General features: G+C 58.0%; 6 protein-coding genes across 8 annotated transcripts; 3 read left to right on the forward strand and 3 right to left on the reverse strand.

Annotated features, from left to right (window-relative positions):
* Positions 1–1,298: 1,298 nt before the first annotated feature.
* On the reverse strand, positions 1,299–23,602 carry KPNB1 (karyopherin subunit beta 1; the record flags this gene model as incomplete). 2 transcript variants are annotated; one of them, XM_084301381.1, is made up of 22 exons in its annotated part: positions 23,441–23,602; positions 23,091–23,149; positions 21,237–21,419; positions 19,418–19,618; positions 17,351–17,503; positions 16,205–16,264; positions 15,744–15,833; positions 15,430–15,540; positions 14,109–14,210; positions 12,767–12,991; positions 12,353–12,544; positions 10,992–11,122; positions 9,646–9,793; positions 9,301–9,372; positions 6,881–7,025; positions 5,719–5,801; positions 5,004–5,111; positions 4,603–4,746; positions 4,389–4,494; positions 3,936–4,050; positions 3,157–3,318; positions 1,299–2,606 (listed from the first exon to the last, which is right to left on the reverse strand). In XM_084301381.1, coding segments are annotated over exons 1-22 (2,631 nt in total). In that variant the 5' UTR covers positions 23,481–23,602. The 2 variants fall into 2 exon arrangements, with proteins under 2 accessions (XP_084157507.1, XP_084157506.1); XM_084301380.1 differs by lacking the exon at positions 1,299–2,606 and having other exon boundaries at positions 3,153–3,318.
* A 2,635-nt stretch (positions 23,603–26,237) lies between these two features.
* Positions 26,238–61,592, reverse strand: NPEPPS (aminopeptidase puromycin sensitive). Its single transcript, XM_084301267.1, has 23 exons — positions 61,340–61,592; positions 53,255–53,339; positions 46,723–46,800; positions 45,286–45,407; positions 44,264–44,371; positions 43,143–43,343; positions 42,580–42,676; positions 42,441–42,474; positions 40,897–41,011; positions 38,452–38,616; positions 37,953–38,057; positions 37,521–37,581; positions 36,612–36,721; positions 35,833–35,896; positions 35,285–35,424; positions 33,607–33,741; positions 32,004–32,223; positions 31,267–31,409; positions 30,625–30,681; positions 30,028–30,135; positions 29,599–29,754; positions 29,448–29,495; positions 26,238–27,625 (listed from the first exon to the last, which is right to left on the reverse strand). The coding sequence occupies exons 1-23, from the start codon at positions 61,460–61,462 to the stop codon at positions 27,473–27,475; spliced, it is 2,628 nt and encodes an 875-aa protein (XP_084157393.1). The 5' UTR covers positions 61,463–61,592; the 3' UTR covers positions 26,238–27,472.
* Positions 61,593–65,357: 3,765 nt separating this feature from the next.
* MRPL45 (mitochondrial ribosomal protein L45) lies at positions 65,358–69,394 on the forward strand. Its single transcript, XM_084300953.1, has 8 exons — positions 65,358–65,425; positions 65,604–65,793; positions 66,225–66,342; positions 66,719–66,817; positions 67,387–67,435; positions 67,674–67,823; positions 67,904–68,077; positions 68,962–69,394. Exons 1-8 carry the CDS (start codon positions 65,378–65,380, stop codon positions 69,052–69,054), a joined length of 921 nt encoding a protein of 306 aa, XP_084157079.1. The 5' UTR covers positions 65,358–65,377; the 3' UTR covers positions 69,055–69,394.
* A 1,916-nt stretch (positions 69,395–71,310) lies between these two features.
* On the reverse strand, positions 71,311–81,324 carry GPR179 (G protein-coupled receptor 179; the record flags this gene model as incomplete). The annotated part of the gene is made up of 12 exons (XM_084301092.1): positions 71,311–73,968; positions 74,119–75,780; positions 76,147–76,293; positions 76,415–76,520; positions 76,664–76,802; positions 77,233–77,471; positions 77,549–77,658; positions 78,173–78,241; positions 78,434–78,642; positions 78,774–78,876; positions 79,909–80,017; positions 80,528–81,324. 12 exons carry the CDS (start codon positions 81,322–81,324, stop codon positions 71,311–71,313), a joined length of 6,348 nt encoding a protein of 2,115 aa, XP_084157218.1.
* Positions 81,325–82,658: 1,334 nt separating this feature from the next.
* SOCS7 (suppressor of cytokine signaling 7) lies at positions 82,659–101,136 on the forward strand. 2 transcript variants are annotated; one of them, XM_084301025.1, is made up of 10 exons: positions 82,659–83,672; positions 87,593–87,657; positions 90,016–90,120; positions 90,842–90,943; positions 91,752–91,882; positions 92,292–92,460; positions 94,279–94,407; positions 96,864–96,999; positions 97,289–97,446; positions 97,720–101,136. In XM_084301025.1, the coding sequence occupies exons 1-9, from the start codon at positions 82,687–82,689 to the stop codon at positions 97,407–97,409; spliced, it is 1,944 nt and encodes a 647-aa protein (XP_084157151.1). In that variant the 5' UTR covers positions 82,659–82,686; the 3' UTR covers positions 97,410–97,446; positions 97,720–101,136. The 2 variants fall into 2 exon arrangements, with proteins under 2 accessions (XP_084157151.1, XP_084157152.1); XM_084301026.1 differs by lacking the exon at positions 90,842–90,943.
* A 6,846-nt stretch (positions 101,137–107,982) lies between these two features.
* On the forward strand, positions 107,983–136,375 carry ARHGAP23 (Rho GTPase activating protein 23). The gene is given in 25 exon segments (XM_084301274.1): positions 107,983–108,114; positions 121,277–121,456; positions 123,050–123,074; positions 123,964–124,056; positions 124,410–124,488; positions 124,718–124,772; positions 125,865–127,281; positions 127,569–127,724; positions 127,888–127,999; positions 128,092–128,149; positions 128,268–128,405; positions 128,489–128,788; positions 130,073–130,134; positions 130,516–130,643; positions 130,807–130,925; positions 131,016–131,171; positions 131,538–131,616; positions 131,817–131,890; positions 131,973–132,062; positions 132,168–132,293; positions 132,407–132,448; positions 132,557–132,650; positions 134,011–134,042; positions 134,167–134,999; positions 135,001–136,375. Coding segments are annotated over 25 exon segments (4,701 nt in total). The 5' UTR covers positions 107,983–108,069; the 3' UTR covers positions 135,209–136,375.
* The last annotated feature ends 24 nt before the right edge of the window (positions 136,376–136,399 follow it).

Raw genomic sequence — 136,399 nt, forward strand, 5'->3', positions numbered from 1 at the left:
TCCTTGCTGGGGGAAGCCTTCGCTCGGTGTGCCCGAGGGAACGGCAGAGCTCCGGTAACGGGAGCCCGGCTGGGCACTCCTCGAGGGCATCGTCCCCGTGCCAAGGCACCGGGGCAGGGCAGGGAGCTGGACACGGCCCCAGGCACGTCCCCACGTGGTGCTGGGGCAGCCCCTGGAGAGGAGCCACCGTGGAGGGCTCTACCTGCACGGCCGCAGCAAAAGCAGCTCTGCAGGAGCCCGAAGGAAGCCCAAGGGGTGCTCGCGCTCCCCCCAAGCCAGCAGCTGCTCCCCTGGAGTGAACAAAACCCCCAGAGCCCCAACAAAGAGGACAGACACGGGTTTGTTTCCACTACTGTCTCAGTGTACTTTATTCTCCTGCTGTCTACAGCTGAACAGCCACACAGGACAGAAACAGGTAGCACTGAGGAATGATCAGATTTCTTCCCTCCACGCCCCCTCCCCAACTTCAGGAATGGCTTTTTTTTTTTTTTTAAAAGGAAATCCCACCCCACCTCAAGAAACAAAATAAAAAGAAAAGGCATTACTCGAGACGTGGCCCAGGCCTCTCGCTACCCGTGCTCAGGAGCTGGCTGGCGCTCCCGGTCAGCGGAGCTCCTCCTCGCCTCAGCACCTGGGAGGTTTTATTATTATTTTTTTTTTTGTACACTGGTTCAAAGTCGGCACTTCGACTGCAATCTGAACCCAGCACTGAAAGGCACATATCTGATACCCTGTACAAGAGCTATTGTGGATGCTGCAGTGCAGATGGGCAACAAAAGCGGACTCCACTGCAGCGGGTCCAAGGATCAGACTGGGAAAAGGAAGTTGGGGAATAAAGCAGATTGCCACCTGCTTCCTGGAGAAAAAAAAAAAAAAAAAAAAGAAACACAAAGCAAAAGGAAACAAAATACTGGCTAAGGTTTTCTACTCTCCCTCCCACAAGCAGCTTTTAAAAATGTCCACATTAAACTGCAGGTTCCAATGCTGGTAGTATCAACAGCTGCATTAATAGAAACGAAATGAAAAATAGTCTGAAGCCCTGCACCTCCTCCGTTTTTCTTGGCTTATTGCTGACAATCTAGGATAAGCAAGGGACTATTCCTCAAAAGCAAAAGTCTCATTTAAGAAGAAACGAGATTCTGATCCTTCATGTGAAAGTAAGACATCGCATGATTAGGGAAGTAGTAAGCAGCCAATTCATTTGAGTTGCCCATCAGACTGTTACTACTCTATTAAAAAATCGCTAATGGGTTCCCCTTTTACTGGAAAGACCAAGAATACAAAAAGGAAGTTTTGGGGAATGTTTGACACCATTTTATTAATCTTCAACTGCAGTGGAAAAATATAACCTTTTACAAGTGCCGTCTTGTGTAAGCTCAAGTCAGTATATATATATTTTATATAAATTTCTTTTTTCCTTTTTTTTGTTTTTGAAGTGCAGCAAGAGACCAATACCACATTAGATTTGATCAAATAAAGAGCACAAAAGGCCAAGCAGTTTCCAAATGGCATTTTATCAGATTTTGTTTGAACATTGAATTTATCCTCATTTTGCAATCCAAAATATTACCTGAAGTTTTATTTTGTTTTTCAACTCTTTGGCACAATTTTTGTGGGTGTTCGGGCTGCTACAGTACAAGTCAGGAGAGATCTTTCCCTTTGCGTTCTCACTGCCAATTCGGAGCACTTAACGCTTATATTTTTGTTTGTGAGCCTGAAATCTTGTTTGACAATTTACTTCTATACCCTCTAACGCAAGAGTTTGCTTTTTTTTTTTTTGATTTTTTTTTCTTTTTTTCCCCCATTTCTACATTCACAGTTGAACAATATTAAGGAAGGAAAGGCGCTTTGATGAAACGAGATCATGAAAAGCGTCACTCAGAACGGGAGCTCTGAACATTCGTCAGTGTTTCCCTAAAATAAAAAGCCCTAAAGAGCGACTTTCCTTTTTTTTTTTTCCTCTTCTTTTTTTTTTTTTTTTTTTTTTTTTTTTTACATCTCTTATGCTGCATCAGTAGACTGAACTTCGGTTAGTTTATGAAATGCAACAGCTAACCCTTTTTTGGGAAAAGATAAACTGCAATGACTTGAAGTTGAGAATGTGGATACCGCCTCATTCACACACACTCACTCTTAGACTGAAAAATCCTTCACCCCTCCTTTTATCCCGTGCACCGACAGCATCGCGTGGCCAAGGTTGCCGCGGGCGGCTGGAGGCCCGGGCCCCATCTCTCCCAGCAGCCGGAGCCGACCTCGGGCAGAGCGCGCCCCGGCTGAGCCCCGCTTCCTCTCGCAGCCCGGCCGCTCCAGGGACGCCAGCCCGGGTCTGTCGAAGAGGCTGCCCCGTTCCCCAGCAGGAGCCGGTCGTCCCCTCTTCCCCAAGGTGGCCGAGGCCAGGCTTCCGACGCGAGTCAGTGCTCAGCTGGCTAAGGGCGCCGCTGCTGTTGCTGTGGCGGGATTTTCAATGTGGTGTGTTCCAAGCCTCACTCACTCATCCTCTCATTCCCAAACATTCAGCATCCGTGCACACTCCTCACTTCCGGGTTTTTTCAAAAGATTGGAGATTTCCAGTGGGGGTCTCAGGTGTCATCCCAATGGTAACAGATCTGCAAGCAGAAAGGGCTGGTCAAAAAAGCCACGCGCACAATCCCACGGCCAGGCGACACGAGACACTAGCAGCGAGCAGAAAAAGCTGACTCCACAGAAAGAAAAGAGGAATAACGGGGATATTATCAACATTCTCAGGGTGAGAAAGCTGTAAGAGGCTTATTCTCCCAAAGGCAGACACTGTCCTGCCCCTCAACAATCTGCTCCTTTCACAAGGAGCTTCAGGAGGACTGTGGAGCAAGCAGACTTCAACTCTGCTGCACTCGGAGGAGTTCAGGACTGTCCCAGCCCAGCAAGGACAGAGCATTCCCAATGCAAGAGCCCTCAAGTCTGCACCTGGTCTTGTCAAAGTCGAGCAGTTCACTCTGTTTTCCTGTTTGCATTTGTTCTGATACACAAGACCACAGATGGGGCTTGTTTACAGAACAATAAATTAAAAACAACCTTCTGTATAGAACAAGGCTTTTGTGGAGCATCTCTTTCAGCCTCAGGAGTTCAGCCAATTTCATAATTATGCAATATGAAAAAGAGGTGGGTGTAATCCCTTACCAAGCTTGATTCTTCAGTTTTCTCAGTTCTTTAGTCGCCCAGGTAGCAAGGGTTTTTGTTTTGTTCGTCTTGGATCTTCTTCCTTCAGTTAGCAGTTCATGTATCATGGGTCTAGCTTCTACTAATTTCAGTACATCTTTTCCAAACGCTGTACACAAATCCCTGCAGAAGCAAGAGAGGCTTTGAGGCTGAGTGCCACAAACAGATGTGCCAGTACCGCTCTGATCAGTTCTTGCTAGCTAAAAGGAATCTGACTCACAGCTAATGTCCTTTTTAAAATGCTGCATATGGTCACTAATTTCAGCAGTAGGAGAGCTGAACAGTCTTCTGAAATTGTGACTAACTGGAGACATTCAATCTCCTGTCCAAAGACTGATCTCCCCAGCGTTTCCAGCAGCTCTCCCCCTAAATTCCCCAGAAAAGATTAAGACTCCCTGGCCTGAGTTCTTCCATATCCAAGCAACTGAGGTGTTTTTTTTTTTTTTTTTTGCCAAGATCATCCTTGAAACATCCCAGATCTGCATGCTACAGAAACTTGAACAACTTTCTCTCATACCTACTGTTTTTCACCCTGCCAGTTAAGGACCTCACCCGTGTTACCCACTTCACAAGTTCAGCTAAATTTTTAAAGCTCAACTGAAAAAAAAAAAAATATCCCAAACTGACATCAAATGCTTCAGTCAGACAGGAAAATGCAGCTTCAAACACTACGGCTGCCGCGCAGAGACTTCTACCTAATGAGCGGGCTGTAAGTCTTCAAACGGGATCGGGATGCTCACCCTATCAGTCCAGCAGCACACGCCACTACTCCGTCTGTATGATCCTCATCTCCAGCAATATGGTCAATGTAAGACAGAATAAATTCTACTCTGGGCTGCACCAGCATCACATCCGCTGAAAGAGAACAGCTTCGTTACAGGGTGAAACACAGCTCATGTAAGAGGCAGACTGCTAAACAAGGGCTTCCAGCATATTCCCAGACAGCCAAAATCTGACCCCAGAACCACTCTGATACAAGAAAAACGCATGCCAGAGGAAGAAACCCCACAACGGAGGGCTCTAAGCCCACTCCCTGCTCGTGGCAGCGAGCATTCCCTCCCACGCAGAAGTGAATTAACAAGAATGTGCCTGTGGATGTGACAGCTACCGTGAAACAGCTTATCCAAACAGCTCCTCCTATCTCCCTCCGTCATTTCAGCCACAGAAAGACCACACCAGGACACAGTACTCACGATGCACATTTTCTTGGTCTCCTTTCAATCCTTGGATGATGCCAGTGTAAGCTTCCAGGCAGCCCTCCCGTAACTCATTCAGGTAATCCACCATATCATAGTCAGACTGAAAAGGCAACCGGAGAGCGTGTATGAGCAGCGCCCTTGATGAAGTGTGCACAGCCCTTAATTCGTTTATGATTTTAATGAACTGCAGAGCACACTGTTGGCTTACCTTATCAACCTGTGCTTGGGAAGCCTGCTGGAGGGTATTCAGTACAACGTCCAGGTACTTTTTAAATTCTCCTCCAATAGCAAGGGCAATATCACCAAACACTGAGAGAATCTGTGGCTTCACAGACCTATGAACGTTTTCATTCTGGAAAAGATTTCAGCACCATTACATTCAGCTGCACTTTTCTAAGAGGGGAGGAGCTAATAAGTTAAGCCATTTACTTGAAACGTAAATCCTTGTCCTCAATAAATTTGGATTCAATTCAAACTCTAAGAGACATAGTTGTCAAACACGGGATCTTCAGAGCATGCCTAACACTTCTGCTTCTCCCACCTCCCACTTTTCCTCTCAATGTGCAAGCCAACTGTTACTAACCAGCTAATGAGAAGGTAAACACTCACCCCCAAGTTCTCCAAGAGCAGCTGCATAACCTCGTCACAAAAAGGCAGGATGTTGGATTGCAGGGCTCTGCATAAGTCACCAACCAGGCCCACTGCAGCCAGACAAACCTGCAAATAGAACAGCGAGTCAAACACCCACCCAGTGAGTCAGTCTTCCACACTCTATCCGTACAGCTTCAACTGATTCAAGTGCTAAGTAGCAGTGAGAGTCTGCAACCACTGAAGTCACTGACAGGAACGACCCTCGCATAAAGCAGGGGCTCAGCAGCTGCTGTTACCACTTACAGAAAGCCCTGATGAAGAGCTGAGCACACAACCAACGGGAGGCAAGAGGTCCAGGTGCCAGCAAAGGGACAGGTTCTTGCTCTGAACCAACACTAGCAAATGCAAAGCCTAAATATCTGCCCCATAGCAGGAACCATGGCTTGACCTTCTAATGGGAATTCACAGCCAGTAGCAACCTCACCCTCATCGAGGCCAGCTAATATGCAGCCACTGGGAAAACCCAGGTGTAAAGCCAATTAAGGCCTTCTGCTGAATTAAGTAGAAGTTTGAGCATGCAGACAGTAATTACAGAAAAATCTGTGGGTCTCCAATTTTTGTTTCATCACCAAAAGCTGTGGTGTTTCACAGATGCACACGTGCTGAACTCAGCACCTGAGAGCAGATGAGAAATGTACAGGTTGCAAGCACAGGGCGACCTGGTTTGACCCACCTGGTACTCTGCGTAGTTCTTCAGTCCGATGCCAAGGAACGGTTTGAAAGCATCCATGTACTTCAGGAACTCTCCACCTAAGACTGTGCATGGAAAATATTCTCGTTAGAAAAAAATCTCAGCCCACTACGTATACGATAGAACTCACCAAAAACATGAACTCAGCATATTCTACCCCAAAGCAATACCTGTATTTTCCACAGAAACACAGCAAATCAATTCTCCACTAGATGTTAGACAAGAATTGAGCACTGGTGAAATACATCCGTCTGCACTGAAGTGATTCAGAGAGCCCAGCTCCTCACAGGCTTTTGAAGATAAACCACCCATCCCCAACCCTGTGCTAGGGAACGATGCCGGGCGCTCCCTGACCGAGGGGGACGCAGCAGCACCCTTCAGGCAGGGCTCTGCACGGGGGGTTCAGCACAGCAGGAGCACCACTGGCTGGAAACAGAGTCTTGTCACACCGCCTCTCTGCCACGCAGCTGGAACATTTCCCTTCGGAAACGGCTGCTCAACCTCTCCTCATGGCTGTGCAGTTCAAGCATTGCCCGGTGTGTTTGTGTTACAGCCATGGATGGGGTGTTCAGCAGCACTGCTCCTGGAGCTCCAGACACCAGCTTTGACCACAAACCACGAAGCTCCAACTGCCCAGACTGCCACAACCCCAATTTTATTTAGCTCCACAAATCCTGACCTGCTCTAACGCTGCTCTTTGCCGGTGTGATTTCTTTTAAATAAGAACAATGACTGTAAATCAGCCATTGACAAAACATCCCAAAACAGCAACGGGTCTCAGGCAGCAGGCAAGTATGAATCACTGAGATAACGTTCAGCCGGCGCTGCAGCAGCACGAAGCCAGCAGGTTCCCATTGTGCTCAGCACCGCACAGGGTAGCGCGAGCTCTTTTTCCTGGCAAAATTTGCATTGTAACTACGTTATTAACGGAAAACGAGCTATTCATTCAAGAAACACAGTCTAGCATAATCAGGCAGTCTCAGGGCTTCAGTGACAGATGTGGTGAGCTGTGTGGTCAAAACAGTACCTCAAGCAAGGCAGGAACCAATGCTGTTTTTTTTTTTGCCAGATAGTCAAAAAGAGAAGGAAGCGCACGGGCTCTGCCCAGCCCTGCTCCCCCCAGCACCCCCAGTGCAGCACCAACCTTCCACCAGGGTGCTGACTGCCATCAGGGCGTCCTCCTGCACGCCCCCCGAGCCGGCCGTGCTCTGGAACATCCTCAGCAGCGATGCCATCACCACGTCCGAGATCTGCAGCGCGTCCTGGTGCTGAACCTTCCGGAGCACGTTCTGGGCAGGAAAGGGGAGAGAGGCTGTGACTGCTTCCGCACGGGCTGGGCTGAATTATGCCCTCACATCTCCTGTGCTGCCCCTGGACACTCAGGACCACACCAGGCTGCTAAAAACAAGGCTGCTGTTTGAACTTCGCTGCTGCAAGAATATGCTTCATCAGTGTGAGCGCAGAGTCCCATTCGTTTCGGCTGCACTCCGTTTCCCAGCTACAGAACAAGCAGAATTTCCCTTTCCTGCTGCACAGGCTGTTCTCCAGGCCTTCCTTTTGTAAGCTGGCATTAAATGCGACCTGCCCAAATCTGGCCCTACAAAAAAAGCCCTTCTTCCATCGCAGCAACCTGACAGTCTCTTATTGCCAATTAGAGGCTGCACGGAAGCTTTGCTTCTGCACCAAAGAATTAAACTTCAGAGATAATGCCTGTTAAACTGAGATGTAAGCTCGACTACTGCTAACTGCAGTCAAACCTCTCCTATCTGGGATAAGCAGAGAATAAATTAACATAGGAACAATGCAAAATGCATTAGTTTACACGAAGATGTTTAGCACTGAGGCATCTGAAAAGCAAAACTGATTTCTGAAGAGAGCAGAGGCAGCCCCACAGCAGGGGAGCAGCCTGGGAGCACGGCAGCACGGCACGGCGAGCAGGGGGGCTCCCCGGGTAAATACCTGAGCTTCTCCTCTGCTCTGCTCCCCCTACACAGTCCCGATCATCCCTTTTGGTGTCAGACTACAGAGCACAATTTTGACTTGTCCTTATTTACAATAAAATTGCACTTCCTATGAAAAGATTGATCCCTTAACCTGCACAGGAGGATAATTATTTGACGCCTGATTCCTTTAAACTGAGTCACTGCAAAGAGGTTGAGTTTGTTCAAATAATAGGTCTTGATTTTCTCGTTGCTTTTAAATATTACCAAATGTTTTCCCCCTGTTGGATGTTCATAATGGTTTCTCTCTGCTGCTGCAAATACCACGTAACGAAACGGCACGTTTTACTAAGTTACACTGAAAAAATCCTCCTGCTAATTTTTCCTGAATGGAATTAAGGATCTGCTGCAGCTACTGTAAATACTTAAAGCTCAGATTTTGTGATAACGAAGAAAGCTGTGTCTGCAAATTAAAACTAGCAGCTTAATCCACGTGTGCTACCTGTACCAGCTTCCAGAAGGGAACAGTGGTGTCCCGAAAGACCTCAGTGACTGAGGTCTCCCCATTAAATCCCACCATTAGGGCAGATTGTTTCCATCTACTCTTTATTTGAAAAATTACCCTAAAAATCAGAGAGAATCAAAGCATCAGCTAATGTTACAGTCTTGAAAACAATGCCCAGGAGATTTTATAACCTCACTTAAGAGGATGGAAGCTAAAACCCGTGGCCAAGCGAGGCAGGTTTTCACCCGCAGGTGAGGAAAAGGCTCGGCCTCCTCAGCGAGCAGAAATGAAAGACAAACTCCAGAGAATGGGAAACAAAACAGAACAAAGGAATAAATCTGAGCAGAGAGAGATGCGGAACTCTGCTTTTATTTCAGATTACATGCTACTCAGCTACATCTCCAGGAGAAAATCCTTTCTTCTGTGAGCCGCGCAGAGCTGTGCTGATGCTGAATCCACGTCTATTATGCAGTTCTAAAGCAGCACCTTGTAACTTTTAATAAGCTGGGCATGACAGCACAGCACAGCTCTTCCCGCAGCGCAAACAGGACGGCTTCGATATCAAACAGCCCGTATCTCAGGTGGACGGTCTGATCAACATCCAGGGCAGTTTTAGAAAGAGGTGGCTGTTCTCAGCTGACTTGGTAAGAACAGGCAAGGAACTGAAATGTGCTACTGCTCCACGTCACGTGGGCTGTTCATTACCAGATGTTTAATTTCAAGGACACTTAGTGCATTTTAATTAGTGCCGTTTTAAATAAGAACACCAGCCACAAGAGGCAGATGAACAAATTAAAGCTGTTATGGAGATTTTTTTTCTGCCTGTGCCAACCAGAGCAGTTGTTCAGTCCATAGCTGACATAAGAGCCAATCTGAACACACATACAGCCCTTAACATGCCACATACAAGGTACTTTCTATTTAAAAAAAAAATTATTTTCAACTTTGAGTCGTACTCTGCTGCAAGGGGTGAAGCCTTCTGAACCCTGCACCACCTCCCACAGGTCTGAACTCCCCGTTCAGAGATCAACACCGCAGCTAATTCTGCATCCCTGGGGGCTCAGGGTCACCCCCGAACCACCTCTTCCCAAAACCGCAAAGCAGGAAACAGGAACTTACCTGGAGAGTAGCGCAGAGAAGAGACTGAAGATCATTGAACTGGATTCTGTCTGAAGTGCTCTGGATATGAGACTGAAAAAGAACAAACCCCGCATATAGAACGCCTTCTCCACAGGCCATGAAAATCCAGCAGATTTTGACAGCACTACGAGTTGCAGAGAATCAATTTTAAATATTTGCTTCTTCAAAATTTAAGATGAGAGGTGTGTTTGTAAGCTTAATATATCTACTATCTATAAAAACCAAGGACATGTTATACCATGATATATACAGTCAGCAACAACGCTCATTTTTCTATTCCAGACGAAGCCACACAGCAGGGCTTTAAGTATCACGTTCACCTACCTCCATCTGCAGAACTTGCTGAAGTCGTTCCATAATGACCAAAGTTGTCTTTTGGACAGCAGGGTAACAGTCCTTGGCACTATTTTTCACTATTTCCATCAGAGCTTCATATGCAGAGCTCCTCAAGTTATTCTGGTGTCCATCAGGCCTGTAACAGAAGGAATGTATTTGCAGCTCCCAGTGCTCAGGCTTGCTTAGAAACAGACTTTTTTTTAGTAAATTGGTAACAGCTAAATTTTAGTGTTGTGACAAGCTGAAGCAAATCGCATTTCTGTATTCCAAGACTTGAAAGTAAATGAAATTTCTGAAGCCATTTTCGGACCATATTTTTCATTTGCTATTAATGACTTCCAATATCTTCAGTCACAGACAGCAAGTCCAGGAGCAGAAATGCTTCAAACCCACATCTTCCAGTGTGCTGTTACCCTGCCTGGGAAGAAATGGTCTCAAGAGGTGAGAGGCATACATTGCTACCTCTCCAACATCCCTCTGAGACATCAGCGAGGGTGTTAAGCTTGAAATAAAGACAGGGAGATCTATGCTAAGACGGAATTCAAGCCTTGAGCGAGACACTACGCTTCTGGTTGGAAGAGAACGAGACAGGAAGAGAGTTTAGACTTTGAATTGTTCAGACAGGGACACCATTTAAGAAGTTATCCTGCAGCAAAAGGCTTCAACCGAGGATTGAACTGATTCAAGAATTGAACTGCAGAGCTGTTGAGATTCTTTATACAACCTTGAAGGCAGAATACGACTTCATTACCCTTATTTTTGCCTCCGCAGAACTGAGAAAATATTTTGCCTTGTCTATTTATATTTCAGCTTTGCTGGGAGAAGGACAGCACAAACCTAACTAAGCCCTCAACTCTTCTGGGAGTACCTGGTGCTAACGTAAACTGATTTAGCATGGCAGCAATAACCATGGCACAGATCAGTCATGGTAAACTAGTTACATCTTGCTGTGATCCTGATTATTCAATGGCCTTCTAGCCAACCTTTAAGAGTCTTACAAATACTGTACAAAGATCTGCACATTCTTACACTGTGGTCCAAAACTTCAAAGGAAAACATGGAAGAGGCACTCCTGGGGGAAAGCCCAGGCCTCCTAGAAGCAGGTATGGACTGAGAAATTATTCTCTATTAACAGTGTTCTTCCTCTGGAAGAGTGTTCTATATTTCACATGAAGTCAGAAAGCCCCATCTAATAAAACATCATTCAGATCTAAGCTGCAAGAGAAAGATGACCAACAGCCTAAAGTTTTGTTTTGCTTAAAAAAAAAAAAAAAAAAAAAAAAAAAAAAAAAAAAGCATCTTTGTAGAGCTTAAACCAGCTGGGTTAACGTTACCTATCTGTGGTCTCCAGAAGTTTCTGAACTATAAGCTCAAATGAAGAGGATAAGCAGTAGGTTGCTGGTTCTTCCTGATCATCAGCTACATCTGCAGCTTCATAGGCAGCTTCAGCAAGACTAGTGAAGGCCTGAAACACAGAACAACCATTTCTATTAAGTGAGTTTACTCTTACAAGTCCAGAAACACACACCCCAACAGGTCTTATGGTAACAAGACAATCAGGTGCAGGATTAACAGTTCCCTCCGTGAGCTGGTAACGATTTAGCGCTCTGAACTTTGTTGCAAGGGTGACAAAGGTTTCGAAGACTCAAACGCAAGCATCACCGTGCGAGGCAGTCACGCTGCCACAGACACCTGCAGGGTGCTGCTGGTCCCAACAACTGAAGAGGCAGACTGCCTGACCTACACAGGCTACTAACACTCTACCCACTACCTGGCATTATCATCACAAGTTAAAAATCGTGGTTTAGACAAGGCTGCAGGCTGCTCAAATTCCCAACTGCAGAACAACCGTACCAGCTCTGAGACAGGTGGATTAAAAAAGCTGAAAGCTTCCTCATTTTCACTTCAATCTAAAGACGCATACTAGTCATCATCTTCAAAAGACAAAAGCCACAGCTACATGGACTTTTGCCAGGATCAGCAGATCAGGGAGAAGCTTCCACGCTGACTAAAAGTCTTCAAGCCTCTGGAATACTGACAGAATGAATCTTGTCATTTCTAGAACTTGTTTTGACGTGCAAATACTCATCTCCAGCTCAACTCCTATTTAGCAGCTCTGTTAAAAGGCAGTAAGGGACACATCCTCTTTATAGTGAAAGATCAGATATGCTACGTGGTAGTACACATTCATTAAGCTGAAGTTAGCAAGCCAACCCGAGGGATTGCAGCTCTGTAAGGGAACAGAAAAATCATGCTCCTCGAATTAGTTTTGAAGCTGCTTCAGAAGGAGGCTCAGGTAACAGGAAACAAGGTATCTTGCGTCTCCCTCAAGATTAAGTAGGCAATCCAGCTGCCCCCAAGAAAAAAAAATCCCAGCACACCTTCTGTAAGCACCCCTCAGACCTGCTATCAAGAACAGCTTCCACAGCATTTTCAAACTTAAGGTAACTTTACACTTAGTTTTAAAGGAGAAAATTGCTAATATTAACTGTATGTCTTAAACAGACTGGAGATAACTTACAGTTAACAGCTGTGCTCGCTGGATGACCAAGTCATGAATCATCTCTGAAGCCCATTTAAGTGTGTGAGCATATCTATATATGTGTTTGTGAGCTGTGCTCCCCCCACCTTTTTTCTTTTTTTTTTTTTTTAATAGAAACTTCTCACACACCGAACAGCGAAGGGACAGCCTTACCCAACACACATTGGAGGCCACTCGGGGCTCAGCGCTCAGGCCCTCAATCAGACACTGCAGCAGTGGAGCGAGGTAAATGTCATTGATGGCAGCTTCGGGAAGCATCTCACAGATCCTGCCCACAGTCCATGCTGTTGTGTCTCGAACCACAACGCTGGGGTCCTTCATTAGTTCTATTAAAGTTGGCATTGCCTAGAACACAGATGCAGCCAGGAGAAAGGTGTGATCATATGCAATACAGGGAAATACGAACTGGCCACTGTTTCTAATTTTAATGTATTACCTATGGTAAAGATTAAAAGCAGACCTCCTGCTGCTTCTCCTCAGATTAAGAGCAACATGCAAAGCATGTGTCCTCCAAGTAAATCCAAGTTTTCTGTTCTACGAGCCTCCAAGAAACACAGATAATCTTACCTGTATAACTAGTGGTTTGAGCTGGTTAGGCTCTGGTCCTTCCAAAATACACCCAAAAGCCATCACAGCTGCATCTCTGTATCGCCAATCTGGATTTTTAATGTGTTCTTTAATAAATGGCAGCACATGAGGAACAATGTCATCTTCGCAGCAGGTCGCCAGGAGCATGAGGCAGACTCCTGCTGCTTTACAGGGGTTCCAGTCATCGTCGTCATCATTTTCATCCTAGGAGGAGAAGAGCACCCTGTCAGCCTGGGAGAACACCTCTCACCACTCCGAGGCAGTGGCACCCCGTTGGCTTTACTGCAAGTAACACTGCCCTGCGGCCAGGTGTTCATTCAGGTCTGGGAATGCTGGAGAAGCAGCCTGAGTTCCTTGGTTCCTTGCACCATTGGTGCCTTTCCATCCCAGTGTAAGACTCCCAGCTCCCTACTAACAGGCCTACAGCACCCTCACACATCTTCCAAAGTGCTTCTCTCTCCTCTAGGTGGAGATTTTGTGGTTTACATTTTTTTATTTCTTTTTTTTTAATCCATGCCATTGCCTTGCAGAGTGGCCACTGTACCTGGATACAGTCAGTTAAACAGCTTCTTCCCCCCAGCTGTTAGCTCAGCCTAGTTCCTTTGAAGCTGTGTACCTGTGACTCTATTATCTGTTTTATCTTTCCTGGTTTAACAATCACTTCAGAACCTCCTGCAATTTAACTCTCCGCACCCAAGCGGACAGCAATAGAAGAACAGGGAAACAATTCTCTGGTTTCACTAGGAGCACCAACCACTTTCCCAGTTCATCACAGTAAGTAAATGAACTCCATGCTGTATAGCTTAATTAACAGTTTTATTTTATAATTAGACCTGCTGTAGCAAGTGATTCCATTAATTTTTATTAGACTGTGCAACAGAGTCCATCCAAACAAGTCCCTGTGAAGTGCTTAATAGCTACTAAATAAACATGGACCTCACAGCTGAGAATGTAAAGCTCAGGAATTCCAGAAATTGGATCTCAAATGTTGCTCAGACTCTGTATTGGCTTTAATTTCACAAGGAATGCAGGTAACTATAAAACCTCTTCAGAAATCATAAATACAAAGGTGTCTTAACAGGATTCAGCAAAAAAGGACAGTCCCTGCAGTGTCCAAATCTCAGCCCTAAGGAACAAGGTGTCATTATATCAGACGCCTCATCACGGACCAAGGGCTGCTGCTACAGGTGCTCAGGGCAAACACACGGCTATAAACTGCCCAAGGGGACCTAAAACACCTTTTGGACCAAGCCTGTCAAGAAGCCAGTTACCCAAGTGAGTGATCACCACTTTCACATGCAGCAGGCATTGTGCAACTCACCTGTTTTGTTAATGTCTGTGTTAGAATTGGGACCAAATACTGTAATGCTCCCTTAGCGTAAAATTTGCTAGTGTGCTCCGGAGGCCTTCCTTGCTCCGCCGCCTAGAAAAAAGGTTACAGAAAGGTTCTCAGTGGCTATTTAGGCATGAAGTCTGAGTTATGAACTGCAGTAGATACAGATTCCCTTTTGCGTGCTTTTCTCTCCTTCCCAACACAAAGTTACCATAACACACAGGAACCTCAAGGACACCCTGCACCAAGCCCAGTTAAATATTCAATAAGCAAGTTCAATTTGCTGTTCCATACGTGCATTGTGCCCCTCCTCACATAGTGCAAATATAAATATTTTCGGTTTGTAGTGAGGTATAATTAACAAGTGACCCCAAGTAGGAAAAGCGAGAGGTCTTGCTGCATACAGACTACACCTACACGCTTACTTTCCTTTTATCCTTGCTATTTTAGGCAGGCAACACAAAATATATATTTAGCTACTTTTAAAGATGGATATGATTCATCTAGAGCCCTTCAAAGTTTAAGTTGTTATTGATCTGTGCAACTAATTTATGCAAACAGCATCTGCATGCAGAACAATACCCCAAATTCATCTTCAGCCCACCCATTGTAAAGGATAATGATTACTTTTATTGCATCCCATAATTTTAAACTTAACGCATGAATAATGCATCATATAGAACGTGATCAATCTTCCAGCACACCAGGATAGGACTAAGTTGTCCGTGCCTCTAACAGACCCTAGAAATCCTACACATCAGCACAGCAGCTACCAGGCCTCACACACAGCAGGTAATTCAAGAAACACTCTCCCCTCAAGATGGAACATATCTCAGCAATTCAAGATGCTAACTTCATGAGGCATCAGCTCAAAGATGCTACTAATGGTGGCCCCTGTGCAACCTCAACAACAAGCTTCACGATTACCTTGAACAGCAGAACAAAGCAGTCGTAGCTGAGCCCTGGCTAAGGCAGCTGCCAGCACCCAAGCTAGCAGCTAACAGCTAAGCTGGGTAGCACAGCACTGCTGAGGTCTGCAGCACGCCCGATACCCACAGAGCCAACAAGCCTTGTGGGCTTCGTGCAGCCCCAGGTCTCAGCTTGTCTATCAGACATGCATCACACAGCATCAGAGTGGTGCATGGTGTCTCATCATAGACCCAGAGCTGTCCCACGAGGGGCTCAGGTTGGCTCTCCTGCAGTAGCAGAAGCTTTGAAGAACAGGAGGGCTTCCCATGTGGTTTAAAAACATTCCCATACAGATGCTCACGGGCATTTGCCTCTTTTCAGTGGTCATTTCCAAGCTCACCTCTGATGCCTCTATAGCGAGGTCCATCTCCTCGTCGCAGACGTTGGACCAGAACTCTATTCCCTGCAGAGCCACCTCATCTATGTCGCTTTTCATTGCTTCGATAGTTATCTTTAGGAACACAAAAAAGAAAGGAAGAGAAAAAAATGTTTTAGAACGTTATTTCTCCTCAAATATGCACCCTGATTCTGAGCCAAGTGGTGAAAGATTCTAGATCAAATCAAGACCATAAGAAAACTTTTCCTCTCAGATTAAGAAGAAAAGGAGTACGAGCAGAGATCAGACAATGACATATAAGAAACCTGAATACTCACAGCGAAAAGAGCCGGACCCATGTATGTCTCCATATATTGATAATAAAGGGACATTATCTTCACCAAATTCTGTAAGGCAGCCACTCGTACCTGCCAGAGGACAAAACAGATCAAAGATGTGACATTTCCCTGAGTGCTCTGATCAACAAGCATAGCTGTAGCCTACCACAGGCTAACAACCCAGACCTGGTACTGATTTAGTTTACTCCATACCTAATAGAGGTCTTTCACCATAAGCAACTTAAATTCTCTTGGTGGTTTACTATTTTTAAGTATAAAAGTCACTGTGTTTGAGAATTTACATGTGCACCAGTCTTTTAATAGACTCATTTATTTTATGTAACACTTTTTAATTCTTTATTATGATGCCAGAGATTCTAGTCATCTTCCCAAGACAGGAACAGGGTCAGATCAGGGCACTTTTTGTCCACCCACCTTCGCGTTGTATCATTTTCACTCACCCTTGTGTCTGGACATTGCGTTGCTTCACAGACTACTTGCATAATAAAGTGCCTTTCAGACTGGAGAAGAAATAAAAAAAAACATTAGAACTGTATTACAAATGCACTGAAGTCATTGCAAGCCTTCCTATGGCGAGTGTATTTTGGGTCAGAGCTAGTACAAGCACTCAAAGAACACTTCTAAACATCAAGGAAAGGTGCAGGTTACTATTCACTGCAGTATTTTGATTCAGTTCTTCCTCAAAGTGGAATCCCAATCCACTTTAAAAGATGCTTAGCAGGCTGTCCAAAATAGAAAGATAAGGCAGAACTGAAGATACTACATGTTCTGAGACAGCAAAACAAAACAAAAAAAGCTTACTGTTTCATCGACTACTTCAGCAACTGCTTCAAGAAAACTCAAAACTGAGTCAGGACATACATTTCTTGGGGCAGTACCTGGATGGTTTTGCATTTTAGTATGAAGGAACAGACTTAGAGGCCCAGGCTATTTACAGCCCTGAAGCCCAACAGGAACAGTCTGCACCTGCACCTCAAATCCTGAAGGACTCCAGTTGATCCCCATCAACACCTGCTGAATAGTTGCCTATGAAAGGTTTTCACTGAAAGACCTTCTAAGCTGCAGGTTCAATATTAATTCGATCTTCCCCATACTCTCCCTGGTAGGGACCTACAGAACATACTTAATCCAAAAAAGGGAAATTAAAAAACAAACACCCAACAGCCGCCCCTCTTTTGAAGGCTCTTACAGGCCTTCCTCCCCCAGCCATTTCCAGAGGCAAAGTTGGACCTGGATTGCTGCCACACCACTTGAAAGAAAATGCTGATCCAAGCTTGGCCGCTTACAGCAGCATTACAGAGTAGAGTTTGATTTGGAAGCAGAGCATCTAATAGGCTAAACTCTAAGGTCAGTCCAAATTTATCCTAAAAAAGTCAATGATGCTTCCTTTCCATTGATGAGCCTCTCTGAAAACTCCCATGGCATTCCTGCACTACAGGAACACCCCGATTTCAGGAAACGAATCCAAGTCTCAGCTGTCGTTGAGTTATGCATCAAAACTCAGCGTGGTGCATGATTTCTCATCATAGACCGTGGATTCAGTCCTCGCATTTTAGGCCAAGAATCGCTCCTATTGTCCCCCTTACCTCTTTGTCAAAATTTGCTTTGGTGAATTCCAAAGAGTTCAGGAGTGCATTAGTAGCTGCTAGCTTCACATTGTTGCTGGGCTCTTCCTTTCTCATTCCCTGGATGATAGCTGTCAGGATCTCATTGGATTTGTCCTGAAGTTGCTCTGGGTCCTGGAAGAAGTGTTGATAGAATTACTTGCCAGCTGAACAACTTTCTCTGTATTTAAAGTATCAAAGTTGGATCCCGAATTCTACAAGCAGAAATTAAGACATTAAGGCCAGAAGTCTTTTGTTCCCTGTGACCACCAGAATTAAATACGGGAGATTCGTGCACCTGCACATCCTTACAGCTTCTGATACAGAAAAGAGAAGCCTGAACTGAGGAGGGAGATTCCAGGTATTTAAGTCATAAACTCTACTCCTGCAAATTATGGGCCAACAAGCTCCAGGCTACGTGACTCCAATCAGCAAGTTCAGGATGCTGACTTTTTACAGTCCCGTTACATCCTGGACAGAGCTCTATGGCAGCACTTGTGATCGATGCTGTTATTGGTAAAGCTGTCGGTCTTCTCTAGACATAGGATGAAGACATACAGCATGGGCCAGCAGCAAGGAGAGCTGGCTGCTCAGCATCAAGGCTTCAATATTCAAGGTGTGAACACAGACCAAAGGTGGTTTTTTCTTCAGTGTAAATTGACTACAAGATTTGTGTTGTTGCATCAGAACTTACCCAGCTGCAGATCCCCAAACTAGGGGGACACTCACAGTGTCACAACGGGACTGACGCGAACTAAGCGCAGAGATCTTGGCTACAAAACACCCAGTCAGCAAGCCGGGGTCTCCAAAAATCCTAAGGCTAACGATAGGTACCACCCAACCAACCTGCACTGAGTCCAGCAGGATCTCCTGACAGATCCCACCGGACCTGCAGCCCTCCTGTGAGCTGGCAGATTTCCTGATCTCTTTCACTCAGCCTCCAAGAAGCAACTGACCTCCACCCACCCTACTCCTGTCCCCCAGCACTTCGCTGTTTTTTCATTGTTCTGTGTCCCATCGGCCAACACAAGCTGCCTGTTCAGCACGCTGACAAGCACGCACCTTTTCGGGTGGCTTTCAAAATCCCACTCCCACTGCTCCTTCCCTATTCCTTACCCCGCCTGTTTCTGTCCCTACCTGTCAGTGGTTATCTCTTACTGCTCCTCACCTTGCCCGAGGGCGCTTCCCTCACCCCCTTTTCCCTGTCCTCCAGGAGAGGGGCACCTGCTGCAGACACCACGTGCTCCAGAGCTCCCTGCCTGCTCCCCAGGCAGCTGTGATGCCCTCGCTGTGTCCTCCTGCCCACGGGCAGCCTGCCTGGGGCAGAGGCACAGGAACGTCTGCAACTGAACCTGCTCACGAGTAAACCAGTCCCCTGCAGCCCAACACAAACACCGAACAGAAGATCTCTCGTTCTGCCTCCCCACGCTGAAGTTCACCAAGCAATGTGCTGGATCTGCATTCTCACAGGCATTCAGAGGCACCAAAGCGCAGCAGCCCGTTTTGTGTTTCAGCGGGAGCTCTGGCAGCACGCGGGGGCTTCGCACGCAGCTCAGAGCAGACACCTGATGATCTGTCGTGACACCATGAACTACGCTCATAAAACCTTGAGGCCTTTAGCAGACAGTGCCCCAGAGAGCGAGGTGTTGTTGCCTGTGCTCCTTTGTTATCAAAAAAGGAGACTCCTGGTGCGAGATGGAGCTACCACCCAAAGGAACCAGGCGCTCCCCGCTCACCTGAAGCGCTTCACCCACCCAGCCACAGGCTGAAGTGTCCTGCCAGCACCCCTCCCCACCTCCCCACCACTGCCACACAGACTCCAGCCTGCACCTTACGAAAGGTGACCTGGATTTCTGCTGGGAAAGCAGGTCAGCTCTTTCAGACACCGTTCTGCATGTTTACTGCCTGTCACCGTTCGCTGAGATCCTCGGGACACGAACAGCCGCGAGGAGGCTGAGCAGCTTACCAGGGAGAGGTGTAAGGAACAGAAACCTGGAGGAGATGAGCTGGGAGGGGTTAGGGCAGCTCGGCACACTTCGACATACTCACAATATCCTGGCAGATGTATCCGATGGCCTCCAGCGTGGACTCTTTCATGTGCTCTGTGCTGTGCTGGTTCGTTACGTTAGCCACCAACTGGGGAATGAGCTCGGGCCACTGGCTCATGGGGATCTCGGCGCAGGCGATGCCGGCCACGCACTGCGAGGCGGAGCTGGGCCGGTACGTCTCCGTGCCCAGCGTCTGCAGGACCTGCAGGAAGGCATCAGCAAAAGCACTCGGGTCAGCACCCAGGGTGATGGGCACCGCAGAATGGGCCCCTTCCTCAGAAAAGCAGCTCACTCGCCTCATTTCTCCCCCTGACCACAGCCAGACCCCGTTTGAGATGAGCTTGGCCAGGGCTGCCCCTGCAGGAAGCGTGCTGCAGCTGCGATCGCACACGCTGCCACCACATCCTCTGCTCCCCACGTGCTGCACAGTGACGTGCTGAGCGCCCCTCCCCGCCTGCACCACGGGGAGAAGTTCCCAAAGCTGAGCAAATTGGGCTTAAAAACCCTCCCGAAACACCGCTTATGCCAAGACCATCCGAACACGACTAAATAACTTTATTTCTTTTTGCTTGCAGTCAACCAGAAGAGGAACTTCCTCGTACACCTCAGGAACTGTCAGGGAAACCCAAGGAGGGAGGGGCACGGATTTGTGTCAGACTCCTGGCACAGCTCAGCCTCCCCCAAACCCGCCCAACAAACACCCCAGTCCTCACTTTTTTACTTTCTCTACGACTCCTCCCCATCCCCAACCCTGGAGCAAGGGGAAGGCTCCGGGCTGAGAGCACCGAAGACCACACAGCCTCACCACGGGACGAGGACCAGGACCTGCCAACTCCCTACCAGCTAATTAACACGCACTAATTGGTCACTCAGCTCCTCCACGCAGCGGTGGAAGTAACGGCAATCCTCACGGCTGAGGAGAGGGCCAACCGAGGGGAACTGTTAATGGGAAGCACCCAACGTGACAGCACGGTAACACAGAGGGCTCTGCGTTAGTTTGACATAAGGGCAGCAATGAAGAGGCTTTGGAAGCTTTAATATGTGGCAATACGACAGCTCCTGGCGACAGGATAAGCCACGATCCCTTCTCTAGCATCACTGCAAGTAACAGGCCACGTAATCAGTGCCCCAACCTCACTCTGCGAGAGGCAGGCTCAGAGCTGTCTGGTAAGGCAAGAGCAATGAGATCAGTGCAGAGCCCACAGAGCGCTGCGCACACCCAGGCACAACGCTGCTCCTGCAGACCTCAGCCACGTGGGCAGGGCCCGGGGTCCTCAGGCAGAGCCCCCACCTGGGCACAGGTTTAACACCACCGCTCCCCACGTGGAACCTGCCTGTTTATGGCCGCGTCCCTCTGACATGTCAAATCTGCCAGGCCCTGTGCTCGCACCCGTGGAGCGCCTCTAAGGCGTTCACGAGGGACTGGAACCCAGCTGAGGAAGCTGCTCCAGTACAGGAAAAGAAAACAAAACCAACCCAGCTGAAGCCACTGGGCGGGGAGCCGTGCCCACCAGCTCCAGCCATCACGCCCGGCTGTTCAGCCCCCCTCTGTAGAAGCATTTCCATGCCACAATCTGAAGAGCAGCAGCCCCACACCCGTTTGGTTTTCACCCTAGTGCTTCCACAGCCTACATGGGCTATAAGCAACGGAGCACCAAAGCTGAGTCAAGTTACTGGTCCTGGGAAAGGGAGCAGCCACCAAGTGGGAGACTGAGGCGGAAAGGGATGGAGGAGACACTCATCACTCCTCCCCCCCAAAGAGAAACCAACGGGCTAGAACCAGAAACCCAAACAGGAGAGCAGGGAGATGCGGGACTCACATAGTTCTTGACCTCTCTGCGGGCGTTGGCGTCGATGGCGAGCCATCGCTGCTGGTACTGGGCCTTGATGTCGGGGTCCTTGGAGGTGAGGGAGTTCTTGATCTGCAGCCCGGCCGCCACCCGCGCCACCTGGCTGTTGCCGGGGTTGGCCAGCACTCTGGACAGTTCCACCAGGAAGGTTGGCTGCAGATGAGGAGGAGGAAGAGAGGGAGGAGGAGGGCGCTGAGACCCAGCCCGAGCCCCCAGCACCCCCCCAGCCACGAGCCCCCCGCCCGGGGTTACGCGCCCAGCTGCTGAGCAGAACCGCTGGGAGGAGGCGAGGACAGGCCCCGACTTTGCTGGGTGCCATTGGCTCACCCGAGGGGCCACGGCCTCCATAAAGCATTCCTTCAATAACAACCCAGGTCTCAGGCTGAGCTGGGTGCCCCTGGGTGGGCATCAAACACGTGGCGAGGAGCCGCTCACTGCCTCGCTTCGGGGCAAGCACCCAGCCTGAAGGCTCAGCAGCAAAACCTCTGCGTCCTGCTGGCTGCACGAAGCCTTTGCTGCTAAGAAACCTCCCAGGAAAGGCTGGAGACAGCCCTGTGGTTCTCAAACCTGCTCCGTGCCAGGCAGGGACGCGGCTTTCCTGAGAGCATGGGGCAGGGAGCAGCACGCAGCCCATCGCCAGCTCTGGGTAAGGGGGTGCGGGGCACACAGGAGGGTTTCAGGACACCAAAAACGGCTCCTTTTGAAATTTAGCTTAACTTCCAGGAGTTCAACAGAAAAATAAGTTAACTCCACTATCTTGGGCTTCACGTTTTGGGTGATCAGCTGCTCCTCCTCACCCGGCTGCTGGGCTGTGCAGCGCTCCCAAGGTTTGAAATGCAGAATTTGGGAAGAGAAACACATGGGGCAGCCTCAGCCGGGGAGTGCAGGGCAGGGGAAATGCTCAGAAACGTCAGAGCTCCAGGCAGAGCCCCCCAGTGCCCCACACCACGGCACCGCCCGCCCATAAAAAATGCTCCCGTTTTGTATCAGGCTGTGGGATATTGGGTAAAATCGGGGAACTGCCCCGAGGCAGGGTGAGAGCGCTGCTGCCTTGGGGAAGGAGCCGGCCCCAAAGCCCTGGGAGCTGAAGGGCCCTCGGATTTCCCTCTCAGATCATTCTCGTGGAGCTTTGGGAACAAATCCTGCTAAAAAAGGAAATCTGACGGGCCTCAGACCCAAACCGGCCCCCACGCGGCCACAGAAACACCGGTGGGGAGCCCGGGGGGGGGATGAGGAGCCCCCCGTGGCCGGGCGGGGGCCTCACACCGGGCAGGGGCAGGGCCGGGAGGGGCGCCCGGTGCCCGCGGCCCCGGAGCATGGAGCCGGGGGCGCCCCCAGGAGGGCCGGGAGCGGGGCCCGGAGCCGGTGCTGCTCTGAGGGAGGGGGGTTGGGGGGGGTCCGTGCGGGTCCTGCCCCAGTCCCGCCGCTCCCGGTGCCCCCGGGGAACGCCCGAGGCCTGCGGGGCCCAGCCCCGGGGCCCTCCCGGTGCCGCACGTGCGGTGCCCGCTCCCCCCCCGGCCCCGTTTTCCCCCGGTTCCCCCCCCCCCTCCCCCCGTTCCGTCGCCGTTCCCCGCACATGGCCCCGGCCGCTCCCCGCCGCGGCGCCGCCATTGGCCGCGGGGGGGGGGGGAGGAGGGGGGTGGGGGGGGGGCGCCGCCATTGGCCGGGCGCGGAGCGGGAGCGGGAGGGGAGGGGGGGGGCGGAGGGGGGGGAGCGGGGCCGCGATGGCGGCAAGGCCGGGCCGGGCCGGGCCGGGCCGGGCGGGGCGGCCCCGGGGGGGTGGTGAGGGGGGGGGGGGGGGCTCGGGGGGGTCTCGGCGCTCACCAGGTTCTCGATCGCCGCCTGCTCCAGGAACTTCTGCGCCGCCTCCAGCTCCGAGCGGTCTGCGGGGAGGGGGGGTTGGGGGGGGGGGGGAAGCGGCCGTCACGCGGCGGCCGCACCGGGCCCGGCACGGCCCTGCCCGGCCCTGCCCGCGGGCCCGAGCGGCGCCCACGGCCCGGCCCGGCCCGGCCCATCCCGGCCCCACCGCGGCTCCGCTCCCGGTCCCGTTTCCCCCCCCCCCCCCCCCCCCCCTCAGGGCCTCTCCTCCGCCGCCCCCGCCCCGCCCGGCCCCGGCCCCGGCCCCGCGCCGCCACCGCGCCCCGAGGCCCCCTCGGCCGCCGCCGCCGCCCTACCCGGCGACACGGTCTTCTCCAGGATGGTGATGAGCTCCATGGCGGCGGCGTGGCGGCTCCGGCACCGGCGGGACGGGGCGGGGCGGGGCGGGGAGCGGCGGGCAGGGGGAAAGGAAGGGGAGGAGGGGAGGGGGGAAACCGGGCGGCGAGAGGGGCCCGCCCCGGGCGGCGGCCGGGGCTGGGGGAGGGGGAGGGGCCCGCGCTCGGGGCCTCGGGGGAAGGGGGGGAGGGGGCGGCGGCGGCGGCGGCTCCGGCTGCTGCGGGCGGCGGCGGCGGCGGAGGGAGACAAGGGCCGCGCGAGCGGGGCGGGCGCGCGCGCGCACACCGAGCGGGGCGGGCGGCGGAGGGATACCAGGCCGCTGCCCGCCGCCCCGCGCCGCGCCGCTGATTGGCCGGCGGCCGCCGGCGGCGCGCGCCCGGATTGGTCCGTTCGGGCCGAGGGGGCCGGGCGGCGGCGGGCGGCGGGGAGGGAAGGAAAGGAAGGGAAAGGAGGGGGCGGGGCTTCCGGCGGCGCGCGCGCGCGCTGATTGGGCGGCGCCGCATGGAGGGCGCCCCGGCGGCGGCAGCGCGGGTGGGGGGGGGAAGAGGGGGGGCGGCCACGTGGGGGCGGCGGCGCGGGAGGGGGAGGGGGAGGGGAGGGGGCAGGGACCGGGGGGGGGGGAACCGGGACCGGAGCCGGGCGGGGCCGCCCCGGGGCCGCCGCTTCCCGGCAGGGCCGGAAGTGCCGGGCCGGGCAGCGCCACGTGCGGGGGAGCCCCCCCCCCCCCCCGAGCAGTTTTTGGGCTGAAATCCGGTGAAATCGGGGCTCTGGCAGCTGCTCCCCCCGGGAGGGGCCGGGGCACAGCCCCCGCAGCCGGGGTGAGGCCCCGGGGTGACCCCGCTCCTGCCCCCATCGCCAGCAGCGGCCCCGGCCTCGGGGGGGGCTGGGGTCGGTCCCTGCCCCCCCCCCCCCCAGGGGAAGGGGCCGGAGTTGCCCCGGGGGGGGGCTGAGGTTGGGGATGGGGAAAAAAATCCTTAAAAAGGGCTGAGGGGCGCTGGGGGGGGGGCTGCGGTCCCCAGCCCTGGGGGGCTTCCAAGGACGGGGAGGGCCAGGGTCGGTGGGGGGGGGGTCAGAGGCTGGGCTGGGGGTCCTGGTGTCTTCCAGCCCAGGTGATTTGGGTACACCCCGAGCCTGGAGCCCTACAGAAACCTCCCAGCAGGTTTCTCCTGCACCCAACGTCCAACGAAGAAAAAGTCCAAAAAAAAAAGTCAGCACAAAGTCCAGCAGAGCCGAGCAGTGCCAGGCTCAGTGCAGGCCCCCAGCAGGAGGTGGCAGCGGGGGGGGGGGATGCTGCATGCAGCAGGCGCAGCCCCTCTGCAGGAGCAGCATCGAAGCATCCTCACACCTGGGATCTCCGGCACCGTGTGCTTCATGTGCTGGATGCTTGGGATGCGTGTTCCTGGCAGACGGGTGATGAAATCCAGTTTGTGCAGCCGGCAGAGAGCAGTGAGCTGCACGGGGCCGAGCAGAGGCACTCCCCTGCTTGTCCTGCCTTAGGTAGAACAATTTCCAAGTGTGCTCAGATTTGAGCGAGCCTCATTTTTCTTTCCCAGTTTGGGTCCCTGTAAAAGAAAGGTCAATGAGCCCACACCATCAGCCAGATGAGGAGGATGGCCGTGGAGCAATGAGAACGAAACGCCAGAGAGCAGCGTGGGCAGGGCCGGCGGGCAGCAACCAGGACAAAACCCAGCTCCTGGCGGGCTGCAAACATCCACGCGTGGGCAGAGCCACGGACGTGGTGTCGGGTGTTGTGACAGGACCGTGTCACGGCATCCACACGGGAATTAGTGAGAGTGTCCCAGAGCGGGGTGAGAACACGGCAATTCCTTTAAACACCTCTCCCTTCAGTAGGCAGAGCAGGGCCCTTGGTAAAGGCACTTCCATGTACGTGGGTGTCCCCACCAGGTACCGGGACGAGGGGCGATGCCCTCGTGTGTGCCCCGACTGCAGCTCGGCCACTTCCATCGCTTTCCTCATCCTCCATCCTCCTGCTATTGTGCTGATCCTGTCCCAAGGATCAGTTTTCTTCACTGGATGCAAACCTTTCCTTTTTCTCCTAAGACGTTCTTATATAATATTTCATCTAAGTGGCCCCATCCCAGATCCTTCCGTGGAAACTAAAATGACTTTCTCTGCTCACAGAGGAGACGAGGCCCAGGCAGCTGCCCGAGACCATTCAGTTTGCTCACTGACCACAAGCTCGTTATTTTTGTCACTTTCCTTCAACTGCTTGCATGTCATTTGCATTGTTTAAAGTCAAAACAAAACCACCTCAACTTGCAGGCACAGTACTTCTCCCCTCATACATCACCGGTCACGCCAGAATCCCAGCTTTGCATGTTATTTTGTCAATGTGCAGGAAGCAGAAGAGAAACCAGCTTACTCTTCTGAAATTGCATTGGCTCTGCAGTGCTGACAGCAGGAAAAACCATCAGTAAACTTAGCAGAAGTGACTCAGGACAAAAAGGATCCTGGGCTGGCTCCGTGGCCACGCTAGCCCTGGGGATCCCGGCACCGCGGTACCGCTCAGGAGCGCTGCGCCTGTCCAGGCTCCCAGCCTCTGCCCAGACCTGGCTGCGCACTCCCTCAGCTTTTCAGGCATTTAGTAGAAATTTGCTAATTTAGTTTTTCCACCTTTTACCTTCCAAATTCCGTCCCAGCTAGTTCCTGAGTGCTTAGGTACAAACCTTGGATTTAGGTCCCTGGAAAGCTGCGACGCTCCCAGGCTTCAAACAGAACACAAGGGCAGGACAGGAATTTCACATTGACATTTTTATTAACGCCAACTGTTTTAATTTTTTTTTTTTTAAACAATAGCACAAAAATGTTTCAGGGAAGCAGTCTGACAGTTAGTCTGATGACCTTCTGAAATACAGTTAAGCCACACCAAATACGAATTCCTGTTAAAGAAAAAAAAAAATGGAGCTCAACCTTTGTATTAGAGGGTGCTGTGCCTGGTTAGTAGACCACGCTGCTTTGTGAAGTAAATGATGGCACACAGCTTAGACTTCATCATCACGCCAGTCATCACTAATTTAAGGCTTCTGAATCAAATTACCATCAACATCACAGAAAGGAACGAAAAGCTAGTGTTGCTACGGCCATGAGGAGATTGAACAAGCTGGATCTTTTAGACAAGTAACGGTGTCTTGAAGAGAAGAGCCCTGCCCTAACAGCAGCCAGGAGAACCAGTCACACAGTACTTATCTCCTCATTTGCATGCATTTCGAGGGTGCAATTTAGTAAGGAAAAAAAAATATTGCATGAATCGTTCTCTTATTTAATGTGGCTATGAAAGATGTTTCCTTACAACTCCATTATCTCTAAGAAGGACATCAGCGAGTGAAACCGAGGAGAAAACCGAAGAGCGACAGAACATTTTTCTTTTTGCTGAGAGGTAACACAAAAGGGAGGGAAACCTACTCCTTGGATTGGGGGGGGACTGCGGGAACATCTCCCCAGCACCTCGCACAGGACGACGCGCAGCCCCTCCGGCACGCCAGCCACCTGCCCTACGCGGGACCTGTTCCACACAACGCCCTCAGAGGCATTGCCCCGTTGCTGCCCCAGGCTCTCCACAAAATTCCACTGACCTAGAAACCGCTGGTTTCTTCTTTTTGGGGGGGGAGGGCTGGGGGAGGGTGTAAAAAACAGAACATCTGTCAATAAGGGTGTCGGGAGGGGGAGGGCGTTAAATATTTTAACCACTGACAAGGCTTGAGGAAGTTTCACAGTTTTGTTATGCTCTATTTTATTACTATCATATTTACAGATTTCTTTTTTTCTTTTTTCTCTTTTCGTTGAATTGCTGATAATTTTAATAGAATTTAATTCTTGGAGTGTGAGCAGGAACCAGTTAACTACATTCATTGTCCAATCCCCATCCGTTTGAGAAAAAGACTCCAAATTCTTGGCATATGAATCAGCTGTTGGGTAGCTCCTCCCTCTCCCCGCGATGAGGCAGCAGGACTGCAGCAGTGGCATGCACGGATTCACACCATGGCTGGGGGGGCCTTGCGCTGCAGAAAATATTGGTGGATGTTCTCGGCGTCCCGCTTCAGCCAGGCTGCGTTCAGCAGAATATTTTCACAGCACTGCTGGACAGTGCGTTCTGCCGACGGAGCGGGGTGGCTCTCAAAGAAGGCCTGTACAAAAAGCACACAACCGTCCGTGAGGGTGGAAACAGCCAGAGACAAGGTTATATTTTTAAGTCCCCGAATTCCCTGGTTTGTACAGAAACAAACCGTGCTCCTCTGTGCTCAGATCTGCTCCCACCAACTTCATAGACTGAAAAATCTGCAGAGTGCTTGCTGAGTTTGCAAGACGGTAATCCCAGGTACAGACTGGGAGCAGCACAATGCTCCCATCTCTCTGCTAGAGGAAAGCCACGGCAGCATTTCTACAAAGCAGCCCAAACGCTGCCTCCTGCCTGTCCTGACCTCGCTGCCGGGGTCAGCGAGCGGCACTTGAGTGATGAATTCTGTCCCTCACAGGGAGGCAACAAACGAGCAGCAAACCAAGTGTGTATTTCTGGACACTTGGAAGAAGACGCTAACTGAAGCCTCGGGCCATTTTGCAAAAGCATTTGTCTAGAGATCAGATTTCTCAGGACTGTAAGGAGGCCTCTGTCCAAACTGCATTATGACCTCCAGGCACCAGCAGCTCTCAGGGTTTTGCTGGATGTTCTCAGGTTTCTTCCTCCAGAACCAACAGCATCGATCACCTGCAAATAGCTCGGGCTGCAGAAAGTCCAGAGGCTTCTGTGACTCTGCACTGTGCAACTGGTTAAAGGGTGGAACAAGCTGGCACAGCAGGGAGTCATCCTTCATCTTCAGCATACCTTCCCTGTTTCTAGCAGATCCCCTTACACTAACGTATGCCCCAGGGTGACACGGAGACTCAGGCACAGTAAGCACTGCAGCAAAAAAACTAGGTATACCACGTCTCAGGAAGTTCTTTTGGAAACTAGTAGTGATTTAGTTAGGGAAAGTTGCTCTGGTAGATGTTTTGCTAAGTGTTTTTTTAAGAAAAAAATGAATTACAGTGCAAGGTTTCTCCATAAAATCACTTGTGCTACTAAATCTTTTCTAAGGGGAGGGATCACTACATGATAAGAGACAAAGCTTCTGGCTCAGAGTGTCTTCGAAATAAGAATTCTTCCTGAATTTTCCTAATGGCAAAGTGATAATCAAGGGCCACATTTTTAAGTTTTCTCTTCCAAGGAGGAGTCCCCGTAAAACTGCAGGCAAAGAACAAATAAAACCCACACATGTCCTCAAAATGCTTCCAAGACCAGTGCCCACACTCCGATGTCTTAGGGGATGCTCGAGTCCACGAGCGACATCACATCACCTTGGGCCACCACTTTCACGACAGGCTTTCTGCAGACACGAGTCTGTCTTGTGTCAAAGCCTTGCTCTTCATACACAGCACAAATGACAACAAAACTTGGAACCACAATATGGAATTTAGCTAATTTTTAACATGTTAATTCCTTTAAGAGTTGACTGGGTGCTAGTGCAGCCAGCACAACATGTGCTGTATCAGTCTGGGGAGGAACGAAGTGGTGGTGTAAGCCTCAGCTTCCTACAGAGGCAGTAACAACTATGGAATTTACCACAGTTACCTTTAAAGGCTATCTTTCAAGGAGTCTTAGAATCCACGCCACAAACTCTGCTGCATTTTATAAAAATTTAAATCAGTAAGACTAATGAAATGTAAATCATTAAAAGCTGCATATTAGTCTGTGAAAATACTGACTTAAGACATTTCAACAGAATAACTCAAGCAAAAGGAACACGATTCAGGGACTACCCAACAGTCAGTGTCGTCAGAGGCAGAGCTTCTGTTCAGTTGAAAACCAAAAACCACACAGAACTCGTGGCTCTTCCATTAGGTGCTTACAGCCCAGAGCACGCCACGTCTGTCACAGATGAAGTTAATGATCTATTTAAATAAAATTCTTACCTTAACTTCTGCGGCCATTTTATCATTTGCAAATCCATCCACTGTTAGCTGAAGGAAAAAAAAAATAAGCAAGGGTAGGCAGTTAACATTTCAAATATACCTTAGTTTTGGTCTGCTATATGGACAGGACTTTTCTCACAACCACACGTACCTTTATTAGTCGGGATATCAAGAATCCACCTTGGTATCGATTATAAAGTTCCTCCCAGTTGTCCCTTACAAATTTCCAAGCAGCTTTTCTCCCCTGCTTGCTGCCTCCAGCTACTCCACCGATAACAGATACTGTGTCCTGGGGACGTACCTCTTCCTGAAGGGGAGAATGTGGACAAATACTCGATATTGTTCCAACAAATACAGCATGTTGGCTTTATGCATTTCTACATTGAATATCCAGGATATTGTGGTTGTTTTGGTTTTTGTTTTGTTTTTTCTCCAAAGACTTTAAGATACGAATCAGACTTAATTGCTGAAACTGTTCTTCCTTCCCTTCATTATATGAGTACAGTGCTCTGTCACCAAGTGCTCTGAATGCACATATTCTCATGACATAAGGAAACAACAGGTTTTTCCAATAACTTACTGAAAGTGCAAAGGTGAGAACTTTTTGAATCAGTTCTGGTTGGGAGATGGCTCCAAGGACTCGTTCAATGCGGTTCTTCTCCTCCTGCATGTCTGCTTGCTTGTGAAGCTTCAAAACCAGAGCGAACAATGTTAGCACATGGTATTAAAAGGCTTCCTCTCACCTAGCACTACTGAAGTTGCTGCACACACTACAGCTTCTCAATTAGTCTTCAGGCATAGTACGTGGACAAATTGAACATGTTCATGAATAATCCTGCAGCTATTCACATTACAGACCTCATTACACATCCATCAGCAGAAAGTACCAATAGTAATAAACTGATCTTCACCGCTGTTTATATAAGGTCAAGTAGAGCCGTGCCTCTGAGCAATGAAAAATAATCCTAAAATGAGATGCAACAATCCACTAGGTGGCAATTTCACGCTACACAAGGACCAAGGAAAACCACAATCAAGTCCTAGCGTTCACATCATCAGTAAAACATCCGACTGGGCCTGTCTGCAGATAAACCACGTCTTACAATGAACTTGTAGGGTAGAATTTTAGCTTTTCGTTGCATAAGCTGGCAGTGCTAACAAAAGGGTGTGCACTCACCTTTAGCATGGTATCTAAAGTAGTACTATCTCCATGCTTCAAAATCGTTACATATACCTAAGAGAGAGCACAAACAAGGAAAGTCCCTCACAAATCACTTTTAAAAATGCAAAGCAGAGCTGACAGTAGAGATGAAAGGGCTCTACAACAACAATCTGTTTCTACGTATTTAGGCTAGATTTCAGACAGGCAAACAGATCTGGAAAATACCTGCACCGACACCTTTTGTTTTAACACGGAATTTTAAAGACTCCTTGGCCTCTTCCTCAGTTTCAGCATAATTTGGGTAATTTCAACTACAGAAAAACAACAGAACAAGGAATCTTTGTACCATGCAATAGCTAGCAAGTACTTCATATATACCCAATCCATGTCCACCACAGCTGGACTTTGTGCTCTGCGAGGCCAAGATGACACCTGTAGTGCTCTTCAAGGATCCCTGCACAATTTCCCACATTGCTTTTAAGACTGGAGGATGTAAGGTGCTCATAAACAAATGAAAATGAACAGAAGTCAGCTCAGGTTCAGCACTGCACTTGAACAGTCTCCCAATCCCCAAAATCAACACCACCTAGAGGCCAGAGTTGTTCTGCATCAGTAAATGTGCGTAAAACATTGGAATCAAAATTTGTGATAACCTACAGGACTCCTCAGATCAGCTGAGAGAATTTGTTTTCCTTCCACATGGTCCTTAAATCGGCGTCTGGCTTCTTCTAATGTTGCCTTGTGCCCAGCTTTTCCTAGTTTGCCCAAGACCAGACCTCTGAGAAGGGCATCAAGATGACCTAATGAGTAGCAGGATAAAACACAATTATTTGGAGACAATTCAGCAATTAAATTAATGAATGTAATTCTTTAATTCCATGTAGACTGATCAGGGCAGAGCTGTATAATAATCCTTCCACGTGCTTGGGGATACCTAAAGAAACCAGGACTTTTCCCGCTCTCATCGGTGCCAATGGAAGAATGCATTGATGTTCCTACAGCAAGAAGGTCAGGAGAAGAAAATTCTGGAGCAAATACAACAGGTTATGCCTGTAACCTGAGCTAGGCTGGTAGCAATAACCATTTGAGTCTACAACAGGACTAACTATGACAAGTAAACATGCATGTATGTGGCTTCCCATCCCCATAGTCTAATAAGCAGAGAATTTTTACTCAATCAGCGACCAGGTAGGGAAAAGTTTCACTATTTTAGCTTGCACTTGAGAAAAGAGGATTGTTTTGGGGTTTGGCTGTTTAAGTATAAAATTACCCCCAAATGCCTACTTCAGACCTTCCCCTTCCTTCCTTCTCTGCCCTTCCCAGAGTCTCAATGGCTTAGTCACACAGAAGCATTTCAAAACCACTAATGGATTTCGCAGTGTAAGTTTTCCTACCCTCTCCAGGTTTGGGGTCCCATCCCAGTCTCTCCCCTATCGGTGAAAATACATCTTTCACGAACACCTGGATTTCCTCATAGAAGTCTGTGTGGGACAAGAGAGTTGAGAGAATCTCCAGGTTACAGCTGAGATCGCTCCACACGGTGTAATTGGGCTCATTGACAAAAGCTTCCATGACTTTTAGAACCTCTACAGTGCTAATGATTCCAGCTCGGGCCTGGGAGAGGAAAAGACACAGGTTAGTTTTACTTCCAAACAGAATTGAGATGTTTAATAGCTCATTGCCTTAACATTTTTTTTTTCTGTGTGCGCAGCCTGCACACCAACTCTCCTGTGAGGCTCTGCCAAGGTGAGCTGACACTGGTGAGAGCACCTCAGCTGTGTGCTCAGGGCACACCATGCTTCTCACACAGGTAAAAGCACTTCACAAGGGGACAGCTGTGTAATTATAAGCACATTTTGCAAACAGGAAGCAGACAGCAAGATTAAGTGACTTAACCAAACTTCAGCAATGCTGGCAAGAGATAACAAACCTACAGAGTTATTCTCAGCCAGATACTACACCCACCAAAATCTTATTTTATCTAAAAACTGTGAAGATTTAGAGGCTTCGTTTTTGTTCTTCATTAAATTGAGAGTGTAAAACTGCAGAAATCATTTTTGCTTCTTGCTACTCGTGAAACAGTACAAGTAGTACTGCCTTCCCACCTCTGCCAGCAAAATTTAATACTGCTTCAGAGCATCACGGAAACACTTCTGTGCTCAGTACAGTTGATTATACCTACAATGAGCATCTCCAAACAGATTGCTTAATCTGGAACTGGATCAGTAACTTCCAGCACAGAAAAATAGGTGAAAATCAATTTTTACTATCAAAGCTATCTTCACATGATAAAAATATAATTAAAATGGACACCAGAACAGGAGTCTAATGCAGTATTCCTGTGTTATTTACTCATTTTTCTGTCCCACTGGACTTGCAATATTTGGGAAGTGACCAAGGCTACAGTTTCAAACCCTCTAAGCCATGGTGAATGAGAAGCTTTGAAGCTAGAGAGGCAAGGTATCAAAACCACATTTTTAAAGCTTCCACATATATATATTTGCTAACAAGCAAGAATAAGAAAGTGCAATTTGAAATACATAGTACAGTAGTTAATTGTTCAGAGCTACTACCATCTGCTTTTGGGGTAATAACTTGCTTTTAAACAGTAGAAATCCCCAACAGCCACCTCCTCCAGCTTTAACAAGCCCTACTGGGTAAAACGCATGGTGCTGATAAAGCCTTGGATTAAGTCTTTGAGGGGGTAATTAAAATATCCTTATTTTTAGGAGTTAAAAGAAAGCAAGTTCTCAAAACAATTAATTTTATAAGACTATAAAATAATACATCCCTACATATAAAATGGGAGTTATAGACAGACTGCTTCCACAGGATTTAAGTCTTGTATTACAAGTTAGAACTTGTTGAGCTAATTAATAGTTAAATGTATGCGGTAATCCCAAAGGCGCTTTGCCTCCAGAAATGGAGGCTGACAAGCACTGCTTTCTGCAGCTACTATAGCCCTCATTATTAGACAGAATAGCAAAGGTTGCTTACCAGAGAGAACAGATCATTCTGCAGGCCAAGTCTGTCCACAGGGGGTAGGGAGAGGTCTTTGATCGCTGGTATTAAGTTCTCCAGCATGTCAGGGCTATACTGGGTACGGTAAAACCCTACTGTTCCAAGGTTTAACTGAAACGTACCAAAAGAGTGAAAAATTAAAAGTAAGGAACAAAAAATAATTTATTTTTGTGTGTGTGTGTGTTTTGTTTTTGGTTTTGTACTGTGAGACGTTTCTCAAAGTACTGCAGTTCAGAGAAGTCAGTCATTTAAACCAAATTTTAAAATAAAGGCTGGGGGGGAGGGAGAGGGCGCACTAAAATTTGAAATAAGGAATGCTCTCTAAGAGAGACAGAAGATGAGAGGGAGCTGGCATGAGGAAGCAGAGGCTAGGAGCAAGGAGAGAAGAGAAACTTCTATGGGTAACTCCTAACTGAAGTAAGGGTAGGGATGTACTGGGAAGATGAAATGCAGGAGACTGCTGGTGCTAGAATCTTATCTTTTGTAACCTCACTCTCAACTTGCTCAGTTCAAGAAAATGATTCTCTATCAGTAAGAAAGGAGAACAAGTACCTCTGCCCTGCATAAAAGCACGTCATGGGCAGCAAGTTTGATGGATTACATGCTACTACCTGCTGCTATTTCAGTGTAGGCAGTCAAGTACTTTGGTGGGTTGAACAGCAGTACCAGACATAAACCAGAAACATTGCTGAGCTCATCAGGAAGTCGCCCCTCTTTTTGCTGGTGCTACAATTTTGGTCAGTCCAATTGCCAGTCCTCAGGACAGTGGCACTAACTAAAAGCGTCAGGCTGACAACCCTTGCAGGCAGCAGTCCTACAAATCCACCTCGGACTGAGCCGAACCGTTGCCTTCTCAGGCAGCAGTATCAAATTTGGGTCTTGTTTGGACGGGTGGGTTTTGGGGCTGTTCATTACATGTCCCTCTGTCACCAGGGGGAAGCAGATAGATATGGTGACAGAAGGGAACACACAGGTCTGACAGCTGCAATATTCCTGTTAGTTAAACGGAAAGGTTTGATTTAGAATGAAAAAGAGACTAACCCTTACTGTTATTTCATGGAGTCACCTCTCGGAGTACAGCTCCAGCTTAGAAACAATTATTCTTCAACCTCATTAGTTCATATGGCAATAATCCCAGTCAGCTGCTGTCTTTCAGTTTTTAAATTCTGTTTCTGACTGGTGTCTGCAACAGATCTCAACAGTGAATTTTTTCACTTGCAGATTTGTACTTGCCTGGTAATAGCCCATTGAAAACCTTCACACTTAATGAAAGATAAACAGGACTATTTTTGCTCAGGACGGACTTGAACTAAACTGTGGTTGCCATAGGATACTGAAAAAGCCACCGCACTTCAAATCAAAAGTTGCCTCTACTTAATGGTGCTCTGTTTTTCTGGGCTTGCACTCCTAAAATGTTCCAGTTTACATCGTCTGGACTACTCTTGGAAGCAAAACTTCCAAGAGAGAAAGGACCACACTAAGCAAGCATTACAGAGAGCAGCCAATATCCAACAGCAACACAGAAAGGCCCCTCCACAAGAAATACAAGATTGCAAGGAAAAAAAGAGAAGAGGAAATTGAAATGCAGGGGCACATTACAGCGACAATCCAGCTTATTGCTAGGAATATGTTCTCTGCCGTTGTGACAACTCACCTTCACCCACTGGTCTGGTTTAACATCTTTCAAAACCAAGGTCAGCTCTGGTTTGTCCATCAATATTTGCATTTTGGCACAGGTGGGGTCATCACTTGTACAAATACTTATGGGGACCATCCACATCGGAAAATCCTCCCCTAGAAGAGGAAACCAAAAAAAGGAAGGCCTAAGGAAAAAGGGTATGCAAACACTGAGAAAAGCTGCCTGATGCTCAAACAAGTTTCAGCAGCAGTTTAAGCAAGTCTGCTTAAATTTAAATTAACAAAAACCTGAAGGAAAAGAGCAGTCCTAGACTCCAAAGCCAAAAATCTGAATCACCTTTGAAGCCAAACACCTTAATTTCCATAAGCAGAGGAGGTAGGCAGAATTTGTGTCTTAGAATAGAGCTGACTTCCATATGAGGCATTTTTATTTATTCACGACTATAAAACCAGCAGCTTACAGAGCTCCTGAGATAGCAGCATTGGTCTTACACTGGACATCAGTTTCAGGCATTCATCAAAAGCATCTGAACACTCTGCTCCTGCTCCTAGCACTCATCTTACCAGTATATGGTCCACTGGCACAGAATTTCTTCTGGACTAACTTCAACACTTTGTCCTCTTCTTGCTAAAAATAAAATAAAATAATAATAACAACAACAACAAATCAGATCTCAAAAGAGTTGCAGCTTATTTCAATATTCATGGAACGAAAGGAGGAAGGCATTACCAGCACATCTAATCTCAGCTTCTGTATATCACTCTTTATTTCTGTGTACTTTTAAACTTGGAGAAACTTTCATTCTCTTCCACAAATAGAAGCTAACCACAAGAATTCATTCCAGTTTATTAATCACTGTTATTGTTAAAACATACATACCCTAACCCTCAATTGATTTTTTTTGGTCAGACTTTTGTCTAACCTCAGTTTTTAGCCACTAATCCTCAGTCTGGTAGAGTAAGCATAATCAAACTGGAGCGAGAAGCAAACTGTGCTGCAAGGGGACCTAAGTCAAATATTCCCTTCCTCCCCCCTTTTCACACACAAAGAGCAAACGGGCTATGTCAGCAAACTCCCAGCACGTGATCTAGAGCGCTTGCGGATAAACTCCATTATCACTTTCCACTGGGTTCCTCCAGTGAGCCGCTCTCCCCTCCCTTCAGAATCAGCTCTGTCACTAAACAGCAATTCACTGCGATGTCTCCTGGTCCAAGATCATTATTATTATTTTTTAAGTGACTGGATACTGCCAAATTCGAACTTAAACATATCTAAACACAGACTTTGACCTGGAGTACTGAAAAAACAGAGTTATTATATGGGGAACTGCTAGACAATTTACCTGTTCAGCTTCCACATAAATGAGCGGAAATCCCATTTGTTTGGTCCATGTATTCATCACAGCAGCAATAGGTTTACCACTAGCTTTTTCCAGGCTTTCCCAGAGGTCCTCTGCAGAAGAAAAGTCTGACTGAGGTCTCCCAGAGCCTTGCCGTGTCAGACACGACTACAGACACTACACGGGCACCGGAGGGTGGCAGGCTACGTTATGACTCCAGTTTGCCCTTCGTGTTTTTGACTGCCTTTTTGTCAAATTGTAACTGATGATGGGCAAGAAAAAGGTAATAGCTTAAACCATGATGAGGAGAGGGAAGAAGAAAACGTCATTACAACTACAAAATGTCATCAATACACACTGAATATTCAAAGTGATAAACAGAAGCATCTTTTCCACAGGTTTTTCACGTACTATGCCAAAGAGCCAACTGAACAACATGGGCTGTTAAAGGCTGACAGAGCACGATGTTCCACCTCCGCATTTGTGACTGAGGCACAAAAAAGGTCTAAGTAAAGAAAGCACTGTGAGATGTTAGACCAGACTTTGAACTGCTCAATCACATACGCAATCGATACTGCAAAACAAAGCTTGCAAAAGGCTGAAGCTTACACAGCAAACCACGATACACTACTTCTAAATTAAATCTTCACTCAGATATATGCTTGGCAGTGGTAAATGCACGTCCTTCAGATTACCTCATCCACACACTCCTGAGATACAGAACCCCTACAGGATGCTGAGTTCTGGCTGTGCAGGTGACACAGTGTATAAAGCTGGAAACAAGCCAATTACTTCCTTGCATTTCAGTTATCTCAAGTTGGAAAACCAGCTTTGTAAGAATCCATCAATTTAGCAATAAAAAATTTGTCTCCAGAAATCAGTTTTCTTAAGCATGTAATAATCATCAGTTACCTGTAGCTGCATTCTTCTGCAGGAACTTTGTTAAATATAAATTCATTCCTTTCCGAAAGTCCTGGGAACACACAATTGAATAGGTAATGGCACCAGAATGTCCTCTCTACCTCCCTCCGCACTGCATTTATATTCAAGAACCAGCCAAACAACCCTAGGATCAGTGTGCACATCTAACTCCCACCTAAACTATGCTACTAGAAAGAATACCTTAAAATATTTTTATTAGCCAACTTTTAGTACTGAAATAGTGGGGAAAATACAGAAATAAAACTCTTATTTCTCCTAGCTAAATTCAAATACAGCCCAGAAACCACACTGGCGAAAATCCTTCAAAATATAAAATACATACATTTAATAGTATAATTTTATTTTTTTACTGTAAAAAGATTTGGCAAGCTACACTTAGTTTTTTGACAACAATCTTTTTACCTCATCACCAATGTAGTCATGTAGCATTCGGATTACAGACGCTCCCTTGCTGTAAGAAATAGCATCGAATATTTCATCCACTTCGGATGGATGGCCAACACTAACCTGTGGTAAACAGGATAATTAACAGTGAGAACAATTTCAATTGCCACAAGATTTTGATTTTGCTTGTTTTATTGCTTAAGGAGCTGACTTTTCTCTTTGAAGAAAGCACACGTATATCCATCCCCAATTTGTCTTAGTGGAATCTGCACCCACTTTGCCATCTCAAGTCAGTAGAGCAGGAACACTCCTGAAGAAGCCATCATCGAACCCTCAAACCTCACTTTTGAAATATTAGAAATACTAACAAAGGAAAAGCCACAAAGCGTAAATGCAACTTCAGATTTTCCTTTGCATTATGAATGACTGCACAGTTCTCTTTTCTCAATAGGAAAAAAACCTCACATCCAGCTGACAAGAAAAAAGAGAGATGACTAGAACAAAGAAAAAATCTTACTTCAATAGGATGGCTGTTGTCTAAGGCATCAAGCTCTTGAGCTCGCGTGTAATCAGCAGAAACAAATTGAGTCCAGATATCGTACTCTGGGAAGCAGTGATCTACACATAGGTACTCAATCCAGGAGGCAAATCCTTCATTCAGCCAGAGATGGGTCCACCATTCCTGGAAAGACGAGAAGGCAGAATAAAATAAAATTAACTACAGAATTCCAGAAACGTCACTTAATCAACAAGAGATTTGCAGAAAAGGTAAGCTGTTAACAGCCTAGTGTAGCATAAATCAGAAAAGGTAATACACGTAAACACAAATTCCTCCCTATAAAGAAGCCCACAGCCCAAGCATAGTGGTTAGCAGAGTCTTCCCCTGCCTGAAGTCCTAGGAATTCTGCATGGAGAGCATGGAGGTACAAGTGAAACTCCCAGACTAGACTAGAGGTCAGAGCAGAGCCACTGAGGGAGTTGTCATGAATGACTACTACGAATGTTATCTAGGTTAGGAAGCTGAGTCAGTGATATGCAAGGCCACGGTTCCACAAAGCAGCAGAACTGTGGCCAACACAAGAGCATCGTTTTCAAGCTGAATAAGATCAGCTGCAGAGAACTAATTTGTTGTTTGTTGCTAACAAACATGCTTACATACAGTAGAAAACCTGGAATCTAGAAGTGTTCCAGACTATGGAAACCTGAAATCTACTGAATAGCTAAAAGTGGTTTCACCCAGCCAAGGATGGGCTTCGTTTAAAATGTGCATGTTACATTGATGTTTATTTTTTTTCCCTTCATTTCTAATATCTAACTGAAGCAGGAGAGATAAGGAAACAAGCTACGGATAGCAAGGATGAAAACACCCTTTTCATAACCACACTTACCATCGTATAAACCTAAGTGTGGTGCTTAATTCAGAAGAGCGTGGCTGTGACGATATGGACCCTTCAGTAAATAAACCAAGCAGGACGCAGAATCAGCCCAGTAAGCTGTTCTACAGAGCACTACTGCTTCTATAATGAACGAGACATTTACCCCAGGGAGAGTGAAATTTCAATAAGGAAAGCTGTTACTGGAACTCCAGGCAGATAAGCCCAGCTTTATTTTAAGAGCGAAGACTATCTGGTTTTCTTTTACATTTCTGACTGCATCCATTTCCAGGTCAAGGTTCTAATACAAAGGTTGGTGCCAAAGGATTACTGCAACTGCAGAACAGATTCCCAAGCGATGTTTGGACATCTAAATCTTTTCGTCCCCATTTTTGTCCCTCGTCTCACATGCAACCCAAGTGCTCAAGAATCTACTTCTTCCCCTGAAAGTCTTCTGATCTCATTTATATTTGCTATAGAGGAACTGGTACATTGTGCTGCCCAGTAAGACCTGGTACTGGCAAACTAAACCAGTGACGCTGAGGCTGGTGCAAGCATCTCAGGTGATAGAGGAGAAAGGGCTGACTTTCCAGAAACTTGGAAGTAACTCTGAAATATGTTTTCACCTTTCACAGCTGCACCACAGAAGATAAATTGCTCTGCACTGCTCTCACATGGAAGCTACCTGTGCTATCACAAACAAGAACACGGCTGACTAGATTTTAAGAGGCACAGCACTGTGAAAAGGTTTGAGAACCTCTGCTGAGCGTTAATATTTATATTGGTGGTTTTCTTCCACCCACTCACACTTCATTTAAGCAGCCTGAAAGCCAGAACAGTGCAGATTCGGGGCTCCAGAGGCGATGTTCTTTTTTTGCCAAACACGCTGGTTTCTAGCAATACAAGAAGCTTCCTAACCTGTGAAATATTTGGATTCAAACATCTATTTGTGGGGTTTGGGGATAAGGAGTGTCAGATCTAATTAACAGAGTAAGCTGAAGCTTTGTTAACAGCAGAAACTCTGACAGATACAGCTTTCAGTTTTTAGCACTAAATGGAGCTTATTTACAGATTTCAGTCTTGCAGCTTCACATAATGCTTCTGTTCCCACTAAAATTACTTAAACATCAAACCATTCAGACAGCTGGCTTCCCGTATAGCTGAAATAATTCACATAAGTTACTACTGAGCACCTTCTCAGCTAGTGGACTAGAGTGATTTGTGATGCTGAGTTGGCACTGATGTGCCTTGGTATGAAAGCCTGACGAGTGAATCATGCCTACCTGAAAGGAAAACTGGATTACTGCCTCTGAGTAATCTGACTAGCCAAAATCATTTGCATGGAACACCGGCACAACTCTAACTAGAACAGTACTCAAACAACTGAACAATGTTTCACACAGAGAAAGTCTAAAAATACTTTTAAAGAACACAGTGGTGAAGAAGAGAGTGATAATAAAGCACTAGTTATAAATTAAAAAAAAATAATAACATAACATGCCCAAGATGTTATTAAGGGACACTTTAAATAGCACATGATATGAAGCACGTTTCAAAGAAAACTAGAAGAACTTGTAACTGTTAGGTACCATAGTCACAAGGTTTCCAAACCACTGATGAGCAAGTTCATGTCCTACAACCAGAGCAACCCACTGGCGAGATGAAGAACAGGAATTTTTGGGGTCAATGAGCAATGCAGTCTCCCTGTATTTAAAAGAGAGAGATAACTGAACAGAGTGGCACACGCCTAGAGAAGAAAAACACAATCACAAGTAGGTTAAATTACCTAAGCAAGCTAAAAAGTGATCAGTACAACTGGAAAAAACAAGAGCTATTTCAGTTTAGACACTTTTTTTTTTTTGTTAAATTCCACGGTTATTGGAATGCTTTGGAGCAATAGTTCCTCATGGCATGCAAGAAGACAAGTGCAAAAACCCAAGCAGGACCAAGAAAGTTTACCCTTTATTTATGCAAGAGCTCACCTACGTAATCTAGCAAGGGGGGATTTGGGGAGGAGAGGGCAAATCTCACCTTAACTGTAACTCCCTGTGCACTGCAAGCTGTACGCACAGCAAACCTCCTCTGCCTCCCCCAGCCCCAGGGGAACTCCAGCTCCTCCAAGTGCCCGGCCGGCCGTGCTACACACGTGCACGGGATTCTCCACGTGCAGCTCACACACGCACGTGCCCCTAGGTCGGGCACACGGCCTCGCACTAACACCCCCGTCGCGGTCAGGACACGGTGGGTCAGCCAGAAAAAGGATTCTGGACCGCTGAGACTCAGAGGGGAAAAACGGGCACCTCAAAACACAGGCGGTGCCTGCGGGTTATGCCGACCTTCTGTCCCCAAAGGGATAAAGCAAGCGTGCCAAGCCGAGTACAAGGGGGGGAAAAATTAACAGCAAAATTAAGAAAGGCTTCCAAAAATTCTGCTCATTCAAGACAAATATTTTTTTTTTCCCCACAGGGAGTAAAGTATCAGGTTTCATCCAAATTGCAACAAGAAGTTGATTTTAAACCGAGGTTCAAATTTCCATCACATTTTTTTTTGAGGCCAAATCAACAGTTTAGCAGAAGAAATTCAACTGATTTCAGATTTAAGTTCAAAGCTTACAAGTCCAATCTTGCACAAAATGAAGGAAATCAGTCTAGCAATGAGCACAGATAATGTAAGAGTATCGAGCAAAGGTACAAAAACTTGATCAGATGAACATAAAAAAACTGAAAAGGAAGGCAAGTTAGTATTTTTGATTTACATGGTTATAATGTGGTTGCTAAATTTACCAACTTGCCTACGACATAAAGCAAGAAACCCTTCCAGCTGTGTCAGTAAGTACATAACTTTTATGGGGAAAAAAAGCAGCCAAGGAAGTTCTCTTGTGGAACAGGCAGTGCTGCCAGACAGTTAAAAATCCTCACACCCTTGGACAGTAGTCACATAGCTCACTCTTGCCTTCCTAAGATTTGTATAATAATGCACGCTGCTGCAGAAGTCAAAATTACCCAAACTGAAGCAAGATCTGGAGGTATTTACTCAGTCTTATTTGGGATGATAGCAGCTCCCTAAAACTAATCCAGTTACTTCCAAGAATTAGTGAACAAAGAGGGGGAAAGACAGTATTTTAACAGCATACCTATAAGTAACAAGGCCCCAGTTCTCCATGGCACCTTTATAAAATAAATACAAAGGTTTATTGATATTGATACACACCTCTTCCTAAATGTTTATAATTCAAATAAAATACAGTTCATCAATAAAGTGAGTTACTTTACCAGCAGCAAAATCTGCAATAGCTATGAGATCAATTTTAGGAAGAGGGTAAGGAACATTGAAGTAGTCCTTATAAAAAGGCAGAGTTTTAGCAGCAACCTGTAAGAGATAAGAGGAGAAACTTAGTAAATATTACGTGAACTTGGAACAATTGGTGTAACTTGAAAATTTCTTTACGGCTGAAAGTAGCCTAAGAAAACAGCAGACACAAGCTTTCCTCCAGAAGCTCAATTCCCGGCTTCCAGAGCACGGTGGTTTGGAAACTCCCCTTCCCTTCTCCTCCCAGGCTGCAGCCTACCGTCAGCACTTCTCCTTGTCTGCGGATGGAAGCCTACACTATCAAATCAAAACAACTCCAGTAAAACGCATACTTTTGTCTTTAAAGACACGAGTTTGTCCACAGGTAACATTTCGTTTACCATCGGGGCCGGTCTCCTGGATCTATTGAAGCAAAAACACCCCCAGAAGCTTTGTGCACATTTACGTGGCCGAGCAGAGGACAGAGGCACGTGCAGCCTGTTGGAGGTCGCGACAGCAGTGAGGGAATCACCCGGGGCACATTTACCTCTAATGCAAACTTTCCTTGTTCTGCTTTGCCAACCGGAGTGTAAACGCGCACTAAGACGCCATCCAGGGACCTGGTCTCTACGAAGTCGTATTCGCCCACCACAAACGCCACCAGGTACGTCGACATTATAGGGGTGCGAGCAAACTTCACCTCCACCAGGTTTTCATCGTCCGGGTACGGCTTGCGGTCAATGACGTTCTGCAACAAGAGAGAATCAGGTTAGGCTCGTGGCACCGAGACTGCACCACGCAACACATCCAACTAACTATTGTGTCATTAAGAGCCACACATTTAACAGGGAAGATCTCTGATTATAAATTACAGATCATACCACAGGTCCCCGCCTAGCTATGAAAAGCCCCATCATATACGGGGGCGTGCTTTTATTATACATCCATATATATAAGCACACACATACTATATTCTATTACTGGAAAGGCAGCTGAACACGCAAGTTATCAGCTGCTGTTCTCCAAGGAGGATATTACCCAGTTCCAAATAAGGCACAAGACTTTTACTAAAATACCAAACAAACCTGTAACCACGTGGTCAGTGGGCAAAGCTAGACTTTACAGGTAACTATGAAGGTTAGTGTTACTGGAACTTAAAAATTATATATATTTAAAAATCTACTTTATAACTCATTTGCCCTTCTCCAGAAACACTTTCCAGAAATATTTGTACCATATTTAAAATAGCAGCCTGAAAATGCCCACTTGTATTTGTGACAGAAGCACTTTTACTTGCACATTTTACCCTAGTTCTGCTCAGAAATTCTCTAGGGCAGAAAACATGCTTATTTATCTCAAGTTATAGCAGCTATATAAACATGCAAAGGCTTATTTTTTTTTCCAGTCACTCTTAATCAAGCAGCACGTGGCCTGACATGCTAAGACTTTAAAAAGAAACACACCGCTGTGGTTTGCATGGTGTTTCGATTTTGTGTTAGCATCTGAAATAACAGTATCTTTTTAAGAATTATCTCAATTTAGAGCTGCTTAGTAATAGCTAGCGAGATAGACTATATTCCTAATTCCCAAAATATATTATTACCTTTCCAACAGTCAGCTGCCTTTACTATAGCTTTATTTAAAATACAGTTTGCATTAAGAACTTACCATATTTGACAAAGCTACTCTGTCTTTAGGAACCACCAATGAAATATCAAATGTTGCCTTAATAGCAGGCTCATCCCAGCAAGGGAAGGCTCTGCGAGCATCAGTAGCCTGAAGGAAACAAGAACATTAACCAAATAAATCACAAGATACTGTTGCAGTAAGAACACACAAGAATTCAGCATATTTTACAGGCAAGAAGTTGGATGCTTGATGGCTAGTCACTGGTGTAGTGTCCTCACTGCTACCCCTTGACCCCTGCATTAGAGCACTTTGTTACTACTGTGATAGCTTATTTCCTTTTTTTCTTCTTCTTCTTTTTTTTTTTTTTTTTTTAATGCTCTCTGTGCTCTGATGGAATTCTACAGTCTGAGTAAAATTTAGCAGAGTCATGACAGGAGCAAAGCTCAGTCATGTGAAAGCAGAGAGGGCACCCAGGCGTTCACAGCCAGGGCACACAAGACCACCTATTTATATTCTACCACTATACTGCACCCAAAAAATGTTCCATTGGTATTAGGTAAGTACTCTGAGTTTTTATGTAACCAGGCAGATGAAATTACAACACGGTATAAAATTCTGTCATTATGACCAGGGTTTACATAACGTTTGAGGCATTATCTGGCTCATATTTATGGATGTCACTAAGATGCTGAGATTAAATCTGAATGTTCCATTAAAAATTAATATATTTCACAAAGGCAGGTTATAGAGATGTGTTTGACCACTTCTAAATAAATAGATGCAATGTTTGAAAACATCTATTTTATATATACAATGCATCACACATCAGCGTGATCCCTGGCTGGGGAAGTTGCCAGATCCGGAGTGTACTGACCTTCAAGGCACAATGTAAAGGATACCTTTAGCTTTAACCATCCACACTCAGAGCAGGAAGCAAAAAACGATTTTTGAAGTTTGCCCAGAGGGTAGAGCTAACGCTAGGAAACGAGGCCTTTGCTGCTTTTAAGAACAAATCCTATATTAAGAATGACATTCTCTGAAAACAAAAATATAGCCCGTACCTCAAACTGAGTGACAGCAGCATAGCGTGTGTCTCCAGTAGGGGTAGTATATTTACTTCGGTAAAAACCTTTCATTTTATCATTCAGCTCCCCTACAAAGTCTATCTTTAGCGTTCCCGTCCCTGAAACAGAAACAGATGGGACATTGTTATTTGCACGTGCCAAACAGCACTTTTATTTGGTCTGGACCTGCAGGCCAGGCTGCTCAGCTGGCCCACTGCCCCTCTCAAGTAAGACATCCCTTAACTCATCTCCACCCATGACTTTTTTGCCAGCTTCCCTCAAACCTTTCACCCTCCTTACGTAAAAATAAGCTCCAGCAGAGCTAAGCATCACAAACAATGCAGGCAAAGCCAGCCCCATGGTGGTGTTTTGGCACTCGACGGGGTCAAATTCCTGTAAGGTTCCTGCAGTGCTCATTCTCATCCTCTAAATACAACACAGCAAACCAGACACCTACCTTAAGCCATTTGAAAAGTCTGATCCTGCAACTCTTACCTCTGAGTAGAGTTTGCAAAAAATATCGGATAGCTACTAAGTGGTAATAGCATCCTCTGAAATCTACTGCGGAGGCCAAAGTGGAGCACTGGCTGCCTTCAAGCTTCTAAGTCAATTAGTCTCAGGATTTATTCTGCCCTCGATGTCTCAGAGTAAAAGGGGAAACCTGATCTTGACCAGAAAGGCAGCATGCCAATATCACACAGAGTGAAACATTAACGTTTTATCACCCCGGAATCTTTACATTTGTATTTGAAAAGTTTTAAATAAAACTGCTTTATTCAAACTGAGGAGATAAGTTTCAGTCCACAAACTCTGTAGAGCAAAAACCAGTACTTTTAAAAGATTTAGTGCATTCATGCCTAGGAACGCTGTGATAATTCAGATTAGCTCTTTCTCAGTAAGAAGAGAACAGATCACCAGTAGGTGACATAAATAGCTCGTGAGCCTAGCGCCCAGGAGCCGGTAAATAGAGTCACTTCAGGTGTTAGAAGCAAGCACCACCACTAACCATTAATGATTTTAATATCCAAGGAACCTTGCAGGAAAGATTTCCTATGTCAGGAGCTAACCTGCACTGCCCATTCCGGTGCTATCCATGCACTGAGTAGTCAGCTATAAGCAAAACTTCTGTTCTAGACAGACAGAAGTACAGCAATTTTTTATGCCACTTACTTGAAATACATTATTTCTACTAGAAAAGGGAAGCCCAACTTTGAAAAACTTTCAGAACGATCTTCAATCTACTTTTACGACCGACATTTCATTTAAGAGCGCCCCTCTTTCAGCCTCCTGCTGACTTTACAGTGGGCAGAGTCCCGAGGGAGCACCGTGCTCCCAGGCAGTGACTGAAGGGAGGGCAGAGCTACGGCTCCAGCTTCTCAGGGTGCAACTCCTTAAATATGTGGTCAAAGGCCAGAGCACCTAAATACCTCTTACCTTTCTGAAGGGTACTGGGAAAGGAGAGGGTAACCTTCTCATCCTCATTTTGATAGTTGAACCCTGTGGCGTGTACCTCTGAAACAGAGAAACAGACTTGGTTTGAAATGAGACCCAGTGGTGTTTTTGTGACTCCTGAGCATTAAAACGAACCCAATCAGCTGCACCCAACAACACGCTGCAGTTAGTGGCCAAATCAATGAAGATTTTGAATAATCTAGAATGATAATTTCAAGCAGCCAAAGAAATGCCACCCAGTGCTGGAGCTGCACCTCACGTTACCTTGCTTCAGACAACTAAATTTAGCACTTTTACTTCAGAGCACAAAGCCACAGCCTCAAACCACCACCTCCGAGGCACATCCTGCCTTCCAAACACTGCCTCCTACCTGGCAGAGGGATGTCTGCTGCTGCGTGAGTGCTGAAATTTGTGCTGCCCGATTGCAGTAAGAGCAGTATCCTGCACGACACCAAGAAAGCTGAAAACAGCTACTACAGCCCTGCAGCAGGATTCTTGCTAATTATTCTGAAGAGGATGCTCCTGATTTAAGTAATTTGTGGATCTCAGTTTGAGAAGCACACCAACAGTCACAGCAAGGTGTTTTCGTTTGGTTTTAACCACTAAGAGAAACTCAGTGTTGATTCTACTTAAAAATTGTCTTCAGAACCACGGACCTACCTTGGAGTTTGTATACCATTCAGCAAGGGCATCCAAAATCAACTGAAATATTAAGCAGTATGGCATTTACACAGCATTTGGATCTATTTGTAGATGCAAACATCTGAACTATGAGGCCAAGCTGGGTAGCTGGGGGAGGGAATCATTATACGGGAATCGAACTGTCCTGCAGCGCAGAGTTAGCAGAGCCAAGAGAGAATACCTCGTGCTGCTGCCACCTTCCTAACTCACCAAGTGCCACCACTGCATCCCAAGCGATGTACAACCAGGCTCCTTCAACCAAAAACCTAAAACAGCTGCAGAGGGGCCTTGCTGTGCAAGTCCTGCTATCTTCATCACACCTGATACTTAACCACTGCCATGACTAGCTGCCTTTAAGGACACAAACCAGAATCAAAAGATTAGTAGGAAGAGCAACACTTTCTGCCACCCATCAGCATCTTGGACTAATGAGCTGGGCAATATCGGACACAGCAATGCACCTTTCTACGGTGTTTAATACAAATACTTGCAATAAAACAGCTCTGGCTCTACAAACATACAGTACAGACACAAGTTCAAGTGAAAAATATCTTTATAGGATTGAGAAGAACTCTAGACTAACAGTCTGTACTGAGAAGTTGTAAGGTTTACATCAGCTCTAAGTGGGATGGGATAGATCATTTACACTGAATACGTGCCTCGGCCATCAAAACGCCAGCAAGCCTGAGAACCTCCTGAGACAGCCCAGTGCAAGGAGGAGGAAACACTCCCCTCCAAGTACTTACAGCAACCCCAAAACGTTCCCCCCCTCATTTCATAATGCTAGATCCCAGCTGCTCGAAGGTCGAACGACGACTAAAAAAGTTACAGCTCCAACGGGCTGGAAGCAACCATTTCCTGGGAGATGCCGTGCTCTAAAACAGCAGAATATAAATGAAAGGTTCAAAGATATACCAACTATTCAGCGCTAATTTAATCCACAGCGAAAGAACCATAGAAAACCATCAGCGATACTTTCTGTAGTTGGAGAGAACTGCTTCTAACAAAGATGTAATTGCAGTAAAAGGCCGTCTGAATTCCTACCACTGGTGAATACAAAAGCTCCTGAAGAGAACAACACAATTTTGGCAGCCGGCTAACTCCGGAGAGTTTGGCACTGCAAGGTTGCAAGTTAATCACTAGCACATTAGTGCACAGTCTGGACCAAGTCGCATGAGAAAATAAAAAGCTGCTGGTGCTCGATGCTTTTGGAAAAAATGAATAAAGAGCAGACCCAGCAGCTCTCCCTAACTCAGGGCACTACGTATCAAATTTTACAACAGCATTTTAAACGAATTACAGTCCTACAAAGTACTTCCTGAAATCGCATGGTAACTAGACGGATACATCAATTAATGATCCCAATTTCTGCATTACATACCCATAAACGTGGATCCAAGCCAAAGGTTTTAACCAAAGTCAAACGTACATGTATTACAAAGCAAAGACAAAGCCGAATGGAAATGATGGAATTATAAATATCAGAAGTCCAGCTGCCTGTAAGAAATGTTGCCCTACACAGGCAGGTTTGTTGCCCCCCCGTCACTGGTAATCGAAGGCATGTTGGCTTAATGAACCTGCACTCATCAGCTGAGCTGCTGTGACTGCGCCGCGTGCTCTCTTTGCCTACTCTACCTGCAAATTAAACACTTCAGCTTAAAGCATCTGCACGCTGACACGTCATATGCCATCCTTCTGCATTAGCGCTGAGCTATGCCGATGCCGTTCCTGAGAACGCTCTCAAGTGCTGTCACATCTTTTCGCAGGTCTCAAACTAGTGGTTGTAAAATCCTTCACAGGAGCCAGCAATATTCTCACCTATCTGATATTCCCAAACTCTGCCAGCGCAGCCCAGACGTCTTTAAATAACCTACCATTAAAATTTCTGTGTCACATCAAGCTCCTCTCCAGAAGGAAGGATGAAAACAGGCTTTTCTACAGCAAAGAAAGGTGTCACAACTGGCTTCACAAACCCAGTCTGCTGCAGGCAGGGACAGCAGCCTCACAGTCCCCACCTGGCCCCAGCTGCATGCAATCACTGTGACCAGGAAGGTGATCTGTCTCCAGGCTGCCTTTTTTTCCTTTTTCCCTTCCTCCTTGTAGAGTTTTCAGGCAGAGCAGACTCCTCACCCACGTGGCTGTTCTGCAGAAGGAAGGTGAATGCCAACAGAAGGACGAGCCTCGTCGCCCCCTCCTGCAGCAGCACCGTTTTGGAGCACCTCACACTGGGGTGGGACAGCAGTGAGCCCAGGCCACGGGGATGCATTGCTTAGATACACTTGGGCCACACTGCTTAGCTCATGATAAGCACTAGTGATCTGTGGTTGTCATCTGAAAAAGTCAGGTGAGGCTCTGGTGTAAGCACACCGCTTTAAGCACTAGCATCCAGGCACGTCCCTGCAATCCTATGAAGAAAACAAAATAAAACAGGTTCTGGCCTTAAAACCTTCTAAAAGATGAAGTACAAATCGAAGTTCACACGATTATTTCTGCTAAAAAACAAGATTACAGTTGCTTGTAGTCTTCTATACAAAATTGCCAATTACTACTCCGTAAGCATCTCTGAATTTAAGGAACTGCTTCAGATCTCCCAGCATCTGAAAAATTATCCAAGCTGAGCAAAGACAACGCAATACACTGCTCACGACTCCACCACAGTTCCACAGCTCCTTGATGGAGATTCATGGGGAGCTCAAACTGCATAACGTCCAGTAGGGATGAAACTCTGTCCCTTAAAATTTAACTTTAGAAGCAGCCTGCTCGGGTGTGCCCTTTTGCTTCTTCACCCAGCGAGCAAAGTCAGCCATTTGGACTAAGGCAGGACAGCACGCCTGCACCTAGCCGCTAGGACTGCACTGTAAACATTTGCCTACAAATGCTGAAAGCTAGCTTCTTGAAAAACAAAAATAATTGCTTGTTATGACTAGCGGGAGAAGCCAAACTTAACTTCAGCAGAAGAAAACTCCATCTCCTTGAGTGGCTTTGTTCCATTACAACATAACTGGCACAAACGGCAAACGCACATCCTTCAGTGACCATCAGTGCGCTCAGTTTTGTAACAAAACAGGGAGTTTTTCCATTCCAAAGTACTGCATGATCAATCTCTTGGTTTATTCTTCACTAACATTCAACCTTGGATCACGTAGCAAAAAATTTTCACTTTGACTTTAAATCTTCAGCAATTGTTCCTCAGCTTCCTGTCAAGTTTTGGGAAATAACCTGATTTCCTGGCAAATCTACATTAAAATTCCAAAGACCAAGCTCTACCCTCTGCTGTATTCGTCTCCAGAAGAATGGCTAGGAAGAGAAGGAAAGCACGGCCCACAGCTCCAGTTAGGAGCTGCACAAACCAGTGCACTCCAAACTACCAAGAATCATTAGCAGAATAAACCATTCTGCATGAAAGTCAAGAGATCAGCTCCAGCAACGAAGGGCGGGTGTCTGGTGAACAACGTCTCCTTCACACGGCTGCTTGTCAGAACATAACCACGTTGAAAGAAGCGAGCTGACCGACTGTCTTCTCTTCCCCACTGAGGTGCAGAAGCAAACCGGGCAACAACTTCCCACCAGAGCTTTAAGGAGGAAGCCTCAGCAACATTAACTCGCTTTCAAATATTCTATACAGGCAATATGAAACAGCACCTGAGTAACCAAATCCAACTGATCTGGCTGATTTCTGCTGCCTCACTGGACTACATTTCGTATTCTGTTTTTGAGACCAGTTATAAAATTACCATCCAAAAGCTGTGCACAATAGGAGCATTAGTAAGGCTGACTCGATCTGTATCAACAGGTGCCAGCGAACAGTCTGCCAACTTCATGCAATTTTACTTCCAAAGCCATTATACTAGTTGGCAGCTTTCCAAATTGAAAGATATGTTTTAACCCCATGAAGCCAGAGTGTAATTATGGAAAACCTGCAGCACTACACCCCAACCATCGATGTTCCAGCAGGTTGAGATCTGTGCCTTTACCACTGCCAGGGTGCTGTGCTCGTATTCCTCCGTGCCCAGCGCCGTATTCAAGCCTATCTGAAAATCAGAACGAAGGAGCCGAGGCCACAGAAATTTATTTCCAGTTTACTCAGTTTAAGGGCAAAAAAAAAAAAGTCTGCCTTAAGCTCTGCTATTAATACTTCAAAGTTACAAGGAGAGCGTATCGCTGTTAAAGAACATAAAAACAGACCCTGCAGGAGAGGAAAATCAGCTCTGAAAACAGAAAGATAATAAAATAGAGAGGGTGTGTGTGTGTTAACTTCCCTTGACTCGAGCAGAAAGAGATTACTCCTAGGCACTTCTTCCCATTTATTTTCATTTTCTCGGGGATAAAATAAAAAATTAAAAGGTGATCTGGGCCTGCGGCAGAGTGGCAGCTGGACCAGACTGCAGACACGCTCAGCTGTTACCACCTCTCTCGTTATCTCCTCTTTATGCAGTGCAAGAAACAGCTCCAGGAGTGCCCACAGAGCGCTGCCAGCAGCTGGGAGCAGCAGGGGTACGGCTGGGGCACACTCGGGGCAGCCAGCACCCTGCTCCTGCGCTGCCCAAACCTCCTGGCGAGGCTCCTGCTGCCAGCTCTGCCCCCCAGCACAACGCCGCTCCCTTTGGACGGGGGTCCCCAGCTGCTGGAGCACAGCTCAGCTGCTCACAGCTCCTAGGGAGCCCCCCTGTTTCTGTGATGCTACGTTAAAAGAAAGTTGGAGTGATTTAAATGCAAAGACTCACTGCAGATGTTTTGTTTGGCAGGTAAAAACCCATCAGCCACAGGACAGTGAGCACTGCAACAAGATCCAAACGGTCCCTACCGAATGCAGAGAGCTAAGCTGCAGCTTCTCTGGGCGTTGAGAGAAGCACAGCCCCTCTCCCCAGCTCTGGAATCACCGTGCTGGAGACGTTTCACCTACCCAGAGGAACACCTTCCTCCTACCTGTCACCACGGCCATGCCTTCAGCTCACAGCCATGGTTTAACGCTGCTTCGTGACACCTGATGGAAAGGAAACTGCAGAGCCTTTTGTTGTCTGAAGAATTTAACACACGGCTGTGCCCCACGGACCACAGAGCTGCGAGGCTCGAAGCAGCGGAGGCTCCACACCACAAGACGACTCTGCACACCGCCAGCGCGTCGCTCGCTTTCGAAGAGCTGATTTTCCAGATCTTAATCTTTTCATGCTTTAATTGCTGAAACTTCTTTTGTGCCTGATAAATCTCCTCTACACGTAATTGCTGATGACATCAACTACCGAAAGTGTTACAAATAGGCGCTGCTGCTTTTGTTTTTCCAGAAACTTCCAGTCTTTCACCGAACTGTACCCAGGCAGTGTCTCCTACACACAAACACCTTTTCCATGCTGCCATATGCTAGGGAAATGCTGCTAAATGTCAATTAAGTGTTTTCTGTACTTTTTCAGACCCTCCACAATGAGTGTTTCCCACTGCAAGCCACTACTGATACATTTTTATCCAAGCCCTTGGTGCAGATTTTCTCAATGTTGCAATGTCCACAGGTACAGATCATATTTTTACACAGTATCTGCTATACAAATGAATAACATCAAAATAGTCATCCTTTTGCCTGTGAGGCACAGGCGCGAGAGCACAACAGACTCCATGGAAGCGTGGAGTAACTTCTTGAAGCATAATGCAAATGGTAGGATGAGAAAAGGTCGAAGGCTTGGCACCTCATTCTGTGCTTTAGAGGTAGGTTGGTAGTCCCAACTTTTACGTATTTCGCAGTTGAAGTTAACAACTGTTGGTAACAATGCTTCACACCAAAAATGGAACGGAACAACATGTAAAAACACCAGCAAAAAAAAAAATCAAACAACAATCCTACCTTCATCTCCCTCTGGCGCATAGGAAGCTGTAATAATGTCAATGTCAGCACAGTTCATCACAATTTGGTTGGTGGCATGCTTCACCTGTAAGAGAAATTGTATCAGCATCAGGAAGAAACGGTGCGCCCTCCACCGCTGCGCTCCCTCGGGTAGGCAGGCCCAGCCTCCGTTTAGTCTCCAACCCCTACATCGCCAAGTGTAGGAAATAAAAGGTAGGGCTTCAGACTGGCAAAAAAGAAGAGGATTTTCCACTGAGTGCTCTCATTCTTCCCGGAACATGCGCACTCGAATCGTGTTCCAGCCATCCAGACCTACTTATCAATACGGTAAATTATTTAAGGGAATGGACTGCCTGTTAAAAATTGGTATGTAAGCCTGACAATGGGGCCCTTGTACGTGCCTGGGAATCCAAGACCAACAAAAATAGATAGAGAGCTGTAGGCTGCCTTTTAGCGACGACCTTCGGGAGACCGTAGTGCAAGTGGAATGCTTTTGAACACACAGCTACATCTTCCAGAGACCAGAAGAAACAACCTACAGCACTGCGTTCCAGGCTGCTGACACTATAGGAACTTTTTAGGTTAAAAACATCTGCCAAGAAATTCGCCTTTACATTTTCCTGAAAGCCTTCCTTCTGCCAGCTCTTGGCTACACACTCTTTGCTTTATTTAACAAGTGGCCAGCTCCCAGCGTAGTAATAAACTGCCTCGGCGTGCCAGCTTTCTGTTTGGATGCGAGGGCTTGAATGCAGAGGCATTCAAATTAAAAATTAATTAATTACAAAGGGGCAAAATATTTGGGAACAAAACTAGGAATTAGTCAGAAACTTAGGGTTGAAGCCACCCGAAGCACCACGCTGGATGATGCTGGCAATCCTGCTGGGCCAGGGCACAATTACTGAACATGCCACAAAGAACCTGCTCCCTGCCCAGCTGGGTCTTTCCTTAGAGCATACAGACTCGTGTCCCTTTCTTTTTTTCGCTGTTATGACCCAAAACTGCCGCATTAACACCCGTGCTGTCACCCCGTCTGCCCATGTCCCACCGCTGAGCCCGACGGCCTGCGAGGGACACAGGCCCCGGGTGCTCCCCGTCCTGCAGGGCCAGAGGACGTCTGCTCACCCTTCCAGCACCTCGGCATCAACACATTTGTTACCAGCGAAGCCAAAATAATAACCTGCGAAGTGTCACAGCCGAAAGGAACACATCTCCCCCCGCCACAGAGGAGCCGTGTCCACGCGGGATGAGCCAGCAGAGGCGGGTACTCGGCCCCAAGCGGCTCTGCCCGGGCTCGCTGCAGGTTCCTTAGTCATTGTGTACACAAAAACAGATCCCAACCTGGCCAGCGACGAGAGGCTTAACAAACCCGATGGTGTAACCCTGCAGGAGAGCCCACATCAGAAGCACGGCCCGTCTGAACCCCAGTCTGTTCACCCACCTGCCAGCACCGGGTCCCCCATGGAAAGCTGACCCTCCTGAGGGCGGTCAGCAGGAGGGGAGGCTTCTTGGGGAGCTTCTCCATAACCTCAGTCCCCAACTCTACTTCTAAAGCAAATGTTTACGGCCCATTCCTAACGGCAGTGTCTGCACGGCACACACCAGGCACGGCACTGAGGATTTTGCTGAGCATGGGGAACCTTCCCAAGCCGCGCCGCCAGCACACAGCCCCGCTCATTTTCTCCACGTTGCCTCTTTGGGGTCATAAAACCAAAACTTTACCTAAGGACCTCGGTGTGATCCTACACCTAAGGACCTCGGTGTGATCCTACAGCAAGGGTACGACGTACCCAGCAGGCAGGAACCAGCACACTGACAGCTGAAGGGGCTGGGGCTGGACACTTCCAGCAGAGCCTCTGAGCTGTCTGCTCCGTTCGGGTGCGTGCAAGCACAGGATTGCAACACCTCCCAGACCAAAGGTCGGTGCCCGGTGGCTTTCATCACAACACGGAGGTTTGGGGGTTTTCAAGGAGGTCTTCCAAAACACAGAAAATCAGGATGAGAAAATCTTTTTTTACAAATGTACTTGTAGAGACCTTTATTCAATCTACGAATCCAAATCTCCCTGGATTAAGAATTCACGATGCATCAGTAGTCGTCCAAACTGCAGACAATACTGGATTTAACAATAGGCTTGATCTGTAACAAATGAACTCTTCTGAGGACAGAAGAATTTTCAGCATAGACTGTGCCTGCAAAATAAGAAGTTTACATTTAAGCAGAGACAAATTCAGAGGCTCCTTAGAAAGGCAATTACCTATTCTTAGACTTTCCCTACCTCCTACAAACACCGAGCCAGTTGTACAAAGGAGCACAACGTGCTAGAAAACATTTAAAGGGACTCAGTGAGTGAGTCAGTAGCTGGAAAAATGGTCACCCTCCAGCTCTGAAAGACATAGGGCAAAATTCAACAGAGATATGAACAGTGACCATGTACTGTACGGCACACTTCTGAGCCTCTCATAATTCGATTGCAGGGAAAAGAAAGTTTTCACATTGGCACACAGGCCCTAGCGTAAGAGCCTCCTCCCTCTGATCCACAAAAATGATGAAGCACAGACACACCTGTAAGAGCAAAACCAAAACAAAACCCTGAACCGCCCAGCATACCTCTCCTATGACCATTTTATCTCGTGAGAACCTGCAGTCTGGTCTTAGGCACACCGCGTGCTGCAGGAAGATGAATGAACGTGTTTTACTGCGAGTGAACCTTGCAACCACTCCTACATTTCTGGGAAAATTATTTTCTGGAAGGCAGATATTCTGTTCACGCAGCGTTTTTCATGAACGCCACCGTATTTAGGAGGCAAAGCAGCCCCTCGCTGCATGAGGTGTAAGCACCGATGAAACTGCACAGACAGGAACCATCCCCTGCTTCACCTTGCTCCGCAACGTCAGAAACCCGCTCCTCAGCAAGAGGAGGCCAATCAAGGCAATTTGGTGTTCAAGAAGGAAAAGGTCATAAATGCCAACCTACAAATGGCCACGATGGAAGCAGTTTTGCCATCAGGCTGCCACGCTTAAGAGCAGCAGATGAGCTAAGATCAGTACCTGGAATGCAGGCACCAGTCTCAAAACCGTGAGCGTGTCACTTCCCACGAAGCTCCAGGCAGGTACCAGAGGCAGGGCTGCCTCGCAATAAGCCAGCAGACCCCAAACTGTCAACCCCTGCTTCCCAGCCCCTGCACATCCATCTTCATGCTCAGCACTCACTTCTTGCAAGGAAAATCTCACCCAACGGGAGACCACAGCCTAAGCTCCTCCTGAAAGTTTTCCAACGCAAGATCATTCGAAACAGGAGACGAGCTACAAAGGCCAATTATTTGACCATTATTCATGCTACAAAAGATGAAATCACTCTTGCCTTAGTGCTACACAGCTCCTTTCCCCGCTCACCTCCACGTTACCCTTCCCACTGCGGACACACGAAGCTCACTGGCAGGAGCCAGCATTGCGGTCTCACCTAAGCTGTTATTCTCAAAGCACGAAACAATGAAGAGGTTTTCAGAACTCTGCCAAACGCGACTCAAAGATGCTGTACAGCTTTGTATTTTCATCAGTTATCAGATCAGGAAACGACCTGATGGAAAAAACAGTTTTAGGACACGAGAAACAGGATTTTGAACGGCCTCAGCCAACACCAGCCTCCCTGCGAGGGCGAGGAGCACCGAAAGGCACCTCCAGCCACAACCAGGTGACCTCTGGGGTCCCTTCCAGCCTTGGTCCTTCTGTGATTACTCTGCAGAGCCGCTCACAAGACGAGGGAGGTCATTAAAGTCTTGCTACCCTCAGCCTCAGAACTCTTCCCTTAACATAACATCGTAACAAGCACGTGCGTTAGCAGCATTTTACTCTAAAAAGTCAAAATTACTTCAGTCCTGTCCTAGTTTTTTTTTTTTTTTTTTTTTTTTTAAGAATTCCTAAATGCAATGAGAAAAAAAAAGTTGCGTTAATTTGCATCTAGAGCAAGTTATGGTAGCCGAGCAGTAAACCTACAGATGCCAAGGCCGAGTGGCTCTCTGGAGCACCTCGCTGCCTTCCGAGGAGCATCCAGCAGCACTCACACAGCAGCCACCCAGCTCAGAAGTGCAGAACTCGCACAGGCAAGTAAATCCCTTTCCAACTACGATTAATGCAATCATCTTAGCCTTGTGAATTACAGAACTGAAAGGGCCCTTTCTGTGGGGGAGAGGAGCAAAGACATTCCTGCTTTTGAAGCTGGTGGCACACGGGTACGGAGCCCAGAGCTCCTGGCAGGAAGGCGCAGGCTCCAGCACCCAGCAGGACACCTCCAGCGCTCGGGTCACTCCAATTCAGACCTGATTTAACGCCCTGCAAATGTGAGCTGCTATGCTGGGTAACACGGCCGTGTATTTATACTGAACAGCCCCCCCACACACACCTCAGGGGATGCTGACCACAAATACTACACCTATCAATGGTTAATTTTGTCAAGGTTTAGAGACACGAGTGTCACAATCAATCTTGAACCGGCGTGCAGTGGGATCAGAAGGCTGCACATCCTTAGCCTAGCAGATACTGCATAATCAACCTATAAAAAGCAACAGATACAGGTTAAACATTGCTAAATATAACAGAGTATCTCTAAGACACATTAAAGGGACTGGGAAGATACTCGAAAGAGCCATCCACCTTAGGTTGTAAATTCTTTCCTGCAGCAAGCAGGTTGCTCTGCAACCAGGGAACACCTCCCTGCCGTTTGTAAGGAGTGAATCACCACCACCCTCTCCAGAGATGGGAGTTTATGTAGTGGTTAGTACCAGGAAGTCGGAAGGCAGCCGTGAACCTTCCTCAAGCTCTGCACCGCTATGCCCAGTGCCGGACAGGTGATTGTTCAGGGCCGTGACAGCACCCAGAGCTTTTCAGGAGCTTAAAACAAACTTTGGGAGCCAGATGTTTGCTCCTGATGCGAGTTATTCATATTTGCCTTTGCAGCGCGATGCTGCAGACCAGAAGGGCAGCACATCCCCTCTTTGTTCCAGCCCTCCCTTACGCCGTCCCGGAGTCAGGAGCAGAATAGCGAAGCGCTGACCCGGGCAGTGAGTAATACGAGTGCGCTGCACTGATAACTACACCCCGAGAATCAGGGCTGCAATAATTAAATTTCAAGCTCACAGATGAATAAAGTAGATTAACCGTTTCCACTCATACAACACCAAACCTTAATTGTGCTCGTTCAGAAGCACCCACGTGAGCCCAGCAGAGCAGTTTGGGACCCCAGCAGACAACCAAACCAACAGAGCGCCCACAGGATCGCACGGGCAGCCCCAGTCCAGCTCCAGATCCACAACCAGCACGCGGCGTCTGATCTCCCACAACCGCATCATGCTCGGTTCTGGCCGCGATAAATGAGCGATTTCACAGGGAACCTGCAAGGACTTTGGGTTTTTAAACTGTGATAAGTGGCAACGATAATTTAGCAGTTTATGTAATTGCTACATAATTCTGCTGACTTCCAAAACGTTTGTGTGACCACAAGTTACACTGTTTTCAAATCTCAGGTAACCAGGCGGTATTTAGGCTACCAAACACTTAACGAGCTCAGCTACAAAAGGCTAAGGAATTAAACTGTACCGAGAGACAGATTACTGTATTGTTCCTTTATCAAGGCATGACAAACACCAGACAGAGGGCCAATCCCCTAACCTGAAAACTCAAAGTACCACAATAAGCTACAAGCACGCATTATTTCTTCTTAAGCCTTTGAAACCAACCTGGCCACTGCTGACAATGAAGCAACAGCTTTATCTTTTGAATCATGAAGGGCTCTACCCTCTGAAGCTTATTTGAAGACAACGCATAGGAAGTGCAACGTTTATTACTGTGGCAAAAAGACCAAGTGTTTTAAGTTATTCATACATGCAAAAGCCTGCGTAAGTGTACTGCCCCAAAGCCAAGACTAGGCTATTTAGCATTTTTTTAGGGCTTGGTGCTCAAGTTGAAAGACTTACCAAAATTCTACACAAAAAGCTGCCAAATCCTGCTTAAGGGCTGCGAATGAAAAACACAAACTCACTGATCAAGTGTTTACTTGTAATATCTTGACTAAGTATTGCAGCCTCCACTAATTCCAGTTTGCTATTAAATATGCAAAACAGCAAACACTTTTGAAGTGCATAATGAAGTTTCCTTAATTTTGTCATTAATTATGATTGATTCCAGTGTCAAAGTTGCAGTACTCACCCTGCAAGTCAGAAAGCATCCCTCCTTTAAGCATCTGAGGCAGCTTATCATTTGCCTAGCCATTATCATACTGGAATGGGACATCTATCATACTGGAGGGGCTAATAATTATACTTAATTATATATAGAAAAAGATACCTGGACCTTCAAGAGTAGGCCACACATCTAATACTTAAATTCCTTACCCAAAACTTTGACAATTCAAAGGTCGTGTCTTACTGTAAAATTACTTTACCTCGATGAGTGCACAATGCATGCCAAAGCTCTCAAGCGTGCTGAAAACAGAACCCCTCTCTGATGAACTCCACTCCACCTTATTAGAAGGTACTGGTAGCAACGGCCAGCAAGTCCCTAATTGAACCAATTAGATCAAAAAGCACAGAACTAATTTATTTTCTAGACTCAATCCCAAGCCAGTAACAACCAACCGGCACGCGCTAGCACGTTAGGGCTAAGCAAGCCGTTCCCTTGTACAAAAAGCACCGTGCCCAGCGAGCACGGTGGCTGAGCCGGTTGTTCTTCTCCCCGTGAAGGCACGGAGAGCAGCCTCTCGTTGTCTGCAACGTGCCTTTACCACGCTTTGGACACTGGTGGCTGGACAAAACCTCCGTGTTTGCTCGAGGCACGCCAGCTCCACATCCACCTCCTGCGCTTGGTGTACGTGCAGCTGGGGGGGCAGCCTCGTGGTTCTTCGATCTGCGGGGTTGGGTCACTCAGAAATTTGAGAATAAAGACGTAGATTTTAGGCACGTGTTAAAACATCACCTTATTTCTCCTACTCCTGCCGCGGGCACATCACGCTCACCGGGTTCCTCACAACCTTGAACCCCGGGGAGCAACGCTCTTCCTCGTGCCCTGCGCGGGTCGGAAAGTCCATGGCTCTGCTTGTCAGGTGGCGCCCGCCGCTCTGGAAGCTATTGAGCAATCCCCACCGGGCGCAGCCTTAAAACATCCCAACGGGGACAAACCCCCGGCGCCCCCCGCCACCTCCCCGAGCCCCCCGCCTGCCCCCGGCCCCCACGGCCGCCCTTGGGCGCTGCTCCCCGCTCCGAGGCCGGCTTAAAAAGCCGCCATCCCCTCCCCTCCCCTCCCCCCCCGCGTTATTTTTAACCGGGCCGATCGCAGCGATCCCGTTTCCAGCGCGGCCCCGCAACCGGAGCGGGGCTGCGAGGACGGGACCGGGCGGCCGGGATTACCGGGGATGGGGCCGGGAATCGATCCCGGGCCGCACCGGGGGGAGGCTGCCCCCACGGGGAGCCCCCAGCCCCCAGGACCGGAGCCGTGGGGCCCCGGTAGCCGCAGCCCCGCAGCGTCACGAGGCCGGGCCGGGCCCTGCCGGGCGCCCCCGGTGCTGCCCCGCCGCGGGCCGCGGCCTCGCCCCGCTCCCAACCCCGGCAGCGCCTCGGGCCCTCCCCCGGTAGCCGGGGAGAAGGGGGGGGGGGCTCCGGTAGCACCCGTGGAGCCCCCGCGGCTCCGTGGGGCGGCTCGGGGAGGACGCGGAGGGCGCCGGGGGCAGCCCCCGGGCCCCGCCGCGCTGAGGCCTAACGCGGCCACGGGCACCGAGCAGCGCCCGCGGGGCTGCAGCGGGGCCGGGAGGGGCGGCACCGGGCGCCCCCCCCCCCCTTCCCACCACTGCCGCCGCCGCCTCCCCCCCCCCGTACCGGGCCCCTCCCGGGGGCGGCGGCGGGGCGGGGCCGCCGGGCTGCGGGCAGGGGGCGCCCGGTGGGGCCTGGGGGGGTGTAGGGGAGGGGGGGGGGGGGCCGGTACCGGAGGCCGCCCTGCACCTGCCCGGCCGCGGCACCGCACCGGGGGCTGCCCCGGAGGACGGAGGGGGGGGTGGGGGGGGGGGACACCGGGGGTCGTCCGGGCCCGGCCGGGCCTCACCTGCACGGCGGCCTCCAGCTTGCCCTCGAAGGTGAAGTCGATGAGGTCGGGCTTGAGGCACAGCCCGTAGTTGAGGGGGCAGACGTCGGCGGGGAGCCGCTCGAAGGGCCGCTTCTCCGGCATGGCGGGGCGGGCGGCGGGGATGCGCCCCCCCGCGGCGGGGCGGCGGGCGGGGGAGGGGAAGGGGGACGAGGAGGAGGAGGAGGAGAGGAGAGGAGGAAGAAGAGGAGGAGGAGGGGAGGGGGAGGACGGGCGAGCAGCGGCAGCCGCGGGGGTTCCGAGCGGCGACGCGGCGGCCCCGCACCGACACGGGCGGGAGGGAGGGCGGGAGGGAGGGGCGGGGGCGCGCGCGCGCGCTCCCGGCACGAGGCGGCCCCGGGAGGGGAGGGGAGGGGAGAGGGGGGAGGAGGAGGAGGAGGAGGGGGAGGGACGGGGGCCGCGCGTGCGCGTGAGCGCGCGGCGGCGCCACGCGGCCGCGCACGTAGCGCGGAGCGAGCGCGTTGCGTAAGCGGCGGGGGCGGAGGGGCCCTCCCGGGGGTCCTCGGGGGTCCCGGGGGGTCCCGGGCCCGGCTCTGGGCTCCGCACGGGCTCGGTTCCTGCCGTCCCCGCCCGTCCCCGCTGCCGGTGGTCGCCCCCCGGGGCAGGCCCTCAGCAGCAGGGCCCCCGTGGAGAGGTGGGGGCCGGCCCCGGCTGCTGCAGACCCCCGGTTACGGAACCGTGGGAGCGGCTGGAGAAGGGCCCCGGGGGCTGCAGCGAAGCCCGGGGGGGGAGAGGGGACGGGAACGGCGAGGAGCCAGGAGCAGCGCTGCCCCCGGGCCTGCACTGCCTGCCCGGGCAGCTGCAGGGTGCGGGGCTGCTCCCGGTCCTCTCCTCCTCCTCCTCTTCCTCCTCCTCCTCCTCCCTGGGTCTGAGCTGCAGCAGGGGGAGAAGCAGAGCTGGGTGCTGCGGGGATCCCAGAAAAAATAAAGAAAAAGGGGGCTCAAGGTGCTCACAGAACCCTTCCTGGCCAAACTCACACTCGCTCATTCCCATTTCATGCTCCCAAGCCTAAAAAGCCTCAGGCTGTGGAGCAGAGGGGAGCTGCTGCCCACCCCGGGGGACCGCGGCCCCTCGGGGCCCGGCCGCGCTGCTGGGGTCTGTGGAAGATGCTATGTCAGGAATCTGCCTTAAAAAGCTGCGTACACAGCACAGCGAGCGGTATTTACGGGGCAATAAATGTCCCAAGTGGGTGATGGTGGAGGGCGGCTGGGTTTCGTGACAAACGCCAGCAGGAAGTTTAAAAATTCTTAATAAAGGCTTTATATGGGAAAAAAGAAGGGCGAAAAATCAAATTCCTCGGGAGGAGCGGTGCTGCCCTGGAGGCCCAGCCCTGCCCTCGCACCCAGCCCTGTTTGGGCTCCGGGTGGGAGCCGTGGCTCGGGGTTCAGCTCTGCCGGGAACCCGGCTCGGGGCGCTGACCTACTTCAGCCCCGCGCCGCGGCTCTGCCGGGGCCACAACCTCACAACCTCCCTCGCGTTAGGAAGGAAGCACAGCTTGCTGGGGCAGGAAAGCATTTGGCTGTTAATTGCTTTCTGCCGCTGGATATCACAGTTGCTCCTTTTCTTCTCCTTCCCCCCCCTCCAAAAAAAAAAAAAAAAAAAAAAAAGATTTATTTTCGCTAAAAGTGACATCTCGCTGTTTAAAATATAAGCTAGCGCCAAGCAGAGAGAGGGTGGGGATTTGCTGAGACCTGGAGGAGTCTGCGGCACGAACTGGGGCATGGAGAAAGTACAGACGGATCTTAGCACATAATTATAAAAACCAAGCAGCTGATGAGCGTGGGTTCATCTGGGGCTTCTCGGGGCCGCATTGTGCTACAGTGCCCCGAGGAGAGGGAAGGAGACAGCGGGAAGCAGCTGGAGCCGTGCGGGGCTTTGGGAAGCTCTGCAGGCCTCCGGGTGCCACCACCCTCCCCGGCTCCTCCGATGCCTTTGGGCGTTGCCACCGTCCGCGGGGACACACGGACACGGGCAGAGCGGTGGGACAGACGGCACCCCAGCCGGCAGGAGAGACCTGGCGGGGCAGGACGGCTTCTCCCCCTGCTCCTCTCCCCAGGGCCAGCAGCGGGATGAAGGCAGAAGGGAGATGGGGGGACTGTATGGGGGCTCTGCCCCACACCCCGTGCCGCTCGGTGCCGCTGCTCGTGTGCCGGGCGAGCCTCGCCGCACCCCCAGGGCTCCCTGCCGCGGCGGCTGGCCCGCGCTGCTGCATTGTTCGGTGACAGATGCTGCTGTCAGCAAGAATCACGAAGGAAAGAAAGGAGGAGAGGAAGAGGGAGAGGAGGAGGAGAGCCTCCGAGGAGACGCCCCGGGGAAGCTGCCGCCTCTGCCGTGTCCCGAACAAACCGGGCTCGGGGAGGCCCGGGGACGAGCGGACGCGGTGGCTGCCAGGGGCTGCGATGAGCCCGGATCCTGCGGCCACAAATTGCTGGCAGTGCACTGGCTTAATTAGGGAAACAAGGGAGAGAGGGAAAAAAAATAAAAGAAAAGAAAAAAAGAAAGATCCTGGAGAGCCTTTTCTTTTCTTCTCTTTTCGCATGGGTTTTTGGTGTCCCTGTGAGAGCGGGAGCAGCCGCAGGGCACGGGGCTAATCCTGCCTCGCAGGTCCAGCCGCGGCTTAGGGCAGGAATCCGAGGTATTTGGGGGCAGGGGACGGTGCTGGGAGCTGCGGGCGGCTCCGGGGCTGCCCCCAGCATGAGGCCGTGGCAGGAGGGGCTGGCAGCGGTGGCGGTGGGCTGCGTGCCGGCCTGTCCGTTGCCCTGCCCGTTGCCCTGCCCGTTGCCCTGCCCGTTGCCCCCCCTGCACCCCACAGCCCCGGGGCGCGTTGCACAAGCACCTCCATGGGGCAGGGACGGCACCAACGGGGCCAAAGCCCTGCCTGGAGGACGCCGAGGCCTCGTCCCGGTGCTTGGGGCCTGCCAAAGCCCAGCAAAGAAAGGCCCCGACGGGGCAAAATGGGGGAGTTCTGCAAATGGGGGGGGCAGCACAGGGCCACCATCAGGTGGCATCTGCAGGGGCCACCACCCTCGCTGGAGCCAGTCCCTGTCCCCTGGTTGCTGTAAGAGCCCCCCAGTGGCACCCAACCCTCCCCCCCCCCTGCACCCCGTCCTGGCCCCTACTGGGGGGGGTTAGGCCCCGATAGCAGCGTGGGTTGGGATCAAGGGTCCCGGGCACAGCAGGGCCCTCACTACACATTAACCAGCCGGCCTGCGGGGGGGCTCCCTCCTGGCCAAAATCAACAGTCCCCGGGGTGGGAGCACGGCCGGGGGGGGCGGACGGGGCTGAGCCCCCCCAGCACCATCCCTTGTATCCCCCGGGGGGTTGCGTGGGGGCCCTGCGGGCACTGGGCACAAATGGAGCACTCACAGCCCCCCCCGGCCCCTCCCCCCGCAGCAGGCAGCCCCCCACCTCCAGGCAGACACAGACGGAGGGGCCGGGGGGGGGAGCAGAACCGGGGGGGTGCACACAGGGACATCAAGGACATCGCATGGGGGGGCTGCACGGTGCTATGGGGTGTGCACTGCGCCCCCCCCCCGTGCTCAGGGGGGCTCCTGCACGTTCGCAGCCCTGCAGGGTGCACGGGGGGGGGGGTAATGGGGGGGTGGCTGCTCCCCATGCACGGGGGGGTAATGGGGGGGGGGCTGCTCCCCGTGCACGCCGCAGGGCGCTGCAATGGGGGTGGGCGCCGCGCCCCCTCCATGCTGCGGGGGGGGGGCTCCCGCCCCGTGCACGCGCACCCCGCTGCGTCACGCCCCCTCCCCCCTCCCCCCGCCCCCCCCCTCACCCCCCCCTCACCCCCGGGGGGGGCGCCTCGCGCCGGGGGCGGAGCCTCCCCCGCCCCCCCCGCCGCCCCGCCCCCCCCCCGCAGCCGATGGAATTTTCCACTCGCCGCCGCGCGGGCTCCCGACGGCCCCGCCCCCTCCGCGCGCCACCGCCGGGCCCCGCCCCCCTCCCCCTTCAAGCCCCGCCTCCCTTCCCGTCGGGCAGCGCGGCGCCAAGATGGCGGCCGCCATGAGGGCGGCGGGCCTGGGGCTGCTGGGCCGGCGGGTGCGGGGCGCCGAGGGCGGCGGGGAGGGGAAGGGAAAGGCCGGGGGGGAAGGGCCGTGGGCTGGGGGGAGGCTCCCGGTCCGGGCACGGTCCCGGGCGGCGTTGAGCGCGGTGCCGGCGGCTCCGAAGGCGTGAGGGGCCGGCCGTTAACGCTTGGCCTCCCGTTTCTTCCTGCTAGGCCTCGGCTCTGCGCCCCCCCGGGGCCGTCCCGCCGTGCCTCGCCGTGCCCGTGCGGACCAAGCGGCGGCTGTTCGTGCCCGACTGGGCCCGGGAGCTGTCCCCGGCCGAGAGGGAGGGCCGGCTGCGCGCCGCCGCCAGGGCGCTGCCCGAGGACCGCCTGGAGCGCGCCTTCTTCCTGGCCTGCACAGGTACCGCGGCGCTCCCCCCCCCCCCCCCGGGGCCGGTTCCCGAGGGGCGATCCCGTAGAGGGAGGGAGCCCCCCCTGCTGCAGGCTCCGTCGCCTGCTCTGCCCCGTGTGGGTGGAAGCAGCGGCCCCGCTGCTGTCGGCTGTGTGTGGGGCTGTCGGCCCCTTTGCACCCGGGACCAGCCATGGGAGGCTGTGCTCCCTGCGGCTGGGTGCCTTGTCCTTGTATCCTGGGGCTGTGTGGGAGAAGAGGAGAGCAGGTGGTCTAACACGGCTTGCTCACAGTGAGAGGTGCCCCTGTCATTTGTGGCCACGCTCTTATTTCATCCTAAAGGTGTTTTCAGGGAGGAATCCTTCTCCAGCAGCCTCTGTTACCTTCATCATGCAGCATTTGGCAGTTTTTGAGCCTCCCAACATCTCTTCTTTCTCGTGCAGCTGATATTATAGACCCTTATGTCCCCCCTGAGGGTGATGCCCGCATGTCTTCCCTATCCAAAGATGGGCTGAGGCAAAGGGTGGAGAAGCTGAAGCAGACCGCTGCCTCCCAGCTAGCGTATGTACCTTCCTTTTAATTAGCCTGTGGTGTTGAAGCCTTGCCCAGTTCTGTCTTGCAGTGGTGAGGTGGTGTGTTTGTCTATAACACTGCTGCTCTTGTACCACTTAACCAGCCCTCCTTGGTGTGAGAGGGAATGCAAGGTGTCTGTCCTGGCATGAAGGGGGGCAATGCGTGCTCACATTCCCTGGGTTCTTTGCGTTTGCAGCAGTACGTCTCTCTTATGAGCACCTAGAGATTGTGTCAGTGGGGAGGGAGTCTCTGGTTCCCAGTTGCTCCCTGGGAAAAGTGGCTCTTGAACTGGATAAGATTCTCACCTGAAACACTGAAGTGTTTTTTGATTGCTGCAGAGCTTTCTTTTTTTCTTTCTCTTCAGTCTGCGGAAGGTAAAGGATCATGTTCCGGATTTCAGCACGAAAACCTTTCCAGAGAAGGCGCAGGAGATATTCATTGAAGCTCACAATTGCCTGGCAAAGTAAGACCTGGTCTCTGACCGATGTGGTTATGCAGGATCGGCTTCTTTTTCCTTATATGCTCTGGTTTTCTTCCTTATCTTTCTAATCCTTGTGCCTCCTCTGCAACGAGTACTTCCTTCTGCTGCCCTCATCTCTCTGAAGAGGAGGTGGCATTGGAGGTTTGGGAATCAGTGCTATTAGCAGCTGAGCTGGTGGTTGCTGCTGTTCCGCATCATGCCATGGGGAATGGTTTGGATGTTGAAATGATGCTCCCCTGGCTTGCTCCCCTTTCTAGAAAGAAGTTTAAAAAGTTCAAAAAAGTTAAGAAGTGCATCATTTACGGTTGCAATTCCAAACATCAATAGAACGCTTAGGCCATAACTAGCCTCCAAGGGATGCTGCCATGTCTTTCCCCGAAGTCTTGCCAGCCAGCTAGCATTCAGGTTCTGATTCTGTGTTAAGATCACAGCTGAGAATCTTGTTTTTCTGCTTTGCGGGTGGGTTATAAATCTTCTGGAGAAGCAGGAATTTGTGAGTAAGCCTCTTTACAATAAGTGTGTTTGAGTAACTGGGTGTGTTTCACTTGCAGTTTTAACAAGCAGAAACTTCACTCCCTGGTGACAGAGCGCTGCTACCCGGTAAGTTTATCTGGGCGTTAGTGTGTCCTTGGTTGGGTTTAGAAAACCTTAAATAGTGTGGAAGGGTTGAGAAATTGTCTCTTTTCTTTTTTCCCCACCCGAATACAATAAAGACAGTGGGGAGACAAAGCACAAGTTTAAGTAACAGCTAACGAGCGAGTGCCTCGTTACATGCAGGAGTTTGCTTGTTCAATTCACATCCCAATGAAGTTGGTGCCGACGTATTTGTCCTTTTCAGGACATGGTCCGTGGCAACAGGTACAAGACCATCCGCTGGAGTTTTGTGGAGTCTCTGGAGCCTCCGAGAGTGGTCCACATTCGGTGCAACAGCATTGTGAACCCCAGTAACCTGTACGGCCAGGTGACGGTGCGGATGCACACGCGGCAGGTACGTCCCCCTGTCCCCTTGTGTCCCCCAGCAGACTCCAGCCCGGGGCCAGCCCAGCGTGTTTCCTGGCTCTGTTACAGACCCTGGCTGTCTATGACCGGTTTGGGCGGCTGATGTACGGCGGGGAGCAGGTGCCCAAGGATGTTCTGGAGTACGTCGTATTTGAGAGGTATTTGGTCAACCCCTACGGCACATGGAGGATGCACGGCAAGATTGTTCCGGAGTGGGCTCCACCGAAGGACCCCATCATTAAGGTAATGCCACCAAGGGCAGACACCAGCTTAGCCTGTGGCTTTGAAACATAAGTTCCTAGCTTATTTTGGACAAAACCAGAGCTGAGCTTCCTGTACTGGGCTGGTGGTGCATTTATTTGCAAGCAGTACCATTTATTACTGTGGGATTATCAGCCTCTAGCATCTCTCACGGTGGCTAGTGAATGTTACAACTGCTAGGCACTGGGTTTAGTCCCAGGAGGTATCTGCAATTTGTGTGCTTCTGTCCTAGATAAGACCAGTAGGTTTTCTGCTGCTTCTGGAGTCTTTATGACAGATTGCAGCCGCATTTTGATGCGCACAATTGTTGAATATTGCATAGAATTTCCTATGATTAAAGGAAAAACTTGAGAGCCATCAGCACTGCAAAAGACAAATCTGTAACTTGAGACAGGCGTGGGGTCTGCTCTGAACTATGCAGGGAGTTGGGTTTTAAGCCATCTGATTGCTCCTGTACCTAGCCTAGTTTTCAGGGGTAACAGGACTGAAGGTTTGATATCTCTGTCCGGAAAATAGGTAAAATACATATTCTAGGGTAACCTGGGAGATGTAGTAGCAGACCAATGGTATTTGACAGGTACGTGATAATTCAGGGCTTCACTGCTCCCTGTACTGCACCTGGCAAACTGCGGCAGGTGCTCTGCCCTCCTGTGTGACAAAACAGGTCCTGGAGAGGCAGGAGGTGAGAAGTGCAGTGTGGTACAATGCGGGTAATACCATTCCCTGCTCTGTCCTCCCTCCCGCTGCTGCCATCTGGTCATCTTCCTGTGCACTGCCACCACCTCCTGGTCACCCTTTCTCACGCTCCTGTTACAACAGTTCCGAGCTGCTCTGTGTTGTGCTGATTTCTGTCCTTGCTGTTGCAGACGGTGATGATTCCCGGCCCAGCCTTGGATTCTTCACAAGAGGTTAAAGAAAATAAAGAAGAAACTTCAGAGCAAGTACAGAGGCAGCAGTAAGAACAACCCTGAAGGAACAAAACGGAGAATGCCTGTGGAGGGAGCCGGCTGTGTGTAGCTGTGCTTTTCAACAAAGCAGCTTCAGAAACGGACTCTGGTCACTAAGAAATTGCCTTGAAAGGAGCGAAAGAGAAGTGGGAGAGGATTCAGATGAGCTCTAAGAGCTTTACTCTGTCCAGATAGACTGTGCTGTGTCTTAACCTTCTCTGTGTAGTAGGTATTGGTGCAGCAAGCACACTTTAAATCAGGTTCTCCTGAGTGGGTCCTGCTGAATGGGTGCTTGTTAATGGCCAAGCTGTAGCACAGCACTGATAATTTAATAAAATTTTTTGACTCCTTAGGTCAGTGTTTGTGTCAGTTAATGTCAAAAGACAGCATTTCTCATAGCTGACGGGTTTTGGTGCGTTTGTTCCAGGTGCTCTCAAGTTTAGCAATGTTGTTAATGAGCGGCTGGCACCATCCTGTGGACACGATGACATTCACATCGGGCCCTCTGGTTTAGCAGGCTGTGTGAGTCCAGAAAACGTACCCAGGGGTTACCTTTTTCCACAGCTACAAGTAAGGCAGTGCGCTGCTGATCTGTTCTTGCTTTGCTCAGGTAGCTTCTGTTTGCACCTAGTCACAGAGCAGCAAATCCACTGGTCATCAGATAACAGCGTTTCCTTTTCCAGCCTCGTACTGCTTTTTAATTCAGCCATTTTCAAGAGCTTGTGAGAGTTGAGTGCATTTTTTTCTTCCTTGAGAGAGATTTTACAGAGCACGCAGTAAGATTTATGGCTCCTTATGCTTGCAGAGTTGTTCAGTGTTGCTTGTGAATGATGTTCCTTTGAAAGGGCAGAATCCCATCTCTGTGCTCAGTTGGGAGAGGAGCCAGCGATGGAATCCCTTTCATCTTTTTGGAAGTCAGAGGGCTGTCACAATCTGTCTGCCTTTCCCGCAAGAACCTACTATATCGAGCCTTCTGCCTACGCTTCATTCATGAGCTGGAGAGAGATTCAGTGCTCCAGCATATGTGAGCTGGGGTAGGAACAAAAATAAATGAGCGAGCTGCCTGGTCTGTGTCTGCTGTGACTAAGGCAGCGTAGAAGCGGGTGCGGCTGTGACTGCTCAGCCGCTTCCTACGGCCACGGTTCTTCAGCTCAGGCTCTGAATGAGAGGAGTGTTCTCTGACAGTAGCTGTTTTTTTTGGGAGAACAGCATTAATTCCAGTGTAGCTCCCCCATTTCCTTTGCCAACCTCTCTGACTACACCACTGCTGTTCCTGGGTGTCCTTTTCGGCCTCGCTGCTTTCTGTTGTAGCTCTTCCTTAGATGTATTCTGTACGTTGCCCACAGCCCATAAATCAGCTGAGTGTGCACGCCGAGGATAACTTTATTTTCTGTATGTACACTTACTTACACCACTGCATGACTTTGACGTTCGGCACTGAGGATCACAGCACACAACAGCGATGCCACTTTAAGGAGAGAGGAGGCAAACGAAGGGACAGCAGGACAAGCCCCGAGCCCCAGCCTTGTGGGGAGAGCAGAGAGAACAGAAGTGTTTGCTTCTGTGCCTCTGGTTTTGATTTGCTTCCACTCAAATGGAGCAGAGGAACAAACCTGGGGAGACTGCTGTGCTGTGCTGCCTGGGGGGAGCAGGACCTGCACAGCCCGCAGTATGCAGCCCAGCTCTTCCCCTGGTGATGGGGTCAGCCCTGCCTCATGCCCTGGAGGTCGTTGTGCCCCCATGGCCTCAGCACCTTCCCTGTGTTACAGGACCTGGTTTCCACCTCTGCCCCCAAAAGGGGTGTGAATACAGCAAGAAATTGAAACGGGGCATCCCAGCTTCCTACAGGAGGGCAGTAAAATTGAAGGCTGGGGAGTGCCAGCGGACAGGGTGATGGAAAATCCCCCCTGCGATGGGAAGATGAGCTCTGGGCATTGCACACGTGTGTACAAGAGACATAGCCAGCAATAACAAAGTGCTTTGCAGAGTCAGTGGCGTAATTAGTTAAGACAAACGCTTCTGGGGAGTTGTTCTCCTCCCCAGGGGCACTGTGGCTGCCCTGGGCTCACAATGGAGTGAGCTGATCCAGCAGGCAGGGGCTGCCAGCTCCCCCCACTCTGAATTCCCGTGGTGCTCGGGAGCCCAGACCCCTGCTGAAGGCAGCCCTGGGCTGTCCCCAGCCCTGGGTTTTGGGTCCCCGTGTGGGCAGGCGGCGGGCGTCAGCTCAGGGCTTTCCCTGCACAACCGCTGCCAGCTGGGGCAGGCGAGCTACTCGTGGTCCCACGGGCAGACATTGGGGCTGCTTTGCCTCGTGCCCCCCTCTCTGAGGCTCTCCCCAGCCCTTTGGGGGCTCGGGCTGGGGTCTGTGCTGTCCCCCTCCTGCGGGCACACCGTGGGCGCTTTTTGGGTTTTGGTGCTGGGGGCTGGGGCAGCCTCCTCTGCCTCCCAGGGACAAACCTCGGCCACGCTGGCACTGGGGCTGGGGCTGCTGCTGGCCACGTGTGCTTGCCGAGGGGGCCCTGCAGCTGCCCGCAGGGGCTGGGAGCCCGGCAGGATGCGGCGCAGGGGCTTGTGCTCGGCCTGGCCCCCAGAGCAGCCCCCGGCCTTCGGTAGGGCTGGTGGAGACGTGGCCACTGGTTTTGGGTCCCCGTTCCCAGCGGGGGCTGCTCCATCAGCTCCCAGTTTGGGCTCGTGGATCTGCAGGGCCTCGGGCTCTGCTGCTTCCCAGGGGCAGATGTCGGATCTCCGGCTCTCCGAGCTGTCCCACTTCTTGGACGCCTCTCTCCCCGTCCCAGCTTTTTGGGGGGGCTCCTCCGTGCCCAGGCTCTCCCAGGGGCACACGGCCTCTCGCTCGCTGCTCCCCTTCTCCACCGCCTTGGAGGCTCCCCGGTGTTGGGGCCGGGGACTCGCCTCCCCCGGGGCTGCCCCCATCCTCTCAGACGAGGCTCCTTTCCCTGGCAGAGCTGCAGCCGCCTCCCAGGGGCAGATTTCAGCTTTATCCCCGGCTCCCAGCTCCTGAGCCTCCCAAGGACAGATCTCCGTGCTCAGGGCTCTCCCTTGGGGCAGCGCTGGGCTCCCCAAACCCGGGCTCTCCCAGGGACAGACCTCGGCCACGCTGCTCCCCGGTTTGTTGGGAGCAGCTTTCGGCAGCTCTGTGCTCTTCGTGCCCCCCGTGCTCTCCCAGGGGCAGACGGCCTCACGGTCCCAGCTTTTTGGGCTGTCTCCGGTCTCCTTCAAGCCACCTCGATCGGTGGAAGTGTTCCTGCTCCCTCCGGACCGACCGCCTCCGCCCTGCCTCAGTTTCCCTTTATCCGAGGGGACAGCGGCCACCTCCCAGGGGCAGATCTCGGCTTTACCCCCAGCCCCCAGCCCCTGAGCCTCCCAAGGGCAGATCTCCGCCTTCAGGCTCTCGGTGCTCTGAGCCTCCCTCGCTGCAGACAGCGCTGGGCCCCCCACGCGGGGTTTTGGGGGGTCCCAGGGACTCATGGCATCGCTGCCGCCCCCCTGCAGGGACCTCGCCGGGCTGGCCAGCGCTGCCTGGCGCCTGATGCGCTTCTCCCCCCGTGGGCCTGCCCTCGGGGCCTGCTCTGCCCTTGGCTGCTCCCCAAAGGGGGCTGCAGCCGCCTCCCAGGGGCAGATTTCGGCCTTGCTGCCAGCCTCCAGCCCCGCGGCCTCCCAGGGGCAGAGCTCTGCCTTCGGGCTCTCCGTGCTCTGGGATTTCTTTGGCTCAGCTCTCGACCCCTCCAGGCTCTTCCCAAAGAGCTTCGCGGAGATCTGGGTGTCCCTGCGAGCCGCCCGACCCCTCTCCTCTGCCAGCTTTGCTTTGCTGCCCTCGGGTTCCCCTGATTTGGGTTTGGCGGCTGCCGGGGGAGCTCCACGCGGGTCCTGGCTCCCCTTTCCCTTCCCCGGTGGAGCTGGGGACACTTCCCAAGGGCAAATTTCTGCTTTAGCCAGCGGCTCCTCCTCGGTTTCCCACGGGCAGACGTCGGCCTTCTTGCTGCCAGCGTTTCCACCCTGGGTTGGTGATTTGGGCAGAGCCGGGCTTTCTGCCGTGAGCCCCTCGCCAGGCTCCTCTGCGCCTTCCCAGGGGCACACGGACACGCGCCGGCTGCTCCCTTGGTCCGCAACATTCAGACCCTGGCTCCTGCCCCCCGGGGCTGCCGTCTGCAGGGAAACCCCCGGGGAAATTTCCTTTTCCTCCTCGATTTTCTCTGCGGCAGATAACGATAACGCCGTGCTCCTCTCCCAGGGGCAAACTTCTGCTCGGTGGCTGCTGCCTCCCCCGGCTTCCCAGGGGCACACCGCGGCCCTCACGCTCTCCGGGCTCTCGGAGGTGAATTTTGGCAGGTCCGAGCTGTCGGGAGCTGCCCGAGGGGGGGGCAGCTCGGTGCCGGCGCTGCCCCAGGGCCGGCTGGCCGCTGGCTGCCTGCCCCCCCCGTCCTGCGCCCTCAGCAGACCCAGGGAGCGGGGCCGGATGCTGCTGCCCCCCCTGGGCAGCCTGCCCCCGTCCTGCTGCACCTTCCCCTTCTCCGGCTGGGGCTCCCCCACCTCCCAGGGGCAAATTTCTGCCCTGGGGGCCGGCCCCCCCTCCGCACTCTCCCACGGACAGACCTCGGCCATACTGCCCCCCGTGCTGCCCGCTGTCCCTGGGGCCGCTGCCGGCAGCTCTGGGGGCTTTTCCCCCAGCTCTGACCCGGGCCCCATGCTGCCAGGACCTCCATGGGGGGGTCCAGCCTCGCCCCCACTCCCCTCCCAGGGGCAGATCTCTGTCCTAAGGCCACCACCCGCCCAGGCCACCTCCGTGCTCCTGCTCCTCGCGGGGAGCCCCTCGGTGCCGCGCCCCTCCCTGGCACTGCAGGGGCCGGGCTGGCTGCCCCCCTTCCCCAAAACCTTCTTGGGGCTTCCCCCCCCAGCAGCTGTCGCCTCCTGTAGAGCCAAAGCCCCCGGGGGGGCACCCAGGGCTTCCCAGGGACACACCTCAGCCCTTGGCCCCGCAGCAGCCGCGCTGTGCCCGGGGACCTGGGGGCTGCCTGTGCCCAGTTCCAGCGGTGGTGGCAGTGGTGGTGCTGGTGGTACTGGTGGTGGTGCTGGTGCTGGGGTTTGCTGGGGGTGCTCGGAGGTGTCCCCACAGCTGGTGCTGGGCGAGACCTCGTGCGTCCCCGAGGGCGTCTCCAGGACCCCACTGGTGTCTGTGCTCCCCGGGGCAGCGCTGGGCTCCTCTCCTCCACCGCCTCCATCCGCGGCCGTGCCGTCCTCCCGTCCCCCTGCCTTTCCCCCGCTGCCCCCCCAGGCTGTGCTTTCCGACGTGGAGCCGGCGTTGTTGTTGTGCTGCCAGGGCACCGCGTCCCCCTCCTGCGGGCTGGGCTTGGGGCTTCCATTTGTGGGGCCTTGGCTGCTCCCCCCCGGAGAAAAAGTCGGTGTCCCTGCCAGCTTGGGCCTCTCCCTCCTGCTGCCCCCGTCTCCGTCTCGCCCCTTTTTCCTGAGGCTGCCCTTGCTCTCCTTCTTTCCCTTCAGGCTGTTCTTCCCCCTGGAGCGGTTCAGAGCTTTGATGGCCAACCCCAGGCTCTTGAAGGTTTTCTGGGAGGGTGGCTTGAGGCTTGGGGGGGCCACCGGGGTGTCCCCGGGGGTCCCTGAGGCTGAAGGCTCGGCGGCTTTTTGCTTCCTGCTCAAAATCTCCTCCTGGATCAGCTCCCAGGGGCAAACCTCCGCGGGGATGGAGCGGGCGGACTGCAGCCGGCCCTGCCCCGCCGGGGGGGGTGCTCGCCCCGGTGTCCCCTCGGGTGTCCCCTCGGGTGGCTCTGGTGGCTCTGCCGTCTCCCTGCTGTCCCCAGCGTGGTGCACCAGGCTCTGGTACCGCACGGGGGGCGGCGGCGGGGTCTTCCTCACCGCCACCCGCACCCGCCCCGAGAGGTGGGAGCCGTCGACGCTGATGCTCTTGGTGGGCGCGTAGGTGACGTGCTTCTGCGCCTTGCCATCCCCTGGGGGGGACGCATTACGCAAGGGACCCCCGTCAGCACGCCTGGAGCCAGCTGGCAGGGGGGCATCATCCATCCCGGCGGCTGCAGCAGCTTGCTCAGGGGGTGCCTGCTCCGTGGGGCGCCCCGTGGCCGGGCGCTGCGTGGTGCGGTGCTCAGCGCCCCGCTCAGCATCCCGCCCGTCCCGTGCCGCCCGGCTGGCCACCAGCAGGGCCTCGTCCCGCGCACCGGCCACGACGCTGAGCGACTTCAGCAGGAGGGCGGTGCGGGGCTGGGGGGGCTGCTGGTGCCCCGACAGGTCGTGGGCGCTGGCCGACTTGCACACAAGCGGGGCAGCGTCCAGGGACTCGCTGTCCGATTGCCCCGAGCCCGCTGTGGTCACCGCCAGGGTCCCCGGCGCGGCATCCCCGCTGGGGCTGGGGTCGGGGGAGCCGCCCCGGGGGTCCCACGCCGGGGTCTCGGAGCTGCGGGATTTACGCAGGGTGGCGGCGTGGTGTCGGGATCCCCCGTCCCGTGCCCGCAGGCTGGCGCTGCCGGTGCTGGGGAGCCGCTTGGCCGAGGCGCGGCGGCTGCCGGGGGTCCGGAGCCGCTCCTCACGGCTGCCCCGCGGGGCCACGGCCTCGGGCAGCTCAGCGAGGCGGCGCACGAGGGAACGGCCCAGGCTGCGGCGGGACCCCCGCTTCTTGGGCAGGTGGGGGTTGTTGGCTGCCATCCTGCGTGTCTTCAGCACCTCCAGCTGCGCGTAGAGCTTCTTCAGCTCCTCCTGCGCGCCGCGGGATGGGGACACGGCAGAGAGAAGGGAGAGAGGAGAGCACGTACAACGGGACCGAACGGGGCCACCCTGCAATTCTCCACCTTTGTCCCCAGAGCCACGGGGCCGGGCTGTGCCCACGTCCCCCTGCTGCTGCTCTGCCCGCTGCCTGTCCCCCCGAGGAGGTGGCTGCAGGGGACAGGCTGGGCTCTCCCCCCCCCAAGGCCCGTGGCCGTTCGCCCCGTGCCCCCTCCCGGCCGCTGCATCCCCTTCTCCACCCTCTGCTTTGCATCAGGAGAAAGACTGCAAAAGGCAACTCTTACTCTGCGTGGGGCTGCATAGCTAGCGTCAAAAGAAGGTCCTGAGTGTGCCACCCACCCGAATGTCATCGGGGTCGAGACTGCGCTCGCTCCAGGCGGAGGCGATGCTGCTGTTGAGGCAGGAGCCCGAGCGCCGCATGTCCAGCTCGTCCTCGTAAACCTCGGCCGCGATCTCCTCCCGCAGCGGCGAGCCGGCGTGCAGGAACTGGGGGCGAGGGGCGAGCTCGCCGAGGGGCCCCGAAATCCTGGGGAGCCCCCGCCCCATGTCCCAGACCCCCAGACAAGGGGGGAGGTGGTGCAGGGCATGGGGCAGGGCCAGGCGTTACCTTTGGGATGAAAATCAGCGCCAGGGTCATGGTGACGGTGCTGTGGGTGTGAGCGAAGAAGAGCAGCAGGGTCCAGTCGGGGTGCAGCGAGGGGACCACGACGAACCTGGAAGGGGCAGGGGGGCAGCGTGGGGGCACCCCTGGGGGATCCCAGGGGGCAGCTGCTGGCTGCGGGGCGTTGCTGCCGGTGCTCTGCGTCACCGGGGCCAGGAATCCGTTTCCAGCCCCGTTTCCAGCCCCGTGCCCTACCTGGCCACGTGGAAGGCGGCCGAGATCATGAGCTCGTTGTGCAGCGCGATGCCCATGTAGCGGGGCTCGTGGAAGGCGGAGGGCACGGCGCGCGTGGCGTAGCACAGGGAGCTGCCCCACAGCAGGAACAGCATCTCGGCTGCGGGACAGAGCAGGGGCTGAGCGCCCGGCCCCGACACCCTGCTGCGGGGATTCCCGGTGGGTTCTGCTCCCCTCTGGGCCCTCCCTGCCCTGGGTCACATCCAGCTCAGCACATCCACCTGGGTGCATGCCGCAGATGGAGCTGGGAGAGGTGCTCAGCATCCTTGGCACAGCCTGGCACTGGTATCAGGACGTGCTGCTGCTGGGCACTGCGCTGGGCACCAGGGCACGAGCTGGGGGTGCTTGGAGGGAGGGAGGCAGCTCGGACCCCCCAGCCCTGCTGCGGGCTCGATTGGATGGATGAGGAAATTAAAACCCTGCCTGCTGTCTTAATGGGACGGGGTCCTGGGGTTATGGGGAGCAGGGAGGGGAGAGGTGCGGGCAGGGATGGCCGTGGGGGGTGCCGGGGGGGCTCTGCTGGCGCTCACCGACCACCATCATGTAGTCCCAGCGGTCGTGGCCGCAGATGTAGAAGTGGAGCCCGCGGGCGGTCTGGGTGCGGACGACCAGTGGGATGTTCTTGTCGACGTTCTCCAGCATCCCCACGGTCCAGGCCGCCAGGAACCACAGCACCAGGAGCAGGATCAGCCCCAGCATCTTCAGCACCCGCCCGCTCGACATGTAGGGCACGCGCTGCGCCGTGCGGGCCAGGAACACCCTCAGCACCCTGCGAGGTGCAGGGGGGGGTCAGATCCAGGCTGGGGGTCCCCGGCAGGGTCCCGGCAGCCCCCCCGGCCCCGCTACCTGTACAGCTTCAGGGCGATGGTGCCGTAGACGGTGGCGAAGCCCAGCATGCGCACCCAGCGCAGCACGATGCAGCGGAAAATGCTGGGCTTGAAGTAGAGGATGAAGACCTGGGGGGTGGGAGGGAGGGAGGGGGTCGGTGGTGGTGTTTGGTGCCCGCTCACCGTGGTGTGTGGGGGGAAAGGGCAGGGAGGTGGGAAGCAGCGACCAGGGGTGCCTGGCCTCCCGCCTCCCCCTCGCTCCCCGGCAGCCACCGCAGACGTTTTGGGAGGGAGAGGGGATTTGGGTTGGGATTAATTCTGGTGGCCAGCAGGAGAAAAGGGATTTGGTTTCCTGAGCAGGTTTATACCGCAGCCCCCGGAGCCTGCGCCAGCACAATTAACAATTAGGTGGAGCCGTGCCCGTGCCCTGCCCGGTGCCAGCTCTGCCGGATGGGTGGGACAGCAGCTCGGGGCTCGGCGCCACATTTTGGGGTGGGATGGGGGCTGGCGGGGGGGGCAGCCCCATTTTGGGGCTCCTGGCTGTGTATTTGGGGTCTGCAGCTTAATGTGGAGCCATGGGGCCACCTGCCCCGGCACGCTCTGAGCATGGAGGGGGGGGTTCAGCGCGGGGCCGGGTACTCACGGGGAAGTAGAGCAGGAGGGACCCGAAGAGGATGGTCTCCAGCAGGACGACTCCTGACGCCCGGATCCTCTGTGGGGACAGGGCCACGTGAGGGCACAGCCGGGAGCCCAAGGGTACCAGGAGGGATGGAGCCCAGAGCAGGGACGCCCACCCCGGGACCCCCTCCCTCGAGAGCCCCCCGGCAGGAGGCAGCCGGGCGGGGGGACACGGGGCGAGGGGAGCAGCAGCGGGGGGACTGGGCGCAGCCCAGGTGGCGCTTGCCTTGCTCCTTCGGAAGTGGTAGGAGACCAGCATGCTGAGGAACACGGCCAGCATGCAGGAGGCCTGGCAGGACAGGATGGCCGCCCGCAGCGCCCGGTCCTCCTGGATCAGGCAGGGGGTGTCGTCCACGCAGGCGGCGCATCCCTCGCGGCAGGGCCGGCACGCCAGCCGGGGCCCCCCATCCGCCGGCACCGGGCTCCCTGCCACGCCTGGGGATGGAGCCGGGGGTAGGTGAGGCCCCCCCAAAACCCCCTGTTTGGTATCCCAAAGCCCCCGCAGCCCCGGCACCCTCAGGGGCTGCAGGGTGAGAGGGGGGCCCCCAGCTGGGTGCTGCACCCACCTGCCCGGGTGCCGACGGCCACTCCGCCGGCCCCGTAAAAGCCCGGCTTGCACCGACACACGTACTGCCCGAGGACGAAGCCGCGGCTCTCCTGGGGGACACACTGGGGGAGACAGGCAGAGGTGCACGGAAGGCATCGCCCCGCACCCATGCGCTTCGCTGGGCTCCCCCCAGCCCTGTGCGCCCCCTGGCACCGGGGGCTCCAGCGCACCCCCGGCTCCCTGACCCCGCGCTGTCCTCCCCCACGCCTGGGCCTGGAAACCAGTGGTTAAACATTTAGGGATTAAAAGCCAGAGCCTGGCCCCCAAATCCCTCCCTAAAACCTAAATGGACACCTAATGCAGCACAGCGTGCTAATCCGGCCGTGCGGCTGGGCCGTGACGGCAGCGGCCGTGGCAGCCCCGCTAATCCCCCGCTGCCCGGCACCGGGCCCGGACCCTGCCTGCGCCGCCAGGCCGGCCGGGAGCTTTTCTGGGTATTGTTGTGTGCTGGAAAGACGCCTGGCACGGATCAGGTCACGTCCCTCCCGAGGGAATTACTTGCAGGGAGGAAAAGTGCCTGAAATAGAAGCTGGTGAGGTGCCGCCTGTGCGGGGACAGCTTTGGGACGGCGTTTCCCATGACGGGGGTGGCGAGTTGTCACCCCACAACCCCGGCAGCACCAGAGCCCAGCTCCGTGGCATGAATGCTGCCCCAAACTGGGGTCCTGCAGGGTTTGATGCGACCGGGGGGCATTGTCGGGGCAGCTCCTGGTGGGCACAGCCGCAGGAGCGCTGAGGGCCACCCTGGGGATGCTGCACCCATTGGCTCCCAGCCCCTGGAGTGCCGTCCCCGCTGCCCCTGGTGGGCAGCAGCCGGGTCACCCCGCTGGCTCTGCTGGAAGATTTGCACAATAAACCCTGGGCACCGTGCGAGAGCAGCTGAGCGGAGCAGATGGAGCGGCCAGCGGGGGATAAAGCTCATCCCGCAGGGAGGGACAGGCAGCGGGGACGGGGATGGGGATGGGGATGGGGATGGGGACGGGGACGGTTTGGAGAGGAGCAGCCCCAGCCCCAATGGATGAGGGAACGGAGTCCCACAGTGCCCCAGATACTGGGACGGGTGCTGGGACCAGCAGGGTGCTGGGTGCTGGGTACCTGGGTGCTGTTGAGGTCGCAGCGGTGCGTGCCCGCGAACCAGCCCGGCCCGCTGGCGCACTGGTCGATGCCCACGTCCCGCAGCTCGATGTCCACCCGCACGACGCCCCTGTGCAGGGGGACGGGGTCAGCCCCGGGACATTGGGGAGCTGGGGGGACGCAGCTGCAGGGGGGCTGGGAGATGGGGACACAGACCCGGGGGACACACTCGTGGTGCTGGACGTCCCCCCTTGGAGCTGGGTCTGGGGGTTTTAGGGCTGGGGCACGGACAGCCGCGGGGGCCGGGGAGCAGCGCGGTGCAGGGACGTGCAAATACACACGGACACTTGTGTGCACACACGCACGAACACACAAATGCACGTGCACACGCCTGCACTCACATCCCCCCCGATGTGCACACATGCAGGCAGACACGCTCGCACCCTGGGGCTGCTGGCACACACCGCAGGGAGGAGGGCTGCCCCGCACCCCACACCCTGCACCCCGCACCCTGTTGCACACAAGTGGTGCCCCACGCCTGGGGGCGATGCCTCCTGCACCCATCACCTCCATGGGGCACCCCCCGGCCCCCTGCACCCCGTCAGGCCCCCTGCACCCCATCACCGCCGGCACCACTCACTTGAACTCGGGGCTGAGGTCCGGCTTGAGCCCGTAGAAGGCGGAGGAGAGCGTGATGGCCCAGGCGGGCAGGAATTTACCATCCTGGCACTCGAGGAACGGCGGCGACCACCGCACGTGGCCCGGCTCCCCCACGTAGCTGTCGCCCCGCTGCCACTTGGGGGTCTCCATGCTGCGCAGGTCGTTGCTGAGCACCCTCTTGCGGAGCTGGGGGCTGCGCTGGGCGCGCAGGGCGTTGAACCACTCGTTGTCCCAGCTGCGGTTGCCCAGGCTGGGGGCAGCGGCGGAGACGTCCCGCAGCCGGATCTCGCCCTCGCCCGCCGTGGCTTGCAGCATCAGCCGGGGCTTGGCGGCCAGCGGGTGGGCGTCGAGGGCCAGCACCGCCCGGCGCACCCAAGGGTGCCCCTCGGCCAGGCTGCGGACCAGCGCCTGGTACCACTCCACGTCCTCGGCCACGCTGGCCTCGCGGATGTCGTTGCTCTGGAAGAGCATGTTGAGGAAGTTGGCGGCCTGGGCCAGCGCCTCGGGGGCGGCACGCAGGGCGGCCCGCAGAGCCGGGGGGGGGCCGGAGCCGGGGGCCCCCGCCGCGACGTCCCGGCTGCAGTTGGCACGGGCCAGGCGCTGCGCATCGCCCGAGCGCAGGAAGGCCAGCGCCGCCGCCGAGCCCTCGGCGTCCCCCGACGGCCCCGGCTCCGACGTGGGCACCCCTGGGGGTGGCGAGGCTGGGGGCTGCTGTGCCCCCCCCAGGAGCAGCACGGCGTGCAGGCACCAGAGCAATAGCCACCACCACGGCCCCATGGCCGGGCTCAGCGCAGCCCCCCGGCACCCCGCGGCCGGCCCGGGGGGGGCATGGTGGGCACGGCGCCCGAGCCGGCCGGGAGCCCGCTGGGCTGCGCTGAGCCGCTCTCCGCCGCCTGTTTTCCTCCCTCCACAGACGTCACCAGCTCCAAACCGTGCTCAGCCGCTGGCGCTGCCCGCACGGAGCCCCCCCCCGCCCGCCCCCGCCTGCCTCCGGTCCCGGCCCCGCTGCGGGGAGCCCCCGGCCGGCCCCGGGACCCCGCTCCCCGGCCCCTCGGGCTGCCCGTGATGCAAGCGCATCCCGACGGGCAGCCATGGCAACCGTGCTGCGAGCATCCGCATCCACATCCCGCAGCCGCATCCTGCACCCCGCGGCTCCCGGGGGTCCCAGGGGTCGGTGCTGCAGCGCCCCAGGCCCCGGGGAGGGGGCCGGGGTTGGGCTCCCACCGGCAGGAAACCCAAAGTCCCTGTTGTGGGGCAGGGAGGGAAATGGGGGCACGTGGGGGGCCCAGTGGGGCATGGGTGCTGTGCAGCCAGAGCTGCCCCTTGCTCCCCACTTCCCAATTTTGGGGTGTCCTGGGTGCCATGCAGCACTGCCTATGGGGGGGGGGGAAACTGAGGCCCGGGAGGCTGGTGCAAAGCAAGGGGGGGGGGCTGCTCCCTGGCCTCCAGGCAGGCGCACGGGAGCTGCTCCCGGTTCTGCTCGTCTCGGGGGGGGGCTGGGGCTGCCCCGGGTGCCTGCGGGAGCCGTGCAGGAGCCACACAGCGGCTGTGCAAAGGAGGTGCAGCAGCCGTGCAAGTGCCGTGCAGGAGCCATGCAGGAGCTGTGCAAAAGCTGTGCAGGAGCTGTGTGAGTGCTGTGTAGGAGCCGTGCATGAGCCGTGCATGAGCTGTGTATGAGCCATGGAGCAGGCATGCAGGAGCCATGCAGCAGCTGTGCAAAAGCTGTGCAGCAGCCGTGCAACTGCCGTGCAGGAGCCGTGCATGGGCTGTGCAGGAGCCATGCAGGAGCCGTGCAGAGCTGCACAGAGCCATGCATTGCCGTGCATTGCCGTGCACCCGGTGCATCCCGGTGCATCCCGGTGCCCCCCTCCCGTTCCGTCCCGCTCCCGCCTCCCCCCCCCATCTCCCGCCGCGCCTGCACGTGCCGGGGCCGCGAGGGGGCGTGGCCTCACCGTGACGGGCGTGGCTTCGGAGGGCAGGGAGGCGTGGCCTCGCGCGGCGGAGGGAGGGGGCGTGGCCGGCGGCGGAAGTGCGGGGGCGGGGCGGCGGCGGCCGTCGCCGCGGCGGAGGGAGGGGCGGCGGCGGCGGCAGCGGGGGGGGCGCTCCCGCTGCGGGCCGGGCCATGCGGCGGCCGTAGCGATGCAGCGCGCCGAGCTGCGGGACGGGGAGGCGGCGGCGGCGGCCGCGGCCTCGTACCGGGTGCTCAGCCGCCTGCTGGGCTATGGGGCCGCACCGGAGGCGGGCGCGGTGGCGGCGGGCGGCGGCGGCGGCGGCAGTGCCGTCGTTACCGGCGGGGCGGGCGCGGGGCCGACGGGCCCCGGCGGGGGGCGGCTGCCGCTGCCCATCCCCCTCCCCGCCGCGGCGGCGCTGCCGGGCGGCGGGGCGCTGCGGGGACCCCGTCCGCCGCCGCAGCTGATGGTGTTCCGCAACGCGGCCGAGGGGCGGCCCGGCGAACCGGAGGACGGCGGCCCCGCGGCGGGCGGCGGCGGCGGAGAGGGCCCGGCGGCGGGCGGCACCGAGCTGCTGTGCCCGCGGCATCGCTGCGCCCTGGAGCCCAAAGCGGCGGCGGCGGCGGCCGCGGGGCGCTGGGGGCCGCCGGGGGGGCTGGAGCTGCAGCTGGCGGCGCTGGGGCTGCGGCCGCCGGGGCTGGGCCCCAAGGGTCCCGGGGGGTGCCCGTGCCTCGGGCCGCCGCCGCCGCCCGCCGGCCCCGCCGCCGAGGAGACGAGCGATGCGCTGCTGGTGCTCGAGGCGCTGGAGCCCGACGAGGCCGGCAGCGGCTCCGAGGAGGAGGCGGGGAGCCCCGACGGGCAGGAGGCGCCGCGCGGAGCCGCCCGCGCCAACGGGAGGAGCGGGACCGGACCCGGTGCCAGCCTCGGTCCCGGTGCCGGTGCCGGTCCCGGCCCCGCGCCGCCGCCGCCGCCGCCCGGGGCAGGCTGCAGGAAGGGCTCGCTGCGGGTCCGCCTCCGCCGCCTCTTCCGCACCAAGAGCTGCAGCGGAGGCTCGGCCGCCGGGGACGCCGCCACTGCCGCCGCCACCGGGAGCCGCCGAGCCGGGGACCTGCCCGCCTCGGCCGGGAGCCTGACCGATGTGTGCGGGGCCCGCGGCCGCGAGCAGGAGGCGGGCAGGTACGGGACGGGACGGGACGGGATGGGATGGGATGGGATGGGGGGGCACCGGGAAGCGGCCTCCCCCGGTCTGCCACCGGGGGGAGCGATGGGGAGGTCGGGGGGGGTCTCCCGGGGGGCACGGGATGCTTTGGGCTGGGGGAGCAGCACCGGGCAGACTGGTGAGGGGGGTGCTGGTGTGGGGGGCTCGGCCTGGGGGGGCCTCCACCCCCGGTAAGTGCACCCCAGGGGTGCCTCTGAGGATACTGAGCCACGACCTGGGGCCTCCCAGTGCCAGCCCCCGTTCCCTGCTGGGTTCCTCAGGGTCACGAGCCCGGCATTCGGGCTCCAGCCTTGGTGCTGTGCAGGGTGGGGCCTGAGGAGGTGCTGGGGGGCCTGATCCTGGCACCCCTGCATGGGGCTGGCCGCACTGTGGGGTTTCATATCAGCCTCTTGCTCGGCTTTCCTGCAGCTTCTCCTCCAGCTGCACGGCTCAGAGGCCGCAGCGTTGGTCCAGCATGGGGTTTGAAAGCTGCCCTTTGCCGGTGGCTCCCGTTCCCCCGAGAGGCTGGCACGGGAGGGCACGGCTCCGTGCGGCGGAGCCACCGGGCTCGTGGGCTCCGGCAGCAGCTGGCCCTGCACAGGGCGCTGAGCCACTGCCTGGCACCGCCAGCACCGTCTGCAGCAGCATCTCCATCCCGTGGCTGCTTTTAGCAGCTGCCCCCAGTGTCTTGAGGCGCTGAGGGCGCATGGCTCGGCCCTGCTGTGCGTGGGGTCAGTGTCGGTCCTGGATCATGTTGGTCTGAGTTGTTCACGCTGCTGTGTGAGCCTGGCTGTGGTGTGCTCCCAGTTCCAGCCTGGTGGCACGAAGGGGAGCGTTTCTGCAGAGGCCGTGAGCTGCTCGGTGCCAACAGGAGAGGGCGAGGTGCCCTGGTGCTGTGCCAGCCCCGGCTGTGCTGCAGAGCCTGCTGCACCTCCGAGGGCCTCAAACTCCTCGCAGGAGGCAGGGAGAACCCTGCTGGGGCCTGGCTGCCTGCTTCTGGCCGGCCTGGAAGCAGCATTAAAAAACTGGATGGCCCTGGAGTGCTGTGGGGCTCCCAGGGCAGCATCCCTCTGGGGTGGGCACGAAGCCCCCTGCCAGGCCGGGCCCCGAGCTCTGGTCTGTGCTCACCGGGTGCTTTGGCCATGAAATTGCTGAAATTTCCCCCGTTGCAGCAGGGGAGGTGGCTTCCGAGGCGGGACAGCCCCAACTGCAGCGGCCCCTGGCCCGCAGCTGCTCGGAGCATCCGAGTGTGACCTCCTGCCTCGTGGCAGGGTGCTGTAGTTGTGTACACGACTTCGTTTCCCACGACCAACCCAACGTGCCTCCACCAGCAGCGTGCCAGCTTGCCTGTAGTGTTTTGCTAAGGCGCTTGTGGTTTTGTCACTCCTCACTCTTCTTGGTGACAAGAGCGAGGAGTCCGCAGGACTTCCCCGCGCCGGGCTCGGGCGGTGGCAGGCTGCTGGTTGCGTCTCCTCTCAGAGCAAGGAGAGAAGCGTGGCGCTGCCTGGGCTTTCCCTTTTGCCGGGGAGTTTCATGGTCACTGCTGGGGGAAGTGCTGACTTCTCACGCTCCAGCGTCGTGGAACTGCTGTGCTAATTAGGATTTTAACAGAGGTTAGTTCAAGGTGCCTGATGCAGCTGTTGTGGTTCGGGGACTTCTCCGCTGCCTCCAGCTCTGGGAGCCCCCTCGTGCTGAAGAGCCCCGGGTTATGTGAGCGATGCTTTGTGTTCTGTGGGGTGCTGGTGGGCCCTGGAGGTGGTGCTCGGTGTTGGCCGTCCCCTGCCCGTTAACGGGAACGAGGTCAGCCAGGAGCCGTCCGTGCCGCTGAGCGCCTGCTCACGGCGTGCGGCTCCCCCCTGGGTGCTGCTGGCAAGTGCTCTTGGCCTGCACTGGATTTATTCTTGCCGTGCCTGGACATCACGGAGCCAGCTCCCCGTGTGTGGAGCTGCATCCCATAACGCCAGGCCTCGAGGCAGCACCAAGCAGCTCTGCCTTCCTCCTGCACACACGACTCAAAGCAAACCAGCCCCGGCTGGGCTCTGAGGTGCGAGAGGCTTGGAAACGAAACGTGGAACGTGAGGAAGTCCCAGGGTGTAAGGATTTCAAGGCTGCATCCGTGAAAATGCTCTTCTTGAGGCAATTTGTACCGCAGAGGTAATTGGGGGGGTAGGGGACAGGGCAGGGTTGCAGCGGTTTAGGGGTCAGCCCCGAGCTGCAGAAGGTGCTGTATCAATGGTTTTATCAAGGGCCTGACCTTGTTCTTTTAACATATCTCTATATAATCTGCCTCAAATAGTGTGTAGCCAGCTGGTGGGCGAGACCTGGGACGTGCTAAAAGGCTGCCTGCAGCCACTCCATGTCAGCGTGATCCCCACCGCAGCCTGGGCTCGTGGGGGCCCGGTGGGTGACCCTGAAATCCCCGTCTGCTGCAGCTCAAGGTACTCCTGGCCCCGTGGACCTGTGCGGTGTCCGTGGAGCGTTCAGCCCACGTGGATTGCTTCTTGCTCTCGCCCTGCTGCAGACAGGAGCTTGCTAGAAACAAGAGATCGCAGAAATTTGTTGCTGGTCGGAAGATGTTGGCCTGAAACGTGGCTTTTTTGGTAACGGCGGGGTGCTGGCACTGCTCCTTCCCCTCTGCTTTAGGACGTGGGAGCAGAGCAGCTGCTGTATTACAGGGTTAGCTGCTGCTGGCCCGCAGCGTGGCTTTGTGTCTGGCTGGTGACTGGTGAATTGCTCTCCTTTGAGGGCAAAAAACCAGCCCTCGAGTAGGTGCGAGAGGCTTGGCATGGAAACGCTTCCAGGCGCTTCAGTGGGGTTTTGTTATCGAGGTGCTGACTTCTCTCAGCTCTTCTCGTGGCAGTCCTGCAGCGTTGGTTGTTTGCTCACAGCTGAGTGACCTGGAGATGTTGCTGGAGAAGCACCCGGGGTGCCCTGTGAAGGGCCGGGGCGCACCCACCCATGGAGCAATCCTTCCGAGCACTGCGAGCCCTTGCTCAGGGCTGCTTTTCCCCAAAGCTGTGCCCAGCCTGCTCGGGAGGCCGTGATGAGAGTGGGGCTGGGACGATGTCGAAGGGGATGGGGATGGTCTCGGAGTGGTCACTGAGCAGGGTTTTTGGGTTGAAATAGCGGAGGTTGGACAGCTCCTGTCTCGCTTTTGGTGGTGAGACCGTGTTCCCCTGCTCGCCCGAGCTGTGAGGCCGTGCCCCCGGCGGTGTTCCCTCTGCCTAGGTCTGTACAAAGCCCTTTGGTGCTGCAAGGGCTGGTCCCCTGCGTGGGGACAGCACAGGGGTAGCTGCAGCCTCGCTATAAAATCTCTGTTTTGGGAAGGAAGCTCCGGCGGAATTGCGGCTGTTCTCGGATGCCCGTCGGCCTTCTCAGCCATTCCCATCCCCTTTGATGCTCAAGGCTCAGCTTCCCGGCTCTCCGCCACCTCCCGGCAGGTTTTGGGGAGGTGGCATCCTGCAGACACCACGCGAGGGCATTCGGTGTGCCGGCCGTGGGCACAGCCCGGGATTGCGCAGGGCCCCGACCTGTTTGTCTGAGAGGTTTGGCAATGCCGGGTCCAGAGGCACGGCGAGGTGCCTGTTGTGAAACAGCCGCTTGGCTCCGCTTACGATACTTGCTTGGGGTTTTTCTTTCCAAAGGCTTTATTAATTACCTAGTTAAGAGATTTGCTTAGTGGCAGGATGGAGACCTAGCTTTACTGGTTGTCTGTCCTACTTAAGCCAGCGCGCTGCTCCAGGAGCCGAGCGAGCAGGCGGCGTTGGGCTGCCTCGAACCCCTGTAAATCCTGGGGAAGGCTCTCCCAGTCTGGGAGATCAAACGGTGTTTTTTTTGGGGATGCACCGAGCCTCTCCATCCCTATTCACGATGTGTTTTTTTTTCTTATTTCCCACAGGAAACACAGACTGACAAGAACTCAAAGTGCCTTTTCCCCGGTTGTTTTCAGCCCCCTCTTCACAGGTAAGGATTCGAGGCGTGTACGGTTGGGTCTGCCTGCCCCTCTCCTCCCCTCCTAAGCCGTGACCCTGGGGGCAGCCCCTGCGTCCTGCGTGGCCTCGAACCCGACCCAGGAGGAGCTGCATCGGGGATGTTTCACATCAGCACTTTGCAGTTTCTCCTGTGCAGACGTGGGTCTGAGCTGTGCCGGAGGCGAGGCTCCTTCCTCCACGGGGGCATTTTACACCGGTGGTTCGGGAGCTCCCTGCGGGGCAGGGGCTGTGCCCGTGCTCCCCTCCTGTGGTCCGAGGGGAGCCGGCAGCTGCGGGGCTGAAACCGCCCGGTGGGGCAGCAGCTCCCTGCGCAGCTGCCGTTCTCTGCCCGCTTCCTGCTGGTCTCTGGCCTTCCTCTTTCTGCTGGGGGAAGCTGGCTGCTTTATAAATGGCACGAGGGGGAAGTCCTGCTCTGCTGGCGGCTGATACCGAGAGCCTTCTGCTCACGGTCATGTGCCTGGGGCTTTCTCAGTGAGAGCTCCCCAGCTGCGGGGCTCGGGTCCTCCGTGGGTGCCTTAAAACCCGCGGAGAGCAGGGCTGGGGGCACGAAGGAGGTGTTGCAGAGCTTGGGAACAAAGTGAACGCGTGTCGAGGGGCTTGTTGCAGGGCTCAGGGCTTGCAGGTTCTCGTGGCTCCTTCAGCCCTGCAGGGATGGAGTCGTCCAGGGGCGATGGGGCTGTGCCGGTGCCCGTTCTCATCCCCATTCTCATACCACCTCAGCTGGTGTCCTGGTAGCAGGATAGCATGGGGAGGCTGCTCCCTGCGAGATGTGACTGGTTCTGTGTGTGCCACGCGTGTTTGTTCAGCAAATCGAGGCTGGTGGAAGCAGAAGCTGCTCCCGGCACCGTCAGCTGTCGCTAGGGGAAGCTGCGGGCAGGGATCTGCGGCTCTTGTGCCTCCTGCTGACGGCGCTCCGTGGCCGTGCGAGCTGGGCGCCTCGGCTGCAAAAGAATATTTAACAGAGGGGAGAGCGTGGGGTGGGCAAGTTCCTGCTCTAAATCTGGGAGGCTGCTTTAACTGCTAGCTTATCCTATTAAATGTTCTTAAAATGGCTCGTGTCAGTTTTTTGCAAGCCGGTGGAGTGGTGGCGGTGTCCTCCAGGAGCTGTTCCTTTGCAGAGGGCCGTGCCAGCATCCCCAGAGCGAACATGTCTGCCCTTTAATTGCTTTCATTTGTTGGTGACTTCGGCCTTACCCAGCTGAGGTCTGCGTGTTGAGGATTTCTGAGGCTGGGGCTGCAAAAAGACTCAAAGGCCTGGCCCAGCTTGCTTGGGTTTCCTGGTGACTTGCTTCCAGGTCAGCGCGAGGGCTGAGCCGGGGCTGGCAGAGGTCCTTGGGGAAGCCGTCCCTGCCTTCAGTGACCTTTTCTTGGGTGTGCTGGGCTGCAGGGACACGTGGCTGCCATCGCTGCTGCTCTGGGAAGGGTTTGAAAGCTGGGCTGCTGCAGCCCCCCTTGGTCTCGTCACACTTTGTTTTGCGAGGCGAGGCGCCCAGCCTACGTGGCCGCTTTATTGGTAGGGCGTGGAAATGAAAGGGTGGCTGCATGCGTGCGTGTGCACCCACACCCATTGCTCCCCCAGGGAGAAGGTGCCGTGGATAATAACCAGGCCTAAATACCCCTCGTAACGCTGCTCATTAGCAGATAGGCCTTCCACAGGCAGGGGGAAGCTGAGTCAGTGCTGTCCTGTGCGGCAAATACCTGGAGGTGCTGACCGAGGGGCCGGGGAAGGGTTTCCATCTGGAGCAGGTTTGGGGCTCTGTCCCCAGGAGTCGAAGTCTGACAGTCCCTGGGACCGTGGCTCAGGTGTGTGTGGTGCTCTGGTGTTGGTTCGAGACAGCTGGGTTCGATTTTGGTGTTTTGGAAAGTTCCTCGGCAGTGCTAACCCCGCTCAGTCCTCTCCTCAGGGGTTAGCTGGTTTCCTTCTGTTTCTGTGTTTGATGCTGATGGTTTAACCTTGATTTCATGGCTTCGTTTTTCTCCCATGGATTTAGATTAATTTTAGGCTTTGTTGGTTTACGCTGGACATCTCGGTTTGTGTCGTCCTTTTCCCAGAAGTGAATTAATTCCAACTGGAATTAACAGGAGCGTTATCTCATAGCTGCGTGCCAGCAGGGTAGGGCTGTCGATCCATTTCCCAAGAATTACACCAAGTGCCAGCCCTGTACGTCGGTGACGAGTGCTGCAGGAGCTCGGTGCTTCCCCATCGCCTGCTGCACCTGGATCTGTGTCCGTCGCTCCCTTACTGCTCGTGGGCAGGGTCCCAGCCCCTTCCCCTCTCCCCCCGCGTGCCCAGGAGGTGCAGCACTAACGGTCTTGCTCTAACCTGCAGGTGAAACGGTGTCACTAGTGGACGTGGACATCTCCCAGCGAGGACTGACCTCCCCTCACCCTCCAACTCCGCCGCCTCCTCCACGACGAAGCCTCAGCCTGCTAGGTACGGCCCCGTGCCTCTCGAGAGCCCGTCCGTGTGTCTGTCCAGGAGCATGGGAGCTGTCTGTCTGCCTGTGCTGCTCCCCGTGCCCCAGCAGGATTTCTTGCTGCTGCTGCTGGTGCCGGTGTTTCTTGGGGATGAGGCAGGAGGGGAGGGTTGTGGCGGAGCCGTGCGAGGTGGGACGTGAGGTGCTGCTGTCGCAGTGTCTCCTGCCCACGAAAACATCCCTCCCTCCCTCCCTCCCTTCCTTTCCTTCCTTCCTCCCATCGCCTGCCCAGGCTGGTTCCCTCCCCTGCCTCTGTGGAAGGGAGGCTTTGGGGAGGACGGTACCAGGAGCTGCTCTGTGGAGGAGGCTCCTCAGAGCTTAGCACCAGTTGGCCTTGGTGAGGTGAGCAGCACCCCAGTGCATATGCCACGTGCTAGGGCAGCGTTGTGCCTCCAGAGCCGCCTGTAAATGCCTGTCCTGTGCTGCACGCTGCGTGCCTGGAGGGAGCTGGGCTGGGGAAATAACTCCTCCTCTCCAGGTGTGTGTGCACAAACCTCTGAGCGTGCTGAGGAGGGGTCGCTTTGGCACCGCAGCGGTGCCCTGCTCTCAGGAGCTGGCGGAGCACTGAGAAGAGCTCCATCTTCTGCTCCAGGCCGCGCTCGGTGCTGGTTTGCTCAGCAGTGCAGGGCTCGCTCGCTTTCTGTTTTCTGAATGTCTCTTGCCTCTGTTCTCTCCTAGATGATATCAGTGGGACGCTGCCTACATCTGTCCTAGTGGGTCCGATGGGGTCTTCCCTGCAGTCTTTCCCTCTGCCTCCGCCTCCTCCACCCCATGCCCCAGGTCAGCTTAGCTTTAGCAGCAAGGCTTTGGTTCTCCAGGGATTTGGACTTTGCAGCTCTCCTTGGTAAACTTTAAGGCTGCACTTCAGACTCTAACAGCAGCGGTGCTGCCTCCTCTGCCTGCTCAGGGACATGCAGTGCTACCGATGGTGTGCCATTGTGTCCAGGCTCTGCTTTCCTGGCCTTGGTCCTTTGTTTTCTGTGTGCTGTGGCTCTTTTGTTGCCCCCCAGTCGTTTTCCTGAAGCTTGTAACCGCGCCAGCTTTATTCTCAGTTCAGCATCTCCCATTTTCTCTGCTTCTTCTTGGGCTCAGCAGAAGCACAGCCCCTGGCTGTGGACGGGTCCCTGTGCTTTGGTGTCAGCAGTGTCAGGCAGCAGCTGTAGGAGCAGGGCTTAGCTCAGGAGCCCAGGCTCTAAACAGCACGTGAGGATGTTCCTTACGCAACTCCCCTTTGGTTTTCAGTTTCCTGCCCTTCAGGACCCACGGGGCTTTAATTGCCCCCTTGTTATGAGCTGAGGTGTTGGGATGGGTTAATTCCTTCCAGCTGGTGCCACCTGGCACTTCCCCCGGCTTCCCTCCAAGCTGGCTGAAGGAAATAGGTGAGGGCTCCGAGTGAGTCACCTTGGAAGAGCCAGGTGGTGACTGCTGCCGTGTCCTTCACGAGGACGCTGTCCTCCTGTCCATCAGTCCTGCCTCCTCAGCTCCTGCCCTGCCCTCTGGAGCCGGGCGTGCCGGGGGACGGGGCGGCTCAGTTTTGGGGTCAGCTCCCGAGGGGTGACCGTGTCCCGGGCCGTTTCTCCCTCTGCAGACGCCTTCCCCCGGATCGTGCCCCTCCGGCCCATGGAGACGGCGCCCAGCCAGCCCACCCCGCACCTCCAGTGCCCCCTGTACCGGCCGGACTCGAGCAGCTTCGCAGCCAGCTTGCGGGAGCTGGAGAAGGTAACGTCCTGGTGGGGGGTGCTGGCAGCACGGCACCTCGGGAGGGGGAGGCTGCGGGTCTAGGCTGTGGTTTTGGGGGCTGGCCAGGAACAGAAGTTTAAGGCAGGGCCAGAAAACTCCACCTGCCTTTTTCCCAGTGAGGTCTTTGAGTCTAGGGCAGCATCCTTCATGTGTGGAAGAGCTGTCACGGTCACATCTGTTCTTGCACTACTTCTGGGTGCTGGATGTGATGTCGCTCCTGGATGAGAAAGCACCGAGTCCTAACCATCCGTTTTCCTGCTGAACGGAACCAGAAACTTAAATTTTGGCATTAAAAGTGAACTAACGATAGCAAATAGTGCAGTTTTCAGGTGGTGATGCAGTCCTTCTTGCTCGTAGTCTGCTGACGTTCTGTGTCTCGCTTCTGCAGTGCGGGTGGTACTGGGGGCCCATGAACTGGGAGGACGCGGAGATGAAGCTGAAAGGGAAGCCGGATGGGTCCTTCCTGGTCCGAGACAGCTCTGATCCCCGTTACATCCTGAGCCTCAGCTTTCGGTCGCAGGGCATCACCCACCACACCCGGATGGAGCACTACAGAGGTAAGGGCCCCGGGGAGCGCTGGGGGGGCCCGTGGCTGTGGGCAGCCTGGTCTCAAGGTCCCAAATCTCTGCTCAAAGCATTGATGCAGCAGAAAAGAGGGAGCAGCAGCAACACGTCCTCACTCTGTGTCCTGCATTTAACCCTGCTGTCTGTGCCTTGGGCACAAGTTTCCTTAAAGCAATTAAAAATTAGGGAATAGAGGAGTCCCCCACGCCTCTTTTCCAAAGTGAGCTTGAAGGGAAGGGAGATGGGGAGATCTGAGATCCCCCATCAGGAAGATGTGATGTAGCAGGGCCCATCCTTCACAGCTGTCCGATTCCCCAAACTGAGCTGGTTTCCCTGTGAGATGAGAGGCAATCTGACCCCACAGCTTGGCACCCTGCTTTGTTCTGCGGGGGGACGCTCGGCAGCGGTGCCAGCTGCCCTCTGAGCAAGGCGAAAGTTTCAGCTCTGCTGCTGTGGGCGTTTGTTCTGAGAACCTTGTGGTGTTTGCGCCCTTTCTTCCTGCCATGTGCTGTCGTGCATGGGGTCTGTCTCACCTCGCCCACATGCTTTTTCTGCTCATCTTCAGATGTGGTTTTCCGTATCGAACCCCAGCGCAGGCAGCTGCCCTCGGGCCGAGCAAAAAAGCCTGAGAAGGCTCAGTGCAGGGGGGGGGGAAGGCATCGTCAGGGCTCTGGACCTGCCCTGTACCCAGTGGGCAGGCTGTAATAACAGCTGCCTGCAGAGCACTGTCATTAGGTGTGCTGCCAAATGATGGGTTCTGCGGCTTCCCAGGCATCTGCTGGAGCAAACAGGGGTTTGTGACCTTTCGGGGCAAAGCTCCCCCGTTCCCCCTTTTTGCCCTCGCTCTGGGGATGTCGCTGTGTCATCCCCCTCCGTGAGCACTGCTAGAGCTGATCGACCCAGCAGAGGTTCTGGTCTTGAGCCCCTCTGGTGGGAAGGTGCCCCAGCGTTAATTGTAGCCTGTCTGGAGCTGGTTGCCCTGACCATTGCGTAAGGAGGGCTGACTTTCATCACCCTGTCCTTGGGGAACCTGTAAGCAGCACTTCCAGCCGGGGGAGATGTGAGGTCGGCTGCACAGAGGATGCTTGCTCATAACTGAGCTTCAGATCGAACTGCTGCTGCTGCTGGTCCAGTTTCTTGCTTTGGGGCTGGGGTGCTTGTTCTCAGAGCTCCCTTAGCCAGGTGTCCTTCCCTCCTTTCCCTCAAACTGCATTTTTTGCTGCACGTGTTGAAGGCTGGTGCTGCCACCATCCCTGGAGCAGCATTTCCAGCCATGGCACCACACCAGGAACTTCATTCATTCCTGGGTCCAGTGCTTCTGTCTGTGTCCATGGCTCTGTGCTCGCCCTGGGCTGGCTGCCTCGTGCTGAATGTGCTGCAGCAGCGTGCAGAGCTCTGATAAACCATGAAGATGACAAATGGTGGGGCTGAGGGAATGGTAAAGAGATAAATGCTTGACCTTCAGGTTTCAGATACTTGAGAGGAAGAAAACATAATTCTTTTTTTTTTTTTTTTTGAGAGCTGAGTAGGCAGGCGGGGAGGCTGGTGTTTGTGCAATAACCCCCCAGTGATTGTCCTTTGCATCTACTTGCCACTTGTAAGGGCTGATTCAGATCAGAGATTGCTGCTGCCTGAATGTTTAGCAGGTGCTGACCTGGATCAGCAGTGCCTCCTGCGTCAGGTGGCGGTGCCAGCCGGGCTGCAGCTCTTAGGGGCTGTCACCTGCCCTTTAAAACACCAGTCCCACCAGTAAGTACCTCTTCCTGCCACCGGTGCTCCTGTAACGTGAAACCCTTCTGTTCTCTTGGAAGGGACCTTCAGCCTGTGGTGCCATCCCAAGTTCGAAGACCGCTGCCAGTCTGTGGTGGAGTTCATAAAGAGAGCGATCATGCACTCCAAAAACGGGAAGTTTCTTTACTTCCTGCGATCCAGGGTCCCAGGTGAGTGTCCTGCTGGGTCTGGGGATGACTCTTGCTCTGTGGTTAGCTGCTGGCGTGTGCTGGAGACAGCTTGGTTCAGCTTTTGTCTACTCCATCCCTCAGCTGCTTGGCTATTACAAAAAAAAAGCTGCTCCCTCTGCCAGCTACTTGGCTACTAAAGCCCAGCTGCCTTCCCTCCCCCAGTCTTGGGGCTGCTTTGCTGAGAACCCTCCCCGTGCTTTGCAGCTTCCCAGTTCTCCCTTTGCCGAGACCCACCTGGGGCTGCCGAGAGGAGAGGCATTAACTGGGGTGTGTGGGAGCACTTCCAAGAGGAGCTAAATGGGAGCCTCGAGTGATGGATGCTGTAGGTTCAGAGTCCCCGGGGGGACCGTGGTGCCAGGGCACATCCACAGGCAGGTGCTCACAAGCACGGGGGAGCGTTGGGAAGCTTTGTTGGAGCACGTTTGATTGCGTGATGCTGGGATTGCAGAGTGCTTGTTCTGCCATCCAGCAAAGCCTGGGCCTGAATGGGCTCACATCTGCCTCCTGCGAGAGCCAGGCTGGCAACTGGGTCAGCGTCTTTATCAATTTTTTTTCTGTTTTTTGACTCAGCTGTCATTGCGTGTCAGAAAGCTAGCTGAAAATCCAGCGTGAAAGAAAGGGGAGAGTCTGCCAAGTGAACAAATATGCCCCTTGCTTGGGAGGGAGCAGGAGCTGGAGGGAGGGTGGGAGGTGATGCTTGAGCAGAGCACCAGAGCAGGAAGGGGAACGCGGCTGCGGTGAAGCAGAGGGGCAGGACCGAGAAGATGGCCAAGGCCCTGCTGGGGGCATGGTGCAGGGAGGCTCTGGGCAGGTGGGGATGGACAGGATGGGATGGGATGTTCCTGGCTTCAGAATGGCTCTGGCTCGCCCTCGGGATCGGAGCAGAGCTGGAGTCGTAGCCCAGACCTGTTCAGTGTTGCCCCCTGCTGCAGAGATGGCCGATAGCTGGAAACCCGATCTGTAACGTGGCCATGCTTTCGGGGAGAAGGCTGCGAAGCTACTGCCGTGCATCCTGCCTCCAAGGGATTCTTTCAACTTAAAAATACAAAACCACTTCACCTTCCCAATCCGAAGCCCTGTGCCCCTTGAGAACAGAGCTTTGTGGACTCACCAGCTCTACAGGCAAATGCCTTCGTAGAAAGGATTTGCTCTAGAAAATATCTTTCAAAGAGGAAAGGAAGCCCCCTGAGCAGCACTGTGCACCTGATGGGGGGTCCCTCGCCACCGGGGGGTCCCTCACCGCCTGGTGCCAGCCCCACTCCTGCTCCTGCACCCCTCCATCCGCGTGCGGCCACGGTCCTGGGTGCTGCTCGGGGCTGCTTTGCCTCGATGCCTGCTCTTTAGTGGGAGAATATTTAGGATCCGCAGCTCCCCGGCGTGCTCGTTCGTACTGTGCTCCTGCTGAAGTGCTATCGGCCTCCCGGAGGAGGGGGATGTTTCCAGCGAGCGCCTGGCTCCTGGTGCTGGGGCACGCGGCCAGCACAGCGTGCAGAGCTCGTGCTGCGGCCCTGTAGCTGCTGGCTGCGCTCCCGGAGGCTGATTCCTTTTTGGTAGAATAAGGAGGGGGGGGGGGGGGAACCCGGCCTTCAATTGATTCCTGTTCTTTGCTTTCTCAAAAGCTGGCTCACAGCTTCCTGAGCTGCCTGGAGCAGTTCTGAGCCCATCTTAGTGTGAAGAGCTTTCCCTTTTCTCCTTTCACTCGGTTGCCCTCAGAGACAGGCCAGCAGGAGGGGGTTAGAGTGTAACTAGCTCTGAATCCTTCTGTAAAGACAGATAAAAACCTTACCCTGTGAATGAGCCCGGCTCCCGTAGATCCTTTCTGGTGCTCCTGCTGACCTCTCGGTTCTGCGGGCTTGATTGTTGCTCTTAACTCGGGGGGAGGAGGCTGTGGGGCGGGGGGCAGCTGGATGCAGCCCCTTTTTCAGCCGTGCCGGGCTGCTCCCTGCGTGGGGAGCTGGCTCTGCCGGGGCTGCTCCCGCCTCTGCCTTTGTGCCCAGCCTCGTGACCCCAAGAATGAGCAACTCCTGCACAGCTTGAGCTGTCCAAATCCCCGGCCTTTTAGTGCCTTGATACAGCTCCCCGAGGGGCTGTGCAGAGCAAAGTGTACGTGCCGGTCACGCTGCCTGCCTTTCCCTTTGGTTTTCTTCTCACCACTGGTCCTGGGGCAGAGGAGGTTAGGAGTTGGCAGTGTCCTGGATCTGCTGTACCCCCGGTGGCTGCAGGAGCCCTGTGAGGAGAGCTGGAAGGAGCTGCAGCAGCTTGGTGAGGGAGGCAGGAGATAGCTCGTGGTATCACCCGTGTTTGGCCAGTGCTGAGCTGCCTGGGCACAGCCTCACAAAGAGCTGTGGCTCCCCGGGACCAGTGCTTCCTTTGGGGACCGGTTACGGTTTGTATCTGGCACAACGCTCTTCTCCAATATCGCTTTCTTCCCAAAGGTCTCCCCCCGACACCTGTCCAGCTCCTGTACCCAGTCTCCAGGTTCAGCAACGTCAAATCCCTTCAGCACCTTTGCCGCTTTCGGATCCGGCAGCTGGTCCGGATCGACCACATCCCCGAGCTGCCGCTGCCCAAGTAAGTCCCGAGGATTTTGGGGAGAAGTTGCTTTGGCTTCGTCTGCCACTCACCATGGCAGGCAGGAGACCTCTGTGTCGGCAGCAGGGGCTCTGGGAGGGAGTGGTTGGTGCTTTTGGCCTCGGGTCAGCAGGATGAACGTCCTGTGGGGTGCAGCTGAGTGAGGTGTTACGGCCACTGCCAGGAGCGTGGGCTCCGGTTCCTGCTGGGGGAGAGGCTCTGCTCCCCCCTTTGCAGAGCCTGGCGTGGCCGTGGCTCGGGGCTGAAGCTCCTGCCCTGCCTTCCCCAGGCCCCTGATCTCCTACATCCGCAAGTTTTACTACTACGACCCCCAGGAGGAGGTGTACCTGTCGCTGAAGGAAGCCCAGCTCATCTCCAAACAGAAGCAGGAGGCCGAATCCTCCACGTAGCGAGGCCGGCGCGCCCCTCGTGTTGCTGTCACTGATGGTACGTGCGTGCTGCTGGTCCCGCGGGGTGCAGCCTCAATCAGGCCGTTCCCTCTGACTGCGAAGGAAAGGCAAAATCCTCCCTGAGGAGGCTGTCTGCTCCCACCAGCCGCCTTCTTTTACTTCTGGGGAGACGAGCAAGGCTTCTGCTGCTTGCTTGTGCCTGTTTTGTGCCTTCACAGGCCTGCGAAGCCAAACCCCAGGGGTCTGGGGCAGATTCGGCCACATCGGGCGGGCTGCTTGATGCCTTTCCCCTCTCTCTCTCCCCCGCCAGGAATTTGGTTGTTGCCATCCAGTAGCCCAAGTCAGGCAGTGGTGGGGACGAGGCCCGTGAAGGTGAAGCCTGCTTCTGCGGTGTGACTTCTGCTCTCAAGCTCTTTCGTCGAGAGAAGAGGGTTCGAGACTCCCAAGAAGCACAGCAGAAGGGGACCGAGGGTCTCGGCTCCTGGCTGAGGGCGAGGGGGCCTCGGAGGCAGCTGAGCCCAGCTCGCGGACTCCTGGCAGAACAAAGAATGTCGCGGCACTCTGTACGAGCTTTGGAAAGTTTTATTTTTGATGTCTTCATTTTATTTTATTATTATTTTTTTTTAATTTCGGTTTATTTTCAGCATGAGAAATACTGTCTTATGATCAGCTGAATTTTATTATCCTCCCTTGGAAACTTCGAGGTGAGGAGAGAGAAGGGGACTCTCTGGGAAGATCGGCCTGCTCTGGGCACCGTGGTGGGACTGCTCTGCGGAGGGGAGGCAGGCGGAGAGCTGCTGGGGACAGCCCGAGCCAGAACCTCAGCAGTTCCCCAGAGCAGCCTCGGGGGAGCACGGGGCACGGCTCCCCTGCTCCCTGGGATCTGGAGAAGAGGGCCAGGCCTCGTCCCGGGCAGCTGGGCTTTGCAGGATGGCCTTAAAGCTGGGCCCGAGGAAGGAAAAGCCCACGAGCCGTTCGGATGTCCCGGAGCCTTCTGCCACACGGCGTAGCTGCTGCTGCAGCGGGGAGCGAGGGCTGCCCCTCGGGGGAGGCGGCGTTCCCCTCGGCAAACACTGGAAGATTTCACTGAACTGCTGCGAGGACTGGAAAGAAGGTGGCAGGGCTGTCGCTGGGACCTCGGCAGCAGCCTGTGGACCAAAGGTACTTGCCGGAGCGATCCCGGGACGTGCACTTTGAGCCTCTCTGCTGGCTGTCTCTAGAAGCTGTGAATGAAGTGGCTTTCTACTGAGGTGTGGAGGATCCCGATGGGTGGCTGCTGGGGCATGGAGTGACTTGAGTCTGGGGTGACTTGGAGCAAGGAACAACTGAGGGTTCTGGAGCTCGCTGCTTCCCCTTCCTGGGATGTCCGTGGAGCCACAGCAGCTCAGGACCAGGACACCGGGAGAGATGGTAGCTCTTGCTGAGCTGCTGGGCTTAGCACGGGCTGCAGCACCCGCGTCCCTCTCAGTCCTGCTCTGCTGTTTCATCCGTCGCAGCAGCTGCAAAGAGTTTGCATTTCATGGTGAAGTTTAAAGCTTGCCCGAAGCGATGCTGAGGATTCTCAAAGGATCTTTTCTCCTGCGTTGAAACAAGCCCGTGTTCTGGGGTGAAAGAAACGCCCCGTCCCACAACCGGCCTGAAAACGCAATGCTGTGTGTGGCCTGGGTCTGCAGATGGGGTCAGTGCCCCGTGAGCTGGATGCGGTTGTTCGGGAGCTGCTGGGACTTTGTTCTCGCCCCGCGGAATGATCTATGTCCTTGAATTAGACACAGTCCTGTGGATCTTAAAGCAGCCTTGAAAAATCCTGATTGTCTGCCTATGCCAAGTGCTGCTGCGAAGGGTGCTAACTAATCCTGCTCTCCCTTTCTTAACCACCACCTCTGGCCTCGCTTTCAGTCTTGGATAAAAAAAAAAAAAAAAGGTTTTTACAAGATTTGGCTTCCAGATGAAACCGATAATTTATCTTCAAAATCTGTAGAAATACCTCACTGGACACTACCTGCTGCTGGTTGCGTTGTGTCGTCAGGTATCAGGACGGGGCAGCTGCCCCACAAGGTGCTGGCGTTCATCCCCCTGCAGCCCTTGCTGCGTCCCCCCCCTCGTAGCCCCTCGGCTCCTTCCAAGCCATCAGCCTGCAGAAGGGGCAGCTGCTCCGACCAACGCACAGCACCAACGGGGGGAGGCAGCCGTGGCCTTGTGCAAGGGAAACCTGAACATCAGAGCCCCGAATATCAGCTCACCTGGCCCTGCTCGCAGGCTGAGGGTTTGGATCTTCCAACTTATCCGAATTCTGGAACAGAAAATCTTCCCCACAGCCACGGCTGGGCTGACGCCTCAAGTGTCTTACACTGTGCCCGCAAAGCAGGAGTGCGCCCCATGCAAAGGTCTCCTGCAGAGCTTCCACCCCCCAAAGGAGACCCCGGAGATGAGGACACGATGGCACGGGGCCGGTGATGTTCTCCTGGCTGTGACCTCCTGGCCAGCTGCGTGACCTGGGGGAGCTGTGACTGTCCCCGTGCTGCAGCCCGGCACAGGCTGGCGTCTCCCAGGCGTGGCGGTGGCAGCATTTTCGTTCCATCTCTGGTCTGGTCTGGGGGGAGTGGGCATTGCTGGTGCAATAACAGCTGGGTTGGGGAAGGGGAATGGCAATACTGGGGGAGAAGCAGCACTGGGATGGGGCATGGGGCCGGCTGTGCCCTCAATGGGGACAAAAACGCACAAACCCGCTCTGCAGTGGCAGCAGGGTGGGAGAGCCCCCGTGTCCGTCAGGAGCTCTGTGACACCCCTGTCCCTAAAACACCCTGGGTGTGGGGCAGCTGCTGGTCCCACAGCACGGCCTGGGGCAGCTGCTGGGTGCTGCCTGGGTCTGACCGGCTGCCCTGCTGTGCTGCTGTGCTTGTCCTCGTGCCAGGACGCTGCTTGCCTGGCAGTTCTCAGCTCAGCATCGATCTCCTTTCGCGGCCAAAGGAAGGGGAAGAGGTCAGCGTGGTTTGTCTGGGCAGCCTCGTGCCCCCCGTGCTGCTGGGGTGGGAGCAGAAGGGGGCCGAGCGCCCAGAAACCTCCTCCTGTCCCCCTGGGCACGTGGCACCTTACATATTTACATATCCATCCCAATTTAAACCCCAGAGATTTTCTCATGGAAGTGTTTCCTGTGTGAGCACGTGCAGGGAGGCAGTGAGCTGGGGGCAGTGCGAGGCCGTGCCCCCCCCCAGGAGGCTCGGTGATGCTCGGGGCTGCAGCCTCAGCCGGGAGCCTTTTGGGGGGGAGCCCTTTGGGGCAGGAGGCCCCCCAAGGAGGCACCTTGCAGCCTTCGGCCTCATTCTGTGCAGTTACCATCCCACACCTGCGTGGATTTACACGGAGCCCAAGGCTGAGCCTGCCCCTTGGGGGGCCGGGTGCCCACCCCCAGCCTTTACCTGGGAAATAAATCCCTGGTGGAAGCTGGGGGGGGGCTCCCAGGTGGAAATGGAGCCGGGGGCAAGAGCAGAGGGCAGCGAGCAGCAGGGCCGGGGGGCTCCGACCGGGCACCGCCTCCAGTAGAAATGCAGCTTTGCTTAATTTTCTTTGATTTTTATTTTATTTTGTGTGTGTGTGTGTGCTTAATTTATTAAAATAGTTGCTGTATAATTTATTTTCATAAACTATATTAAAAAAAAAAAGTTACTAAATGGTTAAAAAAAAAAAAAAAAAGAACAGACTTGCAGGCCAATCTTTCAGAAGAAGAAATGTTTTTTGATATAACACGCCGGATGCACTTTGGGTGCGTTTGGTTATTTTTGGGGGTGGGGGGGGGAAGCCTGGCTGTACTGGGGGCTGTCTGTAAATATTGTGTTCATAGGCATGTTGGGCATCCCGTGGGGAAGCTGGGGTGAAGCTCCCAGGTTTTGTAAGCGGGCAGTGGGGGAGCGCTGCCCTCGGTGTTTGTAACTCCTTTTTAGCGTCGTTTTGACCCCTGGTTTTTTGTTTTTTTGGTTTGGGGGGGGCGGGAAGGGAGAGAGCGGGGGCTTGAAATAAAACGATTGGAAATTGTTCGGTGCTGTGTGGTGCCTCGAGCCCGACTTGGGGGTTCCGGGGGGGGGAAATTGGGGCTGTCTGGGGGTTGGGGGGGGCCACCTGCAGGAGGGGGACCCCGTGCCCACCCCCCCCCAGCCTGGTGTCGGGGCGCTTTGAACGCCCCCGCGCTGCCGATCAAAGGCTCGGAGAGATAGAATGGGGCTGGGGGGGCGGGGGGAGCCCCCCCGAGGCTGGGGCTGCTCAGAGCCGGGGCTGCTCAGAGCCGAGGCTGCTGGGGGGAGGAAATCCTGGGGGGGGGGAGTCTAATGGGGACAACGGGCGGCGGGGGGGGGGGGGCTGGCAGCGGGGACCCCCCCACCCCGCTCCGCCCGAGCCGGGAGGGTTGCAGTGGGGTGAGATGCGGGGGGGGGGGGGGGGGGCTCTGGGGTCGCCCTCCGGGGCTGCAGACGGGGAAGCCCCGGGCCGGGGGGGTCGCGGCGGGGCCCCCACAAGGCGCCTTTGTGCGGCGGCCCCCGGCTGGCAGCGCCCCAACATGGCTCCTTGGCAGCCGCCGGCGGCCCCCGCACAAAGCCGCGTTCTTCTGCGCGCCCCCCCCCGCGCTCGGCGGGGCCGGGGGTCCTGGGGGGCCCGGGGGAGGTCTGCGGGGGGCCGGAGGGGGGGTCCGAGCCCGGCTGAGCACCCCCCGGGGCCGCCTCCCGGAGGGCAGGGGGGGGTCCGGGAGGGAAACTGAGGCCGGGGGGGGCCGGGCTGGGGGCGGGGGGGCCCTGGCGGGGCTCCGGGGCTGCCCCGGGGCCGCGAACCCCCCGCCCGCGGGGGCGCAGCCGGGCCGGGGGGGGGCAGAGCTGCCAGCATCCCCCCGCCCCACCCCGAGCATCCCCCCCACGGGCACCCATGGGCGTCCCGAGGGAGCTGGGGGGGGGATGGAGGGGTTTGGGGGGGGGTGAATTGGGTGGGGGGCGGCTGGAGGGATGGATGGAGGGCTGGGGGGGGGGGCGTGATGGGGAGGGGCAGGGAGGATGCGGGCGGCGTGATGGAGGCGAGGATGAGCGCACGGCGGGGGCTGGGGAGGGGGGGGAGATGCGGGGGGGGGGGGGGGTCGGGCGGCGGCGGGGCCCCGGGTGGGGCCGGGCGCGGCCCCCTCCCGCCGCCGCTCTGAGCTGACGCCGCTCCCGGGATGCGCCGGGCGGCGCCGGGCGTGGGCGGCGGCGGCGAGAGGCGGCGGCGGCGGCGGGGCCGCACCGGGGCGCACCGGGAGCGGCACCGGCACCGGGAACGGCTCCGGGAGCGGCTCCGGGAGCAGCCCATGGCCCCCGGCCCGCCCGCCGCGGCCGTGCCCTGAGCGGCCCCCATGGAGCAGGTAGGAGCCGGAGGGGGGGCCGGGGGGGGCCGCACCCATGGGCGCGGTGCCGGTCCTAGGGGGGGGGTCCCGGTACGAGGCTTTTTTCCTCAGCAGCCCCCCCTCTCCTTCCCCAGGTCCCCACCTGCTGCCCGGCATCGCTGCCCGAGACCCCCAGCCTGCGGCCCCCCCCCCTGCGACCCCCGCCCGCCTCCCTGCCTGCTCTGCCCAGAGCAGCCCCCACACCCCATCAGCAGCCCCCGGACCGAGCCCCTGCGCCCCCCCCCCCCCGGCACCTCCATCCCCTTGTCCCACCCCTGCCCCGCTGCCCGGCTGTGTCACGGGAACGCTCGGGTGTGAGCTCCCCGGGCACCCATGGGTGCTCGCCCTGGCCGGGTGCTTGCCCCTGGGGTTGTTTCTGGCTCCTCACCTGATGCGGGTGGCCAGGGGACGGTCCCTGCCCTGCCACAGGTCTCCTTCGTGGCCCCAGGTGTGCCTGGGTGTTCCCCGGTAGCACAACAGGAGGATGCGAGCAGCAGGATTTGGGGAGGGGGCCCCTGCCTGGGGCTGTGGGGTACAGAAAAAGCACGGGGGGCTCTGATGGGGCTGTGTCTGTTGGTGTTCCCGTGTCTGCCAGCCCCGTTATTTACCAGCCAACGCCTCTGGAAGCCGTCCTGGCCATCGTGCTGGGATGCTGCATCCTTCCCCAGTGCCCACCCTGGGCTGTGGGTGCTCACGGTGTCCCCGTGGGGGCTCTGGGTTTTTCCCATCCCGGCCCCCCCCAGAGGGGTTATTCTCCACTGAGCATCTCCCGGCCCCACTGTTGCACACCATGGTGAGGGTCTCCCGCTCCCTCCCTGCAGCCGTCAGGCTCTGCCTCCCGTTTTTGCCCCCAGCACCATCCTCCTGGCTCAGCCCAGATCCAACAATGCTGCCGTGCCCCCCCCCCAGAGCAGGAGGCCCTGGGGCCACACCAAGTGGTCCAGCACGAGGCACCCTCAGTGCCCGGCCAGCTTTTGTTGCACGTTGGGGGCTGTGTGCTTATGACCCCCCCCCCCGGCCTGGGGCAGGTCCACGGGCAGGAGAGGCGGGGAAGGGCGCGGGCACGTGCGTGGCGTGGGCGAGTGCCTGCTGCTGCCTTCGCCAGCCCGGCCGGACCCCAGGACCTCGCTCGCATCCGCCCCACCGGAGCAGCCAACGCCAACGTGCGCCCTGCACACGATGCCCTGAGCCCCCCGCAGGGGCCGCATCCCCTGGGGGCTGTGAGCCCTGCACCCCCACCCCGGGGTGCGCTCTCCCCCTGGAGAATCCCCCCTCGCGCACCTCCAGCTGCAATGCAGAGGAGCTGCCGAGCAGCAGCCCGCACGCCTCCCTCGCCGCCCTGATTGGCAGCGGCACCGTGGTAATTTTAGGCTGCGATCGGCAGCAGCTCGGCACGTGCCTGCCGGCACCCCGGCAGGGAGGGCAGCGGCCGGCGGGGCAGCTCCATCCATCCCCTCTCCCACCGGCTGCCACGGGCCCGGGGCAGTGCCCGTGCCCGGGGCTCTCCGGGGTATCCCGGCTCCCTGCAGGATTTCGGCCCCTCCCTGGCGTTGGGGATGTGGATGCCATCCTGCACCGCCCCGCCTTGCTCTGCCTCGCCGCCGGGCTTCCACGCGCCTCCATCCATCGCTCACAGCCGCCTGCCTCTTGTTTGTCCCCGACCTGGAGGTGGGCGGTGGGGACGGAGCCGTGGGGGCCGTAACCCTTTCGCTGCGCCGCTGCCGGCTCAAGATGGCTTCGTGCAGCAGCGGCTGCCGCGGGGGGAGAGGAGCTCCCGGCCGGGAGGTGCCTGTGTGGGGCCAGCGGGGTCCGTGTGGGACCCAGCCCCACGGAGGCACCCAGCGCCCAGCCTGCGCTGCCCCCCTGGGACGTGTCCCCGTCCCCAGCCCCGCTGCTGTGGGCCTGGGGAGAGCTGGGGGCCAAGGGATTTGCCAGCGCCGTGCCCTGCCCTGGCCACACCAGCAGCGCGCCCGTGCCCTGCGGTTGCTTTTCTTCGTTTTAATTCGTGGGATTAGGTTAAAAAAATATCGCCCAGCTGTGATTCCCCTCTCGTTCCCTTTGTCTGCGGCGCGTAAGCAGCTCCGCAGGGAGCGGCAGCCTGTGCCGGCGGGGGGGTGTGGGGGGGGTCGCTCTCTCGCCGGGTTTTGGAGCCCGGTTCTCCAGCTGCTGGGATCTGGGATGCGGGTGGGGGCCGGGGGGGGATTAGGGGCACGGGCGGATCCGCCCCGAGGAACCGGGCAGGCGGCAACAGCGAGGGAGGAGGGCATCTGCCTTGGTGGCTGGGGCCAGAACGGGGATTTTTGGGGCGTATCGTGGTCAAATGGGGTGCGGGGTGGGCAGCGCTGACAGCTCCAGGCTTGGGGGTGCCCTCGGGGGCGGTGTGTGCCGCCCCCTCCCTGCAGATGGGGTCGCGGTGCTGGGGGAGACAAAGAGGGCTGGCGGGGGGGGCATCAGCTGGGTGGGGGCGCGGTGTTGCTCCCCTGCAACCCACCTGGAAATGCCAGGAGCAGGGCTGGTGTTTGGGGAACCTCTGAGCCCCCCAGGCTGCGCGCCCCAGAATGGGGCCACCCCTCACTGGGGGCGGCTGCGTCTCCCTGGGGGCCCTCCCCTGTCTCTGAGCCCTGCATGTAGCAGGGTGGTGGTGGGGGGGTCACCCCCCTGCCCTGACAAGGGTCCGTGGGGTGCCTGGGGTCTGCGTCCGAGTCCTGCTGGCAGCGCGTCCCCTGTGCTGGGCTCCTGCCTGTGGGGGTCACCGGGGGGGGGTCCGTGGGCAGGATTTGGCCTTGTTTCCCAGGGGCAGGACCCCCGGGATGGAAACTGGGGGCAGGCGGTGGGTGGGTGGGCACGGCCGGGAGCTACCCCCTCCGTCCCATGGGCCAGCTGCTGGGAAGGGCCGCAGACGGAGTCGGGTCGGTGCCCGGTGCCAGCACAGCCCGGAGGAGAGGTTTCCTGGAAGGTCCCTGGGGAGAGGCCGCGGGGCTGGAGAGCCCTGCCCAGCATCCGACCGTCCCCCCTGGCTGTGAGATGGGTCCCGAGGTGCCGTCCCCTCCTGGCTCCTGGGGGCTCTCCGTGCTGCAGGCCCGGCAGTGGGGGTCCCGCTGCGTCACGGCTCACCCAGGACCCCCTGCCCACACCACAGCCGGACACAGGCCGTGCTCCTGGTGTCATTGCCGTGCTTTTGGAGCTGGCATGCACCCCTCAAACGCTGTCCGTATCCCTGGGTGCTGGGACTGGACCCCTGGAGGGGTCCCCCCAGCTCCCCAAATACCCATTGGCACCTAGTGGCGCTGTGGCTGCATCCCGAGGGCTGGCTCTAGGCCTGATGAGCCGGTGCCAAGGGCTGGAACATCTGGCCCTATGACAGGGGCCCCGCGTGGCCTCGGCACTGCCAGCTGCCGCCGGCTGCGTACCAAAAACTTCAGCCCGGAGCCAAACCCTGCCCCTTGCCCTCTCCCCTTGGCTGGGGGCAGCTCCTGGGCCCTGTCCCCACAGGGGGACACAGCTGGTGGCTGCCCAAAGAAGCTGGCGCTGCTCTCATGGGGGGGCAACTGGGGGTGGGCAGGATGTGCCCGGCAGCAGGATCCGGCCCCGTGGCCTCCCCCAGCCCCGGGGTTCCTGCGGGTGAGAGCGGCGGCTCCTCCGCATCCGGGGGCTTCTGGGGTGGAAGATGACGTCTGGGTCATTTATTTTTCCTGGTGGTGCTGAGGTTTCGCTGAGTGCCCAGAGGAAATCCTTGTTGATGCAGACTCGCTTCGTTGTGTCATGGAAAACTCGCGCTCAGCGGCTCTGCTCACGCCAGGCGCGTGCAGGTTGGCACCTCCGGGGGGGTGGGCAGGGAAAGCAGCTCGGGGGGGGGCTGAGGAGTGCTTGGGGCTGGCACCGAGCGATGTCCCCGCTGGGCTGGGGACGGTGGCACCCACCAGCAGCTGAGGGGCCCCACCTCGGGGTGCTGCTGCTGCTGGTGAGACCGGGAGACCAAAACCTCCGTGCCAGGCCCCTGGGCTCAGCCCCGCTGCCCCCAGCTGGAGCCCAGCCCCAGCCCCGTGGCTCTGTCCGTCCTCCCCACCCGGCGTCCGTGCGTCCCCGCGGGCTGTGGCCGTCATTCCTCCCCGGCTTCCTGCGCCTCCTCCCGCTTTCCCGTCACGTGTGGCTCCGTTTCCCCTCCGCCGTCGCCCTGCGGCACCCCAGGGCGAGGGTGCAGGAGCTGGCAAAGCTGCTCGGCTTCCCTCCTCTGCGGGGAGGGTAACTGAGATTTCCCCCACGAGGTTATTCAAAGGCCGTTCGATGCCCCTGGGGGGGAGGCAGCTTTGGGGAGGTGGCAGGGCCAGACCCGGGTCCCTCCTGCGTGCCTTGGCCAAGCCCTTGGTGGGCTCGAAGCCTCGGTGGAGCCGTGGGCACCCTGAGGCTGAGGTGTGGGGTGGATGTGCCCGGTGGCTGTTTTGGGATGATTTCGGGATGCTTTGCTGTGCTCCGAGCGGTCGGAACTGAGCCAGGCCCTGCCCGGCTGTCCCCTGTCCGTCTGTCCGCTGGGCAAGGCCGTGTCCATCTGTCCTGCTGCTTCCGTCCTGGCCGTTTCCTCTCCCCACGACCCGTGTCAGCCGTTGGCCCTCCGTCAGCCCCAGCCCGGTGTTTCCGTCCCTGTGCCGACCCGTGCCAGCCCCTGGCAGTCCTGTCCCTCTGTCCTGGCGTTTCCTGTCCGTCTGTCCCTCTGCATCGCCTGGCCTTGGCCTCTCTCTGCTGCTGCCGTCCGGCTGTCCCTGTCCTGCTGTCCTGCCACCCCCTGCCCGCTCCTGCTGCACCGTCCTGCTCCGGGTCCCGGTCCCTCTGTCCCGGGTGTCCCTTGTCCCTCTGTCCCGGGTGTCCCTGGTCCCTGTGTCCCAGTCCCCGTGTCCTGGCTATCCCTGGTCCCTCTGTCCCGGGTGTTCCCGGTCCCCGTGTCCCGATCCCGGCTGTCCCCGGTCCCGCTCCCGGGCTGACCCCTGCCCACCGCAGCCCCCCGCGGGTCCCCATCTGTTCCCGTCCCGGTGCCGGTGCTTCCTCCCGTGCCGTTCCGAGCCGTTCCGAGCCGTGCCGCGCCCCGCCCGCTGCCGCTGGCGCCCGGAGGAGGCGGAGCCGGGGCCGGGGCCGGGGCCGGGGCCGGGGCCGGGGCCGGCGCAGCCCGAGCCGAGCCGAGCCGAGCGGGACCGCGCGGTGCGGGGCCGGACCGAGCCCGACCGGGACTCGCTGGGCCGAGCCGGGCCGAGCCGTGCCGGGCCGAGCCGCGCCCCGATGAATGGCATCGCCTTCTGCCTGGTCGGGATCCCGCCGCCCGCGGTGAGCGGCTCGGGGCGGGGGCACCGGGAGGGACCGGGAGGGACCGGGGGGGGCACCGGGAGCGAGGCCGGGGTCGGGGCCGGCTGCTGGAGATGCCCGGGGCGCCTCGGGGACGGGAGCGGGACCGGGACCGGGACCGGGAGCGGGGCTGGGCTGCGGGGCTCGCCCCCGGTGCCCGGAGGGGTCCGGCCGGGCTGGAGGCGAACGGGGGGCGGCCCCGCGCGATTCCCCCTCGGGAGCCGCCGGCCGGGGGGGGTCGGTCCCCAAACGCTGCTGCAGCCGGGCCCCATCCTGCCCCTGCCCCTGCCCCTGCCCCTGGCTCTCGGGGCGATGCCGCTGGCGTGGCGCTGGCACCGGCATCCCGGCTGCTGGCAGAGCCCCGTCTCCTGCCCCTGGCACCGGGGTCCCGGGGTCTGCAGCACGTCCCGCACCGCCTTGGGCACCGCTGGCAGCGGGGGCACGGGACCAGGCCCCTTTTGCAGTGGATGGCCGGGGAAGGGACGTGCTGGGCTTTGTGCCGCAGCCCGGGCGGGGACGGGGACCCCACCGTGGGGCTGGGGGCAAGGCTGGGGACCCCACCGTGGGGATTTGGGGCCGGGGATGGTGGTGGGCGCGTGCCGGGGTAGCGCCCGGGCTGGTATGTAGGCCACGGTGGCAGACTGGCACAACGCCTGCTGCTCCGAGCAGAGGTTGCACGTCCTCGCCCCAGAGCTGAATTCGGCCTGTGTTCCTCAGTTCCTGCTTATTTGAACTCGGCTTCCCCGGCCCCGCAGTGGGGCTAATAACCGGCCTCAAAGGATTAATTGGTGTGCGAAATGGTTCAGATATGAGGAGTGCTGCTCGTCGCAGCGCCGAGCATTAATCATGGTTTCCCCTCGGATTCCTCCGTGCTTACTCCCAGCTGCTGTGCGCCGGGGCTGAGATTTTTGAGGGGGTTTCTTGTAAATCTGGCCTTGTCTTCCGCTGTGTTTTGGGGTGAAATGTGCCCTTCTGAGGGACAGGACCAGGAGCATGGGGGCTTTGCTCTCTGCCTGGTTCTGCCACCCACTTGCTGGGTGACTTGGGGAGCTTGGTGACATGGGGCGAGCAATTTAACTGCTGCTGCCTCCCTTGGCATGGCCGGGAGGACGGGGACATGGGACCTGGTTCTGTGCAGATGGCACTTTGCTGTCCCGGTGAGGGGCAGAGGCCATGCACAGCCCCCTGCTCGCTGCTGGGGCTGAACCCTTCAGCACTGGGCCCCATGGGGCTGCTCCCTATTTACAGGAGCTGCTCATTTCTTAATGCTTTTTTTTTTTTTTTTTTTTTTTTTTCTTTCTGAACCCTGAACTTGAAAGACAGGAAAAGCTTGTGTTTGGGCCTCCTGCTGCAATCCTGGCTTGCAAGTGTGAAACCTGGCACCGGCGCAGGGTCGGGGCGTGCGGCGTGGCGAGGTGCTGGGGGCCGCTTGGCGCAGCAGGGATTTTGGCACCGTGGGTCCCTGTTTGTGCAGAGGGCTCCCGGGCTCACCGTGGCCATAGTGTTTAACCTTGATCATGCATCACGCGCCGTGAGCTCTGGCACCCATCTCTTGTGCTGCAGGGTGATGCCTGGGTGACTTTTAGTGTCCTAAAACCCCCCCAAAAGTCCTGCAGTGCCATCCACATTGTTTGCGGTGTCAAATGCGAGGGAAGTGCTGAAGGATCTTCTTAGCAGCAGGCAGGGCTGGGGGACACCTCTGCGCCCGTGGTCTCTGTTTGGGGGAGATCTGGTGACAAGTTGGGGTTCGGCTCGTGCGCCTTGCTTTGGGCGTGGGTTCCCGGCCGGGGTGCGGGCACAGCCCAGGGCTGCGGCTGCTGCCGGAGGTGTGGGAGGGCGCGGAGCAGCTCGCTGGAGCGTGGCGGGCAGGGCAGGGGGCGAGCGGCTCCCCAGGAGTGCCTGGAGCAGGAGCTGGGGCTGGGGCCTCACCCCCGTGGCTCACACGGAGCTGCTGGTGGACAAGCTGGAGGAGGATGTGGCGAGGGGATCGTCATGGGACACGCCAGGCCTTTGGGATGCTTTTTTATTTGCATTAAAGGAAAAAAAAGATGAGGTTTCACGTCGGTGCTGTCCCATTAATAAACCAAGTTTGTCTTCAGCAGGCAGCAAGACCTGATTTAAAAAGGAATGGAGATAGATGACCTATTTTAAGCACTCAAGTTGGAAAATATCGACCTGGCTGCCTGCAGGCTGCGAGCAGCAGGGCCGGCTACGCGAGCTGCGCCGTGCTGTGCCGAGCCCAAAACCTGTCCGGGGTGTCCAGGGGCCAGGCTGGCTCCGGCTGCCCCGGGTTGCAAACCCTGGTGGCTGCTTCAAACCTGCCGCGGTGCCGCTGGCCCCGGCCCAGCCGCCTCCTCGCTGGCTCACGGCACCCAAAGCGCTGACTCCTTTTCCACGGCTCGTTATCCCCAGGATTTCATTAAGTCTCCCTAATTGCCTTTCCGGGCAGCACGGCAGCCAGCACACCTCCGCCGAGGCGCGGCGGTGGGTTTGTGTCGCAAGAGCTGCGGTGCCGTGCTGCGCCTCGGAGGGAGCCAGGAGCGCTGGGGGGGCACAGGGGATGCTGCCCACCGCTGCCTTTGGGCTCAGCCCCAGGTACAGCAGGGCTTTTTGGTGCCGTGCCATCCCTGAGGATCCTGACCCCGGTACGATTGGGCTTCCTGGTGCTGCAGATGGATGAGGGTTCGGTGCTGCTCCCCAGCCCCACACGGGGCAGCTGCGCCCTCCCCACTCCTGCACGTCCTGCACGGGCGGGCACCTCGGGGAACGATGGCTCAGCACGGCTGGAAGGGCTGAGCAAGGGGAAAATCTGAGCTGGGAGCTGGAGAGCAACTCTGGTGGCCAGGCTCTCTCCAGGGAAAGGGGTGGAAACGCGGCTCATGAGTCATCCGAAAGTGGCCAAAATGAAACGCCGGTGACCGCAGCGAGCGATCCTGCTGTCACGCTGTGCTGGGACCCAGCTGGTGCCTGAGCACCCAGTGTGGCAGGAGGGAGCGGGGCAGGGAGCTGTGCCGAGGTCCTGCACCGATCCTGCTGGAGCAGCCCCATGGCACTGGGGTCCCCGGGGAAGGGGCTGAGGTGGCTCCCGGTGCTGCTGCCGGTTCCCAGCCAGCCGGGTGGCCCTGGGCTTGGCAGCTCCTCCCTGCCCTGCCACCGGCCCGCGGCGAGGGAGGGGAAGCTCTGCCTTAAAATAACCACCGTGGGAGACACCCCTGGGGCAGTGCCGCAGAGCCGGTGCGGGGCACCCCGGGGCGCAGGTGTGGGGTGCTCGCGGCGGCCGTGCCCATTGCCCTGGCGGCAACAGAGGGGCCCTTGATGGGGCTGAGCGCGTGGGGCAGCTCCCGGGGGCGGGTGGGAAGGGGCCTGGTGGCTCTGGGGACAATCGTGCTATTGTGGCACATAGTGGGCTATTTTTCTCCTGTGCGAGGCCGGGGCGGGCGGGGGGGGGGAAGCCGGGCAGTGGCTGCGGTGCCAGCGCTTTCGGGGTGAAGCGTGGTCCCCGCTGGGGCTGGCGGTGACTGGTGTGGTCCCAGCGGGGCACCGATGTCCCCAGAAGGGGTGGGTGGCAGCTGCGGGGCCGGCTTCGTGGGCAGGAGGGGAGGTGCAGGAGGGGAGGTGGGATGGAGGTTGTGCTCTGCGGGCTCAGAACCTCCAGAAAACGCCATCAGCACCCGGTGCCACGGCCGTCCCGAGCTGTGTCCCCAAAGCCGTGTCCCCCCTGCCGCCTCTTGTCCTCCCTGTGGCTGTAGGGAGGCTCCAGTCGCTGCCTGGCTTCAGCAGCTGGCACGAGGTGCAGCAGGAGCTGTGTTTTCCCTGGGCATCTCCCTCATTTTCTTGCTTCCAGCAGCCCCTGGAGCAGCCCGGGTGCTGCCTGGCCCCGTGCTCCCTCCCCGGCCTCAACTGGTCCCCGTGCAGCACCCAAGCACCACGGGGTGCTGCGGGGTCCCCTGTGGGTGCGAGGGCTGTAGGGACGTGGCCGTCCCCTCCCCGGGCCCCCGGCCTCGTGTGGGGCAGGGGCTGGAAGTCGCCGGCAGCTGCCCCTGACCTCGCTGGGTAGGATTTTCCGCCGTGGTGCCGCGGACAAACGGGAGCGGAGCGCAAGGTGCCTCTCGGAGCCGCCGGAGGAAATGGCTCATTGTTAGCCCTGCTGAAAAAAAGACCCGAAAAATTACAATAATGAGGCCAGCTTCTATTTGAGGGTTTCCATGGGAAAAACAGGAAACGGAATCCTGTTACTTTTCTAGGGCTTGCTGCCGATAACGCCGTTTTTAGGACAGGGCAGAGAATGAGGAGGAGGAGCTGGGCACGGAGGCAGCCCCACCAGCGAGCCCTCTTCCCCCCTTCCTTCCTCTTGGGCCCGAGCCCTCGCCCCCCTCCTCGCAGCCTCTTTCCCCTCCAGCACCATGAATTGAAGCCGAGCCGAGCCCCTGAGCATCCCCTGGCCTTGGGGGCCTGCCCGTGCCGGGGCTGGAGGTGGTGCCTGGAGCCCTCGTGGAGCTCGGCGCGTGTGAGCCTGGCCGGGCTGAGCCCCGTGTCCTGCCCTGCGCTCGTGCCGTGGTGCCGCGAGCCTCAGGCTTCGTGTAGATGCCCGGGGGGGATCCTGCCCCCGGAGACCCAGCCGTGGTGGTGCTGTGGTGGGGACCCCCCCTAGGGCTGGGCTCCCCCAACGCCTGTTGGAGAGCTGCAGCAGGCACCTGGGGCTGGGGAGTTGTGGAAAAGGGAGAGGGCTCCATGGCCACCTCCCCAAATTTCTGTCAATGCTGCACCACAGCCCCAGTGCCCCGGCTGGGCGAGCTGGAGCCCTTCAGCTTCGGGACAAAAAGGGGCAAAAAAGCCCAGCGGGGCACGGGGGGCCGGCAGGGAGCTGAGCACGGTGGTGCTGGGCGGGAGGGAAGGGAGCCAGGCGGCACCCGGCGCGGGCTGGCGGCGGGGCTGCGAAGGAGACGCTGTCGAGATAAAAAGTTTGTGTTGGGAAGGAACCAGGCCATTTCCTTCCCCGCGTTAACACCCAGGCTGGAGAGGGAGGAGCGGCAGGCAGCCCGCTCGCTGCTCCTCCAGCGGCTTCGCCACCGAGTTTGTCTTTGGCGCTTGGCAGCCCCTGGGCAGCATCACCCCTGCCCGGCTGTTTTGGGGAGGGGATCTGCCCCTTGGGGGGCTGCAGCTGCCCAATGCTGCTGGGTCTCTGCCCCCCAGTGGATCCCGGCCCTGTTTTTGGTGCCGTTCTGGTGCCCCGGGCGGTGCCGTGGTTCGAACCATACCCTGGGCAGTGCCGAGCGCCTCGGGCAAGGGTTGGGTGCCCTGAGCCCAGCACCTCCCGCGGCCCCGTCTGTGCCATCCCCTGCATGAGCTGGGCTGAGGGCTGGGAGCCCCAAATCTCTGCTCGAGGGGCTCCTGGTGGCTGTCCCCGATCCCCCTGTGAGCGCTGCTCGGTGCGCCTCGGCGTGGTGATGCTCGGCCCCTCGGGGGGTGTTTGGGCGCCGCCGCCAACCGAGCGCTTGTGAAGGCAGCAGGAGAAGGGGAGGCTGCTTGGGTGCTCAGAGCAAACCCACGCGTGAGCCTGCCCGTCCCTGGGGCTCCTGGCCTGCCCGGGACCATCCCGGTGCGTCCCCGCTGGGGCTGTCACTGTCACCCCGGTGGCATCCCAGAGGCAGGGGGGGCCACGCTCCGGCTGTGTGCAAACAAACCAGCATGCCCCCAAATCCCCGCTGAGCTGCAAAGCTCCTCAGCCCCCGTTTGGGTTAAAGAGAATTAAAATGCTTTCTCCTGCGGGGCGTTAATCCGGAAGGCAGCACCGTGGGGCTGGCCTGGGCTGAAGGTGCACGGGTGGGACCTGGGTCCCCCTCCCTGGGCCCCGCTGCAGGTGGGAGCAGGGAAACACTGCCATGTAAGGGCTAAAAATCAGCTAGTGCCTCAGCACAGCTTTCTCCTCCCTGAAAATCCTATTAAAACCTCATTTTTCTGACCCTAATCTCGGCTCGCTGTTCAGGAGGGATTAGTGTTTGCCCTCTCCCCCCCGGCCCCGTGTGCTCCTGCGCTGAGCTGGCTCCGGGCTGGGGAAACCTCTGCTGGTGCTGGAGGAGGGGGCTCGGTGGGACCCCTGCGCATGGTGGTGGTGGTGGCAGGGCTGGCAGCTGGCCATCCCCTGGTCCCCCCCGGTCCCCCTGGTCCCTCTGTCCTCTGTTCTCGCCCCGCTGTGACGTTATCCTCGCAGCCTGCCAAGGGCTGGTGATGCTCCCGCTGGCAGGGACCCAGGGCCGCAGCTGGGATGGGGTGGGGGGGTCAGCGTGGGGCTGCGGTGCCACCCCCAGCAGGGCCACGGCTGTGCCACGAGCTGGGCTCCTCTGCGCTCTGCGTGCCTCAGCTTCCCAGCAGCTCGCCCGTGCTCCCCGCTCGGCCCTGCCGGAGCCGTGCCGGGCACTTTGTGGCGGATCCGGGGCTGCGGGAGCGAGCGGGGGGCAGCGCTGCGGGGTCCCGGGGGGCAGCGCTGTGGGGTCCCGGGTGGCGAGGAGCAGCAGGCAGGGAGCGGTGCCAGCAGAGGGCCCTGCTGCCCGCTGGCAGCGTGGGTGCGCACGCGTGGGCGCTCGCCCGCTGCCTGCCGCGGCGTGCCGGTGCATGCCGGGAGCGCGCCGCGTTCCCCCTTGCTCCCGTTTGGCCGTCTATTTAGGACACTCCTGTGCAAAACACAAGTATTTTGGAAGGCGTCCAGGCGCGCTCGCATTCCTCGGGGTGGAATCTGCCCCCGCGAACGCCGCCTGACCTTTCCCAGTTTGGGCTGCGGGAACAATACTGGGGGGGCCCCGACCTCCGCTCAGCACGCCCCGGGGCGAGTGGCCCCCCCTGGCCCCCCCAGGTCAGTGCCCGCTCTGCGTGCTCGGTGCTGCCAGGGAAGGCGTGAGCAGAGGTGGCAGGATCAGCCCCCCTCTCCGTGCTGTCCCCGGGGCAGCCGGCACTGCTCCAGGTGCCGATGTGCACGGGGGGGAGCGGCCCCCGCTTTGGCCTCGTTGCTGTTTGAGGTGCAGACACCGGGAGCACCCCGGGGCCGCAGAACGCCCCCGTTCTGTGTTGGTGCTGAGCATCAGGGGCTGCGCGGCCAAACGGGGCCGTGCATGGGTGCCAGGGAGCGGCGCTGGGTGGGGGCTCAGCCTGTGCTCCCCACCGGGCCCCCAGGGCGCGGGGTCACACACAACGCCCAAGGCCCACGCAGCCCCCAGCCCCAAGCTGTAATTTTTCCCCTTTTTGCCTGGTTTCAGCAGGCGGAGGGAAGCAAAGCGCCTCCCCCCCGGCCGCTGCTTGGCACCGACAGCTGCCTCAGCCCCGGCTCGCTCCGCCAGCTCGGCGGCTCTGCCTGTCGGGGCAGGCCGGGCAGATGGGCAGGCTGCCTGTCCCCGGGCTGCAGGCAGGGGCCGGGGCAGCCCCCCAGGGTGGCTCCCATGGGACACCCCTGGCACACACGCGGGGTGATGTTGGGGTGTCCCTGGGGGTGCCCAAGGGCCAGGGGAGGAAAGGCAGTGACGGGTTCGTGTCCCCATCTCACCACGTCCCGTTTTGTCCCCGGGGTGCTGGCGCAGAGGCACCAGGATGGTGGCAGGGGGTGTGCTGGGGGCGTGCGGTGGGGTCTCTGGGGACACGGCTGCTGCTGGACCCATTGAGCAGCCCCTGGAGGGGCTCGGGGCAGGCACCGGGGCTGTTTTGGGACAAGGCTGTGGTGCCTCGGCCAGGGTCGGTGCTGGGGATGCGCCGAACGCCGCGGTGCTGATGGCACGTGGGGGGCTCGGTCCCGGCAGGTTGGTCCCTTCGTGGTTGTGGTGCAGGGGGGGCTGAGGAGAGGAGGGGGCCATGGCCGGGGGCTGCAATCCCAGCAATGCCCGGCATTTCCCAGGCGCGGCCGCACGTGCCTCCCCCCGGCCTCCAGCGCGGCAGGAATGCGGCACGGGAGCCCTCGTGCGGGGCTGTCCCAGCTGGGGCCGCAGCCGCTGCCCTCCCCCCCCCGAGATGTGCCCGGGGCCCCCGAGGGGATGCTGAGTTCCAGGTCCCTGTCCCTGGGTGCTCCCGCTCCTTCCTCCCCATCCTTCCTCCTCCTCCTCTGCGCCCCGTGGAGCAGCCTGGGCTCCCCCGGGTGCTGCTGTCGTCTTTGTTCTTCCCCTCTTTGGGTGCCGTGGTGTGGGTGGCTCTGGGGGGTGTGCGGGGGGGTGGGCTGGGGAAGGGGAATTCATCGTTCACCCGCAGCTGTGGGAGCTGGGGATTAAATCAGGGGGGCTGGTGGCTCGTGGCTGCCTGAGGGGAACAGGGACCGGCTGGTGTTGGGGACAGCGGAGGAGCTTGGGGGGGCTCTGGGTGGGCTCCTGGTGGGGAGCGTCCTTGGAGACCCCTCCCTTTGCCACCACCACCGGGGGGCTGCGAGAACAGAGCGTGGGGCTGGGACATGGCCCTGCTGGGGGGCTCCACTGGGCCCTGTGCTTAGAGAGGGGCTGGGGGGGGGGCTTTGGGACCCCCGGATTCTTCTCCGTGGGCTCCCCATTGCGGAGCCCCTCGCAGGGACGTGCCGGCCGCTGTCAGCCCCGTCCCGGCATCGCCCGGTGCCCCGCGGCGGAGGAAGGAAGGAAGGGGCTGGGAGGAGGGAGAGGAGGAAGCGGGGAGGGTCGGATGCTGCCCGGGGTGATGGAGGAAGAAGGGGGCGGTTAGAAAACCAAACGAAAAACAAAACAAAACAAAAAAAAAAAAGCAAAAAAAAAAGGAAAAAGGGAAAGTGTGTGTGAAGCAAAACTTCAGGCCGGGGGGGGGGGAGGCGGGTGGTGGGGCTGGGAACGCTGAGCGCCGCGAGCAGCTGGAGCCGGAGCCCTGCAGCGGGGCTGGGGCGGGCAGCCGCACGCCTCCCCCCACCCGTCCACCCCCCCCCTGTTCTCTGCTGTGCACGGTGGGGGCCGTGCTGCTGCCGAGGGAGAGCCGCCAGCAGCCATGAGAGCCGCCACGGCACGGCCGGTCCCCGCCAGCCCCCCGCCGGGGCCGGTGGCGAGGACGGGAGCCGTGGCATCGCCGGCCACCGGCTGCTCCAGCGGCTGAGCGCCCGCTCTGCTGCGCCTCGCCACCCGCAGCTCGTGCCCATCCCGCGGCCGCATGGTGGAGGAGAGCTCGGGAAGAGGGGAGCGGGGGTCCCGGGGGGCTCTGCGGGGTCCCCCGCCGGCCCCCAGCCCCGTGGCGGTGGTGAGCAAGGCGCTGTGGAGCGTGGAGCGAGCCGGCAAGGGCTGGCGGTGCGAGCGCGCCGTCGGCGTGGACTGCAGCTCGCCCGAGCCCCGCTGCATCTGGCTGAGCAGCCTGCGCCGCCACGCCGCCGCCCCCGAGCCCCGCTGGCCCCCGGGACCCCGGCCCCGTTGCGCGCCCCCTCGCACCGCCAAGGGCCGCAGGGTGAGGACCGCGCGCGGGAGTCGCTGCTTGGCTGGGGGGGAGCGAGGTGGGGGGCTGCAGGGTGCTGAGGGGGGCTGGGGCTGTGATCCCTCTGCCCTGGCTCCTCCTGGGGCTGGGGGCTCGGGGAGTCAAGGCTGGGGGGCCGGGCTCGTGCCCCGCTGGGGGGCTCCGAGCTGTGCGCGGGGGCTTTGCTCCTTCTGCCCTGCTTGCTGTGCCTGGGGGGGGGACGCATCCTGCCCACCCCGAGGCTCTGGGGGATGTGGGGAGAGCTCTCCTTTGTTCTGCAGGGGCTCAGCACCAACAGGGGCTACCTACCCGTGGGGGGCACGATGTGGCACAAGGCCCCGGTGCCGGGGGCGAGGGAGCGGGGGGGGCACCAGGGGCTGCCTGTCCCCGGGAGGTGCCGGCCGGCACCGCGTCAGGGTGGGCAGCGTGCCCGGTGCCCGGCTCCGTGGCTGATTGTTGGGATGAGCACGGCCCTGTGACAGCAGCGCTGGGGAGGCTTTGTGGGGTTCGGTTTTGGGGTTCGGTGCTGGGTTTTGGTGCCGGGGCCGTGTCCGGCTGCTGGCGTGGGGCAGGGGAGGCTCAGCGAGGCTCGGGGGCAGCTCGTGCAAAGTCTAAAGCGGTGCCTGATGTGGGGACAGACCCCCCCTTCCCATGCAGGGATGTCCGAGCACACAGCCGGGGCTTTGCAGCCTGGAAAGCTCCAAGCTGGGGCGGGTGGCGAGGAGAGCTGGGGCACGGTGAGCTGAGCGTGGTGCAGGATGGTTTGCCGTGCCCGTGTCCTCACAGGGGTCTCTGTGGGGTCTCTTTGCAGCGGGTGACTTCCCACACCAGGCTGGCACAGGCCAGGGGGATGAAGCGGAGCTGGGGACTGAGGGGGAAGCCCCCCCAGACGGGGCCTGTGGGGCAGTGGAAGTCCTAAGGGGGACCACGGGGGATCAGGGCGAAGGGAACGCGCTGTGCTCCCGCCCGGCGTCCCCCTGTCCTTGGCTGCAGGGTCAGGGTGCTGGGTCCCTGCTCAGTCCCTCCTCCGCCACGAGGTCGGGACCTTGGGCTGGAGACAGCCTGGCCGGGCTGTTTGCAACCCAGGGATCTCCTCCAGCCCCTCTACAAGGGGGGTTTGGGCTCCTGGGACCAGCTCAGGGTGATGGGCACCGGGCTGGGGTCACCTCTGGGTGCCGGCTGCGGCCCCTTCTCGCCTGGGGCCCTCGGCGCTTTCCGTGGTGGGTTCACAGGAGGGGCTGGGACCCTCTTCAGCATCCACAGCTGTGGGAAGAAACCCCTCTGTCTGCCCCCTGTGCTCTGAGGCTGGCAGCGAGCTGGATGCTAATGGGGCGGCTCAGCCTGTCGGGGAGGGGGGAGAGGCGTGGGGGGGTCCCGGGGGTCTGCTGGGCAGCTGGTGCTGGCGCTAAGTGCTTGGTAATGGGCAGCCCGGACCTGGGGACGTGTCCCCGTGTCCCGGGCACGCTGGAACCATGGCCACGGCTCCGACATGCCCGTGACACAGGGACACGTCCCCGTCCCCGTCCCCGTCCCCGCGGGTCGGTGCCGCCGCTGGTGTCTGCGCCGCTCCTGCCCTCCCGGAGGCTTGTCGGGGCTGGTTAAAATCAGCGGGGCACATTCAGCTGTCAGCTTAAAAATAATCCAGCGAGCTGGCGGCCGACACAATGGAGGGCGCAGATGGGGACAGGCGCCGAGTGGCGGGGTGCGGGGCCTGGGGTCCCTGGGGAGCCCGTTCCGGTTGTGTTTGGGGTCCCCAGGGCGCAGGGAGGACTTGGGGTCCTGGGGGTGCGTAGGGCTGGGGGTGTTGCTGTGCCCCACTTCAGTGCTGGGGTTTTCTGGCCCCCCCGGTGCCAGGGTTTGGAGCATCACAGCTCTGCACCTCCTGGGGGGTACCCGTGGGGTCTGCAGGTGCTCCAAGCCTCCCTCATCTCCCAGATGGGTGAAGCCCCCGAGCACCCCCGTGGCTCTCCGTGCAAGTCGCTGCCCCCAAACCGAGCTGCCGGGGAGGGCTGTGGGGGCCAGGAGAGGGGCTGTGCTGGGGAGAGGCCACACGGGAGCCCTTGGCTGGGGGGCTGCGGTGCTGGGCCCCTGCCCCTGGAGGGATGGGACCCCCTGGGACCCCCCCAGCCTGGAGGGGTGCCACAGACAGGGCGCAGGGCACAGGGGGTGCAGGGAGCCCTGCTGAGCCCATCGCAGCAAAAGGGCCGGCTCAGCACAGGCGCAGGCAAACAAAGGCTTTTTGTGCCCTGTCCCTTTGTGCGTCCCCCCCTTCCCTTCCCCTCCCCGCCTGGTTTTTGTCTCTCCCTCCATTCATCGCCCCAGCGCCCGCTGCTGCCCTCCCTCCGGGGGGAGATGTCTCTGAATTTCAACACCCCTGGGGCAAAACCAGGGAGCTGCAGAGCCTGGGCACTGCGGAGTGAGCCGGGCTGCCAGCGGGGACGGATCCGGCCCCGGGGGGCTGTGGGGCTGGAGGAACCCCCCCTGCAGACGTGGGCAGCAGATGTGGGGTGCTCAGCCAGGTGCGGTGATGTCCCTGGGGTTCCTGCCCCCCCCTGACCTCGCCGTGGGCTTGCAGACCCCTCCCCAGCTCGGCGAGGTCTCCAGGCTTTGCCGTCCGAGCAGCCCCGCGCCCCCCTGGGCTCACCCAACCTCGGGCACCCATGGATGCAGGCGCCCCCCCCCCCTGTGACCCCAGCTCTCCCCCCAGCACCAGCAGGCAGCTCGATGTACATCCCAGCTCGATGGGGGCTTGGGGACAGGGAGGGGTCCCTCTTGGTCCCTTCTGCTGCTCCCAGTGTGCGGGTGCCATCGGTGGATTTCTCTGGTGGCAGCTCCTTCCCCAGCCCGCGGCGGGGTGGCCGGGGGTTATCTTGCAGGCACAGCCTGGTCAGATATCCCCTGCTGTGCGCCTGGCTGGGCACGGAGCTGACAGGACGTGCCCGAGGGGGGGGGGACTTGAGGAAGGACGCGTGGCCACGCTCCGTGTCCCTGCAGTCCCTGATTTGAGGCTGGGGGCTTGGCGTTGCAGGCGCTCGCATGGGGCAGGGCAGTGCAGGGGCAGCATGGAGGAATTTTTGAATATTTTCTGCCACGAAGGAGCCCCCGGACACAGCTTCATAGCCGAAAGCCCCACGGAGAGCACCCCCCTGGCACCGGAGGGCACCCCCCGGCCCCGTGCATCGCCGCCTTGCTCCGGGAGCTGGTGCCGGTGCAGGGAGGCGGCGCTGGCCCCGAGCTGGGGCTGGCTCCAGGATGTGTCCCCGTCCCCTGCCAGCTCCCGGCCCTTCCTTGGCCGTGGCCCTTTGCCCGCTGCCTCCCCGGGGGCCTCTTTCCGGCTTGCCCCGGGGTGCTCCTGGTTGTCCCCAGTAATCGGAAGGGGACCTTTTGTCCCTGCAGCTCCGGCTCCCTGACGTGCACCCCCCCAGCTGAGCTTCCCCTCTGTCTGCTCTGTCCTGGGTCCCATCCAGACCCAAGGCTCGGCTCATTCCAGGTCCCCCCCCCGCTTTTTTTTTCCCTTTCCTTGTGCCTTCTCCCAAAACGTCCCTCACAACGAGGCTCTGGGGATGCCTTTGGGGTGGGCTCTGGGAGCTGCAGGGCTGGAAGTCGGGAGGGGTCTCCTGGGACCCGGGGGGGGCTTTCCAGCAGACCCCAGGGCCGGGGGCCATGGTGCTGAGTGGGGGCTGGCTGCCCAAACCCACCCTGCTGCGTGTGACACCCCCCCCCCTTGTCCCCACAGCCGACGCCAGGCCGCAGAGATGGGGCGTCCCCGAACGACAACGCGCCCCCGGAGGGACCCTTCCCCTGGGGGGGCCCGAAGACGGTGGTGCTGCGGAAGAGCACGCAGGGGGGGTTCGGCTTCACCCTCCGCCACTTCATCGTCTACCCCCCCGAGTCGGCCGTGCACTCCCCGGCCAAGGTAGGGCTGGGGCTGGGGCTGGGGGGACCCCGGGCTGGGGTCTGCTGGAGAGGGGGGACCTGGGGGCTCGGAGGGGCTGGAGCGGGGGGGGGGCAGCTGGTGTTAGGATGATTGGGGACGTGGCTGCGGGATGCTGCCCAGGATTTTAGCCCTTTTTGTCCCCCCATGCTGCGAGGGCAGGGGTGGGGATGTCACCCCGCTGGCTGTCTGGCTGGGGAGCCCCCTCCGTTCGGGGCCACCCCCACCAAACCAACCCAAATCCCTCCAGCTTCCTCTGCCTTGTGTCAGAGCCTGCCCGCTCCCTCCTGGATTTTTGGGGCTGGGCACTGGGCAACCCTGTGCCTTCGGGGGGCTTTTTGCTGGGGCTGAGCCACCCCAAGGCTGGAGCGCACGGTGCTGCCCGGTGCCGGGAAGGGACCCGCGGGGAGCAGCCAGGGGCGGATGCTTTTGGGGAAGGAGCTTTGGGACTCGCTCCCGGCACCCGTCTGAGCCAAACCCCAGCACTTCCGAGCTGGCAGCGCAGGGCGCGGCTGGCTCGGCACCCATGGGTGCCGGCGGGCGGCCAGGTCTGGGGGCTGAGTTTCGGTGGCGCTGACTCAGCAGGGAGGGGGGCGGCAGCTCCGCATTCCTGGCGCTCCAGCCCCGCCGCGGCCACGTCAGCGCCTTTCCGGGGAGCGGGGCTGCCTGGGGGCCAGGCTGGGCGCTGGGGCGAGTCGGTGCCTCCAGGGTCCCCCCGAGGGTCCCTCGGCAGCCCCACGGTTTGGTGTTGGCACCGTGGCAGCTGCTCGGCGCACAGGCAGCTCTGTGGTGGTGTCCCACGTGCTGGGGGTGTGCTGGACGTGGCTTTTCCTTCCCTTTGGGCAACGGGGTGAGGGCCCTCCAGCCCCCTCCTCCTCACCAGGAGCATCCCCTCCTCACGCTGTGGTGGAGACGTGGCCCTTCCCAGTGCCCCAGAGGGCCCTGCCTGTTCTGGGCACACCGGGGCCGTGCCCCAGTGCCCTGCAGAGAGATGCTGCTGGCAAAGCCTCTTGCCTGGAGCCGAGCCAGTGCTTTGCTCTGGCGATGGCAGGATCAGGCACTTGCAGGGTGAGAAATCCCCTTCCAGGCACCTGGCTCCATCCTCAGGACCTGCTCGTGGGGCTGAGCGGCCCAGGGGGCAGCTGGCTCCACCGTGGAGCTGGGGGCTTGGTGGCTCCTGCTTCCCCCAGGGAGGTTCAGGGGACCCAGAGAAGGGCGAGCCCCACTGCCCATGCAGACACAACAAATTCACACTCCCTGCCCCAAAACCGGCCCCTTCCCCAGCAGCTTGGTGCCCCAGGGCCAGGTCCTGCTCCCTGCTGCTGCCGGGTTGCGCTGACGGCCCCGCGGGATCCGGTGTCAGGAGTTAATTTTACCCTGGCCACACAGCCTGGGGCGGCAGAGGGCAGGGGGACAGACGGACGTGCGGGTCCGCGAGGGGCTTTGTGGGGTGCCACCAAGTTGTCCTGGCTGGGGGAATCCCACCCCACCGCCCCATCCTGTCCCCTCCTGGTCCCCTGGTGGTGTCCGTCCTGGCCCCGCCACCAAATGAGTTTTTTTCTCTTCTCTTGGCAGGAGGAGGAGAATGGGAACCGAGCAGGTAAGCGCCGGCACCGCGCGGGGGCTGTGGGTGTCAGAGGGCTCCTGTGGGTCGGGGCGGGGGCTTTGGCCGGGTCGTGGTCAGCCGTCCCTGCTGGTCGGTGGCCGTGGTGCTGGCGGCACAGCCCCGGATGGAGGCAGGCAGTGGGGCAGCACAGGGACAGCTTGGGGACACGCGGAGAGGCGGGAGGGCGCGGTGCCCCCTCGGGGGTTCGCTGTGCCGTGGGGGCTGTCCCAAATCCGGGGAGCCTGGCAGGGGTCGGCACCCGCACCCCTGGCGCACGGCTGGGCTGAGCTCGGGTGTCTGGGGACGGGGACGTGGCCTCTGTCCCCCGGGGGCTGACGGTGATGGGAGAGAATGTGAAGGCGTCAGAACGCATCGAGGCGCTGGCGGGCTGACGAGGCACCGCGGGGCCGGGCGGGCTGGGGTGCTGAGACCCAGCGCTGGGTGCCCGTGGGGACCGGGGGGACACCGGCCTCGCTGCGGGGGGTCCCCGGGGAATTCAGCATCCCGCATCGGCACCGGGTCCCCACCGCCCTTCCCCTGCCTGCCAGCACCAGCCCCAGCCACATGCCCACTGAGGGGGGGATGTCACCGCAGCCGCAGTGGTGCCAAGGAGGAGCCGTGGCTGCTTTGGGGGCAAGGGGAGCTCAGGACCCCCCGGAGGGGTCTCCCCCACGCAGGACCTGTGTTTCTCAGGGCAGGAGTGCGCGTAGTGGGCTCAGCGAGGCAGAGGAGGGACGGCGAGGGGCTGAGCGTGCAAAAGCCTGGCGGGGCAGGGGGTGTGCGTGGTGTGCGGGGTGTGCGGGGTGCCTGCCTCGCTCCTCGTGGGGGGCTGGACCTGTCCGTGCCACCGCTGGCTCCCTGACCCTCTGTCCCCTGGGTGCAGGTCCCCCCCGGAGCCGCCTGGAGCCCATGGACACCATCTTCGTGAAGAACGTGCGGGAGGACGGGCCGGCGCACCAGGCCGGGCTGCGCACCGGTGAGCGGGGCACGCCGCGGGTGCAGGGGGGGGGGGGACAGAGCCAGGGAGGCTCAGAGCTGCTGGAGGGATGGGCACAAAGCTCTGCCCCGTCTGCCAGGGCTTTTGGGGCTCGTTTTGGTCCTTTTCTTGCATTTCCTCGTTTTTCCCCTTTCTCGCTACTCCCTGTTGTCATCCCTGGGTGGGGATGCCCTGAGCAGCGCTGGGGTCCCCGCAGCTCCCCTTGTCACTCGGGACAAGGTTCTGCCCCTGACCAAAGCCCCAGATGTGTCCTGTCCCTGCTGTGAGGGGACATCCAGGCGTCCCCACCTCCAGCATGCTCAGGGTGACAATCTCTCTCCCCCCCTCTGCAGGGGACCGGCTGGTCAAGGTGAACGGGGAGAGCATCATTGGGAAAACCTACTCGCAGGTCATCGCCCTGATCCAGAACAGGTGAGGCCCCTTCCCGGGGGGGCTGGCACGGGGCTGGGAGCAGCACGGGGCTGGGCAGAGCCCGGGAGGTGACGTGGAGGGGACACGTCACAGCAGGTCCTGTCGCCGTCCCCGTCCCGGCTGGGGCAGGCGAAGGCACCGCAGGGACCCGGCCGCGCGCGGTCTCACCCCTGGGGGCAGGCGTCCCGTGGCCGTGCCCCTCCTGACCCCAAGCCCCCTCTCTCCCCAGTGACGATGTGCTGGAGCTCTCCATCATGCCCAAGGACGAGGACATCCTCCAGCTGGTGAGCACCCCCCTGCCTGGCCGAACCCTTTGCCCCCGGCTGTGCGCCCCCCCCTTCCCGGCTCAGGGTCCCGGTGGCACCGGCGCTGAACCGGGTGCAGATCCCGGCGCGGGGCAGTGAAATCCCTCCTGCCCTCGCTGTTTGCCGGGCGGCTGCCAGGGACCGGTTTGGTTTCCAGGGCTCAGGTTCCCCGGCGTGGCCCTCCCGGGGTGTGCCGGCATTCCTGCGGTGCGCGGCCGGGGGGGGGCTGCCGGCAGAACCCCGAGCAGCTCCGCGGGGGGAGCCAGGAAGGGAGGAGAGGGGCTGCTCTCCCTGCCTGGACCCATCCTGTGGGGGGTTTTTTTGGGGGGCGAGTGCCCCTGATCACGCTGGTGCCCGGGGGACACTTGGGGACAGGGCCCCTGTGAGGATGGGTGGGTGCAGAGATGGTGGTCCTGGGGGGCTCAGGGGCAGGAGGGTTGGGGAATGTGCCCCCTGCTTTTTTGGGGGGCTTCGTCAGGCGTAGCCACAGGGCTGGGTGCTCTGGGATTTAGGGTCTGGCTTATCCAGAGGGTGGCTGGAGCCCAGGGGTCTGGGGGAGGTCAGTGGGTGCCTTTCTTGGGGTCTGTGAGCACCGGGACCGGCTGCTGGTGTCCTCACTGGTGTCCTCGAGCAGCGTCAGGGTCCCCAGAGGGATGGGGGGGGGTCTTGCAGCCCCGGCAAGGGGGGGGCTCTCACCTCTGCGCCTTCCCCGGGCTCTGAGGTTTCCCGGGGCATGGAGGCGCCTGTGAAAAGTGAGACGGGAAAGCCAGGGCTCGGGGCCGGGCCAGCCCGTGCGTCCTGGGGTATTTTGGGAAGCAGGAAGGGGGGGCGGCCGGGCGCTGCGTGGCGGTGGGGAGAGCGGAAGGGGCTGGCGGCGGCGCTGCTCGGCACGGGGGGGGGTCCCCGTGGGAGAGCAGGACCCGGGAGGGGGGGGGGCTGCAACCAGGCCCTGCCCAAGCTGAGCCGATGGTAACGAGGAGACAGCGTCCCTGCGGGGTCCTGCCCGGGGGTGGGAGCGGGGTTTGTGGCCGCGGTGCCCCCCTCCCTGACCCCCTCCCCGTCCTCCCGCAGGCGTACTCGCAGGATGCCTACCTGAAGGGCAACGAGCCGTACTCCGGCGGGGCGCAGAGCATCCCCGAGCCCCCTCCCCTCTGCTACCCACGCAAGACCTACCCCTTCCAGGCACGGGGCGCCGAGCCGCCCCCCGGCCAACCTCCGGACCCCCGCGCCCACCGCCCCGCCGGCACCCGCAGCGAGGGGGGCGGCAGCCCCGCGCACCGCCCCGAGGAGCCGCAGCCCGGGGGCCCCCCGCAGCGCCCCAACGTGCCCCACGGGCGCCCCGGCTCCTTCTCCCGAAGCGCCTGCCCCGGCTCCAGCGCATTGTCTCTGCCCGAGCGGTACGGGGTCCCGCCCGCCGCCCCCTCCTGCTACGGCGGGGGTCCCAAGCACCCCGCGGAGCACCGGACTCACTGCGGCTTCAAGGAGGGCGGCGGGGGCCCGCGGGTGCCGGGCCGGCAGGAGTGCCAGCAGGCTCTGTCCCGCTGGTTCTGCAGCCAGGAGCCGCGACGCAGCACCTCGGAGGAGCGCCGATACGCCATGCCCCCCCGCTACCGCAGCGTGTCCCAGGACCGCTTGGGGGGCTCGGCGACACCCCGGGGCTGGCCCCACAGCGCCTCGCACGACACCCTGCTGCAGCCCGCCCGCGAGGGCTGGGCGCACCGAGCCCGCTCCGACCACAGCCTGGGCCGCTGCGGGCGCTCCATGGAGGCTCTGGAGCCCGGCGCCCTGCTCTCCCCTCGCCTCGACCGCTCCGCTTGGCCACCCGAGAGGCTCTGCCGCGCCACGGCCACGGGGCCGCCCGGCACGCACAGCTCCTTCGCGCCTCCTTCCTCCTCCTCCTCCTCCTCCGCTGCCGCCGCAGCCCCACGGGAGCCGGCAGCCCCCGTGCAGAAGCACCCGTCGCAGCCCAACCTGCAGAGCGTGGACGATTCGGGCTACATCGGCTACCGCAGCTACAGCCCCTCCTTCCAGCGCCGCACCGGGCTGCTGCACGCCCGCTCCTTCCGCGACCCGGCCTTCGGTGGCCTCCCCACCTTCAGCATCACGCAGCGGCCGGCCGCCACCGCAGCCCCGTTCCCAGAAAGGGCGACCCCCGTTGCCCCCCTGCCCGCCGGCCCCGCTCACCCCGGCCCCCCGCTGGCCCCCGAAGCCCCCCAGGAGCAGCGGATGGAGAGCAGCCGGGTGCCCGAGCAGCACGAGGAGCGGAGGGAGGAGGTGGTCCTGCGTCAGAAGCCACCCACGGGCCGCAAGATGCCGCCCCCCCTGCGGCAGATGAACTTTGTGTTCCCCGATGGGGTGAAGGAGACGGACATTTGCGACCCGCCGGCAGCCGGCAGCAGGGGGGAGAGGCCGGCAGCCGAGCGCTCGGGCCGGCGCGTGGCCCCCTTGGCGGCCCCCGAGGACTCCCTGGCCTCCATCCCCTTCATCGGTGAGTTTGGCAGCTCGCCTGCGTCGGGCCCTGCTCCAGGTTGGGCAGTTCAGGGGGTGCCCCATGGCAGGGAGGGCACCGTGGGGGGGATAAGTCCCAAAGTGGGGGCCCCAGGGCTGGGGCTGGACGCAGCGGGCAGGGAGCAGTGGGGGTCGGGGTTGCTCTGTGCAGGGGTCTGGGTGCAGCGGGGGCTTCTGGCTTTTTTTGGGGTCGGGGGCTCCCAGCGTAGGCTTTCCTGTCCCGTCCTGCCCTACGCCCTGCTGCAACCTCCCACCCCTCTCCCGCAGACGAGCCCACGAGCCCCAGCATCGACCTGAAGGCCAAGCACGTCCCTGCCTCCTCCGTCGTCTCCAGTGCCATGAACTCTGCCCCCGCCGTTGCCACCAGCCCCTCCTCGCCCACCTTCGCCTTCGCCCTGAGCCGGCACTACTCGCAGGACTGCAGTAAGTGGGGACGGGACGGGGACAGCCCCTGGCAGGGGCAGAGGGGCTCACTGTGGCCGGGGGCTGCGGCTCTGCCCCCTTCTCCCCCTCGGGACACCTTCGGCACCTGCCCGAGCCCTGCAAAGCCCCGTGACCGTGTGCTTTGCCCTCCTTCCCCTCGCAGGCAGCATCAAGGCCGGCCGCCGCTCTTCCTACCTCCTGGCCATCACCACCGAGCGCTCCAAGTCATGCGACGATGGTCTGAACACATTTCGGGACGAGGGGAAGATCCTCAGGTAGGGCTGGCTCCTGTCACCCGGCCACCAGGCGGGCGCCGTCCCTTCCCCGACGTGACCCCCCCCTGCTCACGGGGCTGCTCTCTCCGCAGGAGGATGCCCAGCCGGGTCCCCAGCCTCCGCATGCTCAGGAGCTTCTTCACCGACGGGGTGAGTGCAGGCGGCCGGGGCTGGGGGTGCCGGTGGCACGGACCCCGGAGGGGGGATGGCAGGACCAGGCACAACCCACGCCAGCACCGTGACCCCGCGCTCCGTCTCGCCCCCGCAGTCTCTGGACAGCCTCGGTACGTCCGAAGACACCCGCTCCAAAAGGCACTCCACCTCCGACCTCTCGGACATGACGTTCAGCGACGTGAGGAAGGAGGGCTGGCTCCACTACAAGCAGATCCTCACCAAAAAGGGGAAGGTACGCGGGGACCCCCGGCCCGGCCAGCGGCACGGGGCCCGCGGGCAGCTCTGACGGCCGGACCCGGCTCCTTCTCCCCGCAGAAAGTCGGTGGAGGCATCCGGCAGTGGAAGCGCGTCTTCGCCGTGCTGCGCACCCACTCGCTGTACCTGTGCAAGGACAGGCGGGAGGCAGTGACCTGCGGCCCGGCCCCAGGTGAGGAGGAGCAGCCGATCAGCATCCGAGCGTGCCTGGTGGACATTTCCTACAGCGAGACCAAGAGGAAGCACGTCTTCCGGCTGACGACCGCTGACTTCTGTGAATATCTCTTTCAGGCAGAGGATCGGGAAGACATGCTGGCCTGGATCAAAGTCATCAGGGAGAACAGCAAGGCCGAGGGCGAGGTGAGAGCCACATGGGGCTCCCGGCTGCCTCTGGCTCTCCCGGCACTAACCGCCTCGGCTCTCTCCGGCTCTTTGCCTTGTGCTGCTTCCCCAGGCCACGGCCAGCCCGTGCTCGGCCGGGCAGCGTGGGGCTTGCCCGTCCTGCGCGCCGCGCCGTGCTCCCAGGGGTGCACGGGGGCTGCCGGGCACCGCCGCATCCAAGAAGAGTGCGGCTCTGTCGGCTCGGCCAGGCAGGGTGCGCCGAAATGCTCGGCACAGGCAGTGTGGCTCTCAGAGCATCGTGGAGGCTCGGCCAGGCAGGGGCTGTGCCGGTGCCGCTGGTTGCATTTGGTAGTGAAGCAGCAGAGGAGCGTGCGTGGCTTGGCTGGAGCCCCGGCCGCGGTGCGTCAGCACCCCGGGGCGCGTTGGTGTCGCTGTGGCTGCGGGTGAGACCTGCAGGGAGCTCCTTGCCCGCACCGGACACGGTCCCCGTGGTGCTGCCTGTCCTCGGGGCTGGTGCAGGGTCAGGGCTGAGCCCTCGCTGTGGTCTGTGCAGTGGTTGCTCGGTGCAGAGAAGGGAGAGCTGCTCCTGGGGCCGCGGGCTCCGCTGGAGGGGCTGCGCAGGGCTGGATGTGCCGGCGCTGGGCTGGTGTGAGCCATCTCCCTGCGGTGCCAGGGTGGCCTTGGTTGGTCTCAGCGTTGATGCCGGGATTGTGGCACGGCTCCGGCCCTGGAGGGGGCGTTGAGCTCGAGTGGTTTCTGCTTTGCTGCAGCACGGCCCCGTTCGGAGGGCGCGGGGCTGGCAGCGCCGGCGCAGGGAAGGTGCTGCCGGGTTGGAGCACTTGGAGTTGTCTCTGGCTGCCCGCTGGGGCCGGGACCCCGCAGGGAACACCCTGCAGGGACAGGCGCGTGTCTTTGGGCACCGTGGGGTGCAGTTTGTGCGTCTGGTTCAGGCAGGTGGAGGTGTACGTGCTGCAGAGGGCTGGATTTGAGTCTCTGGGGCTGGCTTGGAGCCCCTGTGCTGCTCGCGTGCGGTGTGCCACAGTGAGGAGTGCTGCAGTCCTCTGCGGGGCAGTCAGCACTGCCGGGCACTGGTTGTTTTGGGGCACCAGGGCCCGGGTCCTGCCCTCGCCCCGGCTTTGGGGCTGGCAGGCTCTGGAGGTGCCTCTCGGCGAGGAGCGCTGGAGGCAGGAGCGGGCTGCGCCTTGGCCCCGTGTGGCATCTGGGAGAGCGTGGACTTACCCAGGGCCACTGGAGAACGCGCTGCTCAAGCTCCCCCTTCCCCTCTTGTCTCTGCCTCCCCAGGACCCCGGTTTTGCCAGCCAAGCACTTATCAACAAGAAGCTAAACGACTACCGGAAAGTGAGGTATGGACCCCGGGGCTGCGGGGCGCGAGCGGGGCACCCTGCCCACCCCCGGACTCCCCAGGGAGCAGTGGGCACTGAGCAAAACCAGACTTGGCTTGGGGTGCAAGAAGGGCCTGATTCAGGCAAGCTCCCAGCAAGGGGTTAAAAGGGCTCCGAACTCCCCCGGCACTGGCGTGGGGCTCAGCCCCGTGGTCCCCCAGCATGGGGGTGCAGCCCTGTGGGGTGAGCACCAAAGGGCAGGGAGGGCCCCGTGAGCACCCATGGGGCCGGGGCAGGACCCTGGGCAGGCTGGCAGACACCGGGCTTTGTGGGGGGGTTGGTGGGGGCCCATCCACGGTGCTCGGTCCCGGCTGTGCCCCCCTGACCCTGCTCTCCCCACAGCCCGGCGGGTGCCAAGCCCGACTCCTCGCCCAAGGGCTCCCGTGGGCTGGGGATCAGAGCCGAGTTCCTGAAGCAGACGGGAACCAGCGCACCCCGGTCCCCGAGGCAGGATGCGGCCGTAATGAAAGGTGGGTGCCCCCCTGCGGCACGGGGAGCCCCGGCACGGCAAACCTGTGCTCCTGGCAGGGAGGGGTGCCCGCACGCTCACCCCTCCCCAGCACAGCAGGGACGCCCGTGCCGTTTGTCCATCCTGCCTCTTAACAAATAATCCCATGGTTGTTTTTCCCCCAGATGAGAGCAGCTCCCAGAAAGCCCCTTGGGGCATCAACCTCATGAAGAAGAACAAGAAATCTGCCCCCCGCGCCTTTGGCGTCAGGCTGGAGGATTGCCAGCCTGCCCCGGACAACAAGGTAGAGCGCGTGGCCGTGCCTCGGCCGGGGGCAGCCCCGGGGACCCCACACAGCCCCCTGCCTCCCTCACCGCTTACCCTGTGCCCCCAGAACGTGCCCCTGATCGTCGAAGCCTGCTGCAAGGTGGTGGAGGACCGCGGGCTGGAGTACATGGGCATCTACCGCGTGCCCGGGAACAACGCCGTGGTGTCCAGCCTGCAGGAGCAGCTCAACAAGGGAGCCACCGAGATCAACCTGCAGGACGAGGTGAGGGCCCCGTGGCCCCGTCTCCGTGCCCGTGGGGTGCTCCTGGGGCTGTTGTCCTGGTCCCTGTCCCCGTCACGTCCCCGTCTCCGTGCCGTGACCATCCCCGTGGTGGCAGGGCCGCCTAGTGGATGCTGCCCGCAGCTCGGGGCCACGTTTGTGTCTTTGCATCTCACGGCACGGTGGGGGTGCTGGGCTTTCCCTGCTGGGTGCGGGGTGGGGACAGCTCTCCTGCCGTCCCCATGGCCGTGGTGGCCTTGGCTGGGGTCCCTCTTGGTGCTGGTGGCCCTAGGCTGGGGGGCTTGATCTTTCTGGTGCCTGGGTTTGCCTGGGTGCCGTCCCGCTGAGCAGCCCCTTCTGTCCCCGCAGCGGTGGCAGGACCTGAACGTCATCAGCAGCCTGTTGAAATCCTTCTTCCGAAAGCTCCCCGAGCCGCTCTTCACCGACGGTGAGTCCCGCAGCCCGGCCGTGGCGCCTCCCCGCTGCGCCCACCGGCCCCGCTCCCTGCCCCTTCCCTGCCCCTCCGTGTCCCGTCCTGTTGGGACCCCCCAGCCCCATCCCCAGCCCTCCGCACCCAAGGGTCCCCGTCCCCAAGGGGCGTCCCTGCTCCCCTCCCCCTGGTCCTGACCCCCCCCCTGTCCCTTTCAGATAAGTACAATGACTTCATCGAGGCCAACCGCATAGAGGACGCCAGCGAGAGGATGAGGACGCTGAGGAAGCTGGTAGGGAGACGGGGCAGGGCCTTGAGGGGGGGCACTGCCCGCTTGTGGGGTGAGCAGAGGGGTGACCCCGTGCCTCCCCCAGATCCGGGACCTGCCAGGTCACTACTACGAGACGCTCAAGTTCCTGGTGGGCCACCTGAAGACCATTGCGGACCACTCGGAGAAGAACAAGGTACTGCTCCCCGCCCGGCCCCGAGCCCCCCCAGCTGCGGTGGGAAGGGAGGTGGCACCCGAGGGGGCGGCCGCAGGCAGGCACCGACCCTAGATCCTGTTGCAGATGGAGCCCCGAAACCTGGCCCTGGTGTTCGGCCCCACGCTGGTGCGGACGTCCGAGGACAACATGACCGACATGGTGACGCACATGCCCGACCGCTACAAAATCGTGGAGACCCTCATCCAGCACGTAGGTGGCATTGGCGGGGCTGGAGGGGGGCTGCCTGGGTGGGCAGGGCAGGGACTGCTGCACCCCGGGGCTGCCTCGCTGGTCCCTAACCCCTCTCCCGTTTCCCTCCGCAGTCAGACTGGTTCTTCAGCGACAAGGAGGACAAGGGCGAGAAGGTGAGGCCAGGCTGGGCCCGGAGCCGGGGGCAGAGCGGGGGGCAGAGCCCTGGCGCAGAGCCGGTGGCCACCAGCAGCCCCCTGACCCCGCGTCCCGTCCCTTTGCAGACCCCCGTGGACGAGAAGGAGGCGCAGTCGGTGCCCAACATCGAGTACCTGCTGCCCAACATCGGCAGGACCGCGGCGCCCGGCGATGCCCCAGGTGAGGAGCCGAGCCCGGGGCAGGGTCCTACCCGGTCCTGGCACCGGGGCACCCCGGGCACCTCCGTGGTCACTCCGTCCCCACACTCACCCCCCCGCGGGCAGCCGGCCGGGCTCTCCATGCTGCAGCTCTGTGCCCGAGCGTGATGTGCTCGTCCCCTCCTTGTTGGGATACGGGGACACCCATGGGTGCTGGCAGAGCCCCCTCCCTGCCCTCTCCTGTCACCCCTGCTCTGGTGGCTGCTCATCCCCTGCGACCACGACCGCTGCAGGGCCCCTGCCTGTGCCCCCCCCCCCCCCGTGCCTCTCACGCTGCCAGCCCAGAGACCGGGAGACTTTGACGTTCGACTGATTTCTTATGTTCTTTCCTTGAACTTCTCTGTGCTGTCCTCTTCCTCCTCCTCCTCCTCCTCTTCCTCCTCCAGCGGACCTCCTCGAGAGCTAGAGCGGGTACAGTGTTGATCCTGGGTGCATTGCTCACGCACTAATTCCTCCGGGCGACCACGAGAGAGGGGGAGCAGGAGGGGCAGCGGGAGGGGGGGGGGGGTCCTGTCCTGCCCAGCCACTGTCCCCAGGGCTCTCCAGCACTGGGGGGCTCCTGGACCCCAGTAGAGCCCAAACTCCTTCAACCCCGGTTCTCCCCCCTCTTTGGTGGGTCCCTGCGGTGTCTCTGGGGCTGGCACGCCCTGGTAGGGCTGGTGCCAAGTGCCCCAGGACCCAAATGCTGGGTTCTGGTGGTCCCCACCCCCTGGGGGTCCTCACCCCCTGGGGAGGGCTCAGCACCTTTCTGCCTCCCCCTCTCTCGTCGTCAGCAGCTTCTAACCCCATCCCGGGCTGGGGCCTGCAGGGTGGGAGAGGGTGTCTGTCGTGCTGTCCTTGTCCTTCCAGCCAGGCTGCCTGTCACCCCCGTGTCCCCTCCTGTCCCCTAACGCCCTGGGGAGCGCAGGGCAGCCCCACGGCCTGTCCAAGCCCCCCCCTGCTCAGCCCATCACTGCACTGTCCCCATCACAGCCCCCAGAGCTGGTAACGAGGCAGCTCCCCGTGTCCCATCCTGGTGACACCCCCGCCCCATACCTCGGGGCTCTGCAGTCCCCAGCACTGCAGCGGGTGAGCAGTTCTGGGGTCCCCCTGCGGGACCGGAGCCTCCCCCCCCTCCAGCTCCTTCCTGCAGCCTCCCAACCCCGCTCAGCACCAGGACCCCCGCGTGGGGCTGGCGGGGCCGCTGGCCCCAGTGCGTCCCCCCTCCCCGTTCTGGGGGAGCAGAGCGGTGCCCCCCGGCTCTGCCCACTGAACCCCTGCCCCAGCATGCGCCCACCCTGCCGGGGCCTCGCTGACCCCCTTCTCTTCTCTCTGCCTTACAGACTCGACCCACAGCGGCTCTGCCAAAGCGAAGGTGAGAGGGGTCCCGGGCTGGGGCCGGAGGGAGCGGGGTGATGCCCCCAGCACGGCGGGGAACCCCGGCTGCGGGGACGGGGTCCGTGGCCTGTCCCTAAGCTGTGGCTCCCCTGTCCTCGCAGGGCACGTGGCCGTCGCGCAAGGAGCCGTCGCCCCGAGAGCTCCTCGCCATCCCCTTCATCTCAGCCGTCAACCGCAAGAGGAAGAAGCGGCGAGAGGCCGAGGGCTTCGGCAGCAGCACCGATGACGACGTGGAGCACAGGGACCCCAAGGGCCGGGAGCAGGAGGATGAGGAGGCCACGGCGGCCGCGCCGGGGCCCGGCAAAGCTCCCCACGGCCCTGGCACCGAGCCGGCAGCCCCCAGCCCGGAGCAGGAGAGCGCCTTGGAGCCCGGGGGCAACGGGGCCGAGCCGGCGCCGGACGCCCGCTCCATCGTGTCGGGCTACTCCACCCTGTCCACCATCGACCGCAGCCTGTGCTCCGAGGTGCAGTCGGTGGCCGAGAGCCGCGGGGAGGAGGCGGACGACGAGCGCAGCGAGTTCAGCCACGTGGAGACGGACACGGAGAGCCGGGAGGGCGCCCGGGCCAGGCTGGGGCAGGTGGAGGGGGGCGCAGGGGGCGAGGACAAGGTGCCCCCCGGGCGCCCCTCCTTCAACTCCCACCGCCTCATCCAGTGCGACACGCTGGCCCGCAGGAAGCTGGGGAGGCCGCGGCCGGCCGGCGAGACCCCGGTGCCCGCCGGGGAGGGCCATGGTGGCTGGGCCCCCCCCGGGCGGCCCTCGCTGCGGGAGCAGCTCCGGCAGCGCCTGCGCTCCTCGGCCGACGACATGGGGGTGCGCCTGCGCCGAGCCCACTCCCCGGAGACGCGCCGCAAGAAGAGCAGCTGGCGCCGGCACACCGTGGTGGTGCCCGGCGGCCTCAAGGACCTCAACTTCAACGAGTGGAAGGAGCCGCGGGGGGGGCCTCGACGTCCCCCCAGGGCCGTGCCGTGACAAGGACTCGGGGCTCAGCAGCCTGGAGTCCACCAAAGCCCGGCCTGCGGCGCCCAGCCCGGCCCAGCCCGGCGGTGCCACCAAAGCACCCAGCACCAAGAGCCCCCCGGGCAGCCCAGGCCCCCCGGCTCCCGGCCCCGTGCCCCCCCTGCGCTTCCCCCAATGTCTCTGACCTCCTGGAAGGCTCCCCCCCCCCCCACTTCCAGCTGGGGGGACAGTGTTTAATTTAAGGACTCGCACTTGTTCTTGTATTTAATTGTGCTCCTGACGAGCTGCTTTTATTTAACGGCCTCCCTTGCGCCGCCTCTCCGTGCCAGGAGGGACGAAGCCACCTTGTCACCGGGGCCCTGCAGGGTCCCGCACTGCAGCCTGGCCCCCTCCCCATGTCCCCCCCCACCCCATTCCCTGCTCCCCCGGGCTGTGGGGTCCCTGCTCCCCCCGGCAGTGCCAGCCCCGGGGCTGCCCGGCCGCGGCGTTGCGAAGTGCGGGCGCTTCCCGGGGTGCTGCGGCTGCGGCTGCCCCCGCCGGAGCCCTCCCCTCCTGCCCCCCGACAGCCTTGGGGAGGGGACCTGGGGACCTCAGCGCCCTTGCACTGTCCCAGGCCTGGGCACGGCGTGTGTGGGGCCGCAGGGTTTGGGTGACGGTGGTCTCGGGGTGTCCTGGCTGGGTTCTTGCAGGAGCGGGGTTCCAAGAGGGGCTTGCTCAGAGCAGCACCGTGCCGTGGGGACGGGGCACTCCGTGTGTCCCAGCCGCCCCCAAAGCCCTTGCTCGCTTTTATAACCCCCCCCTCGCCGCCCACCCCGTCTCCCCAGGCTTGCCCACCCAGCCAGAAGCACTTTAGGAAGGGGGTGATGTGCTGCCACCTTGGGGGGGCACGGCTTGGGGGACGTGGGGACGTGGGGAGCACAGACGCGTGTGCCAGGGCCCGGCAGCAGCCCCGGGGGCTGGGGGGGGCATCAAGTCAAGTCACTGTCACTGTTACACGTCGTTCTCATACGTTATGCAAATATTTGCTGTAAATTTCCCCCCCCCTCTTTTTTTTTTTTTTTTTTTGTAAATATTGTCTCTAAATGTGTAACATATTACAAAGGATTTATAAGGATTTTGTAAGAAGTTTTGCTCAGCTGAAAGGCCAGCCCCGACCACACAAAGCGCTGGGCCAGTGTTGACTTTTTAAACCCTTCTGCATGTGTCCCCCTGGCGTGTTGTACGAGTCGGTATATGCCAAACTGCAAAAAAACAAAAACAAAACAACCAGCCCCAACAAAAAAAACCCTGCTTTGGAAATTGTCCTCCTACGAGTCCCGGTCTATATAGCGGAAATAAACTGGTTATTCGAGGGGAGTTTCCTGCTCTTATTGCT

The sequence above is a fragment of the Netta rufina genome (assembly GCF_964035555.1).
Source record: "Netta rufina genome assembly, chromosome: 24".
NCBI classification, from domain to species: Eukaryota; Metazoa; Chordata; class Aves; order Anseriformes; family Anatidae; genus Netta; species Netta rufina.

What these genes read in the sequence shown, in the direction of transcription:
- NPEPPS (XM_084301267.1), bottom strand. Translation starts at nt 61,462, where the DNA reads ATGCCGGAGAAGCGGCCCTTCGAGCGGCTCCCCGCCGACGTCTGCCCC. An exon ending in AAGGAAAGTTTGCATTAGAG is followed by an intron (nt 42,677 to 43,142) that starts GTAAATGTGCCC and finishes TATCTCTTACAG; the next exon opens with GTTGCTGCTAAAACTCTGCC. An exon ending in TTCTCACCTTTGCACTTTCA is followed by an intron (nt 29,755 to 30,027) that starts GTAAGTTATTGG and finishes TCTCCCCTTCAG; the next exon opens with GAAGAGGTACGTCCCCAGGA.
- MRPL45 (XM_084300953.1), top strand. Translation starts at nt 65,378, where the DNA reads ATGGCGGCCGCCATGAGGGCGGCGGGCCTGGGGCTGCTGGGCCGGCGG. An exon ending in CTTCTTCCTGGCCTGCACAG is followed by an intron (nt 65,794 to 66,224) that starts GTACCGCGGCGC and finishes TTTCTCGTGCAG; the next exon opens with CTGATATTATAGACCCTTAT. An exon ending in TGCGGATGCACACGCGGCAG is followed by an intron (nt 67,824 to 67,903) that starts GTACGTCCCCCT and finishes GCTCTGTTACAG; the next exon opens with ACCCTGGCTGTCTATGACCG.
- SOCS7 (XM_084301025.1), top strand. Translation starts at nt 82,687, where the DNA reads ATGCAGCGCGCCGAGCTGCGGGACGGGGAGGCGGCGGCGGCGGCCGCG. An exon ending in TTTCAGCCCCCTCTTCACAG is followed by an intron (nt 87,658 to 90,015) that starts GTAAGGATTCGA and finishes TCTAACCTGCAG; the next exon opens with GTGAAACGGTGTCACTAGTG. An exon ending in CCGGATGGAGCACTACAGAG is followed by an intron (nt 92,461 to 94,278) that starts GTAAGGGCCCCG and finishes TTCTCTTGGAAG; the next exon opens with GGACCTTCAGCCTGTGGTGC.